Below are 144,179 nucleotides of genomic sequence, written 5' to 3'. Positions count from 1 at the left end.
TAGGGGCTCAGAGACTGAACTGACAACCAGAGAGCCTGCATGGGACTGACCTAGGTTTCCTGCATATGTTAGTTTTGTAACAGTGAGTTTTTGATGTATGCATAGAGTATTGCCAGCAGGTATTTGGTAGGTGTGGCTAAGCAACTACAGTGCAAAGTATGTACCCAGCATGGAGCCTCCCAGTATTTCTCCACCCTGATGAACTTTGTGGGGCTGGTGCATTCTGCTCCACCAAAGGCCAAAGGGAACTGGGGCCCCAATCACATTTGCTGCTTAGGCTGGTTCCCTGGATCCAAGAGGCTCTGTGTTAGCACCATGGCGTTATCTGCATATGTTGCCTCTCCGTTCACCACACACAGCTGCTAAGAGATATCATCTCCACTCCTAGCATAACTTTTTGTCCCAGGAAGGTTTATGACCCACTCTGGGACAGGTCTGATCCTCTTCCCCTATGTTGTTTTATTATGGAAACTTTCTTTGAACTGATTGCTCTTCAGACTTTAAAGCCTTCCAGAAGCTCATTATCACAGAATTTGGCTGTCTATAACTTTTACCCGTTAGGCACTTGGGCTTGATATAAATTTTGCCACATTTGCCTTCTAGTAACTCCGACAGAACTCTTCTGCTTTGCCTATTTTCTAATTGTAACTGGATGTTTCTTTCCTGCCTGCCAGTTCCTGAATAATCACTCTGAGGCTTAATATTAATTACAAACTCTTTGCCCTACTATTAGCTCAGACTTATTATTAACTAGCTCTTACAAGTTAAATTAACCCACTTCTATTATTCTATATTTTACCACAAGGCTCGTTGCTTATTACCTCACATCTTTCTTCCCCAGTGGCTGCTGGAATCTCCTAGACTGTGCCTTTCTTTTCTTTTTATCTTCGCTTAGATTTCATGCCTGGCTCTATTCTGCCTGGCTATTGGCCAAATTAACTTCTTTATTAACCAATGGTAATAAAACATAGTTGCACCACACATAAAGGCATGCCACATCACCTCCCCTTTTCTAATTAAAACAAGATTTTAACTTCAATATTATAAAATTACATAAAACAAAGCAGTTTTCAAATAAGGGTTACAGTTATAATATTAAGTCTATTTGTACTTGATAAAATTAACGAAAATATTCTATCATCTTTTCTATCTTTGTGAGTCTAAAGTTTCATATCTAATTATCTTTCATTGTAACTAAGAAAAATTGTAACTATCTCGTCTTCAACTCCATCAAAGACCCCAGAAGGATATAATATTACCTAAGTAAACAGGAAATGCATTATAAGCAACGTCCAAAACTCTAGAAATGGCAGATATATCTGGCTACCTGGACAGTCACCCAAAGTTTTTCTTTGATGTTGAGGCACTCATCTTCAGCCTAGAGGCCTATAGTGTCTGGCAGACTTCTCAGTGAAGCAAGAGATTTGAAACTGTCCTGTCTATATTGGCAGTTTCTATATAGTTTCAGTCATTTTCTTCTGTGTCTTACAGAATGTCTGGCAGACTCTTCCATGAAGTGGGAACCCTGAAACACCATTCTATCTTGTTTTGCCAAGTTCAGCAGTCATTTTTATATGGGTCCTGCATGTCTAATTTATATAGCATACTGTCAAGCAGTCCCAGCAAGAGCAATTTCTTGCCCAAATGGCCAGGCTAGCCACATTGAAAGCAAACTCCATAAGGAGCTTCATCAATTCCTCCACTTGAAGTAAATGGTACTGCCAGAAGCAGATATGTCTCACTGTCAAGAAAAGTCTAAGTTCTTAAAAACATTTTAAGTACCATATTCTGTAGGTCTTTGAAGTATTTGAAGATTACCTATCCATCTGAACTATATCTCTGTATATTTAGAAAACCTAACTAACATGACTATAAATTTGATTATTATAGATGACTACTAATTTGTATTTTAACTATGTATTACATTTTTAAATGAGCTGCATAAGCATGATTTCTCAAACATGAGTATAAATATAAATATAACAAAATTGACCTTAAATGTATATCAATAAACCAAAATCCATACAATATAAAGTATTTTGATATTAACAGTTTTTGTATTGGAGTAGACTCAATAATCTACCTTTTTCATTATTTCTATTACATATCACCCTTTTTTTCTCTAGAAAGAGATTGACTATGACTATTAATCATTTATAACCAACCCCCTTTAAATGAAAATAAACATTTATAAACAATATTTTGGGAATTTGGGTGTAGTTGTAGGAGGAGGGCCTTCTTGTTTGTCCTGGCCATCCAGAACTGAAATAACCACACAGAAATTGTATTAATTAAATCACTGCTTGGCCCATTAGCTCTAAATTCTTATTGGCTAACTCTTTCATCTTAATTTAACCCATTTCTATTATTCTGTGTATCACCACGAGGTCGTGGCCTGCCAGTAGAGTTTCAGCACGTCTACTTCTGGCTGCAGATCCATGGTGTCTCCCCGACTCCTCCTTACTCCCAACATTCCATTTAGTTTTCTCTGTCTAGCTCTGTTCCCCTACAGCTCTGCTATAGGCCCAAAGCAGTTTCTTCATTAACCAATGAAAGCAACACATAGACAGAAGGACCTCCTACACCACATTTCCTACTGATTGGGGGTGCTGATGATCTTATGGGGATTCTGAGAAAATTTAGAATATGGTTAAATCTTGACTGGAGTAATTTGTATGGTTGATCCATCTCAGCCAGTAGCCTGGAAGCTGATTTGGATATTGGGGTTTTTTTTTTTTTTTGGTTTTTCAAGACAGGGTTTCCCTGTAGTTTCTAGAGCCTGTCCTGGAACTATCTCTTGTAGAACAGGCTGGCCTCGAACTCAGAGATCCGCCTGCCTCTGCCTCCCGAGTGCTGGCATTAAAGGCATGTGCCACCACTGCCCGGCTCTGATTTGGATATTGGATTACCTGGGCCATTACTCCATGAAGACTTCTCAGAAACTTACTCAATCAAACTGTATTAGCCTGGAAGGAATCCACAGCTTCTCATCTTCTGTGGAAACAAAAGCAGAACCTCTTTTCCAAAACAACATATACTTAGACCCAAATTTTGAAGTCAAATACCTTTATTTGGGTTTAGCTTAGCAGCCCCCACAATCAAATGTTTCTCTGCAGTTAGGTCATTAGCAGTCAAAAAAGTCAAAACATAATAGTATACACAATCCATTTTTATGTGTCTTATTATCATTTACCACTGCATTTCATTTTTAAGAACCTAGGTTTATTATCTTTAAATTATTCTTTTAATCTATAACTGTCTTATTCTTTATCCTCTACCAAGCCTATGCATGTTTATCAAACACATTGTAACCTGTTTAGAGGTCTTTATGCCCGAATCTATCTTTATTGTATATCTGTAATCGTTTTTTGACCAAGAGAGTCTTTTAAAATGATAAGCAGCCATGGCTAGGACCAACACAGTGGCTTTGGCTGTTGCCTCTGCCCCATTCAGCTTTCCAACATGGCAGAGGTACATTCACCATCAGCACTAGGAGCCATGCTCACCTCCTCCCCCAACTCTGGGAAGCAGCAGATCTTCTCTGCCACTAAGTTGCTTGAAGCATGCTGCCCTTAACCCCTTTTTCTCTTTATGAATAAAAATTAAATCTACGAGACAATGCATGGCTGATTAACCTCTCTGTACAAAGGCCTGTGTGAGATTGCAGAAACCTGCCACATAGCTTAGCTCATGGCGGATGTTGACCAACTCCATCTTGTAGGCAGCTATTGGGAGATGCTAAAGCCTCTCCAAATTTATAGAGATCCTGTACTACTAAAGTGCTCAGCAAAGCCATGTAAGCTCCATATTAATTTTTCTATTGCAATTCCCTCTTGAGGAAGTCACCTTGGCCTCAGATATATTTCTCACTACAGGTATCAGTGATTAGGAAGCCTCTGTACTCCATTACCAAGACCCCTGTTCCTCTCACGGAGCACATAATAAGGTCCACTTGTACATACAAATGGCTGGAAATAAAGGTGAAGGTCCAATAATCCTCCCCACCCTCTCATTCTATTGAGCTTATAGGCTCAATCATAGTTGATGCTTGCAAACAGGCATAGCTGGTCTAATGAGGATTGTGGCTTTTTTAGTTAGATGATAGTCCTCTCAAGGACCCTGCTGAATTAATTTGTCATTTAACTTAAGAATAGAATTCTGTCAGGCCTAGTAAATTCGGCATCATTTATTGCTCTTCTTATTCCAAGTTCTCTCAGTAGTGACTTTCTTTCCTCTATTGTTCTCTAGCCCATGGTATCCATGGGAACCTCAAGAAATGATAACCACCTATCTCTAATGGCTCATACAAACCACTCCATCAGGGACTGGTTCTCCTCAGACTGCCTCAGGTTATGCAACTTGTGTCTCAAGAAAGGATAGGTGGTTATATCACTTAATTTATCTACCTCTACAGCATTCAACATGATCCCATCTGCCTCTGTGTCTCACAACCTCACAAGCCTGTGTCTCTAAGGAATGTGGTTAGAGGATCCTTTGTTACTTATTTTAAAATGTTTTCCTAATTCCTGTATCCTAGTGCAGAATAGTTCCTTATCACCAGAGTCTCTGCATTGACCCATTGTTAAGTGCACCATCTGCCTGATGGATCATTGATTTCTCTTTTCAATCAAAGGTTGACAGTTTGTGATCTTTTGTTGCCTTTTTTTCTCTCTCTTCCTCTTTGCTACCTGACTTATCCCATAGTTTACAATTTTTAGAGCTTTCCGAAGGGCTCATTAATACAGATACAAATTGGGGTCTTTTTATCTTTGCCTGACACCTCTCCATACAACCATGAGAAGTGGTAAGCCAACATCAACATCTCATCCTCTCATTTACCAATTTTCCTGAAAATTCAGAGGCTAACATGAAGGATGTCCCTACATGTAAATTTTCTATTGTAATTCCTGTCTTGGAGCAGCCAGCCACTTTGGCCTCAAATATATTTCTTTTTTCTTTACTATATTTTACATACCAAGAAGTTTCCCCTCCCTCCATTCTTTCTGTCCCCTCTCCCACCTCCCTCCTACCCCTCCCCCATCCACTCCTTTATCTCCATTCAGATTGGGTAAGGCCTCCCATGGGAGTCAACAAAGCATGGCATATTCAAGCCCTCCCCACCCCGTATCAAGGCTGAACAAGTCATTCCACTATAAGGGAATAGGTTCCAAAGAGTCAGCTCATACATGAGATATAGGTCCTGGTCCCACTGTTAGGGGCCCCACAAAAGACCAAGCTATACATCTGTCACCCAGATGCAGAGGGCCTAGGTCAATCCCATGCTAGCTCCCTAGCTATTGATCCAAAGTCTGTGAGCTCCCACAAGATTGGGTAAGTTGTCTCTGGATTTTCCTGTCATAACCTTGACCCCCCACACACACACCCTTGCTCATATAATTCCTCCTCCCTCTCTTCAACTGGACTTTCACAGATATATTTCTAAAGGAAGCTTCTGTACCCTATGGCCAAGAACCCCATTCCTCTTAGGGTACTACTATTAGAGACTATAATATCTGCCCTAGACCTTAGAGATTGACAAAAAGAATGTGTGAGCTAAGTTGGAGGAAAGAGTTTTGTAGACTATCCTCTCACTAAAACAACTACAATACTCATCAGATCAGCTGTGCCTGCTTGCAGTCATCAACTATGATTGAGCCTATGGGCTCAATGGAATGAAGTTCAGGGAGGAATCATTGGACCCTCACCTGAGTATCCAGCAATTTGCATGCAAGGTGACCCTTACTGCATGCATCCCATGGGTCTGTAGGTTTGTGTTAAAGTACACAGACTGGAAATAAGTAGGAAAAGGAGGCTCCATCTGTGTGGCTATGGGAATTCAATCATCTATAAGTAAGCCTTAATAACCCATGGGTCTGTAGGAGGTGTTAAAGTACACAGACTGGAAATGAGTAGGAAAAGGAGGCTCCATCTGTGTGGCTATGGGAATCCAATCATCTATAAGTAAGCCTAATAACCTCATTGACTTACCAGAGTGGTGCATTACTACTTTGCTTTGTCATTAGGACCTTAGAAGAGGGGAGATCTTGTTTATGCATTCTCCATATTTCTCACAATCAAGGGTCTAAGATCTGGAGCCCCTGAGGTTGATGAGTAAAGTACTCTCCTGACAAGTTTGCACACATTTGGTGTAGGTCTGATGACAAGGCTAGCTTATTTAGATTCCCTCTATTTGGGGTGGTTCTGATTTTACCCTTTTCAGAGGCTGGTAACTCTCTGTTCTGCAGACCTGATCCAGGGACCACAAAATAGGCTTTCATCTTACTCTAACAAACCAGGAAGAACTGAATGATTGAGATTTTCAGAAACATATCCGAAATTCATTCCCTCAGAGCTGGTAGCAAGGACAGAATGAAATTATCTAGCAACCCCTAAGCTCTCTCTTAGCATCTTTCCATTGATTTATTTCCTTCATGAATGTTGGTAGAGACTGCTTGTTCATTTCCCATCTTCCCAGACCTGAAATAATCACTCAGAAAGTATATTAATTATAACACTGCTTGGCCTGTATTAGCTTATACATATTTCTTGATAACTCTTACATCTTATATTAACCCATTTCTATTAAGCTGTGTATCACAACGTAGCTGTGGCTTACTGGGCAAAGTTCCAGCATCTGTCTCCTCTGGTGGCTAAATGGTATCCCTTTGACTCCACCTACTCTCTCCTCCTCTATCTGCTTGGAATTCCTGCCTTGCCCTATTGTGCACTGCAATAGGCCCAAAGCAGCTTTATTAATTAACCAATGGTATTTGCAGCATATAGAAGGGAGTCCCATATCACATCCCCTTTTATGTCTAAATAAAAAGGAAGGTTTTAACTTTAACATAGTAAAATTACATATAAAAAACAGGTATCAAGCAAGAATTGTAGTCACAATATTTATATCTATTTTATCTTTTATCATAACTAAGGAAAATTATAATTATAATTATCTATTCTTTAACTCCACCAAAGACCCCAGAAGGATGTAGTATTACCTAAGTTAACAGGAAGTACATTGTAAGCAATTTCCAAAACTCTAGAATTGACAGAGACATCTCACTGCCTGGACAGTCACACAAATTTCTTCTATAACATTGGGACATCCATCTTCAGCCTACAGGCCCATGGTATTTGGTAGACTTTTCCATGGAGCAGGAAATTTCAAAGACAATTCCACCAATACTGACAGTTTGTCACTCACTTTTTTCTGTATACTGAAGGATGTCTGGCAGACTTTTTCATGAAGCAGAATCCCTGAAGGACCGTCTCACCTTTAGGCATGTTCAGCAGTCATTTTCTGTGGGTCCTACATTTCCAGTTCATAAAGCATACCATCAAGCAGTCCAGGCAGTTTCTTGCCCAAATGGCTAGCCAACACCATAAGTAACCTCTTCAATACCCATCATCCTCTTGAAGTAGATTTGTTTTGCCAGGATCAAATGTGTCTCATCGTCATGAAAAGTCCTAAGTTCTTAAATCACTTTAAGTGCCATATTCTGTTAATCTTTGAAAGATTTAAAGATTATCTATCTAACTGGAAAATATTTCTGTACATCTAGAAAACATAACATGATGGGGGAAGCTTTATTAACCAATCATCTTTAAGAGGTGGATCTAAGGATGAGGTGTGGCTTTCTGGGACCCAGAGAAAAAAACATGTGCACAGACCAGGTGCCCTCTCTCTGTGTGGTTCTGCTGTGACCAAGCAGAGCCTGGACTTTCCATTCTTGTGGCCTGAGTTTCCCCTTATAATAAATAAAAATCTGTTTATCCTTTAAGCTAGCCTGGTTATTTCACAAATCGAGTTAACTTCTACAGTTGACGCTCAACGTCTGCCACTGTGTTCTCCGCCAGGCTCGGCACACATCCAGCCCCTGTTGCCTCCTTCAGCCTGCCTCAGCCACAGTCTGTGCACAGAGCCAGTGTTAATTTGGATATAGAATTCTCATGCAGCAGCCCTGAGTAGCCACAATTCTTTATATTTTCTCACTGAACACTTCAGAACGCTTCAAGTCCCTGTGCCCAATCCCCCACACCCTGGTCCCTGTGCCCACCACTCATCTCCCACTGCTGTGCACCACAAAAACTCAGATGGGACACAGGTTTTCCCGGGTGCCTTGGTTATCTTGTTATTCCTGTGCTTGTGCAGCTGCTGACCAGTCAGGGACAACCGCGGAACACACAGTCTGTGTTTTACACTAAATAAATATTTTTAATCTGAGCTTATCATTTAGCATTTCACTCGAAAATCAGATTCAGACCAGTTACGTAGCTCCAAGTGCGCCAAGGACACCTACTGGCAGGTAACCGTTACTGCATGTACTCCAGCTCAAAATCAACCACAGTTAAGATTTAAAATTTGAAATATAAATTATGAATTTATAATTTAAAAGGGCAAGATGATGAACAACTTAATCATCCAGGATTTCAATAGCCTTTTTACTTATACCATGTATGAGATTATACAAAACTTATATGATTTCCCTCCTATATCATTATATTTGATTCTGGGGATTAGTTTTGTCCTCTGTAATTTCTCCTTAAAAACATGATTTGATAATAGGGCCAAGAATAAGGCACTTTACAAAATAATACAGTTTTTACAGACTGACACTTATCAATTAAAAAAAATTCATAACTCTGGAGAAGGATACAAACAATTTGACTAACAAAACCCAGTCAAATGTGGTACTTTAAAAAATGATACAGTCTTTACAAGACTGGTAATAATCTACTACAAGAAAAATTCAACACTCTGAAGAAGGATACAGGCAATTTAACAAACAAAACCCAGTCAACTTCATAGGGTGCTAAGACATTGAGAAAATTTGTACTGTTAAATGCATTAATTGGACTCTGTCAAAGGGTTATGATAGACTGACTAATAAAGTGTCTCTCCAGGAAGGTAATATGCATGCTATAAAAACTATGTCCAAGGATGAGACATTATCTCTACTGGACAGACTTTTTACTTCAACATTACAAATGAGACCTTAGGTGATTGCTCAGGTGCCAATTGTCTCTGTCATATACTGCTCACTTTGAAAGATGCTTGATGGCACTTCCTGCCTACTCAAATGATATTACCTCCCTTCTCAAGCCTACAATGGGGTTGAAGATTAGATAGTTGTAGCTATCTGCCTCTTATGACTTAGATGAGAATCTTTGGAATAGAATGTTTATAAACAAACATTTGTCATGTGTTCCTTGTTTAATATTGTCTATGTTGGTTATAATTTTATACTTAATATCTGTTCCTGTTGAATATAGTTGAATTGGGTTTGGATCGCTCTTGTTTAGATGAAAGGGGGAGGTGATGGGGGAGGCTTTATTAACCAATCATCTTTAAGAGGTGGATCCAAGGATAAGGCATTGTAGGAGGAGGGCCTGCTTGTTTGTCATGGCCACCCAGCTAGCTTATCCCCAAAGTAACCACACAGAAACTATATTAATTAAATCACTGCTTGGCCCATTAGCTCTAGTTTCTTATTGGCTAATTCTTACATCTTAATTTAACCAATTTCTATTAATATGTATATCGCCATGTAGCAATGGCTTACCAGGTGAAATTTAGCACATCTATCTCCAGCGGTGGATCCATGGCGACTCCTGACTTTGCTTTCTTCCTCCCAGCATTCATTTCTATTTTCTCTGCCTACATAAGTTCTGCTCTATCAGGCCAAGGCAGTTTCTTTATTCATTAACCAATACAAATAACATACAGAGGGGATTCCCACATCACCTCCCCTTTTCTGTTTAAATAAAAGGGAAGGTTTTAACTTTAACAGTAAAATTACATATAACAGGTATCAAGCAAGAATTACCGTTACAATATTTTTATTTACTTTATCTTTTATCATAACTAAGGAAAACTATATCTGCAACTATCTATTCTTCAACTCCATCAAAGACCCCAGAAGGATATACTATTACCTAAGTAAACAAGAAGTGCATTATAAACAACTTCCAGAACTCTAGAATTGACAGAGACATCTCACTGCCTGGACAGTCACCCAAAGTCCTTCTGTACCATGGGACACTCATCTTCAGCCTACAGGCCCATAGTATCCAGCAGACTTTTCCACGAAGCAGAAAACTTCAAAGATAGTATTGGCAGTTTGTCAGTCACTTTCTTCTGTGTCCTGCAAATATCTAGCAGACTCTTTCACGTAACAGAAACCCTGAAGGACCATCTCACCTTTAGGCAAGTTCAGTAGTCATTTCTCTGCAAGTCCTGCATATCCAGTTTATACAGCCAGGCAAGAGCAGTTTCTTGCCAAATGGCTAACAAACTCCATAAGGAGCCTCTTCGGTGCCCATCTTCTTCTTGAAGTAGTTAGTGCTGCCAGGAGCAGATGTGTCTCACTATCATGAAAAGTCTTAAGTTCTTAAACATATTAAATTCCATATTCTGAAGGTCTCTGAAAGATTTGAAGAATACCTATCTAACTGATATATTTATATATATACACATATATATATACATACATATATATATATATATATATATACGAAGATTTGAGGAATACTTAACTGAGATATATATATATATATATATATATATATATATATATATATATATCCAAAGTAACATGACTACAATCTTGACTATTATAAATGACAATCTATTAGCCTATATTTCTTAATTAGACATTATATTTTTAAATGAACTACACAATCACAATACCTTAATCAAGAGCAGAAATATACATATAACAAAATTGACCTTAAATTTGTATCAATAAACCAAGATCCATACCAATGCAATTTATGCATATTTATATCATATCCCCCTTTAAATGTAAAGAAACATTTATAGACAATATTTGGGAATATGGGCATAGTTTTTTTCCATACTACTTCCTGCTGTTTGGGGGTATTGTTAATTAGGTCTTTTATGGTGTATCCCATGTATTAGGTTCATCTCACTCAGCAGTTTGGTGAAGTAATTTTTTGAGGATTTTCATGGCAACCTTCCAGGGGCCATGGTTTATCAAACCATATTGGTCTATAAGCAATCCACTGGTTCTCATCTTCTGTGAAAACAAAAGAAGGCTCTCTTTTCCAAAGCAACATATCCTTAGACCCGAATTTGGAAGTCATGATACCTTTATAATATACATGTTGGTTTAGTTTAGTAGCCTATACAATGAAATGTCTCTCTGTACTTAGCTCCTTCACAATCAAAAAGTCAAAGAAAACACAATAATATACATAATCCAGACTCTCTATGAATTTTTCATCTTTACATGACTTATTTTTCTTTACTCTTTTTAATCTATGACTGTCTGTACTATCTCTTTAAAGACTTTTTAAAAAACAATTTACTTCTTTTCCAACTCTCTATATTCTTCTCTCTCCCAAGGCTACATACATTTATCCAACACAATGACCCATTTAGAGTCATGTAACAGAAACCCTGAAGGACCATCTCACCTTTAGGCAAGTTCAATAGTCATTTCTCTGCAAGTCCTGCATATCCAGTTGATAAAGCCAGGCAAGAACAGTTTCTTGCCCAAATGGCTAACAAACTCCATAAGGAGCCTCTTTGATGCTCATCTTCTTCTTGAAGTAGTTAGTGCTGCCAGGATTTATGTCTAAATTTGTCCTATTGTGAATCTATAATTGTTTACTGTCCAGGAATGTTTTTTAAGATGCTAAGCACTTCTTAAAAATTTAACCTGTGTCATTGCTAGATCAAATATGGTAGTGCCTACCTGCCCCTCCTAGTCCAGCAATGGTGGAACCTCTTGAGCCTTTGAGCTGCTAGTGCCTTTGAGCTGTGTGCACCACCCCACTTCTAGGCACACAGAGAGTCCACATTGCCATCAAGCAAGCCGCAGCACTTTGCTCACAAACCCAACTAAAATGTTCTGTAGCCGGATCTCCTTTCTGAGTCAGAGGTTGTGCTGGCAGCCTGGCACAGAAAGCCTGCATTTCAAAACAGTATGGCTTTTTTTTCTGCTGCTGCTGCTGCTACTGCTGCTGTTGATGATGGTGATGATGAGTCAGGAAAATTTCTCTTAAAGGAGCTGTGGCACAATACCAGCAACGAGCAAAAAGCTTTGTTAAACTCTGTATTTTTTTCTAGAATTCCTTTTCAAGTTTTCTCAGGTTTTACCATGGGGTTAGTTGACCACATTGGACTGCCAATTGTAGGAGAAGGGCCCGCTTGTTCATCCCAGCCGACGGGTTGCTTAGCCCCAAAATAACCACACCGAAACTATATTAAGTAAATCACTACTTGGCCCATTAGCTCTAGCTTCTTATTGACTAACACTTCTATTAATGTAACCCATGTCTATTAATCTGTATATCATCACATGGCTATGGCTTACTGGGTAAAGTTCACAGCATCTGTCCCTGGCAGCTCCATGGCTTCTCTCTAACTCCACCTTCCTCCTCCCATGCTAAATGCCAAACTATTTTTATTCACTAACCAATAAAAACAACACATAGACAGAAGGACCTCCCGTACCAGATGGTAAGTAAAAACTAGAAGAGTTATGAGATATATGCTAGAAAAAGATTATTTTCTTAAAGTGACAGAAATTTATTTTAGTAAAAAAGAAAAACTTATTGAAATTCTGTTATCTAAGAGACTATACATTATATAATGAATATAATGTTGAACACCTTCTGATGAAGTCTCATATGGAAACAGAGAACTTGTTTTTGGAAAATGGAAAGCAGGCTATTTTGGTATAAATGGACAAGAACTTGATGATTTGTATCCTATGGTATAGTGATGGATACAGATAACAACACATGGATAGCATATCCATATTGTATGAAATGAAAGATTAATACCACCTCTGACAAAGAAGAGGTATACAAACCCAACAAGATACATATGATTAAGACCCAATTAGCTAGTTTGTGATTGCTAATTACTACTTTAATATTATATGAATCTAAACCCAGACTCTGAAAAATAAACATTTGTCCTCTTTATATGTGACTTGTACATTTTAATTTTTACATGTGTGTATATGTGTGTGTATGTGGTAGATATCATGATACAAAAAGGCAAATGTGAGAAGGAAAAAGAACTCTTTGGAGAATGGGGGAGAAGAAAATGGTGGAAATAGATTAGATATGAAATTAAAGTGAAATGAGGGATCCTGGGATGAGGAAAGAGATAAGGGAGGGGAAGAGGCTAGAAGAGAGGACTCAAAGAGAAAAATTAGCAAATACAAAATATTATGAAATTGCTATAACCAAACCCACTGTATTCTGTTCTAGCACATTAAATGTAAAATAAAAAATAAAAATAATTCCAAAGTGAACCTGGCTTACAAGACTGAAGAATTTTTTATTCCATTGTATATACATTGTGGGCCTCCTTCAGATCATAGTCTCTGATGTCCACAACGATATCTTACTTTAGAGGGGAGACAAGCCAGCAAGACACTTGAAATCCATGCAGTATCCACTTGTCTTTAGGGTGCTATGCATCACTAGCCCCAATAATGGAGTCTTCTCACATGCCATAAATGGGAAAGTCCCACTGAAAACCTAAGTGGTTTCTGGAAAGAGACCATTTAGCTAGAAAGCAAGGGAGTATAGATGTAGCATGAATTCTAATTGGTTTTAATGATAAAATCTTGAGTCAGATATAGGGGTAAATGCTGAAATATGACAGAAGGAGAGTAAATTCTCAAATTTAATAGATGATCCTGTCTCTAGGAATCCTTAGACTGAACGTTCTATCTGTGATACCTCAGGCTGCATCTGAGCACCTGCCTCCTCACATCTTATATTCCTCTCTGCCCAGCTATATTACTTCCCATCTCCATTTCCCTACAACTGGGATTAAAGGTGTGAGCAACCACCACTTGGCTGTTTCTCTTTTAGACTGATTCAATCTTGTGGATCCCAGAGTGGCCTAGAACGCACAGAGATCCACATGCCTCTGTTTCCTGGAATTAATGGTGGGCTAGAACAATCCCCAGAAAAAGGAAACATGGGTCAAAAGGACAGAGCTCCAGGCACTGGGCCCTGTTCTGAGCAGCTGCTAAGGAAACAGGTGAGATGGTAGCCTGTGATGGACAAATGCTCACAGTACTGATCAGAATCATGGAGGCAGGTGGTCATCCACCAAAAGGGGGTGACTTGTGAGGAAGAGAACTCTGTAGATGTTGGTCCCTATATTCTCATCTGTGTCCCCAGGGAGCTGGAGCTATTTTGAGGTACCTGGATGATGGCATAAGTCACAAAACAATCCCATACCAGTTTGGAATAATGATTAATAAAAGGGTTATTTATTTAAAGGAAAAACACTTACAGATCACTGTCCTAGACAACAGCCCTCTGCACGACCAGGAAAAGAGTCTAGTAGCCAGAAGCGGAGCCAGAAACAAGAGAGAGAGCACATGGCTACTGCTGCTTTTTAAAGCCAAAGAGACCACGCCCAAGTAGGCTGGTATCTTAAAGGCTATTGACTGAAGGAGGAGAAGGAACTTCCACAGCATCTCCCCCTTCTGTTTAAGTAAGAGAGTTCTAAGCCCAATACAAAACAATATACACTAGGAACAGATATTAAGTATAAGATTAGAATTACAATCAGCATAAACAATATTAAGCAAGGAACATATGCAAAATGTTTTAATAAATATTCTATCCTATGGAGTCTAAGTCTTGTATAGGAAATGGCTTGGCTAGATCATAAGAGGACAGTAACTATGATTATCTAATCTTCAACCCTATCGAAGGCCTGAGAAGGGAGATAATATTACTTGAGCAGGCAGGAAGTACAATCAAATAGCTTTTAAAGCAAGCAATATATGACAGAGACAATTAGCTACCTGAGCAATCACACAAAGTCTCATGTTGCAATGTTGAAGCAAGCAACTTTGGCTATGGCCTAGTGTAATTGACAGACCATTTTCAGAGGCAGGAAATTTTTCAAAACTGTCTTATCCTGATCTCACATAGTCCCATGCTTTGTATGGAAACAGGGGCAGGAGGCAAGTGGCATATGGTTCAGACAGCATGTGATGTGTACCAGCTTGTACCAGTGAGACAGTGGCTGGAGGCTATCAAAAGCTGGTGAACCCTGCAGTGACTGGAAGAGACAAGCGAAGGCAATAGGCTCTGGAGGGCATATAAGCAGTGGACACTGTGGCTCTCCTGTCCATGTAGGAGGAAATAGTTGGTCTGCAGATGTATCTGCTTAACATGCACAGACTCCACAGGGACCCCAGATATGGTTTACACTGCGTACCCACCAGAAGATGGAACTTTGTAAATGAGACTAGAAGAATAAACTTTACTTTTTGAAGAAAAAAATAACTGTTTTATCCTGTCTTGGCAAGATTTTTCAATCCTGCTTACCCATTTCTGGATATCATGTAACTTATCAGTGGTTGAGGCATTGTCAGTTCCTTGCCCAAGAAGAAAACAAGCTCCAAGTGTCTTTGGTGCTCAACATTCTCTCGGGAATACATTGGTGCTGTCAACAGAACCCTAAGTTATTTAAATGCCATGTTCCACAGAACCTTGAAGTAGTTGAAGATTACCTATCTAGACAGAATATAATCTCTATGTATCTAAAGAACCTAATGTATCTAAAGAACAGTATGTACAGCAAGCATGAACAACTATTGACCTAAAACTTCATGTCAGAATATTAAATAACATGTAAACAAATGTGCAACATATGAGGATAATGACTTCAAAATGTAAACAATATATAAGTATCTAAGTAGGAGTAATATATAATGCAATATGAAAAGATATCCTAAAAGTTGTATCAATATACAAAATGTCCTAAACAGAGATAATAACATATATATATATATATATATATACATACACAATCTGGCAAAATAATTTTGTACAAATAAACAAAAGTAACAGATATAATTTGAACTTATATCAATATATAAAAATTATACCAATGTAAATTATCCATGAAAATTAGTTCACAAGTATTCACTCTATTACCCACTATTACTATTACCCCCTTTTTAAAAACAAACATAGTTTTCACACAAACCCTCTATCTGATACAATAATCAATAACCCCTAAACAGTGTTCCCAACCCTATTGTCAAACTTTTTGGGAATAGGGGCATCATCTTCTAGAATTACTTCCCGCTGTCATGGGGGCAATGTTCTCTTAATGGGATCCTGCAAAATTAAAGTGATGGTTAAGTTTCAAAATTACTATCTAGTATAGTTGCAAACAATTTCCAAGCAGTCGATAGATAGGTTTCTTTTTTTCAAAGTTCTTAGTTGGAGTCCTGGCCAGAATGTGTAGTGAGGAGCTGTGGGCTGCTTTCCTGCAGCCCTGCTCCTGATCGCTGGGCTAGCTTGTGCCCCGAAATAATTACATGGAAACTGTATTCTTTTAAACACTGCCTGGCCCATTATTTCTAGCCTCTTATTGTCTAATTCTCACATCTCTTGTTTTAACCCATATCTAATAATCTGTGTAACACCACAAAGTGGTGTCTTACCGGAAAATATTCAGCACATCTGGCCTGGTGGCTGGCTTCATGGCATCTTGTTGTAGAGGCAGGGCATTGTCTGAGCCATCTATCTCACTTCCTTCTTCCTGTTCTGTCTACTCCACCCACCTAAGGGCTGGCCAAAGCAGTTTCTTTATTAAAACAGAAGACCCTCCCACATCAAGAATGTCATGAGAAAGTGCACCATTTCAGCAGCTGGTACCCAAATGAAGAAGCAGTCTTATAGTAGCGCTATCTGCATCACAATGTCATCTCAACTAGGTAGAGTTGTTGCTGTGGGGCCCCATCTTCTTCCTGGAAATTTCAAAGATTACTGCAGGAAAAGGATCTGTAGGAAAATCTATTGATCATCATGGAAAAATTAAACATCATTCATATATACATACATTCAATGAAGAATATGATATAGACAAAAAATACATGGAGAAAGTAAAATTTTTTCCTAAGGTCTTCCTTCTGTCCCATACCAGATGGCTCCTGATATGAGACAGAAACTCTGAATGTTCCTTTTAACAACACGCTTGGATTTAGAGAAGTATACAGCCATTGTCCAACTCCAAAACCAGCTGAATATGTGTGTGTGTGTGTGTGTGTGTGTGTGTGCATGCATGCGTGTGTGTGTGTGTGTGTGTGTGTGTAAATGTAAGTGTAACCCATTGTTGCGGGAGCTCCTTCCGCTCCTTCAGCCAATAGTTGCTGAGATACCAGCCCATTGAGACGCAGTCTCTCCTTTTTTAAAAAAGCAGCATCTGCCCTCTGCTTGCTCTCTGGCTTCCAGCTCCGCTTCCTGCGACTAGGCTCCCTTCCTGATTGTGCAAAGGGCTGTTGTCTGGAACGGTGATCTGTAAGTTTTTCCCCCTTAAATAAATAACCATTCTATTAATCATAATTCCAAACTGGTGTGGGATTGTTTATGATTTACGCCTTCAACCCATACCTGGATTCATAAACCATATTCTGTTTTCTAGATGCTCCTTAGTGGATAGTTATTTTTTTTTCTTCTGTAAGCATTCAAACATACAAGGTTTCCTGAATTTTTGATGATGTGTATTTTCCAGCAAAGATAAGAGCAGAACCCTGCCCTAACCCTCATGAGCTTTACTTACCACCTGTATGATGGTCACCATTGTGGATGTGGTTTCATTTCTCTTTTTCAAGAGGTTTCTCCTTTCCAAAGCGAATCTTTATTAGTTTTGATGATATCCATAATTTTTCTTCTCCTGTGGAAACAAAAGCAAAACCCCTTCCCCAATGTAATACATCTCCTGGTTTCCATTGTGAGGTCAACACATCCTTGAAATATACTGGTTGATTCAGTTCAGAAGTTTTTTCCATTATCCAATGCCTCTTCCGCTGCTGTTGTTCCTTTCTCATTAGTGTTAAGAAAATTAAAGGTTAATAAAGCATTATGCAATCTATTTCTGGGGGTATTTTCCATCACTTTCTGTTTGTTCAGCAGATCCTTTATAGTATGAATTGACCTTTCTATTAAACTGCCTGACCTCTAGGATTATTTGGTATACCTGAAATGTGCTTTATATTATAATAAGCAAAGAAGCATTTCATTTTCTTAGATACATATGCTGGACCATTGTCTGTCTTTATTTGTGCAGGTATACCCATAATGGCCATAAATTCCAGTAAATGTGTGATTACCAAATTAGCCTTTTCTGAGATCAGGGCAGTTGCCCATTGAAAACCTGAATATGTGTTTATGGTGTTGTGTGCATATTTTAATTTACCAAATTCTGTAAAGTGGAACACATCCATCTGCCAGATTTCATTCCTTTCAATATACTTTGGGTTACTTCCAGCAGGCAATAGTGTTTGATTATAGAAAGAGCAAGTAGGACATCGCTTTATAATCTCTTTAGCTTGTTGCCATGTAATAGAAAACTCTTTCTTAAACCTTTGATATTTACATGATGTTTTTTATGAAATTCTTTATTTTTTTATTTTTTTATTAAAAATTTCCACTTCCTCCCCTCCTCCCATTTCCCTCCCCTCCCCCCACTCCCTCCTCTCTCTCCAGTCCAAAGAGCAGTTAGGGTTCCCTGCCCTGTGGGAAGCCCAAGGTCCTTCCCCCTCCATCCAGGTCTAGGAATGTGAGCATCCAAACAGACTAGGCTCCCACAAAGCCAGTATATGCAGTAGAATCAAAACCCAGTGTTAATATCATTAGCTTCTCAGTCAGCCCTTATTGTCAGCCACATTCAGAGAGTCTGGTTTGATCACATGCTCCATCAGTCCCAGTCGAGCTGGCTTTGTTTAGCTCCCATTAGATAAGCCCCACCGTCTCAGTGGGTGGGTGCACCCCTTGCGGTCCTGACTTCCTTGCTCGTGTTCTCCCTCCTTCTGCTCCTCATTTGGACCTTGAGAGCTCAGTCCAGTGCTCCAATGTGAGTCTCTGTCTCTATCTCCATCCATTGTTAGATGAAGGTTCTATGGTGATCTGTAAGATATTCATCAGTGTGGCTATAGTATAGGGCCATTTCAGGCTCCCTCTCCTTAGCTGCCCAAGGAACAAGCTGGGGACATCTCCTTGGACACCTGGAAACCCTTTTAGAGTCAAGTCTCTTGCCAACCCTAAAACAGCTCCCTTAATTAAGATATACATCCCTGCTCCCATATCCACCCTCCTCCATCTCAACCGTCCCATTCCCCCAGCTCTCCCCATCCTCCCCTTCTCACTTCTCTCTTTATAATCTCCTTAGCTTGTTGCCATGTAATAGAAAACTCTTTCTTTAAACCTTTGCTATTTACTTGATTTTTTAAATGAAATTCTGAGGCCTGCAACATACTTCCAATCAATAACTGATCAATTTCTGCATTACCTTGTGCTAGAGGACCAGGCAGACCCATATAGGATTGGATGTGTGTTATGTACATAGGAAAAAGCCTATTCCTGATTATGACTTACACCTGGATAAACAATGAAGTCAATTCTATACCATCTGGTATAAATTCAATGGTTTCAATATGCAAGTTAACTCTTTCTGCATATTGTGAATCTGTAACTATATTAAGAGGTTCTTTAAAATCCCTTAGCACCATAAGAATGGCATATAATTCTGCTTTCTGGACAGAATTATAAGGGCTTTGTTCCACCTTACTCAATTCTCTGATTTGTAACCTGTTTTCCCTGATTTATTTGCATCAGTATAAAATGTATGGGCTCCAGTTATTGGTGCATCATGTACAATTCAAGGAAGAATCCAAGAAGTTCTCTTTATGAGGTTAAGTCTATTACTTTTGGGATAGTTGCTATTAATTTCTCCCAAAAAATTAGCACAAGCTCTTTGCCATGGTTCATTGTGTTCTCATACCTTTTTTATTTCATCAGTAGTGAAAGGCACTATAATTTCTGCTGGGTCTATACTTGCTAGTTGACAAAGTCTCAGTTTACCTTTCATAATTAATTGAGAGACTTTTTCCACATAAGTTTTTAATTTTTTACTTGGTTTATGTGGTATAAATATCCATTCTAAAATAATATCTTCCCTCTGCATTAAAATCCCTATAAGAGAAATTCTGGAAGTGATGGAGGAAGGTTATCTGTCTATGTGTTACTTTCATTGGTCAATAAAGAAACTGCCTTGGCCCTTTGATAGGACAGAAATTTAGGTAGGCAGAGTAAACAGAACAGAATGCTGGGAGGAAGAATGCAGTTAGGCAGACGCCATAGCTCTCCTATCCGAGACAGACACAGGTTAAGAATCTTCCCGGTAAGACACCACCTCATGGTGCTACGCAGATTACTAAATATGGGTTAAAGTAAGATGTAAGAGTTAGCCAATAAGAGGCTAGAGCTAATGGGCCAAACAGTGTTTAAAAGAATATAGTTTTCAAAAAAAAGAATACAGTTTTCATGTAATTATTTCAGGTAAAGCTAGCCAGGTGGCGGGAAGTGGCCCGCCGCCAAACACAACAGAGTGGCTAAGCTAGTGGTGCAAGATCTGGACGAGATGAAAAGCAGGCGTGCCCGCAGCTCATACTACATGGATGCCTTGCACCGTGCCCCCGTGTCTGCGCTCGGTGCGCTTGAACCCAGTTCGTGAGATTCGGGCAAGGGGCAGGAGGTTAAAATACACAGACACACAGACAGACAGAAAGACAGCGACATGGGTCATCCTTGAATTCCCCAAGATTGCCCCATTTATTGTGTTCAGGGGCAGATTATATAGAGATAGCCACGCCCCAGCCAAACCCACCAGAAACCACTCTCCTGCCATCAGGAACTCCTGAATCTCTCGTGCTCAGAGCAGCTGTAGGCACTCAGATCAGGGGATTACAAGAAATTCAGGATCTGGGGTCTCACTGCTCCCAACATCTTCCCTCTAAATTTTTTATAAAACAGTGTCTGATCTTAAGTATTTGGGGGAATGAGGGGTCAGTATCTCCAGGTAACATGTACTTCGGGCACTGCTGTGGCATCCGCCAGGCTAGGCACTGACTGGACTGAGGCAATGTGCCTTCCACCACAGCCACCTAGCAAAGCTCTGCTCCAGCTGCCTTCTAGCCCCAGCTGCATTCGTTTTGGGTCCAAACTGGTGCATGAAGTGGAGCGGAACTCAGGAAAGCAGGATTGCTGCTCTGCAACCACTGAAGGGGCCCCACTTAGGGAATTTGGGCATTGTCAATCTGTCTGGCTACTTCCTGCTGAGTGGGGACACTGCATTCTTAGGGGTATTTACTGCAATTCACTGCCATTTTCCAGTAGCGCTCAGACGCGGGTCGCGGTCTTGCTGCGCTTCTGCACCCTGAGGCCCACACTGGAAGCGGGCCTAGCATTCTTGCCTCATTGGTCCTTGAGGCAGGTCCCAAGGTTCGCACGCATGGCAGCCCCTCAGCGCTGGCCGCCTGGAGCCGCTTGGCCTTGGAGCCGCTGCCGTTCACACTCCATTGCAACATTTCAGGGGGTCTTTCTCGGTGATTCAAACCACATGAATATCGAATAAATCCTTAGGCTCTCATCGTCTGTGGAGACAAAAACAGAACCTCCTTTCCAAAACATCAAATTCTTAAGCCCATATTTTAAAGTCAAGATACCTTTCTTAGCAGTTCCTAGAATCAAATGTCTTTCTCCAGTCCAGAACACAAAAGACAACACAATCAACATATCATACATCAGTACACATTTATCTTTTTAAACTATATACATTCTTTCTATCTTTTCCCAATACATAAGTCCCCTCTGGCCGGGGACAACCCTGTTTGTTTACCACTCTTTCTCGGTTGGAGTTCCACTTGCTCAAGGATGTCAGGATTAACCATATACCCCAATCCACCCTTACCTTCTGAGGGCAACCTCTCAGCATTCCCTAGTTCCCAATATTTCGGCTTGCACCTCCAATTGCCGATATCTCGGTGGGAGGTGGGAACCTCCAATTGCCACGCACCGTGCCCTGTGTCTGCATTCGGTGCACTGGCACCCAGTTCACGAGATTCGGGCAAGGGGCAGGAGGTTAAAATACACAGACAGACAGAAAGACAGCGACATGGGTCATCCTTGAATTCCCCAAGATTGCCCCCTTTATTGTGTTCAGGGGCAGATTATATAGAGATAGCCACGCCCCAGCCAAACCCACCAGAACCACTCTCCTGTCATCAGGAACTCCTGAAGGTCTTGTGCTCAGAGCAGCTATAGGCACTCAGATCAGGGGATTACAAGAAATTCAGGATCTGGGGTCACACTGCTCCCAACACATGGAAGGCAATATAACTAGGATACAACTAAGATTTGGATTCACCCTATCCACATGTGCCTCCTGTAACTTTTCCTCAACCATTGTCAGTTCCTTTTCTGCTTCATCTATTAATTCTCTGGGACTATTCAAATCTTTATCACCATCTAAGGTTTTGTTTAAATAAACTATTAGATCAGGTGTTATCCCAACAGCTGGTCATAGACTGGAAATGTCTCCTAACAATCTTTGAAAGTCATTAAGAGTCCGTAACCAGTCTCTCCTAATTTGTGCCTTTTGTGTTCTAATTTTCTGTAAACCTATTCTGTAACCTAGGTAATTAAGAGAATCTCCTCTTTGAATCTTTTCAGGAGCAATTTGTAATCCCCATTTAGGCAAGACTTTCTTTACTTCTTCAAAAATCCTTTCTAAAGTATCTTTATTTGAATCAGATAACAAAATGTCATCCATGTAATCGTAATTTATAGACATAGGAAATTGCTTACAAATTATTTCCAGTGGCTGACTTACAAAATATTGGCACAATGTGGGACTATTGAGCATCCCCTGTGGGAGAATAGTCCATTGATATTTCCTAGTAGGCTGAGAATTATTATAAGTAGGCACTGTGAAGGCAAATTTTTCTCTATCCTTTTATTGTAAAGCTCTAGTGAAAAACAATCTTTCAAATCAATAACTATAAGAAGTCATTCTTTTGGTAATAGAGAAAGCAAAGGAATTCCAGATTGTAGAGGACCCATAGGTTGAATTACCTTCTTGACAGCTCTTAGATCTGTCACCATTCTCCATTTACCAGATTTCTCTTTTACAACAAACAGGAGAATTCCAAAGGCTGGTTGATTCTTCAATATGGTGAGCATCTAGTTACTGTTGTACCAGCTGTTCCAAAGCCTGTAATTTATCTTCAGTGAGAGGCCACTGCTTGATCCATATTGGCTTCTCAGTTAACCATTTTAAAGGTAGGGCTGCTGGTCCCTCTAAAGGTTTGCTAGTTGCTGTATGTTCTTGTATATCATGAATGGCTGGTGACCTTTTTCCATAATACCTCATTATATCCTTCCCAGAATTATGAGTTCCTGGGACTGCAGGAATGTTAATCTGGGTATTCCATTGCTGTAGCAGGTCATGCCCCCATAAATTTATTGCAATATTGGCTATATATGGCTTTAGTCTTCCCATTTGCCCTTCAATCCCTATGAATTCAACCCATCTCATGCTTTGTTTTACACAAGATAGGGTTCTAATTCCCAGGAACTGAACATCTACCTCTTGAAGAGGCCAATTCGGATGCCAAGATTCTGGAGTAATGATACTTACATCCGTATCCATATCTAATAAGTCTACAATAAAAATGTCATTTATGCCAACTCTAGGCTTTGGTCTTTGTTAACAGAAGTCTGCCAAAATATATGTTTACTCTGTCCTACTGGATTTTTGACTCATCCTCCACATTTAACCCATCATTTAAAACAGTATCGCTTTTTAGAGCAGGCACTAGATTTTTTAATTTTCTTGGTGAGTCATGTTCTCCACTGTAACTGGGAATGACTGGGCCACTTTTGGCTTAGGGACCTGCGAGAGGCCCCTCAAGCAGTTTCCCAATGGTATCCGGTTTCCTTGTCTTTCTGTTGTTGACCTGCATTCATTGGTCCAATGTCGGCCTTTACCACACCTCTTACATATACCTGAAGACTGAGGTCTCCTATTTTTGTCATTCCCAGAGGAGATATTATTCCTAGAAATTCCTTGCCTGCAATCCCTTTTCAGATGTCCAAATTTACCACAATTAATACATTTGGCAGTTTGATATTTCCTCATTGCTTTAGAAATTGCTTCTTCTACCCAAGATTCATCATTATAGCCAAATGTCTCAATATTCATTGTATGAATCCATTCATCCATAGGTGCTGATCTAGACCTTAAAGGCCCAATTATCTTTTTACATTCTAAGTTTGCATTTTCAAAAGCCAGAGATTCAAGAATTATTTATCTAGCTTCTGGGTCAGTTGCTCCTATTTGCATAGCCTTAATTCATCTTTGTGAAAAGTCAGTAAAGGGTTCTCTCTGTCCTTGCCTAACCCTAATATATGATTCAATCCTTTTTCCTGATTCTTGTATCCTATACTAAGCATTCAAGGCTGCTTTGTGGCATAGGGACAATACTTCTTCATCGTAAAGAGCTTGGACCTGTGGATCAGCATATGCTCCTATGCCAAGACATTGATTTTGGGAGACCTCCACATATTTTGCTCTTCCTTGCTGTTCTATATGTTTGGATCTTTCTCTGAAATAAATTCGAAACATCAAGGAAGGTCCATCATCCAATACTGCAGACACTAACTGAGACAAATCATGGGGGCGTATCTCTGACATTAAAAGCCCAAGTTCTTATCATTTCCTTAACAAATGCAGAGTGCAAGCCATAATTAATGAGAGCTTGCTTAATTTCTTTTATATCACTCATTCCTATTGGCGTCCATCTACCTTCTTTGGCTCCCTTTGAGCCTTTAGAAGTTGACACTTTGTCAGTATAAATTACAGGGAATGATGCTAAAACACTTGGTAAACCAGTTCTGACAGCCGGTAGTGGCATTGTATCCTGTCCTTGGGCCTTCTTACCCTGTTCACTAACTCCAATAATTTCCTCATTCATTTCAAATTTTTTTTATCATTGTCTCTCGTAAGGCCTGAATCTCCTGACCTGCATATGTTTCTAGTGATTTCATTAAGGTATCAATTTTTTGTCCCCCATTCTTCACCTGTGAATCCAAGGTTTCAATGTTTCCCTCCAAAGATAACATGTCCTTCTTGAACTTTTATTGGATATCATGTAGATTGCCATCCTGGAGGTACATTCTGTCTGTTACTTTATCAAAATTTTGTGATAACTTCTGAATATCAAATTCAACAGTATGAACCCTTCCAGGTAAACCTAGTACCCTTGGATATGGAATCAATTTTGCCTATCATAGTAGCCACTTGTTCAGATAACCTCTGATTTTCAATAATTTTAATCTGTTAATTTCAACTAGCTGTTTATTATTAGTCTGTAAAGATTATATCGTTCCTAGGAGTGCCATATTCTTCCTTAGTGATAGAATATGGAAAAGAAAACTGAAACCTAGTAACCAGTAAATTGAGGTATCCCCATAGTCATATAAACCTTGCATGATATAATCCATTATATTAGTAAAGAAAGCAGTAAAAGTTGCAATGGAAATGAAAACTGCCATATTACCTATTTTCCAACATATGGTGCTGTTGCAGAGTAGTGACTAGAACCAATGCAAAGATGACAAAAACAGGGTCCTGTTTCAGTGTCTGCCTTGGTATTTGTTAAAAACTGGGAAATATGACTTGCTCAACAAAGTAAATGTAATTAAATCAATTTCATACACGGAACCAGAACCTAGAATCCAGGGGTAGTGAACAGCAACCCAGAAACTGTGTATGCCTCCACATGACAGAGTTGCCCTGAGGGGTCGTAGTATTCAGGAACCGCTTGTGCTCTGACTTGCACTGCTTAAGTGCTGCACTGCAAGGGAGATTTAAAAACCACTCAGAAAATAGCAAACCATGAGGGCAGAGACTGGCCAGCCCCATGGAGCTTGGGAGGTGTGGAGTTTAAATCCACGTGGGGAGGCAAACAATAGGGTGTGGGGGGGGCTTGAAGACAATCCGAGGCGTGAAAAGAAAAAATATATATATAAAGAATTGCAGCAAGAAAAGCCCCTGTGCGATATTCTATATTGAACTGCTGGCTCCACACACAGACTGCGCTGAGAGAGGGCTTGTGCCAAGCCGAGCAGGCGGCAGGCAGCCGAGCTGGTGGGAGGGGGGATTCTAAAACCAAATGTTGGGTGCCAGATGATGCCATAAGTCACAAAACAATCCCGCACCAGTTTGGAATTACGAATAATAAAAGGGTTATTTATTTAAAGGGAAAAAACATACAGATCATCATCCTAGACAACAGCCCTCTGCACAATCAGGAAAGGAGTCTAGTAGCTGGAAGTGGAGCCGATTGCAAAACAGCGAGCTCATGACTACCACTGCTTTTTAAAGCCAAAGAGACCATGCTCAAGTGGGCTGGTATCTTAAAGGCTATTGACTAAAGGAGCAGAAGGAGCTCCCGCAGCACCTGGATGTTGAGGGTCGCCTCATTGCAATAGCCAGACTGGAGACCCCCTTCTACCTTTCACTATGTACATTCTGGTTAGACATGGGGTGGGGACCAATGTGTGAGCTTTCAGGAAGAGAGATGGCCATGCCACACTTTCTGAGTGCAAGCACTTCAGGAGGCAAGAAATGGGTCCTTTGAAGAGAAGCAGACCCCTACTGAGGCAGCCCTTGCCTGTGGACAGCCTAGATACAAGCAGGGCCCACATGAGCAAACAGGAACCATCTAGTTCCATGACTGCTCTGCCTAGGCTCCACCTTCTAGAAGACATTCACTGAGGGAATGAGGGCCACTTAAATCGCAGGGTGCAAGTAGGACCTGAGTGGACCGTGGAAGGCCGGCTATAGTCAGCGGGGCCCCAGGAGACTAGTGAAGTCAGTATGGTGTGTGCTGCCCCAAACAGGGTTGTCCTGTGGAAACTAGCCCCTTGCCCTCTCCATGGACCATCAGCCTTCCCTCTCGGAGTCGACCTCTGAGGTCCCCGAGATGTGGAGACATGAGGCTATCTTGGAGTATATGGACATGGGGTCTCAGAAGCACACCTAAATGGACGTGGGGTCTAAGAAACCCAGCTGAATGGACGTGGGGTCCCAGAAGCCCAGCTGAATAAACGTGAGGTCTCAGAAGCCAAGCTGAAGGGACATGGGGTCTGATAAGCCCAGCTGAATGGACGTGGGGTCTGAGAAGCCCCAGCTGAATAGACATGGGTTCTCAGAAGTCCCAGCTGAATGGACATGGGGTCTCAGAAGCCCAACTGAGTGGTATGTGGTCCCAGAGTCCGGCTGAATGGATGTGGGGTCTCAGAAGCCCAGCTGAATGGACATGGGGTCTGAGAAGCCCCAGCTGAATGGACATGGGGTCTAAGAAGACCCAGCTGAATGGATATGGGGTCTAAGAAGACCCAGCTGAATGGACATGGGGTCTGGGAAACCCAGCTGAGTGGACGTGAGGTCCCAGAAGCCCAGCTGAATGGACGTGGGGACCAGAGTCCAGCTGAATGAATGAGGGGTCTGAGAAGCCCCAGCTGAAGCACACAGGCCTAGAGTCAAGGTCGACTATATGTGTTGACAGTCCTCCACCCAAGGCGAGAGTGAGTGTGGGAAGAAGCCCCCTCAAGCTTCGGCAGCATCCATATCCAGGGACCTAGTGGGGCTGGGAGCCATTTTGTGAGAATCAGGCAATGGGGGTTTGGAACCATTTTCCTAAGGGCCTAGAAGGGTGAAGGGTGAGGACCAAAGCGTGCTCCTTGCATCCAGGGCTGGGGGCTTTGAGCCATTTTGTGAGGTTCCCGGAAGGGAGACCTTCAAGCTGGACTTCCTACATCCGGGGCTGGGGGTTTAGAGCCATTTTGTGAGGTTCCCAGGAGGGAGACCATCAATATGTTCTTCCTACATCCGGGGCTGGGGTCTCAAAGCCATTTTTCGAGGCTCCAGAAGGACCCAGCCAGGCTCATCTTCCTACATCCAGGGACCTAGCAGGGCTCCGAGCCATCTTCCTTGGGGACCAGAGGGTATCAGACACAACACGCTCCAGGTATCCGGGTATTGGAGGGATCAGAGGCATTTTCTGAGGGGCCTGAAGGGCGTGAGGGATGGACGAGGCGCTTCTGGCATCAGGCAATGGGGGTTTGGAGCCATTTTCCTAAGGGCCTAGAATGGTGAAGGGTGAGGACCAAAGCGTGCTCCTTGCATCTGGGGCTCGGGGCTTGGAGCCATTTTGTGAGGTTCAGGAGAGGGAGACCTGCAGACATCTCGTGCCGCATTGGGCACCTTGGGGGCTCAAGTCCTAATCTGTGGTGCCTGGGAGTCGGTCAGAGGGCTCTTCCTGCTCCCGGGAATAGGGAGCCTGGAGCTGTTTTCTGACCTGACTAAGGAGGGTGACGGCCATGCCCCGTTTTCTGAGTGGAGGTGAGCGGTTTCGGGATCATCAGAGGCCCCTTTAGAAGAATAAGTTGTCAAACACGCTAGTGTTGGCCCTTTGCTTAGCTTTGGAGTTAGCCTGAACCTCTGGCTAGGAGCAAGTTCAAGAGTATGGCAGACAGAAGCTCCTCTCATTTCCATGGTAACAGTCAGTTGGGAGAGTAGACAGGGGAAGATGCTCCAGAGAGAGGGACCCACAGAGTTTCTACTGTGTCCCAGTAGTGAGCCCTGCAGCAAATGGGGGCCCAGTTGCCCTAGTGAGCACTGAACTAAGTCAGTCACTGTAGACAAAGGAGCGATGTTTTTTTCCTCTTTGGTTTGTTGTTCTGTTTCTTGAGACAGGGTTTCTATGTGTGAGACTGGGCTGTCCTGGAACCAGCTGTGTCCACCAGGCTGGCCTCGAAGTCAGTGAGATCTGCTTGCCTCAGCCTCACTAGTGTCAGGATGATATGCTTGTGCCACCACCACCGCTCCTCTCAAAGGAGTGACTTTTAAGGGGTCTGGTTACACCTGACAGTGGCTTTGCATTCAGCATGTCTGTGGGACCCTACTGGACTGGAGAAGCGACACTCTGCCTAGAAGGTACCTAGATGGTATTTCCACTGTGGTGCACCTGGAGGAGGAATTAACATGTTTCCCCCCCTTCCTCCTAGTATGTGCTGTGCCTTTCCTTCTACTGAACTATGTCAAGGAGGAGGGAGATTGGTCCTGGGGTAAGGCCTCAGAGATGTAGTGGTAAGGATCCAGGGCCACCAAGGAGGAAACAGTCAGACCTCTGATACAAGACATACAAAAGCAGCCCTTGCTGTCAGCACAGACTAGCAATGGGGTTGACCGTGGAACGCAGGTGTCACCTCTGACTTGGGGTTGAGGGGATGGGGTGGAGGCTCACAGGTGGCTTGGACCTGAAAGATGGATCTGAGAGTCAGGAAAGGCTTTGTGAGGAACAAAGAGAAAGGAAAGATTCAGAATGTGTGAGATAAGTTTAGGGCCTGCCCACTTTGCCCGTCTTCAGCTGTCAGGGCCCTGGCATATCCAGAGTTGAGACAAATTCACTTCTCAGGACTGTGAGCGTTTTCAGCGGTGGGGACCACCACGGCCCAGAGGGGAGCATGCCTGCTCGTCAGAGGTGATCTCCATTTTCCATCAGGATTCCAGGTGAGCTGTCACGGTCAGAAATGAACATGCAAAGAGGGCCCCATTCCCCAAACAAGAAGACTGCACAAATCATGTGTGCCCCTCTTCTCATGCTGGGGGTGGGAGGGTGGGAGTGGGGGCTTCTGTGACTAGCTTCCTTGGACTGCATGACTTGGGTTGAGGCCTCTATCGGAAATGATGACCTTGTTCCTAGGGTTGATATCAGATCAGCAGTGGCAACCACGTCTGGAGAGCAGCAGGGTTCTGCAGAGTGTGGGCCTCCCACGAGGACTGAATCTGAAGGAAAGAGCCAAAGGACCTCACTGTCTGGGTACGACCTGGAGTCCATGCTCAGGGGCACCAAGGGCTTTTTGTACTTCAGCATGTCAGAGTCCTTGTAGAGGTGGGAGCCCTGTAGAGAAGAGCCCTGGACACGTGGCCATCATGGCTGTTCCCCCACAGGGGTTGATGGGCTGTGCCACCAGCTCTTTTCTCCTGAGAGGATGGTTATAGGGCCGCCAGGTGTGGAACTTCCCCGGAGTGGGAGACCTTGTCTGAGCCGAGTTCTTGGTTAAGTCAGCTCCTGGGAAGTTCCAGGAAAGGATCCCAGGAGGCAAGTGAAGGAGACAGTGGTCCCCCCAAGGACTTCCTGAAGCCCTGTCTCACAGACAGTGCTGGGAGGGGCTTCAGGGCTGAGTCTTCTGCCCTGGTTCCAGCCGATAGTCTAAGAGAGCTGAGGGGCCTGCTAAGAGCACCTTGGCCTAAGGCATCAGAGGGAGGCTAGGGTCTGTGAGGACTCCTGATGACAGTTGAGAGAGTCCCCTCAGCCAAAGGCCTTCCTGACAGCTGTGGAAAAACGGAGACACCTTGCCTGAATTCCTTACCCTCTCCCATTCTTCTTTCTTTCTTACAGGCATAGTCTCTTGCCTTAAAGACGTGGGACCCAGGGATCACGGGGAAGCTTCTGGGACAAGCTATTGATCAAGGGGAGAATCGGGCTGGTGGACTGTTCTAACCCAAAAGAGTTACTCTGAATTGACCTAACTCTTTTACCTCCCCCAACCCTGCCCCCCGAAGAGGTGTCAGGAGGTGTAAGGTGTCCTCACTGCCTTTTGTTCCCTCTCAGAGACATAGAAACTTGTTTTGAGACTTTACCTCACACAAGAAGAAGCACACACCTGGGGAGCGGGGCTCCTCTTCTTCCAGCCTCTCAGAAGCACAAGCAGTACCAGAGTCCTTTGACCCTAAGTGCACTCCCCAGGCAAAATCCAGTCACAGGTGCTTTTTGAGAGTTGCCCAGGGAATAACTGTCAGAGTCCTCTCATCCTCTCCCTTCCTCCTCCAGGCCTTTGAGTCTTCATCTCTGTGACCGGCACGTGCCTGTCCTGTCTGTGTTCCCAAGGAAACTCAGCATGGATCCTACTGAGACCAGCCAGGGCCTCCACCTCCCTGACAGCTCTCAGTCCCAAAGGGAGGCAAGGGGTGTGGTGGGAGTCCAGGTCCCCATATCTGAGGCGGGGGAGGAGGAGGCCACTGCCACCACATCACGGGGGGTGTCCCTTGGAGGAATGCTGAGTTCTCCCCACAGTGCTCAGAGAGCCTCCTCTTCTCCCACTGCCGTGGGCTTCATTGCAGTGGCACCATCTGCTCAGGCCTCTGGCAATCAAGCTAGCCATGTGGCTAACCCCGAGCCTCCACCGCAGAATGGGCTCAGTAGCATGGTCGTGGATTTGGTTCTCTTCCTGCTCCTCAAGTACAGGAGGAAGGAGATAACAACTAGGGCAGAAATTCTGCACATGGTCATCGGAGATTATGAGGCACACTATTCCATGATCCTTAAGAAGGCCGCTGACTGCATGCGGCTGATGTTTGGCCTTGAGATAATAGAAAATAACCCCCTTGAGCACACCCCTGTCCACTCCTACTCTCTTGTCCATGCTCTGGGGATCACCTATGATGGGATGCAGCATGGTTTCCCAGGCATACCCAAGACAGGCCTGGTAATAGTCATACTGTGCATCATCTTCATAGAGGACGATTGTGTCAGTGAGGAGGTGTTGTGGAGTATATTGAATAGGATGGGGCTCTATGCCGGGAGGGATCATTTCATGTGTGGGGAGCCCAGGAGACTCATCACTGAGCATTTTGTGCAGGAAGGGTATCTGGAGTACAGGAGGGTGCCAGACAGTGATCCTCCCAGCCATGAGTTCCTGTGGGGCCCAAGAGCCCATGCTGAAACCACCAAGGTGGAAGTCTTGAAGTTTTTTGCCAGTGTTGTTAAGCAGGATCCCATATCCTATGTTTTCCCTATGCAGAGAGATGAGACTGAGAAGTCTGAGGCCATGATCCCCCAAACAGTGACACTCCTGCCTGACCAGCACACATTCTAGTGTAGTGCACTGGCAGTTTCCAACCAACATCAGGTCGGGCAGAGTCACATCTAAGAACTGAACCCTCATTGAAGTGCTGGTCGGAGGAGTTGGGAACCTTTTCTTCTTGTTGTTCTGACTGGGTGATTTTGGCATTCTTGGTATTTCAAAATGTTGCTACTTTTACTGCAAGGTTCATTAGCTGGAGATGTTTTCATCTTACAAATGGAATTAGGAAAGCACGTATTGTTTACACTGATTAGGATAATTTTATCATTCTGTAAACACTTCAGAATGATTCATATCTAATTTGTAACATATTTCAAGATACTGTGGCATTCGTATCGGGATTACCCACTCAATGCGAAAGAATTTGGGATTTTCATGAAAGAAAGAATAAAATTATTTTTGATTGCCTTACTAGTTGTAGATTCCTGTTCTTGTTAGCTAGTGAAAATGAGAGTTAAAGTCAGGTGATTGCTGACATTGCCCCATTTCTCCCCTGTAAATAGTATATAATATACTGTACTTTTAGGGGGTTTCGAGACATGATTACTCTGTGTAGCTGTCGCTTTTCTGATATTTGTTCTATAGCTAAGGCTGGCCTTGAACTAAGAGTTCCACCTAGCTTTGCCTTCCAAGTGCTGGGATTAAAGGCATGCACTACCATGTCCAGCAATGCTGTGCTTCTCAATAATCTTATTTGGCATAAGATATAGCTCATGCTATATCTTCTGACCCCAGCTTTTATCTTCTCTGTCTTTTCTATCCTTATTTCCTGGCACCTTCCTGTTATGTGATGTTTTGTTTGTGTTCTGACAAATAAAGTTTGCTTGTATTTGTAGGGTGGAGCTGGCTGCTGATTAACCATAGAGGTCTAGAAGCCTGTACAGAGAGGAGACAGGAAGTGGGGCAGAAACACGAACTCTACCTTTTTGGATGGAGGAATGGGAGAGAGGTAGATGTTAGTATTCAGGGACACCCTGGCACAGGACATCACATCCTGTGCCTGCCTACATAGCAGAAGTTACCCTGTCCCTTTAAGAGACAAGCTCTGACCACTTCCAGTCTCTTTTCTTTCCCACCATTCTTCTGAAGAGGCAGCTCTCTGTCTTTCCTCCTCCTTTCTCTCCTCTCTCTGTGTCTGTATCTCTCCCTTTTCTTCCCCCACCCCCATAATACACTTTTCTCACATAAACTCCACACTCAAGTTCTCTCTCTGCATGGCATATTCTATTACCTGCTGCAGTCCCCCACCCACCATGGACCCCACCGAGTTCTCTCTCAAGCTGTATCTTACATTGGTGTATGAATCAGCCAGGCTCTCTCCATGTTTCTTCTGCCCGCCAGTGGGCAGCCATATTTGAGGCCCATGGAGATCCTGGACACACAACCGCCCAGACCAATAGCTAGCAATGAAATGTCATACAACATCAGCACTAACAGTGGGTCCCTCCGCCACTTCTGGCCATGCTTCCATGAATGCAGATTCATCTTGGCTGTGGTTTCATGTGTGAAAAGACCCAATAGTGGTCAACTACATGCCTATTGTGCTTAAAGCCCTTCAGGCCCCTGATCCCACCTGATGATGTAAGGGTACAGCTTGTGCTCACCCATTCCCACAGCCCCTGGACCTTGTAGGTGATGCCCCAAGGTCAGTTTGAGTCACAGTCCATACTGAACCTCTGGGATGCTGGAGCTCAGTCACCAGAACTTTTTCTTTTCTACCTCACTCATGGAAACTGTGTCTCTCCCACATCTCATAAGTCAAACCACATACCTGTTTACATTCTGCCAGTGAAAGTAGGGCCTCTGCTCTTTTTTGTGTTCTCTTTGATTATCTGACCCTCTCTCTTGCCTGATGCAGGAGCTTCCTATGTTATGTCTCCAGACCCTTGATTGGCTGACATTTGTCTAGGGGTGTCCTGGTGATTGTGTGCTAGCAGGTGATCCTAATCTACATAGGTTGGAACATTAGGCATTTCCTTTGGATGTTCTGTTCTTGAGTGGTGCTGGGGTAATCTCAGTTTGAGGTCCTTCCTGCAACCAGATATTGCTTCAGGGTAAACTACTGAGACTCAGGCCTCCATTAAACTTATCAACAGCTGAGTCCTACACTGGCAGGTGATAATGGTTGGAAGTGAAGAACTTCCTTTAGGTAGCCTGTTTCTATTTAGCTTATCATGGCTGGTTCCTACACCTGGTGCCTCCCACTGTGGCTAAGTGTGTCTGAGGCAGGATCCTTCCTCTGCCTGGAATGTTCTGATCCATTCACTGTAATTATTCAGCCACAAATAAGGCTGCACTTCCTGGTTCTAGAATTATGCATGCCCTCGGGCAGAAGTGCCTGAATGTTAAAGGGCCCAGTGTGACTCACATGCACACATGTGTGGTTACATCCTTTATGACTCAGCTAAGCCCTTGACCTAGGGTTGGTCCTCCTGCGACTGGGGGCCCAGAGTCCCTCAGATTCTTCTCTCTTTTCTTTTATCTCCCCCCTACACCATGTTGTTTGTTTTTGTTTTTGGTTTGGTAAAGGCCACTCGGAGGGGGCCTCTGGCCTCTCTGGCTTCGGAGAGTCACCTGGACCAGATCCAGTCAGGCAATAGCACTCCACCAGGAGGCAGGAGATGCTCTCCCACAGGTTCACAACAATTTACACCCCACCTATAGAGGAAGAGACATCTCCCTGTAGGCCTTGTGATGTTGCCGTTTCATTTCGCAGGTTTACACGGTTTCAGCAATGGGTAGCAAGCCATCCATGTCCATCACCCCTGGGACAGATGCCTTTTAGTGGCCCCCAAACCCCAGGCCTTAATGCCCTACTTCTTCAGCTCCTATCCTCACTCTGCCAGTGTCCCACCAGCTCCACTTTTACGGGAGCTTTCTAACTACTGTTAGAACACAGGCAAGAAATTTCTTCAAACTATCCCTGCCATTGCTACTGCTGCCAACAAGATTGGTCAGATCCACAAGGCGGCTGTTTTCAATTCCAGCCTTTTGCTTCCTGACACGGCTTGTGGCATGGCGGCTCAGCAACAGGGTGGATCACGCCTCTAGGTCTCTCTTATTATTAAACTTAAAATCCCTGCAGCTCAAAAATTGTGGCTTTTCCATACAACATGTGACCGCTGCCATTTTGACTGAGGTTAGTGATTTCACCATCATCTTAACTGAGTGGCTTTTCCATACAACATGAGATTGATGCCATTTTTACTGAGATCAGGTGACCTTACCGCCATCTTAACTGAAGTTGGGTGACTTCACTACCATCTTAACTATAGGCCCATATTTCATACAAGATATTTACAGCCAAGTTCTCTGGCCATGCTTGGTTTCCAAGGCAGTCACTATCCTGCCAGACAAGCTGTGGCTACCCTACCTAACAAAAGCCTCAGGATATACTGCTCCTTCTTTTTTGTTAGTATGTAGATCACCTGGGGAGAGGTGTGGATTCCAAGCTGGTGACTGAGATGCAGGTGTGATTCTACTCCTGCATCCCCAGAAAGAATATTAATGAGTTTCCACCTTGTTTTACCGAGGAGAATAAAAGGTGTTTGAATAAAAAACGAAGGTGATCTTCAGGAATGGATGAAGCCTCAAACTCCCTTCCAATATTGCTGTGTGAACAACTGTGTCTCATCCCCCCCCCCCGCACCTCCACACTGGTCCAGTTAGGGAAAAGTAGTTTTTATGTTGGGGCATCGGACCCCAACACTTAACTCAGTGACTTTTCCAAACAACATGGTGAGCACTGTCATTTTGACTGAGGTCAGGTGACCTTACCACCATCTTAACTGAGGTCAGGTGACTTTACCACCATCTTAACTGAGAGCCAGATCAAGTGACCAAGTCCTGCCATCTTTACTGAGGTATACCCTGCCTGTTCCCCTGATTTACTTACGTTTTTGTCTCTAAATTCTTCTTGTTGACTCTGTTGCATGTGTGTTTTGCACAGTGGCATGCCTTTGGTAGGGCCTACCAAGAGCATCCACTTCAACCAATGCCTGCTCACTCTATGTGTGTGTGTGTTGATACATGTAACTTAAATGAACCTATGTTTACTGTTAAATGTTATAATTGTCTGTTCCTTGAATCTCATTTCAGACTACAAAAACAATAAGTCTCATGTTTTAAACTGGTATGTACTTTTAAGTCTCTTACAAAAATACTTTATATTTAATCCAACCCTCATTTAAAATATATTAAGCTGTTCTCTATTATTGTCAGTTCTACTGTTAACCTTTTATTGCAAGCAGTTTTTTTTTCTTTTTGTCTCTTTATGAGTATAAATCTTACCTGTTAAGCTGAGAGCCAGTATAGTCAGGCTTGGACCCAGCTCTCCAGGCAGATTCTATACTGTAGGTATACCTGATAAACAGCCCTTAACTGTTCAGAGATCTGGGGAATACAGCATTTAAATATTTAATTATTATTTTTTTATAACAAAAAGAAACAAGTTGGCTCCTAGCAGCAGCACTCTATTTCCTCCAAAAAAGAGAGAAGACAAATGGGCACACAGCAATGTCCACCTGCACTTTGCTTCAACTGCCAAGCACTGACCACTGGGCAAAATTGCCTTTCATCTAAACTAAAGATCACCAGACAGTGGACAGAATCGCTGGAATCGACAGCCTAGCTGCTCAGGTTAAGGTAGGCTTGTCTTCCTATAGATTTCTTAGCCCACAGGATCTTCTAGAGCCTGGCAGGCCCAGCGCTAAACAGCAAAAGGCAAATGTGACCTTCAACAAATATGTAGGACCCTGAGCAGTAGCTCTAGGTGCCAACCAAGTAAGTTCTCTGTCATTTTTTAATCAGTAACTCAAGTAAAATTTTATTCTTCCCAAAGATCTCTGATGCAGTTTGACAGCTGAGAGGTTTTGTCAGTTTAAAAGGACAACCTCACCAAACAAATTTCAGTAAAATCCAAATACAAGACCTGCAAGTTATAAAGGTGTGAGGACAAATACAAGTTATCAAATTTCTCTCACATGCTGCCTTCCATAGTCTTAAAGATACTTTTCATTGTACAAACATATCTGTCACAGTCATTCTGGCATAAATATGCTGCTGTTTATACAATATATATGTCTAAAACTTCTGTTTTCACAAGCCCAAAGAATTCTTATTAAATTCCAGGGAGCTGAAATGAAGGATCTACCTTAAACAGGCCAGGTACACCCCTCTCAATTCCCTGGTCCTAATATTTTTTTCTTAACTTTGTCCTCTGTTCCGCCAATATCTTAAATGGGTGTAAGAGACACCAGACATTTCTGTACCACAAACACTGGACAAGAGCAAAGAGACCAGTTATGCCAGGATGTGACAAGCACCCAGCCTTCTCAGGTTCCCCCCAAAGACAACACCCACAAATAAGCAAGAAGCAATCTTGAGAATCTGCTACCCCAATTCCTTTAACCTGTGGTCCCTAACCACCTGCGTTTTTATTATAAAAAAGAGATGGGAATGTAATGATCTGTTCTGTCCCTTTAAGAGACAAGTCCCACCCACTCCCTCCTCTGTTCACTAGGCAGGCAGATCTGCCTTCCTGCTTGCAGCCTGAGTCTCTTCCTTTTCCATCTCTCCCCCGAAGAGGCATCTGTCTCTCTTCATTCTCCCCACTTCCCCTTTCCTCCTACTGTTTCTTTCCGTGCATTTCTCTCTCTCTCTCTCTCTCTCTCTCTCTCTCTCTCTCTCTCTCTCTCTCTCTCTCTCTCTCTCTCTCTGTGTGTGTGTGTGTGTGTGTGTGTGTCTCCCTCCTCTTCTCCCTTCTCCCTTTCCCTTCCATAATCCACTAAATAAATATCCAACCTCACTCTGTATGGTGTGCCTATCCATGTCTCTGTCTCTCGCCTGCCACAGATTATTAAATATGGGTTAAAGCAAGATGTGAGAATTAGCCAATAAGAGGCTGAAACTAATGGGCCAGGCAGTGTTGAAAAGAATACAGTTTGTGTGTTGTTATTTCCGGGGCTAAGCTAGCCAGGTGGCTGGGAGCTGGGCGGCAGGAACACAGCCCACCATTCCCACTACAGGATGGCGCCCACTTGGATAACTGAATCCACAGAAAGCTTGAGAAAGCTTGGGAAAGAATTAGCCTGTAAGCTGTTCTTCACTATTGTCAGTTTTACTCTTAAGATTCTAGTGCAAACAGTTTTTTCTTCTTTGTTCTTCACAAGTATGAATCTCACCTGTTAAGTTAAAGCCAGTTATAGTCAAGCTGGAGGACTTTGTGTAAAACATTCCTCTCAGCTTGGATCCAACTCTCCAGGCAGAGCCTATATTGTAGCCATAACTCATATATACCCAATAGACAGCTCTCAAATGTTCAGAGATCTGGGGAATATGGCATTTAAATGTCCAATTATTAAAAGGCTTTTCATAACAGAGAGGTTGGCTCCCGGCTGTACCCCTTCTCTAAAGAAGATAAATGGGCACAGAAGAAGATCCATCTGTAACTTGCTTCATAAAGTGAATGCACTAGCCACTGAGAAAAACTCTAAACTGCTGAAGATCTCCAGACAGTGGACAACAGGACACTGAGTAAATGACTGCCTGGCTGACCAGGGCAAGGTAAGCTGATATTCACAGATTCCTAAACCATACTATCTTCTGAAGCCTGTTAGATGCTACCAGCTGTAAGACAGATGTTGCCTTGCCCTCAATGACCATGGAGGACCCTGAGAAGTAGCTGTCATTTTAAAATCATTAACTCAGGTAAAATTTTACCCTTTTCAAGAACTCTGATGTAGTTTGATGGCTGAGAAGTTTGCCAGGTTAAAAGGGACAACCTCACAAAACATAGTTCAGCATAACTTCTTACCATGTTAAAATAAATGGAGTTTTAAGATACAAAGCTCAAGACATGAGGGACTAAGAAAGTTTTAGGGTCTAAGAAGGTGTTACAGTATGCAAATTCAAGTTATTAAGGTATGGATAAAGATCTGAGGATAAAAATGGTATTTCAGGGTACAGGAAGGTATTTTAAGGTATACAAATGCAAGTTATAAAGATCTGATTATAAAAAGCTTAAGTGATGACAAAGGCAAGCAATTTGAGACATTTGAAAGAATAAAGCATGTTCCAGATCTCTCTTTCATTATGCTACTATTAGGACCCCAAAGGTCCATAGTCTTAACAATAATCAATAAAATTTCTGATAAGCCATTAATCTAGATCTGGCAGACTACTACTATACTGCTAGATCAAGATTTTAAATCCTCTTTGATCATTTTCTAATTATAAACTTAAAAGATACTTTTTATTATGCAACACCATCTGCCACAGTCATTTCTGACAAGTGATGTGGAATTCCCCTCTCTATGCTATGAATATGTTGTATTAGCTGGTTAATAAAGAAGCTGTTTTGGCCTATAATTGGGCAGAATATAGCCAGGCCCCAAGATATAGAAAGAGAGTAGGCAAAGTCAGAGAGACGCCGTGTAGCTCCCAAAGGAGACAAGATACCAGAAGCATGCCAGCAGGCCATAGCCTCATGGTGATGCACAAATACAAAATAGGATATATTCAGACATAGAAGTCCTTTAAATGAGACACAGTGTGTTTAAAAACATGTACATATGGTGTGGGAAGTCCTTCTGTATATATGTTGCTTTTATTGGTTAATGAATAAAGCTGCTTTGGGCCAATGGCTTAACTGAGTAAAGCCAGGAAGGAAATCCAAACAGAGATGTAGAGAGACAGCAGGCAGAGTCAAGGAGATGCTGTGTAGCTACTGCTAAAGGAGACAGATGTCCGGGAACTTTACCGGTAAACCATGAGCCTTGTGGCAAATATAAAATTGGTTATTAAAGAAGCTGTCTGGGCCTATGGCAGGGCAGAATAGAGCTAGGCAGGAAAACTAAACTGAACACTGGGAGAAATTAGGCAGAGTCAGTAAGAAGCCATGTAACCACCACAGGAGACAGACGCCTCCACCAGAGTCTGGGTTGAAACTTTGCTGGTAGGCCATGACCTTGTGGTGATGCACAGATTAATGGAGATGGGTTAGTTTAAGATGTAAGAGCTGGCCAATAAGAAACTAGAGCTAACTGGCCAAGCAGTGATTTAATTAATACAGGTTCTGTGTGGTTATTTCAGGTCTGGGCAGCAGGGAACAAACAAGCAGACTCTGCCAACATGCGTAGGATTGGGAGATGGAAGAAAAAAAAAGTATAGATAAAACAAAGCCTTTAAAGAGACAGTAAAAGTGTAATATGAAAGAGTACAATCATATATTAAAGGAGTGAAAAATTAAGCCATGTAAAGATAGAATATACACAGAGAGGCTGGATTATGCATATTCTTTTTTCTTTGAATTTTTGACTGAAGAGAGATATTTGATTCTGGGGGATGTTAAGCTAAACCAATGTATATATTTTACAGGTATCTTGACTTCAAAATTTGAGTCCAAGGATATGTTTCTTTGGAAAAGAGGTTCTGCTTTTGTTTCCACAGAAGATGAGAACCTCTGGATTCCGTCTGGGCTAATGTGGTTTGGTAGAACAAGACCCCTCTGAAAGGTCTCCATGAACCATAAAAATACTTCACCCAACAAACAACAGTAAGCAGCTTGGAGAAAACTATGCCCAAATTTCCAAAATGATTGTTTATAAATGTTTGTTTTCATTTAAAAGGGGTTGAGTATAAATGGTTAATGGTCACAGTCAATTTCTTTTTTACAAAAAAAAAAATAAGGAAAAGAGGCCATGTGATGGTGGCACACACCTTTAATTCCAATACTCAGGAGGCAGAGGCAACTGGATCTCTGTGAGTTCGAGACCATCCTGATCTACAAGAGCTAGTTCCAGGATAGGCTCTAAAACTACAGAGAAAACTTGTTTTGAAAAAACAAAGAAAGGAAGATATGATATAAAGATAAATACTTTGTATTGGTATGGATCTTGGTCTATTGATACAAATTTAAGGTCATTTTTGTTATATGTATTTCTGTTCTTGTTTAAGGTATTAAGTTTAAACAGCCTCATTTAAAAATGCAATATATAGATAAGAAATACAAATTAATAGGTAGTCATCTATAATAATCAAACTTTTAATTATGTTAGGTTTTCTAGATATGTAGAGATATATTTCAGTTAGATAATCTTCAAAGACCTACAGAATGTGGCATTTAAAATGTTTTAAGAACTTAGACTTTTCTTGACAGTGAGACATGTCTGCTTCTGGCAGCACCAATCTACTTCAAGAGGTTGATGGGCATTGAAGAAACCTCATTATGGCATTTGCCTCCAATGTAACAAGGCTAGCCATTTGGACAAGAAACTGCTCTTGCCTGGACTACTTGATGGTATACTGTATGAACTGGACATGCTGGACCCACAGAAAAGTGACTACTGAACTTTCCAAAAGATGGGGTGTTCCTTCAGCATTTCTGCTTCACAGAAGAAACTGCAAGACATTCTTCAGGACACAGAAGAAAGCAACTGATGGACTTTGTCATTACAAGGCAGATCTTCAAATTTCCTGCTTCATAGAGAAGTCTGTCAGATACTATGGGTCTGTAGAGTGAAAATGGATGCCCCAACATTACAGAAGAACTTTGGGTGACTGTCCAGGCAGCAAGATGTCTCTGTCAATTCTAGAACTTTGGAAGTTGCTTACAATGCACTTCCTTGCTATGGGACAATGGTCTGTACCCTGTCACTTGAATTTTAAATAAACGCTGATTGGCCAGTAGTCAGGCAGGAAGTATAGACAAGGCAACCAGGCAGGAAACAGAGGCAGGGCAATGAGAATTGTGGGAACAGGAAAGAGTCAGTCTGTAGCCATCACTCAGACACAGCAGAAGCAAGATGTGACTATCACCTAGACACAGCAGAAGCAAGATGTGACTGCCCAAGCCATGTGGCTAACACAGACAAGAATTACGGGTTAATATAAGTTATAAGAATTGATAAGAAGCCTGAGCTAATAGGCCAATCAGTTTATAATTAATGTAGACCTCTTTGTACTTCTTTGGGATTGAATGAGTGTGGGACCTGGTGGGACAGAAAATTCAGTCAACACTTCCTGTTTAGTTAGATAATATTATATCCTTCTGGGGTTTTTGAAGAGTTGAAGACAGTTATAGCTTTCCTTAGTTATAATAAAAGATAAATTAGATATGAAAATTTCCAGATACAAGTAGACTAAATATTGTAACTAACTCTTGCTCAAACCTGTTTTGTTATATTTAATTTTACTATGTTAAGGTTAAAACCATCCTTTTTATTTAGACAGAAAAGGGGAGATGATGTGGGATTCCCCTTTGTATGCTATGAATATGTTTTATTACCATTGGTTAATAAAGAAGCTGCTTCAGCCTATAGCAGGGCTTGAAGAGATATAGATTAGGCAGTGTCAGAGAGACACCATGTAGCTGCTGAAGGAGACAGATGCTAGAAGCTTACCAGTAGGCCACAGCCTCGTGGCAATGCACAGATTAATAGAAATAGGTTAATTCAAGATATAAGAGATAGCTAGAAATATGCCTGAGTCAATGGCTAAACAGTGTTGTAATTAATACAGTTTCAATGTGATGTTTTTGGTCTGAGTGCCTGGGAAATGAACAAGCAATCCCTGTTTATATGATGGAACAACTGGTGGGTTATTAGAAACTGGAACACTCAAGTGATAAAAGTATTAATATTTGAAAAACTGTATATCCAATCCCCCCTAGACCACAAATCCATAAGCCTTATGGGTCACTCAGATGAGAGGGACACATTCATATGGACCCACCAATGACAAATAAGGATAGTTGATGATGTCCCAATATCATTAAAGAGAGCAGTGCAAGGTACCACATGAGAAATGCCTGGAGGATCAGTTACACCAGTCTGATACATTTTATCATTATAATAGCCAGCTATTTTTAAGCCTTAATTTGATATACGTTATAGCCAGGTTTTTATAATTGGTAATCACAGAACTTATAAACTTTAACATATGTATTATCATTAAGTTTTACTCTTTATATACCTTATATACCTCATCCAGCCTCTGTATATTTTAAATAACTTATTTGGACCGTTATAACCTATAAAAAAGCCTTTTTATTTTTTATTTTATAAATATATATATATATATATATATATCCATTTCACTCTTTAAATATAAATCCTATTTAAATATTTTTGTCTTGCTGGGTGGTTGTGGTGCAAGCCTTTAATCCCAGCACTCGAGAGGCAGAAGTTGGTGGATATCTGTGAGTTTGAGGCCAGCCTGGTCTACAAGAGCAGCTAGGACTGTTACATAGAGAAACCCTGTCTCAACCCCTCCTCCAAAATTTATCCTCATAACATTTTCTGTTTATTAATACCATGATATTTAGTAGTCATCAAGATAAATCTTGCCACTTTTTACTTTTTATATAAAATTAGCTGGAAAGGTTTGTTCTAAGCCATTGTCTACTTAGGTAACTAAGGCCCTGCAGGGTCTATCTTAGCAGCTCTTTTCTGGCAGCAGCTGTAAACTTTTGTTGGGTTGGTTTGGTTTTTTGAGACAGGGGTTTTTGTGTAGCCTTGGCCATCCAGGAATCCACCATGTAGACCAGGTTGGCTGTGCACTGAACCATCTGCCTTCCTCTGCCTCTCTACTGGGATAAAATGAATGGGCCATAAGCACTGGCAATTGTAACTATTTTTTGTTATTATTATTGTTGAAAGTTGTCAATCTTAAAGTTTCATTTTTTTAAATTACTATGTAAATGTTATATATCATGTAAAAACTGTATCAATATTAAATAAAGCATAAATACCTTTTTAAGTGAAAAGCTGGGGTCATAGGTAGTTTATGGTGGCTGGAGAAGAGAGGGAAATGATAATTTTTAAGTCTCTAAGGAAATGTTACCAGTTCAATTTTAGCCTTTATTTTTTTATTTACCTTTTAGGCTGTTCTGTTCTCCTTTTTTCCTGTCACAGAGCCAGAGGGCCAGCCTGATGGTTTGACCCAGGAGAGGGCTTTAAAGAACATTTGGAGAAAAAAACATGTTAAATCTGAAATGGGAGCAGTCTGGGTCTGGCAATAGCACAGAGTGGGATGTAGCCTGCATGGCAGTAGGGGCTTAGAGTCCCCCTGACATTTAGAGGTTTATTCTCTGATGGACTAATGACAGGGCCATTATTTAGTTTTCCTGACACTGTTCTTCAGAGCATTCACTGCTCCAACCCTTCCCCAAAGGGATCAGGTGCTCTGGGATGTCCACCTGGAATACATCTTTCCCCCCTTTTCTAGGTATGGGCTCTAGTAACCATCTGGGGTTTGAAATCGGAGTCAGGTACTTCTGCTGCACATTGGTTATCACAGCTTGGGTTTCCAGTTCGACAACCTCATCAGCAGCTAAGGTTTCTGGACAGTGCAAAGTCTCTCCAATGTCAACAAGTCCTGGGAACAAAGACAGAGACATATAGATGTATTCTCTTCTATACAGCAAGGTTATGGTTATGACATCAGGGTCACTACAGTGTCATTTGATGGGGTATAACATATCACCAAATGACAGGAAATAGGAACTGTTTTTGTTGAATACTGGGGACATAACCAATTGAACTAAGGAACCCTGGGTGAGGCAGCCACGGGCATCGAGGAAAAGGAGAGTGGCTTGTACTCTGTGCCTCCTGTTTTAAGTGACAGTCAGATTCTAGCATACTGCGAAGGCTGGCACTGATCAACTAAAAAAGCATCAACCCCAGCCAGAAAGCCTAAGGTCAAAAAGATTCCTAATTAGGTCACCAGGAGACTGAATTAGATGTTGATTGCTGTCTTACCCAGGGTCCTTGTGACAGGCATTAGAAGTCAGGAAAGCAGCCTTACTCTAGACAGCATGCCACTTTTTTAGCGCCTATGCTGAACTGTCATAGGCAATGCCTTTTGCATATACTCATGCTCAAATAATCCAGTACTACAAACAGGTACTGACTGGACACAGGCTTTCAGAACACAACATAAAACAGGATCTGAGACCCAGAATCAAGAGTAACTACGTGAGTCTGCGGAACCCAGGCCTATGTACACCAACCTAGTTACTCCAGCAGTTCTTAAGAGAGGCTGCTTAGAAACTTTAGCACATATCCTCTAGCCAAAAGCAAAACTGAGCATGTTTTGAGTTATTTTGAATCCTGTATCAACTGTCTACTTCATATTTGTTACATTCTCACTTACCAGCTATCACACCTCGGCCATATTTTTCTCCTTCCTGTAGTAAGGTCTGAATCTGCGCCAGGGTCATTCCCAACCTCTCTACCAGCACCTGCTGCCAGGCATCATCTTCCCAGTCCCTGTAAGCAATATGGATGGCGATGGTACATTTCTGATGGTTCCTCAACAAGGGACGCCAACGGGTCTCAAGAGTCTTGACTCCATTTAAGATTAAACCAGCATAGGGCTGCCGGAAGGAGAGGCAGGGAAACTTCATTTTCCTCAGAGTCTTTGCGCCTAAACACAGAAGCACATCATAGCTCAGCTTTCCAGGCTCATGTTCATTAGGGCTCACCTTCCCCGGAGGCTTCCCATGTGCCCTGAAACTCCACTGAACTCGACATGCTTCCTGTTACAGGTTAATGGTGCCCTGCTCAATTTCAGGCCCAATGCCAATGGCTGCAATTAGGATGATACATGGTCCATGTAGTCTTGCGGGGCTCACAGAATAGGATGGAGATAGCTAGAGAAAGGTACCATGAGAATAGCGTGATCAGTGCTGACAGAGGTCACTGAACTGTAGGGAAACAAAGGAAGGAAGGCCATCTTGACCTAGTCAGGCTTCACATCTGAGGAGGCTGGATTTTTAGCACAGAGGGACAGTCTAAGCTTTCGTCTTTTTCTTCCTGTCTATGTCACTGTACAATACTCTTTGCTTCCTGGCACTGTAATTATAGGTCATATTGAACTGTCCAGTTCCAATTGGAGTTACTGAACACCAATCCTTGAAATGGAAACTTGATTTACTTTTGGAATTCCCTTTGACCTCGAGTAGCCTCATCTATGTCTCCTTCTGGGTCCTGTAGGTGTCATGCTTCTCAAGCAGTTTGTTGCACCACATGACCTGAGCCTAAAGAAACAAATGATGACACTAGGCACTAGGGTACCAATCCTCATACACTTTCTATGTTCCAGTTCCTAGGTGATCAGAATCTTTGGATAGTGAATCGCATCTTCAAGGGACTCAGCAGAGTCAGTGTGACTATTAGGACCCTAGTATAGCCAAGGGAACAAAGATGCTGAGTGAGAAAGCAAAGGCCTAGGGTGACAGTGACCTGATTTTACACACCTCCTATCCAGTTCTTTGCAGTCTCGTGTGTTCCTTGTGAGAGACACACTGTGCCTTAGAAATTGATAGGGTCGTGCTGACAGAGCCAGGGACATGAGGTCAGAACCTTAGCTCATTCTTAGCATACCACCCAGTTTCCATTTGCATGAAGTGCCAAGAATACATTTCCTGTGGACAGAGCCAAAGTTGACCATTTTCAATATCATGGCAGCAGCAAAAACAGGGGCACTGAGCACAGAGCTCCATCCTGGCTCTGCTGTCTACCCATAAACTGCCCCCCAACTCCATTCTGGTTTTGGCTTTTCTGACCCCTTTAAAAATATATAACTGTAGTCTCATGGGTCTCCTTCAGTTATACGACATGGCCCTTCCAGGATAAAAGCAGTGTGCCACGCGTTCCTTTCTCCAATCATATTTCAGCTTGTCAAGGCTGGCAGCACTAACAGTCCTACTTAGTTTTAACTATCAACTTGACCGTAGCCTAGACTCACCTCAGAAGGGAGTCAATTGAGGGACTGTCCAGATAAGATTGGCCAGTGTGGAGCTCAGCCTGTTCGGGCACTGGGAGGGAGTGGAGAGTGCAACCAGGCGGGAGTTCCTTTGTTTCAACAGCCTGCCAGCAGCAAGGTAGGCCTTATGTCTGTGAGGTCCCTGGCCAGCTAGAGGCTCTGATCCCGTACCAGAAGACCCATCGGGGAGCATTTGGAGGAAGAGATGAGCAGGTACCAAAGCAAGAATTCCTCCAACAATCTGAAAAACAACATGAAAACACCAGAACCCAGCGAACTTACAACAGGAGGTCTTGAACACCCTAATCCAGAAGTAGTAGAAAAAATTGACTTCATGAAACTGATAGAGTCCCTTAAACAGGAGGTGGAAAACTCCCTTAAATAAATGGATGAGAAGAATAACAAAGAGAATGAAGAAATGAGTAAATCCGTAAATGATATCCTAGGAAACCAAGAAAAAACAATCAAACAGATAATGAAAACAGTTCAAGACTTGAAAACTGAAATGGAGGCAATGAAGAAAACACAAACCGAGGGCCAGCTGGATATGGAAAATCTAAGTAAACGAACAGAGACTACAGAAACAAGCATAACCAACAGAATACAAGAGATAGAAGAAAGAATCTCAGATTCTGAAAACACCATAGAGAAAATAAATGCGCTGATCAAAGAAAACAGCAAATCCAACAAATTCTCATCACAAAACATTCAGGAAATCTGGGATACAATAAAGAGACCAAACCTAAGAATAACTGGGGTAGAAGAAGGAGAAGAATTACAGCTCAAAGGCCCAGAAAATATATTCAATAAAATTATAGAAGAACACTCTCCCAACCTAAAGAAAGATATTCCTATGAAGGTTAAAGAATCATAACACCAAAGACTGGATCAAAAAAAATCCCCTCGCCATATAATAATCAAAACACAAAACATACAGAATAAAGAAAGAATATTAAGAGCTGCAAAGGAAAAAGGTCAAGTAACTTATAAAGGTAAACCCATCAGACTTACACCTGACTTCTCTATGGAAACCATGAAAGCCAGAAGGTCCTGGATAGATGTACTGCAGAAACTAAAAGACCATGGATGCAAGCCCAGACTACTATACTTAATGTGTTTCACATAATAGAAACAGAAGAGTCATTGCCAAACACTTTTTACGAAGCTACAGTCACCCTGATTCCAAAACCACACAAAGACCCAACCAAGAAAGAGAATTACAGACCAATCTCTCATGAACATCAATGCAAAAATTCTCAATAAAATTCTGGCAAACAGAACCCAAGATCACATTAAAAAAATTATCCATTACGATCAAGTAGGCTTCATCCCTGAGATGCAGGGCTGGTTCAATATATGAAAATCTATCAATGTAATCCATCATATAAATAAACTGAAAGGAAAAAAAAAAACATATGATCATTTCATTAGATGTGGAAAAAGCATTTGACAAAATTCAACACCCCCTTATGATAAAGGTTTTGGAGAGGTTAGGGATACAAGGATCATACCTAAATATAATAAAAGGAATATATAGCAAGCCAACGGCTAATATCAAATTAAATGGAGAGAAACTCAAAGTCATTCCACTAAATTCAGGAACTAGACAAGGCCGTTCACTCTCACCATATCTCTTCAACATAGTTCTTGAAGTTCTAGCAATAGCAATAAGACAACATCAGGAGATCAAGGGGATTCGAATCGGAAAGGAAGAAGTCAAACTTTCGTTATTTGCAGATGATATGATAGTGTACATTAGTGACCCCAAACCTTTACCAAAGAACTCCTACAGCTGATAAATAACTTTCAGTGAAGTGGCAGGTTATAAGATCAACTGAAAAAAATCAGTAGACCTCCTATACACAAAGGATAGAGAAACAGAGAGGGAATTCAGAGAAACTTCACCTTTTACGATAGCCACAAATAGCATAAAGTATCTTGGGGTAACTCTAACCAAGGAAGTAAAAGATCTATTTGACAAGAACTTTAAGGCACTCAAGAAAGAAATTGAAGAGGAAACCATAAAATGGAAAGACCTCCCATGTTCTTGGGTGGGTAGGATCAACATAATAAAAATGGCAATTCTACCAAAGGCAATCTATAAATTCAACCCAATCCCCATTAAAATCCCAACAAAATTCTTCACAGACCTTGAGAGAACAATAGTCAACTTTATATGGAAAAACAAAAAACCCAGGATAGCCAAAACAATCTTATACAATAAAGGAACTTCTGGAGGCATTACCATCCCTGACTTCAAACTCTAGTACAGAGCTACAGTAATAAAAACAGCTTGGTACTGGCATAAAAACAGAGAAATCGACCAATGAAATTGAATAGAAGACCGGGATATTAACCCACAAACCTATGAACATCTGATTTTTGACAAAGGAGCTAAAAGTATACAATGGAAGAAAGAAAGCATCTTCAACAAATGGTGCTGGCAGAACTGGTTGTCAACCTGTAGAAGAATGAAAATAGATCCATATCTATCACCATGCACAAAACTCAAGTCCAGATGGATTAAAGATCTCAATATCAATAATCTGAACACACTGAACCAGATAGAAGAGAAAGTGGGAAATAATCTACAACATATGGGCACAGGAGACCACTCCATACGTATAACCCCAGTAGCACAGACAATAAGGGCAAATTTGAATAAATGGGACCTCCTAAAACTGAGAAGCTTCTGTAAAGCAAAGGACACTATCAATAAGACAAAAAGGCAACCTACTGGTTGGGAGAAGATCTTCACCAACCCCGCAACAGACAAAGGTCTGATCTCCAAAATATATAAAGAACTCAAGAAACTAGACTTCAAAATGCTAATTAACCCAATTAAAAATGGGGTTCTGATCTGAACAGCGAATTCTCAACTGAAGAAGTTCAAATGGCCAAAAGACACTTAAGGTCATGCTCAACCTCCTTAGCGATCAGGGAAATGCAAGTCAAAACAACTTTGAGATACCATCTTACACCCGTCAGAATGGCTAAAATCAAAAACACCAATGATAGCCTTTGCTGGAGAGGATGTGGAGTAAGGGAACACTCATCCATTGCTGGTGGGAATGCAAATTTGTGCAACCACTTTGGAAATCAGTGTGACGGTTTCTTAGGTTTCTCAGGAAATTCGGGATCAACCTACCCCAGGATCCAGCAATACCACTCCTGGGAATATACCCAAGAGATGCCCTATCATACTACAAAAGCATTTCTTCAACTATGTTCATAGCATCATTATTTGTAATAGCTAGAACCTGGAAACAACCTAGATGCCCCTCAATGGAAGAATGGATAAAGAAAGTGTGGAATATATATGCATTAGAGTTCTACTCAGCAGTAAAAAACAATGACATCTTGAATTTTGCATGAAATGGATGGAAATAGAAAACACCATCCTGAGTGAGGTAACCCAGACCCAAAATGATGAATATGGTATGTACTCACTCATTAGTGGATTCTAGCCATAAATAAAGGACATTGAGCCTATAATTCATGATCCTAGAGAAGCTAGATAGGAAGGTGAACCCAAAGAAAAACATGTAGTTATCCTCCTGGATATTGGAAGTAGACAAGATTGCCAGGCAAAAATTGAGAGCTTGGGGGTGGGGGTGGGATGGAGGTAAGAGGGGATGGGGAGAGAGAAGTGAGGAGGGGAGGATGGGAAGAGCTTGGGGGAATGGGACAGTTGGGATGGAGGAAGAGTGATATGGGAGCAGGGAAGTATATATCTTAATTAAGGGAGCCATTTTAGGGTTGGCAAGAGACTGGACTCTAGAGGGGTTCCCAGGTGTCCAAGGAGATGTCCCAGCTTGCTCCTTGAGCAGCTGAGAGGGTGCCTGAACTGGCCCTATCCTATAGCCACACTGATGAATATCTTGCAGATCACCATAGAACCTTCATCTGGCACTGGATGGAGATAGAGATAGAGACCCACGTTGGAGCACTGGACTGAGCTCCCAAGGTCCAAATGAGGAGCAGAAGGAGGAAGAACATGACCAAGGAAGTCAGGACCGTGAGGGGTGCGTCCACTCAGTGAGACAATGTGACTGGTCTAATGGGAGCTCACCAAGGCAAACTGGACTGGGACTGATGGAGCATGTAATCAAATTGGACTCTGAACGTGGCTGACAAGAAGGGCTGACTGAGAAGCCAAGAACAATGGCACTGGGTTTTGATTCTACTGCATGTACTGGCTTTGTGGGAACCTAGTCTGTTTGGATGCTCACCTTCCTAGACCTGGATGGAGTGGGGAGGACCTTGGACTCCCCACAGGGCAGAGAACCCTGACTGCTCCTGGGACTGGAGAGAGAGGGGAAGGGGGAGGGGAGGAAAATGGGTGGAGGGGAGAAAGTGAAAATTTGTAAAAATTATATAATTAAATAAAAAAAGGAAAAAATAAAGAAAGGAAGAAAAAAAAAAGATTGGCCAGTGTGGACATCTGTGTGGGGAGTGTGAAATATTAATTATTGTAGGGTCCAGCCTACTGTGGGCAGTAGCACACCAAGGAATGTGTTCTTGGGCTATATATGAAGCTAGCTAAGCATGAGTCTATAGGCAGGCAATCAAACAGCATGCCTTCTTGGTTTCTCTTCCTTGCCTGTGAGTGAGCTCCTTGGTCACAAGTAATACTATGTTGAATAGTATACAGGTCTGGCTTCAAGTTTCTCCCTTAAATTCCTGCCCTTACTTCCTCCAATGACAGGCTGCAATCTGTAAACTAATTTTCTTTCTACATAGGATTGGCCTGTGGAAGAATTTCTAGATTATTAATCCCAGGCAGGTGATCCTGAGCTGTACAAAAAAGCTAGCTAAACGTGAGCCTGTGAGTGAGCCAGAAAGCAGTGTTCTTCCTTCTACGTTCCTGTCTTGACTTCCCTCAATGATGCATTGTGACTTGGAAATACAAGTCAAATAATACTACCCCCCCCATACACAGAAGTTTTTTTGTCAATATTTTATCACAGCCAACGAAAATCAAAGTATAACATTTTCCTATATTGCTTTGGGCCATGGTATTTGTCACTGCAACAGAGTGAAACTAAAACATTTACCAAGTCAGTTCTATGTCACTCAGGACCAACCTATGGCGCTCATTCTAGGTCCTTGAATCTAGAGTGTCTGTTCTGCCGGTGTGCTCTTGCTCAGCATCACTGTCTGCACACCTCTTTTACCACACAAAGGAAGTCCCTTATGCGAGGCACTCATGCCTTCAGGCTTACCCTACCTCTTTAAAAACTGTTTGCTTGGTTTTAATGTTCTGTTCTAATTCAGAATTTTATAAACAACAAAGGATATCTTCTAGTTACTTATGATTGAACAGGCATGACAAAAATAATAAACACAAAAATAATAAACACATCATCTTTCTCCATACAATTCATGCTATGACAATGTATAAATATTTTCCACATTTTTAAATTAATTTATTTAAAAAAGTATCTTTTCTCCTTTTACATACCAATCAGAGTTCTGACTCCCTTCCCTCCTCCCACTCCCTCCACCTTTCCCTACCATTCTACCCCTATCCATTCCTCAGAGAGGGTAAGGCTTCCCATGGGAAGTCAACAAAGTCTAGCATATTGCTTTGAGGAGGGACGAAGGCCCTCCCTACTATATCTAGGCTGAGCAAGGTATCCCTCCAAAGAGCATATTATCCTACCTTCTTTACACAGCACTCGCAGCAAAAATCTCACAAGACTGCTGCACACACAAGTCTCTGACCTCCCTTCCTTTCGTGCTCCATCCCCCGACATGCCTCACAAACCTGGATTTATAGGGAGAACAACTGGCCTATGGCAACTCTGCCTTCACAACACTTAATACCTCAGCATCCCTGGTTGCCCCCTTTCCATGCTCGCTGGCCTGCTCTAGCTCCTATGACATGGCCCACACCTTCTTACTCGGGTGACTGATCCAGGCTGTTGGACTTGGGAATTCAACTTCTATGAACCCAAATCCACCGGCTTCCCCTTTGTAAGTGCGGTCATAGTCTGTCCTATTTTTGTTGTCTAGATGTAGTAGTAGTTCCTATGCTTTGTCTTTCCTCCTCCCACCGCCTGGTATACAGCAGTACTTGCCTATGAATGTTTCCCTCAACATCTTCCATTATCTTCACAGCTGACCATCCACTGCCTCTCCAAGCACTAGTTTTTGGAGGTTCTGGGCTGTGAACCTTGCTTGCTGCCCTCTACTACCCACACTACACTTAGAACGACCTTGGTACTGGGGTCAGCAGATCACCTCATTCTTTGGCTGAAACCTGCCAAGGGCTCCTATCCCACCCAGCCCAGACTCCACCCACTTCAGTAGGCCCCTCAGGGTCCCTTGTAATCTGGCTGCCCACCCTAGACATTTCCTCTCTCCCCACTTCATTCACTGCCCTGCAGCGAAACCAGCTGAGTGCCCTTCTTCAGGGCACTGCAGACAAGCCTGCTCTGTAGATGAAGGAGTTTTCTGCTTTCCCTTGTCTTTGCTTCTCCACTTGCACAAGCAGAAGGTAGAGAAAGAGAAAACAGCAAGTAAAAGATAGTTATATTGGCTACTGGCAGCAAGTTTTAGAGATAAGAATTAAAGCTGACCTTACAGAGAACACACACATGCTTCTCTCTCAAAGATTGGTTCAAAGTCCCTTTCTGGCTGGGACAAGGACCACCTGATGTAGAAAGACAATTCTGCAAGTGGTTCCCATTATTGATCCAAGCACGCATGATCTAACAGGAGAAAAATAATGCCCCACAGAATGTGGTTGCATGGAAATGTTCAGGTATAGCGAATACCAGTGTATTCAGTCTAAAAGTAAGGAGGGTCCAGGCCTGTGGAGCAGCATGGTGTTCATCCGCCTGCATCCACACTTCGGAGAGACAGTGAGATGCTGCCAAGATGGAGCAGGCAGAGACCAACCAGCTTCGAGCTAGACCAGCCTTGTGGGATGGCCCTGCATGGGTAACAAGTTGCACAGTCGGGGAAGCCAGAGCCTGGAGTACCTTCAGTTGGGATGGGGAAAGCTCACAGACTGACTCAGAGGTTACCTGTCCTTTGTTGTGGGTCTCTTCAGTGTTACCGCTTAGCACTCAGCAGACTCCAGTTTACAGCAGTCTTCCGCTTTTCAGCGTTCCAGGAGGCCTCCAGTACCAAAGGCTCCTAAGCATGGGTGGCTAACATTGGCTTGAAAGGAAGGAAAGCATTTGGCTGGTGCCGTCCAGTGTTCTGGGACTTTTTAACTCTAACTGCTTTAAACAGATGAACGCTCGCAGAGACGAATCCACATCCTGTGCCCATAATCTTGCGTAAGCACGCACACCACGTCCTTCAACGTGCTTAAACATTCGCAGCCAATTAGAACTACAGATACCATTCATGCATCAAGGATAGGAGGGCACAGGCTTACGTAATTGAGCAGTAAGCCACACTGAATGCTAGATATGTTGTAGGACTTACCGGTTTCTTAAAGCAATCTGGCAGATAAAGCTGGGTCAGGGTCTGTAGTAGGCGGCTGAGAAAGGAAAGAAGTGAGAAAAGGAACCGGATTTTTAGTCAGATGGGTCTGCAGAGACATTCGGAAGTAGGAATAGTGCGGGGTGGGAACTGTGACGGGAGAGGCTTGTTAAGGAGGGGCTTGGAATGGGTCCAGGGAAGAGCTGTGAGTTCTGAGGTTAGGCATTGGGCGGGGCGGGGCGGAGCAGAGCGGAGCGGGTCTGTGAGTACCAGGAAGGAGTTGGGAATGGGAGTTTCTACACCAAAGAATCCCTTGGGAACAGACAGGAATTGCCAGTGTTTGTAGTCTGGGCCAGGCAGTGATCCGAGTTGGGCGGGGTTGTGTGTACTGTTCTGTTTGGGTGAGGCTACCGGGCTACTAAAGCAGAACTTCGGATCCCAACTTAATTTGGCCCAGATCTGCTTAAGGAGAAGGGAAGGGCTGTGCGTATTGAAATGGCAGTGGTAGCCAGACTGTGAATATTTAGTAAGGTGGGCAGGACCTCAAAGTACCAGCCAGTGAGCGGTGAGATAGGTTGACGGAGCTGAGCTTTGGATCCTGGCAAGTGAGGTGGAGGGCTACAAGAGGGGAGAAGGAGGGAATGGCTGTGCTTGCTGAATTAGGAGTGGTGGGTGGGGCTGTGTTTGCTGAGGTAGAGGTTGGAGGCAGTTTAGGGATTGGTGACATACGAAGCAGGAACAGAGTTTTGGACATTGGCATAATAAAAGCCTAGAAAAAAAGAAGGGGGGCGTTTGCGGTGGGGCATGCATTCTGGGTTAGTAGTGGTGGGTGGTACTGCGCATGTTTGGTGCCCGGGGTTGGGCGGGGCTCTGGATGCTGAGGTTGGAGCGGTGGCAGTGCTGTGCATGCTGAGGTAGGAGTGGCGGGTGGTGTTGTAAGTGTTGCCCTAGGCATGTAGGGTCTACAGAGTACCAGGAAGAGGCTGTAGCTATTAATTTATGGAGGGGGAGGGAGACCTTTGACTACTAAGTGACTATGGCAGAGGGCCACTGGATGGAGAAGAGCTAGACTGTATGCTGAAGTAGGAGTGGTGGGTACAGCTGCAAGTGCTGACCTAGGGTATGTCTCAACAGTAACAGGCTTGGTTCTCAGTGGTGCCATATCCAATGGTGCTGGAGCTTTGGATATCGATACAGTATGATGCAGGGGAGTGGAGGGCAGAGCAGTGCATGCTGAAGTGAGAGTAATTGGTAAGGTAGTGAGTGCTGGTCTAGGTGGGCAAGGCCTTGGGAGAACCAGGGCAGTGCTGTGAGTGGTGAAGTATGACATGGAGCTTTGACTGCTGTTCAGTGGAGTTTGGACGGCTGCTGAAGGCTGTGCTGTGACTGCTGACCTCTGCGTGTGAGTACCTGGGAGCAGTGATGTAGGAAGTAGGGAGAGAGCTTCGGCTTCTAACCTGATGTAGGCTGGCGCTAATGGAGAAACATGGCAGATGGTGTTGAGGATAGCCGGGGCAGAGATGAAGGAGAAGCAGGGTGGGCCGGTGGGTGGTGTAGTACAGGTGGAGGGGCTTCCGGGAGAACAAGGTAAGGCTGTTAGTGGTTGAGTACTGTGGGACAGGAAGAAGTTCAGGGCAAACCTGTGGGTTACCAGATAAGGCATTTGGAGTGGGGCTGCGGGAAGAGGAGCAGAGCAGGTTGTGAGAGCTGAGGTAGGAATAGGAGCAGTGATAGTGTGTTTGCTGGGTAGATGCTGGTGAGGCTGTGGAGGAGCATGGTAGGTACAGTCAAAAAGGCTTGGGAGTGGCTAGGTGTAATTGGAAGGAGACACTCAGAGATTGTGAGGCACATCCTTAAGTAAGGCAAAATGACAAGGAAGGGGTAACTTAGGTACCTAACCATAACCTGAGGGTGCTTTCCAGGGGTGCACCATAGAAGGCATTGATGCTGTAAAAAGGCCAGGAACTTTTGTCTGGGACTCAGGTGGCCTTAGGCTGAGTCTTACAGGGCACAGCTGAATTCCTGAAGTCAGATTTCTTTTCTCCAGGTACATTGTCCAAAACTGCCAATGGCCTTGATCTTATTAAGGCTTATTTATAGTGTGGACTTGGCAGCCAAGCTCTGGATTCTTACCTCTGAAGCACCTTAAGGAAACATGTCCTCTTCCAGTTTTCTAGAGTTTTTTCTTGTGGACAGTCTTTATCTGCTGCTTGACTCTCTCCTGAGCCTCTGGATGAGACTGTCCTGGATAGCTCCTCTCCAACCATCCTCCACATACAGCCTTCTACGCTACAACGCTACAACTTCTCCTAACCCCGTCACTCTTTGAGGTCTTCTTGTTTTGGGGTCCCAGCACAAGATCTCAATCCTAGCTCTCTTTATCCATATTCTCTAGTGTGGATCAGTGCCATACTGTGCACTTCCTTGTCTCTGACCCAATAGACTTCACTAGGTCAACATCTTAGGACTTCTCAGTGTCCATACTCTGCAATACCTATCTCACTTCTGTCTTAGCTGCCCCAGTCCTTCAAGACACAACTTTATCATCGAATGCCCCAGATTTAGGCACTTTTGTCTCTTAGCTCTGGTAGCATTTTGCAAGGATCCCCATGTTTCTCGTGTTAGACTCATGGAAGCCACCCAAGACTGTAGCTGGTCTCTCTGAGAGGGAAAGAGTTCCTGCATTCTCCAAGGTAAAGGGGAGAGAATCTGCACAGCATGTCAGGGCATTAAAGACAGCCTGTTGAGATTCTCTTCTGGGTTGGCCTCTCCTAGCGGACTTCTTCCTCCTTGGATGGCTGCTGGCTTCCTTCTGATGCTTGAGAACATGCTTGGGACAGTTTCAAATCATGAGTCAGGGCACCCTGAATGTGGACTGCCCCCCTTCCCCCGTACCTGCTGTGTCAAAGAGCTGGAATTTGTCCGAGGAGCCAAATTCTTAAAATAGGTTTTTCCTACTGAAGAACTATAGAAGGGCTCCCTATCCTGACTCATACAGCTCCCCCAGGAGTATGCTGTAGTGAGTATTTTGAGTGGGGTACACACTATAACACAGTTTCCTTGGGGGCCAGACTGAACAGCAGAAGCCTGACCTGTTCCCTGGAATGAAAGTACAAGGTTAGTTTTCTACTGCAGTAGCCACAGGCCTTGGAAGAATCACCTTACCGGGTCCAGGGAGGGTCTAATGGCATTTCCCCAGGACACCAGAATGTCAATCTGTCTTGACTTTCATTTGAAATAACAATTCATAACTGTGGTGGTGTGGATATAATTAGCCCCCATAAACTCATAGAGAATGGCGGTGTGGCTTTGTTGGAGTTGGTATGGACTTGTTGGAGGATGTCTATCACTGTGGGGGGATGAACTTTGAGGTCTCACACATGCCTCAAAGCCATGCCCAGTGCTTTAGAACACTTCCTTTTGCCTCTGAGTCAAAATGCAAGGACTCTCAGCCCCAGTACCATGTCTGCCAGCGTGCTGCTCTGTCTCATCATGATAATGGACTGAACCTTTGAGAATGTAAGCTACCACAATGAAATGTTTTTCAGTTATGAGTTGCCATAGTCATGGTGTCTCTTCACCACAATAGAAACCCTAAGACAGCTACCAGTCCTGGAATGAGCTGCTTTCTGACCACTCCTCTCAGACCACCTTGTCCTTAGAGCCTGCCTTCCTGACTACTGCTCTCATAGAGTCCTGGTGGGCACTCAGCCAGCACTCTGGGATCATCCTTGGAACATCAGCCTGAATTCCTCTCCCCACCAACATTATATGGCCCTTGCCCAGTTGCTAGGGAAATGCTGCTCCATAACAACTCCCGTGCTCCTCGCGGGGTGCTTCTCAACCTTTCTAATATAAGTGCAACCTTTTGATGGACCTTCTCTTGTTGTGGTGACCCCAACCATGACATTATTTTCATTGCTATTTCATGTCTGTAATTTTGCTACTGCTATGAATCATAATGTAACCCACAGGCTGAAAACCACTGTCCTAGCCCATAACTCCTTTGTCTTAACCCTTTTGCACCTCAAAAAATGCTGCCACCATACCCCCTTACTTATTTGACTCAGAAATACAGGATGAAGGTGCCTCCACCTGAGAGGGTTTTTTTTTTTTGTCCCGAGTCCTAGGTTCCGTGAGTCTATCATCCCTTCAAATATTCCTTACTCAGTCCAGCTTCCTCATCTGGGGAACACCTTTGGCACATCCCTCCCCCCCCACCCCCCGCAGTTACTTCTCTTGTTTGATTGGAATGATAGGGGACCACTTTCTCTGTGTTATTCCTGTGAGTATCTGTTTCAGTTACCTTAACTCTTCCTCCCCAGGGTTTTGACTTAGAATTAACTAAGTGCTTGTAAAGATATTTGCATGTCAATGAATATCCCGTTCCAGGTCCCAGGAGCCTGCAGCCTTCCAGGGCTGGTGAGTGTTTCCCCTGAAGGAGGTGCTCAGGCACTGACTCCTGGAGAAGGACTTGCCTTTCTTCTCTCACAGGCTTAGCACTTAGACACCACACATGTTGGAGAAGCTCTGGCCTTCTGGGGGCCTATGTGGTGATTGGATTTTGTTTTTCTCTCTCTAGCCATGCCTGTTATGTCACCTCTCTTCCTGATCCTGTGCTGGCTGTTTCCCAGATTCCCTTCCATCACCTTCTTTCTTCCTCATCTAGGCAAATGAGATCATATGGTACCACCCTGAGTCCTACATTTATTGCTGGTTTTAACATTTCATATGGACAAGAAGAAGCCCTACCCCAGTAAGCCCAGTAAGTAAGACATGGACAGGCTACTTCTACTCTCTTGGGTAGGCTTTGTTTTCTCACATACTACATGTGGATGGGAAGAAGTGGCATCCCAGTGACCCTGCAAGATGTGGCAGGCTGCTTTTGCTTCACTGGAGAGCTGTGGTGCCTGCAACAGGCTGGGGAAGCATACTTTGGATCTTCTGAGTTACTTTAAACTGGCTTGTTGAGTTTTAAATCACAAATGTCCTCCATAGGCATATATATTTGAACGGTTGGTCCTCCTCGGTGGTGCTCTTTGAGAAGGTTGCGGAACCTTTAGGACATCAAGCCTTGCTGGAAGAAGCGTGTAACTTGGGGTGAAATTGGATGGTTTATAGCCTCATCACACTTCTGCTTCATTCTCTCTGCTTTCTGTGTGGAAAGGAAATGTGATCAAGCAGCTTCTTGCTCCTGCCACCATGCCATGCCTTCCCCGCCATGAGGAGTGTTTTCCTCTAGAACCATGTGCCACAATAAAGTCTTTCTTCCTTTAGCTTCTTTTGGCCATGCTATTTTATCAGAGCCATGTGAAAGTAGCTAAACTGTTGTATGAGCTTTATGTTTGAGGCATTCATTCACTTGCTTCTAAGACTCTGCTCTCTTCAGCTACCATTTATTTTCTTCTAATATTTAAATCATGAAATTCACACATTACCCACGTGTTATGCTGGAGGGAGGGCTTCCAATGGCCTGTGACTCTGTGGTCCTGCTCACTTGTTTATATGACTCAGAGGTTGGTGCACTAAAGGCCAGTAAACAAATTCACAGTGGATCATCTCACTTTGAATTTAATGACATCATTTGTTCAGAAGTGTAAGTACAGGAGATCCTACTGAGCCCGTCTTTTAGATGGACTTCCTTGAGAAACCAGGTAGGTATAAAGCTCACATAGGACAAGGCATACAATACCGCTGTAGAATTTTTCCCGTTTTCCTGGTGTTTCATGACCCAGCTCACAGCTGTAAGTCACTTGGGATGCTCTTTGGGGCCATTCAAGCATCTCCATGTTGTGATGCTGCAGCATTCTCTTTCCAGGGGACCTGAATCCCTCTCTAGTCATCAGATATAGGTCTAAAAACTGGGAACAGGGCTGAAACAATGCAGAGTGGTGGCTGGTTTGTTGGGGTAGCTGCAGTCATACATCCTTTCTCTCTCAGTGACCATCCTGGAGTGTTGGCCTTAGTTCTGTGTACCCATAAGGAGGCCACATTGACATTTCATCTGCCGGCTATATCTAGAGCTAAGCTGTGGACCTGGCTGCTCAGTGGTTTTCAGTGTTGCATATGACCTTTGCTTTTGCTTTGGTTGCTAAGAAGAATAGGAGTGGGAGGAGGAGGGGACTACATCCAGGACAGGCTTTGTTTACATTGAGAGCTTCTCTAACAGTGTCTCACGTGGTCTTTCGGGCGGAAGGAGAATTTCCCAGCCCTCTCTCCTGATACCTGTGCTGCAGCATGGTCTCTGAGCACTCCAGGGGCTGCCCCAGTCTCTTCTGTTTGGCTTAGTTACAGAAGTGTACTTCCCTCAGCCTAGGTCATTTCTGTTCTGCTGTGCTTATGAAGCCTTTCAAGCCTGGTCGGTGTGGATAAGGTTTATTGTTTCCAGACTCAGGTACCTTCAGCATTCCCTGAGACCCGTGCCAGAGATTGAAGACTTATTTCCCAATTGGTAACCCCCCCCCAGGCCCCTGTGTCACCTTATTTTGCAAAGTCCCTGCTTAGCACCTTTTATTCCTATCCTCTATTGATATCTTGCCCATACTGATTCAGGACCATGCTACTCCAGTGTCTCCTACATGTGCAGCCCTTTTCATACTGTACTGAGCCTTCCCTCTGAGTATGGTTTGGCAGCAGCTTCTCTGACCCTTCCTGATTTACCCAAAACAACCCTGGCATTTGCATTGCAATTCTAACACTCAACCTAGATGGGCAAACACACTCTAAGAAACAGGTAGGGCCACCTCATGTGAGGGAGGGCCTCTATGGGGAGAATAATTATGCAATGTTTTCTCCCTTAAGTGGCTTGCATCTACTACATCTTATAGGAAAGGAGGAGGCATTAATCAGGCTCAAAAGTTTCAGAAGCATCTGCTTTGTGCAATACTCAGAAGCCTCTACCAGGTGCCAGTGTCCTATACCTAGGACATAGGCTTCACAGACATTTGACCTGACACTACAGACCTGCTTGGTTCTTCAGACCTTGGCTATCTTTGCTCTTCAGCTACCTATAAGAAGCTTGGTTTATTTCAGCTTCTCCTGCATGCCTATCCCTGAGATGTGGAGCACTGTAGGCCAGAAGTGATAATTCCTTACCAAAGCCACTGAGTCACCTCCTGTGGGTCACCATAGCAATGCAGACACCAGCAACCTTACCCAGTGTCATTGAAGATGGCATTTCCAAATGTCCCCGGTATCTGGATGTCCTCAGCAGCAAATGTTCTGCCTCTCCACAGGACAGCCAATTTCTAATGTGAGATGTATAGCTACCGGGCAGCCACATTATGCCTGTGCCTAACTGCATGCCACTTAATCCTCATGGCTTCCTGTGTAGATTCAATGGTGATCTCTAGCAGTCCTTAATTGACCCCTTTCTTGCCTAGAGAACTCTGGTAGCAGGTGTGTCACCTTAAGTCATCCAGGAAGCCCAGAACTCAGGAGTTAGAGCTATGTTTTTATTTAGAACCACCTCCCACAGATATAACAGGACGTGGGAGAATTGAAAAGGATGGGACACAGCATGACAGTCTTGACCAGTCAATCAGGCGGGTGAGAACAAATCTCACTGTGCTGAGCCTGGATGGTGATGTCACATTCTTCTAGCACATGAAACACAGCAGGCCATGGGGTCCATAATGACTGACTGCTGACTCACTGACTGATTCACGGGATGCTTTGGAAACGGGAGAGTCAGTGTTGGCAGAGAAGCACAAGGACACGGCAGCACTCTTCATACACCACGTTCAGCTTTGCCCCACGGTGCCCTTTCCCCCAGACCACACTTCCTAGAAGATGCTTCCACCTCCCTTTGTGCATTACTCAGCTGTCTGGACTGGAACTCCTTCCAAGGCAGGGCATCAGGAGAGCTGTTAGCATGGATGTGCACAGCCTGCTGGAAGAGCGCGTGTCTTCCACCATCAAGACACAGCACAGAGAGAGATGAGCAGGCAATGTCCTGTCTGATGCTCCCTGCAGGTATATACCTCCCCCTCCATTGTCCACTGCCACAGGGCTGCTGGCTGTGACAGATCCTCCTGATCTGTCAACAACATGACTTGAGCAGAGGGACCAGGAGTTAGGAATGGAAGAAAGAAGGGCCTGATCCATGGGCAGAGAGCTCCCAAGACCTCACAGAAGAGAAGTCACTGCAGCTGGCTTTTGAGGTCCAGATGATTTTGTTAGGTGGGGCTTCAGGAGGCTCAACTCGAGATGGTTTTGAGAGACTGAGAGAGGACCAAGGATGGAATAGACACACGTGTGAAGCAAGGTGGTGGCAGAGAGGGCCAGCATATAGGATGGGCTTCGATTCCTGCAGAAGTGTGGGCCCGACTAAGATCCGTCCTTGGGTTTCACAGCGATCATTGGGTACAGGTGAACAGTCACTTGTTTCACTGATGAGATTTTGATGCTGGGCTCATTTGGCTGGTCAGCTTCTGACAGAACTTTGTGTGCTTCGGATGCGCCCTGAGCATGACGCCAGAGCCATGGAGATGATAAGCTACAGCCCCACGACAATGTGTGGGCAAGAGACATCTGCTTGCTTCACCTCCTGCTGCGTCCAGAACATGCCAGAGTAGCTGCTGCTGCTGCTGCTGCTGCTGCTGCAAAGTCACAACGCATCTACTGCATGGCCTGAGCTGCCATTGTGTTCAAGGCAAGGTTAAATTTAATCAGAGTCCCCTCACCCACTGCCTCTAAACAGAAGGAGCAGCAGTGGCGGATACAAGATGATAAGGAAGGGTGGGCTTGATTGTGTGCAAATGATGTTTGCAGAAAGCTATAGGAGAAAGGCTCTCTTGCTGGATGAAATGCCACTACTTAATGTTTTTCCACTGTCTTGAGCAGGACATTTCCTCATAGTGCCATCTGCTGGCCTAATCCTCCAACTTCACTGTGAATTAAAGATGGGGTGATCAGAGGCAGGTTAAGAGAGCACCTTCTGTGGCAGAAGTTCTGTCATGCTTAGGAAGCAAGAGTAGAGGTGGGGGTGTGTAAAAGGAAGGACTGCTTGTTGGTTCCCGCCCACCTGGCTAGCTTACACATGAAATAATCACATAGGAACTGTATTAATTAAATCACTGCTTGGCCCATTAGCTCTACCTTCTTATTGGCTAACTCTTACATCTTAATTTAGCCCATTTCTACTAATCTGTGTACGTCACATGGTTGTGGCTTACTGGTAAGGTTCTGCATCTGACTCTGGTGGCAGATCCATGGCATCTCTCAGACTCTGCTTTTTTCATCCCAGGATTCAGTTCCATCTTCCCTGCCTACCTAAATTCTGCCCTATCAAGAGACCAATGCTATTTATTTAGTAACTAATGAAAGCAACACACAGACAGAAGGAACTCCTACACCAGAGGTGCTTTGTCTTCTGGGTGGATAATTTGGGAGACATTTCTTCTCTGCTCCCCTCAGGGTCTTCCCTCCTCCACCTTCCTTCTGGATTCCATGTTTTCTGATGAGAAGCCCATCTCTAATTGTTTTAGGCATGTCAGTATAGGTTCATTCCTCTTTTGCTGCTTCGAAGGTTGTTTTCCTTTGTTCTCGGAGTTCTGGTGTGGTTTTGCTGTAGGTTTATTTGGGTTTGATCTGCTACTGGCTTGCTTGGCTTCTGAAATATGTCTTTTGACAATGTTTGTACTTTTTTCTGTTCTTGCTCCTAGCAGTGTGCTAAGTACTGCCATCCTCAGCTACTGGAGACCCTGTGACAGAGACATTAGATTTCTCTCTATAGTCGTACATGTCTCAGAAGCACCTATTATGTGGTGTGTGTGAGCATATAATTTCATCTTTTAGGGTAAATCCTTCAGTGTGGAATTTCTAGGGTTATTAGATATACATTTGATTACTGAGATACTGCCAAACTTTGTTCGAACTCCTTCTTGTTTTCTTGATATATTTTCTCTGGGTCTTCACTCTGCTTACCCATTGCTGCTACTGACACCCTTCCTGATGATGTCTTCACACTTCAGCTCTCATATTTTTAAGTTTAAATTTTCAGTTGGGTTCTTTGTACATTCTATTATTTACTGAGACTAGGTTTTTTAGTTTTTCTTTCTCCAAAAGATTTATTTATATATTTTTATCTTATATGTATGAATGTTGTACCTGCATATAAGTATATTCAGCACATGCTTGCAGTTCGCCCAGAGGCAAGAAGAGGTTTTCCGAGTCCCTGGAACCAGAGTTGCACTGACTGGTGAGTATGGGAATCAAACCTGAGTCCTGTGGAAGAGCACTGAGTACTGCTAACTACTGCGCCGTCTCTCCTGCCCTCAGTCTTACTTTCTTTAAAAGTGAGTTTCTGTTGCTCAGTGAAGCATTTTTCTGACGGTTCATATGACAGACAGTGCTAATATGTATCTCCAGTGTAGACACTGCTGCCCTTTGATGCTACATGATTTTCTGTTGAAATCCGCACTTGCTCATATTGTCTGTCTTGGGATCTTTTGGAAACAGGGTTGTAACTGCAGTCCTGTGGCACTTCCACATCAGAGGAAAGAGGAGGGTATTGCTTCATGAGTGAATGGTGGCTTTACACCTTCATCACTGTATTGGCCTCCGCAAATCTCTGAATCTCCAGAGAAACTTCATGTAATTTCTGGTCAAGACTGGGATTTGGGTTCTGAGCAGGACTTCATTGTTGCCTTCTGGCCTGGGAAGGTTAGTGATGCCTCATTATTGCCCTCTCCTGTGTATGTAGCCTGCTATGACATCTTGGAGGATTGGTCTTATATATTATATATGTTATAGGTAGCTGGTATTTGACCAATATATAATATATATGATTATAACTATATAGTATATATATTTAACCAATACATAATATATAATTATCTATCTGGTAATCCTCTTGACACCATACAGATGGGTAAGGGGTGACCTAGTGTGATGGTCTCTAAACAGGATTGGAATCTGATCATAGCTGACACAGCTCCCCTCTGAAGACTCCAAACTGAAATGACCTTCTGAGCAATCAGTGATCAGATCAGAGGTCATGACATTGTGGATATTTGAGGGTTCTTGTAAGCTGTGTTTGGAATGGGGGTGTTAAGTGAGGTATTGTCCATAAATCAATCAAGCAGACTGGGTGAGGGTGAGTCTCTCTCTCTCTCTCACTCACTCTCTCTCTCTCTCGCTCTCTCTCTTTCTCCCTCTCCCTCTCCAGGAGAGTAAGGCAGCATTGAACCACAAAGTTGAGCGCGTTTTCAGTGGGGTCCTGGGACGTTAGCAGAGGATTCTATTTATTCTCATCTGGCAGGAAGCTAAGAGGTTGTGAGTTGAGAAGCCCAGGGTCCAGGAAGGTAAGGGAAGCCAGCCGTGGGAGCACGGGAGTTAATATTGGAATTCAGGAGTGAGGTGAGGTGCATGGACAGGTTCATAAAGTACATCAGCCAAGCTACCAGTGCCACTCTGAGCGTGCATGACTCGGCCAGTCCTGGTGTGGTGCCTGGCACCACACAAAACTAAATCCTGGGCCCAACACAAATGCCGGCACACAAAAAACATTTAGTAGACAGCTGCTGTTTATAGCTCTTGGCTGCAGCAATATTTTCACTTGTCACTGTAGGCTATTTGAGCCTGGAGCAAATATGTGAGTAAGATCCCGGGTTCCTGAGCTCCTAAGCAGGCTGACTAAAGAGCAGGAAGGTTGACAGCTGGAATTCCTGGGCAGGAAGTTCCCAAGTTTGCTGGCTCCTGCTCCAGAGTCCTGGAGTAAGGATAGGCAGCCCAGGATGGCCAAAGAAGCATAAGTTAAAGAGCCAGAGAATAGGAAGTTTGAGCCACTGGAGGCTATTGTAAAAGGGTTCATCTCTCGTGCCTAGATTGATGACTACTTGAGCATACACACACACATACACACATACACACACACACACACACACACACACACACACACACACTCCACTTTCTGATCTTACAGAGTGGATAGTAGCACCCCAAACTTAGCTCTTTAACTGGACATCAAGTACACAGAATATTTTGGGTGCCATGTGAGGTCCTCAAATGTCTCCTACTCACCCACACTTTTCAGATAGAGCATCAACATGGCAAAGAGTCAGGCCCCCAAACTGAACTTACATCCAGCATTTCTTCCCACAACTAGAGCCCTCCCCCACACAACCAAGAAGCAGAAGGACCCTAAAGCACCACTACGAGCTTCTAAAGGAGTCTAAGTCCTTCCTACCTCTTGGTGCTTTCATGGTGAACAAAAAGTCAGGTGGAAAAGTGGTATTTTTTTCTTTCTTTTTTAAAGGGCATCACTGAACAGAAACACATCCAGCTGGATGGAAGAGGTTGCTGCAAACAGAGTTATAACCAGCAAAGGATCCAAGTACTCAGTCACAAAAACCAGGAACAGAGACTTTGGGTATAGAGCAGTAGCAGGGAGTTTTTTTCAACCCACACAGTCACTTAGTGGATCCACCTGAGCTGCAGGGTGGCATAGCGGCTTTTCCTACATCCACCTTCAGGAGGCAGGTGGGGTCAGCTGTCTGCAGGGGAGGAGGGATACATGGCATAGTGTACAGACTGCTAGTTGTTAGGGAACAGAAATGGGTGAATGTCACCGCAGAAAAATACCTCTGCAGCCTTGAATGCAACTGAGCGACTTTCACATGTCCTCAGCAACAACATGGCAGCTCAGCCATGCAGATATTAAAGCCAAATGGAGGGATTTGGGCTTCATCTACTTGCTGTATGTTGCAAAGGGAAGGCAGAAATCAGTCTCTTCAACCAGCACATGCTGAACCCTGCTAAGTGATGCCATCCCAAGGTGTGCTCAGAGGGCAAGGCTCAGCAAGGAAGGCCACCATGGCCCACGCAGCTCACTTTTACTCATGCACAGGTCAGTCAGCAAACCCACAGTGGCATTCTTAAGCCCAAGGCCATTCCCGTTTCTGGGAGAAACCTGAGCAGGCCCATCTTGAGTGTGTCAGGGTCAGGACACAGCCTTCATTCACTTGAGGAAGAGGGAAAAGCTCACAGGTACTACTAACTTTCTCTTCTTTTAAGGTTGATTTGTACTTAACGTGTGTGTGTGTGTGTGTGTGTGTGCATGTTTTGTGAGTGTATGTCACAGGTGTGTTGCTGTCCTTGGAGGCCAGAACAGAGAGGGGGTTTCCCTGAAGCTGAATGTGCAGGTAGTTGGGAGCTCTCTGATGTGTGTCCTGAGACTGGAACCCAGGTCCTCTGGAAGAGCAGGAGGTACTCACCTGCTGTGTCATCTCTTCAGCTCTAGCTACAAACCTTCTTATGAATGGACAAGATGCTTTCCCAAGCTACAGTTTTCTGTACATTGTGCTTCCATCTTTCATGGAGGTGTCTAGAGCAGTGAGAACCTCCTAGAATTAGCTAGAGGGTCCCCGATTCTTACTTGCAAGAGGAGGAACACAGTCAGGCCTGTCAATCTGCATGTACTTGGGCAAAGACATCCTGGAAGATTAGACTCTGGGACACCCCGTGGTTGATATTTTGGGATTTCTCTAGATTGCAATGACTTTACTAGATCTCCTCATAGGAGTATAGATGGCCCACAAACAGCTACACCCGAAAAAGTCCCAACCTAACGTGAATGGCAACTTCCACAAAGCTTCAAAGATGGGGTCTTCTCTTTATTAACTTTCTACCCGCTACATGCTCTAGTACCTCCTGAGACCACATGCAGCTGGGAAGGAAGGGTGGCAAGAGGGAGTAAGTGACTCTAGTCTGAGAAGAGGATCAGATGACCCCAGCCCCAACCCCTGCGAATGAGTGCTCAGAATCCCAACCTTGGCAAACAGACACAGCTGCAGTGGTGAAGGGGATATGATAGCCATGCTCTGCCCAGAGGATCGCAATCCACAACAGCTTCTTCATGTCTGCCCTTCCCTGAGAAGCTTTAGGAAGACAGGTCAGTTTGGAAATTCAGAACCTTTCCTGGGTCAACATTAGAGAGTAAAGGGAGGTGACCAGAAAAGCCCCTCCATTCAGACAAAATAGAATGCAATGGCGACAGAGGGAGCCTGCTCACTTAGTGACAGTGACATACTTCAAAAGATCTGGTGAGGCATTTGCGGCTTAAATATTTGGTTTTGAGCTTATGTTTTACAAAGTAAGGAAATCTGTTGCCTTTCAGTGTTAATAGTTGAACATCTGCCCGTTGGCATCCTCTGGTGGATACATTTAGAATCTCTGCTTTAGTCTGGCAGCCCTGGGCTTGCCTGCTCCAAATAGCTGGCCCACCAGGAGCTGAGCTGGCTGAACCAATGAATGGCATGAGGAAAAGTGGGCTCAGAAAGGAGGAGGGAGGAGAGTGGTGAGATCTGTACTGAACGTGGAAACGTGATGTGCACACCAGAAGCAAGTAAGGGTGTGTGTGGCCTTTTGCAGGAGCTGTTCATCTTAGAATTTATTTGACACCATGTGTGAATTGGAGTGGTTGCTAGGCAAAGGTCAGGACTCCTGAGTGGTGCAGCCCTAGTCTTTCTGCTCCTCTTCCATGGGCTGCACATGCACCTTTCGGGAAGGAAGACCAGGGTCAAAGTCTAGTCCTGATGCAGTTTACTTTCACTCTCCTTTGAAGGCAAGGGCAGCCTGAGCTGCCACAAACCATGTGACCCAGATATGGCTGTGTCCATGCACAGATCCACTGTTTCCAGACAGCAGGAGAGCAGAGACCTATGCTTCCTTCTGCATCTCCACACAGCCAGTCCTGAGAACCATGAGCTGCCTGCTCAGCATATTTGGCTAGTGCAATGAATGTTATATTCCAACTGGAGACACAAATTCATGTGTTCACCGAGTCTACCCCTGCCCTTCTTACTACAGAATGAGTGTCCTTACAGGCTGGGTACACACACTGTGCTATTCACTCTCATGGAGGTTATTAGCATCATGCTTTTTTGTTTCTAAAAGAGATTTACTTATTTATTATGCATACAACTTTTTTTCTCTGTGTAGGTCTGCAGGCTAGAAGAGGGCACCAGATCTCATTATAGATGCCTGGTGGAAATTGAACTCAGGACCTCTGGAAGAGCAGCCAGTGCTCTTAACCTCTGAATCATCTCTCCAGTCCAGCATCATGTTTCTTTTTTATTGATACTTATTGAGCTCTACATTTTTCTCTGCTCCCCTCCCTGCCTCTCCCTCTCCTCTTCAGCCCTCCCCCAAGGTCCCCATGCTCCTAATTTACTCAGGAGATCTTGTCTTTTTTTACTTTCTACTTCCCATGTAGATTAGATCTATGTAAGTCTCTCTTAGTGTCTGCATTGTTGTCTTAGTTCTCTGGGATTGTGGTTTGTAGGCTGGCTTTCTTTGCTTTATATTTAAAAACCACCTATGATTGAGTACATGTGATAATTGTCTTTCTGGGTCTGGGTTACCTCACTCAAAATAATGTTTTCTAGCTCCACCCATTTTCCTGCAAAATTCAAGCTGTCGTTATTTTTTCTCCAGCATCATGCTTCTTATTCTTGTGAGTCCTTGAAGTCTACCAGACAATGCAAACAGGGATACAGCAGTGAGTGGAAGCCTACCTCAAAGAGCCCATCCAACGAGCCCCAGAAGCTAAAGAAATAAAACACTTGAATTGTCTTCAAAGATTTCATCTTATGAGTGGAGAAGAGGCTTTCCAAAGCTACAGTTTTCTGTACATTGTGCTTTCTTCTTTCTTTCATGGAGGTGTCTGAAGTAATGAGAAGCACCTAGAATTATCTGGAGGGCCCCCAATTTGTACTTGCAAGAGAAGGCACACATCAGCCCTGGCAATATGTATATACTTGGACAAAGGCATTCTGGAAGATTGGAACTGTTAGAAAGATAAAACCAATAATGTGGAGAATATTTAAATAAGATATAACATATCAACCCCTGGGCTGCACATGCACACTTGCAAGCACATACACACAAACACATACAATACCCACATCCTGCCACAGTGGCAGGGTAGCAGACTGTTAATTTACTCATGTGTTCTGTCTCTTGAGACAGCATCCTAGGTGGGGATATAGTAGTAGTCTAACGGCAAGAGGACTTGTAGCCCCTATCTGTTTAATATCTCAGAAATTTCCTGGAGTCCCATAATTGTCTTTTGCAGTACATGAGCATAGCTCTGATGCATAGGTGCCTTGAATATACCCCTGTGAATCCTTGATAATATAGAAACATATGAAGGCTGCATTAAGATTATTAATTTAAATTGGAAGGGAGTCAGTCACAAATTATTTAACATTCTAGAAATTTGTTTAATATTTTTGTATAAACTTTTTAGAGAGAATTGCTTGTTTTATTTGGATGTGTCTATTAAATCTCATGCAGGCATTGACCTACACAGGAGTGTTGACCTTTTCCTGTTTTAAAGTTATTTGTGTCATTTTATGAGTACAAATGTTTTGCCTGCATGTATGTATGTGTGCCACATGTGTGACTGCTGCCTGCAGAAATTGGAAAAGGGTTTCAGATCCCCTGAATATGGTGTTATGGGTGGATGTTAGTCATCATGTGGGCACTGGGAACCTGCCCCGGGTCCTCTGCAGGAGCGCAAGTGCTCTTAACCATAAGGCTTAGAGGTTAAAAGCATTGCCTGCTCTTCCAAAGGTCCTGAGTTCAATTCCCAGCAACCACATGGTGGCTCACAACCATCTGTAATGGGGTCTGGTGCCCTCTTCTGGCCTGTAGAATATTGTATACATAATAAATAAAATATTAAAAATAAACCATAAGGCAATGTCTTCAGCTTTGAGAGGCCTGATTTTATGATGGTTTCAGTTAAACATTTTCGATTTTAGTGAAGTTATGTGATTTCCTTAAAAATGTTCAATGAAATAAAACATGAATGTAGATGATGGAGGACATTTCATATTTTGTCTGTTGAAATAAATATTTCAGTTCTTAGAGAACACGAGTTTTGACTTTTCAGTAGTACTAACCATTCAAGGCCAGAGAGTCTGCAGTCAAGTAGGGCCACTTTGTTTTCCTTAAGCCAGACTGTGTGTCATCCCATAGCTTTGACTTTCATTCCTCCTGTGCTACCATTGCCATCCTCTTCTGTATTTTTGGCTTCTACATTTCTCTGGTTGCAATATCAGCTTCAGCTGTGCTTCTATTTGAAACTGAACCATGGCCATTATTGTGGAAAAGACTGAGGATGTTTTCAATATTCTTATTCCCTATGTTTCCTCCTACCCTAAACCTGGATGTCAGGGTGCTCAGAAAACTTGCTTGTGAACTTGAAGAGTCTACCAAAGAACTGCAAACATTTTTAGAAGTAGGCACCACATGTGACTTTTGCTTCTTATTCCTCATTACTTCACCATAGGGCTATTTAGACTGCATGTTCTGATGGCCATTTGATGACCATGCTCTGGCTAACTTCTAAACAGGTGTGCCCCTCATGGAGACTCACACTGCCCCCCATTTCCTGATGAATGTCTTTGTTTTAGGCTTTCAGACTTTTCAGTTTTGAACAGTAATGGAAATATTAGCATATAGCACAAAGTATTGATATGAGAAGAAACTATTGTCTTTGGTTTAACATGTTGCCTGGAGGGTAAGATGCCACAATATCAATGCTTCTGCAATAACAAATGCTAGATTATTTTATGGGCAAGGAGCAGTTAGGGAAGACTCATAGATAGAGGGTCTAGTTTTTCAGAAGCTCCATTTGGTAGAGATAGGACACAGAGTCCTTCTTGGTCTTCAGTCCAAAATCAACAGGGAATAATTGTTGCCACAGGAGTTCAATTCCCAGTCACTGTGCCTATTTCTGCTCTTCTCTCTGGTGCTCTTCTCCTGTCTGGCTCCAGCTGCCATCACTCCTAACTATGCTCCATAATTGCTGGTCCCTCTTTATACAGACATCAAGTGGCTTTTCCTTTCCTTCTCATGTTTGTTTAGCTATCTCTTTACCAGTGAAGCTCTGCCTAGACAACCTCATATAAAATAATAAGATCCTCCCACTCAGTTTTATTTTGTCCAGATCAGGAATGCCCAGGAACGTTCTATGAGTTTATTTTAAGTTCAATCAGAGCACGAACTGAGAGCTCCAGCACCAACAGCTCCCACTGTACATGTGTTTGTGTGTGTGTATGCAGTGTTTAATAAGGATTTATTTAACTGATAAATAAGGAAAAAAGGTCCTTTTAGGTATAGGATGGAAGTTTTCAAGGGGCTTCTTTGAAGAATAGGCAGCAAGGAAAATTAACATTTATAGAGAGATAAGGATAAGACTGGAGTTCCAGCTAAAAGGCACAGAACTAGCACGAGCAAAGAGGCAAGAAACTAGTTCAATAGCAAAACCCTCACAACATCAAGAGTCCTGTCACCACATCTTAAAAGGTGCTCTGGAAAAGCCGAAGCCCCTGTGCTTCCGGTTAAGGTCCCGCCTACTATGGCTGATTATGCCCACGTACCTCCGGAACCACAAACTCCACTCTCTAGAGGGAGGGGCTGGGGCAGTTGCGCAAGCGCATTCGTGTTCAGGCCAGCGCCTGGGCCTTTGGGCCTGAGGGTGCGGTGTCACGCAGTTTTCTCTGATTGCGTCTGTGGTGGTGGTGGTGGCGGCGGCGGCGGCGGCGGCGGCGGCTGTGGCGGCTGTGGCGGCGGCGACAGCTACCCAATGGTCCCGTTGTAACCTGAAGCCACTTTTCTTCAAGGCTGCACCAAAGCAGCAATGTCGCCGCCGCCGCCGCCGCCTGACTGGCGCCTTCTTGGCTTCAGCTTGTTGGTAGGCTCCTTCTGCTTCGCCCTGGAGTTCGCAGCTCAAGGCAACTCTGCTACAGGTGCCAATTGCTCGTTCTTTGCCATGTCCAACCCTGTCTCTGTCTCTGCCGATGTTTCTTCTTCCATCCATCCTAGGTTCTTTTTTTTCGCCTCCTTCACTCCCCCCCCCCCCATTTTGTTCCTGCTTACCCTCTAGCCATCTTTCCTTCCTTCCATCTGTTCAGCTGGCAGCAATCTTTCATCATTCCTCCTTCCTACCTCTTCTCCTTTCCGTCACATCATGTTTTTCTCCATCATCCCATCTTTCTTTTTTTCATTAATTTTTGAAGAATTTCATAAGTGCATGCAACATATATTTTTGTTTCACCCCCATTCCTCCCCCTAACTCCACCAGCTCCACCCACCCTCAACTTCATGCCCTCTTTTTGTTTTTATAACCCACTGAGTCCAATTTGTGCTTCTCATACGCACATGGGTGTGGGCCCATCCACTGGTGCATGTTACATCTGTCTAGCAGTCCATCCTTTTCCTTCCATCCCCCTCCCTCCCTCCTTCCCTCCCTTCGTCCATCCTTCTCTTCCTTCCTTCTCCCTCCCTTCTATCCGTCCTTCCTTCATTTAACTGTCTTTCCATCTTTTCATCTGTCTCCTCTATACCTTCCTTCTCTTCGTTCTTTCATCCCCCACCACCTTCCTCCCCCAGTCCCTGTCTTTCTTCTTCATCTAGGTGTGAAGACATGGCTGACACATAAGACGCTGACCTTTGCTGAAGCAGAGCTCTGGTTGCTCCTCTCTAGATGGACTGTTAAGGAGCTGGGGCCAGCCTTGATCTTCTCATTACCTTGATGGTGGTGGTGGTGGGGTTTCATTGTCAGTCCATGTGATGTAACCAAAGCCCCTCCCTCCTGTGCAGATGCTCTGAACGTCCTTCTGATCATTGTGGATGATCTTCGCCCCTCCCTGGGCTGTTATGGCGATAAGCTAGTGAGGTCCCCAAACATTGACCAGTTGGCATCCCACAGCATTTTCTTTCAGAATGCCTTTGCACAGGTATGTTTGGGAACCTTTAGGTGTGGGTATGTGTCTCTTTGTGTATACACAGTATGGAGTTGCATGTTGCTGCCCTAGAGATGATCTCCTTGAAAGAGGGAAGCAGAGCTTGGAAAATGGAGGCCTAGGCAAGCCTGTTCTCCACTTAAAAGGAAGCTTGTACCTGCAAGGCTCCTCTCCTCCTTGGGTGGAGACTATGCCCTGGCCCTGACATGCTTAAGACAGGCTTGGCCAGCTTTTAGCCAGAAACAGGAATTGCCTGGAGCTGAAAAATCCAACCTGTGGGTCTCCCAAGTAAGTTGTGGATGGCTGAGAATCAGCCATCTATCCATGGCAGTTGTCCTTCTTGAGCATCGCCCTTTCTGGGTACACAGGCTTGCCACTGCACAGGAACAAACTGCACACGCCCACACCCACACACAGCCCCCTGCTGTTTGGAGAGCCTGATGACTGTCTTCCTTTGTGCAGAAGACAATAATCTCTAGTACCTGGGCGAGGCCCGAATCCCACTGGTTAGCCTTGAGATCTGCGTGACTCAGCTGCCTGGCGGTTGCTGAGGACCTAGACAAGTTGCTTAGTTACCTTGAAGACTGCAGATACTGGCTGTGATGATGTTGACATTTGCTTCTGCTCTCTAACAGCAAGCAGTGTGCGCACCAAGTCGAGTGTCCTTCCTCACCGGAAGGAGGCCTGACACCACCCGCCTGTATGACTTCAACTCCTACTGGAGAGTACACTCGGGGAATTTTTCCACCATCCCCCAGTACTTCAAGGAGAATGGCTACGTGACCATGTCGGTTGGGAAAGTCTTTCACCCTGGTACTGTCTAATTACCGAAGCCTGGGCTCTCTTTTACTGTTCCTGAATAATGGAATCCCTTGCTGGGTTGGGGCTATGTTTGTAGTGATCTTTGCTGACAGGCTGGGTAACTTGTTGTTCATTGCTACATTTCTATGAAACAGCAACACCAACAAAACACTTCTTTAGCCTAGTTTCACGTTCACAGTCTAAATGAAAAAGAAGAGAAAGAAATTGTTTTCCTTTAGCTGTTGGAGGTGATGCTTTGGGACTTGAGCTGCTTGGGTTGCGGAAGTGCATTCATTAGCTGTTGCAGAGGCAGCTCTGGTGTCAGTCTGGCCCTTTACCTGACCCTGTGCCTTGCAGAGTGCCTGTCTGTAAAGCTGAGTATGAGGCAACCACATCTGAGGACCTCAGATGTCTAGAGGGCCTGTGTGGACTTGATGTCCAGGTAAGAGCTACAGCTTAGTGGAGGTAATGCTTTCTCTGTGAGTCATGTCAGAAAGAAGAAGGAAGTTGGGTGTCAAGTTCTGGCTCTGAATACTGCCTGATAAGCTGGTTGGTTGTTCACTTCCTAAATGAAGCATAGCTACCACTTTAAAACACTGATAGAAGGATCACTTGATTTCAAGAATGGAAAGAAAGCAAAGACTATAAAGGTGTAATTGCACCATCCTGAGGAAAGCTGCCTTTGATGTATTCCTGCCTGTTTTCTGGACATAGTGTTTTTCTGTACTTATGTTGTGTAGCATGAATAATAAAATCCCAGAGGCAGAAATTGGGGTTCAACCCGAAAACCAGAAAAGCAAGGCAGTCAAGCTACTAGAGAAGTCTTACCTCTACCAAGGCTGGGCGACCTCAAACTAAGCTGACAGCCTCTTTCTCTTCTCTCATTTCCCTCTAGTGCTGAGATTAAAGGTGTGACTCCCTATTGTTATAATTCATGATGTGGGTGACCTTAGGCTGTCCTGGTCCCACGAGGGGCCTTGGCTGGTGACCCACAGCAGGTCCCCTGGTGGGTGGGATACAGACAGATGCGCCAAGCAGAGAGAGCTTAGGTATAGAGTTTATTTAGTGGATATTCGGAATGGTTTAAAAGTAAGAGGTTATGAAGGACGGAAAAGGGGAAACAGAGAAAGACAGGAAAAAGACGGGGGAGGGAGAGGCAGAGACTGCCTCTTCAGAAGGGTGGACAGAGAGAGATAGAGAAGGGGGAATTAGGAGTGTGCAGGGCTTGTTTCTTGAAGGGACAGAGTATCCAGGTGACCAGCCAAACCAGCAGATTGCAACACCTAGTACTGGGATTAAAGGTGTAGGCCACCACCACCTGGATTTATTTTTGCATTGATCTTGTGTAGCCCAGGGTGGCCTTGAACTCACAGAGATCTGTCTGACTCTTCCTCCCAAATCCTGGTATTAAAGGTATGTGTCATTATTGCCTGACCTCTAGTGGCTTTAGCTTTACCTCTGGTGTTCAGGCAAGACTTATTTATCAAAATACAAATAATATACCACTACAATGTCATGTTTATAATTTTATAACCCGAGTGAGAGTAAATATTTCCCATTATATTACACTCCACACAAATCCCTTTTTAATGACAGCATTCACATTATTTTGGTTTTTCACTGCCATGGGCATCTCTGGAAGTAGAATAGACTACCTGAACAATAGATAGCATCAAGGATGTGGGCACCTGGTTGTAGTCTCAGTGCTGCCACTACTCAGCCATGCTGCTGACTTTGACTTTCACATACCTGGGAAGCTGGGACTGTAGTTGTTTTGATGCTCTACCAGGGGAGCTTGTCAATACAGGCATCTGGGAGTGTAAAGTGTCTTCAAAGTGCTAGATCCATTCAGATGATGATGCTTATCACCAAAGGGGACAGCTTGAGTGTCTCCAAGAGCCCTTTGTACATTGATTATAACTGCTAGGCTCAGTAGCTTTCTTCTGAAACCTAGCTGGCAGTTCAGGTTGAGAATAGTCAGCAGGTAGACTATGCCCTGCTCAGTTTTGAAAATAAATGTATCAGAAATCATTTTGTGTGGCCTAAAGCTAAATATCAGTTTAACTTGCTAGTTTGGTACTTAGAACACTTGCTTACGGGCATTGGGAGGGAACTGAGTGTTTTCTAGAGGAGGAGATTATACTTTAGGAAGGGAAACCAAACAAGGCCTGTTTGTTGATCTCCTTCCTGATGACTAGATTTAGGGATGAGCTTTTCTGTGTCTTACAGACCCTTACTTCCAAGGCACTTCTGCACTCTTGGCAGGTGGCAGTTCTTTCTTAGTTTCATATGCTATTTGTTTTGCTTGGTACCAGTAAACTACTAAGCTTTGGGCTGCAGCTATGCTTTACAGTTGCATACTTGGTCTTGGTGCTGAAGGCATGGGTTTGAGTCTCAGCTCATTCATCTATTGGGTTGGCACTGTGAAAGGCATGAGCCTTCTCTTAACCTCTGTATGCTCATCTGTCTCATGGTGGTGACAGTGCTTTTGCTTTCTTCTTAGGAGGTCGTTGCTTCCTTAGGGTGGGCAAGAGTCTCTAACTTGGGCTCCAGGGAACTGCAGGATATGGCTGGGCAGAGAGGGGACTATAAGGTGGGAGGAGACAGGAGCTCAGCACATTCAGGCTGACTGATCTTGTCATTTTGAGGCTTAGGAATTAGGAAGTTAGATGTTCAGTACTAAAATGATGACCTGGAGAGTTGGTCTTAATGGAAATGTATCATCTAGCTTGTGCTCTTGATTTTATAGGTGAGGAAACTGAGGCCCAAAGAGGGGGGAAGCTACTTGTATAGTTGTTCAATTTTAATCTGGCAGTGGTTATTAAAGGACCTTTCACATTTTATTCAGCGACTTTCTTTTCTCCAATTTAAGGTATATCTTCCAATCACAGTGATGATTCTCCATATAGCTGGTCTTTTCCACCTTATCATCCATCATCAGAGAAATACGAAAACACTAAGGTAAGTCTGTCCAAGGGCCGAGGAAGCACTGTCGTCTTGCCTAGCAAATGGACTATTAAATATATTGTATTTTCTTTTAAACTGGTTATGCTGTGATGTGTGTAGCTTTTGCTTGTTGTAATGTCTTATAGAAACAAACATTAGGATATTTAGCACTTGGTTTGACAGGCACAGTGATTACTTTTTTGTGAAATTCTTTCTTTATAATATTTTACTAAATAGTTCAGGCAGGCTAGTTTGGAACTTGCTCAAACTCAGGCTGGCCTCAGACTCAGAATCTTCCTGCTTCAGCTTCTCTCATGGTGCTGGAATTAGAGGCATAGGTCACCACACCTGGCTTATGGGATGTTTTTTATTCTAAAACCTTAAGTTGGGCCAAAGATATAGCTCAGTCAGTAAAGTGCTTGTTCTAGAAACATGAGGACCTGAACTCAGTTCCTAGCACCCATCAGAAATCTAGTTCTGGGGACTCAAGCAGGTCCCTGGAGCCTGCTGCCCAGCTACTCTAGCTTAATGTCTCAGTGAGAGCCCCTATCTCAAAAACCAAGGTAAATCACTTCTGGGGAACAACTGAGGTTGACCTCTACTTTTCTTGTGTACTGCCCCCCCCCCATGTGCACTGGCAAAAATACAAACACACATGTGTACACATACACAAATATAAATTAAAACCTTAACCTTATGTCTAATCATTTCACTTAATGGATTCTTGATGTTTACTCTGGATTGAAGTATTGAGCTAAGGATCGTAAATATTGAGATAGTTTTCGATAGTTTATTTGGATATCCTCTAATTAGTTATGGCCTGGAGACACAATTCATAGGAATAAACTGAACAGTATGTGTTTTTTTGCCCCTATCTGGAGAAAGGACAAACACTTCTGGTTTGGTTTTGCTTCCAATGTTCATGTTTTGAGGGCTGGTGATGGTGCTATTTGTTCAGTGTGTGACTGTCAGAATCGATTTATTGAATTTAATAGACCAATGTTATGCATTTTGTTTTGAAAGACATGTAGGGGACAAGATGGAAAACTCCATGCCAACCTGCTTTGTCCTGTGGATGTGGCAGATGTGCCCGAGGGCACCTTGCCTGACAAACAGAGCACTGAGGAAGCCATTCGGTTGTTGGAAAAGATGAAAATATCAGCCAGTCCTTTCTTCCTGGCGGTTGGGTATCACAAGCCACACATCCCCTTCAGATACCCTAAGGTGAAGAGCTTCTTGAGGGCTGATCCAACACAATCACTATTATCTGTGTTACTTATTCACCAGAGAGGCATTTGTGTATTGAAGGTGGTCATAACCCACTGGGATGCCCAATGGTTACTAGTGTACTTGCAATAATGGTAGTCTTAGAACTTGTAAGAATCTTGTAATAAATGCTTAGCTTTCCTCCACTGGAGGTTTGATTTCTTTGTTTGAGCTCATCATGTGAATGGGATTATATAATGATGTCCTACAGAGGTGAGATAAAGCCACCAAAGGGATTGTCTTTGGGAGAAAATAGGAGGAAACATGAAGCCAGCTTCCCCAACTGTCAATTCCTCCCTAAGATTCTCATATCATACCCTGTAGGAACAGGAGACAGAATTGCTTGTTGGCACTTCAAATCCTATGCTTCTTCTCTATATTATTTAGAATGTGTAATCCTGTCTAGGTATTCTCTGTTTTCTTTTTCCTGGGCCTGAGCAGCCTAGCCTTTTCATTTTACAAAAAATGTCGCTTGGTTATAAATGAGAGTACAGGCTTGGAAGTATGCTCTTTGATGTAGGCAACTTGTCTGATGAGCCTTGAGGATCTTGTCCTCACAGCAGGAGCTCTCAGCCCCTTTGGAAGAAGCTGTAACACTCAGTCTCTTCTGCTCCCTTGCAGAAAAGAATTCTCAAAACTGCCTAGTTATGAGGCTGGCCCTTATTTGGCAACTGGGAGCTTTGATTTGGGAGTGCCTAAGTGGTTTTGACAGACATGGTATATGCTGGATCACTGCTTGCCTTATGAAAGATTGAAATTTTATTCTGGTTAAGGCTGAGTGCCTGCGTGATCAACCCCATGTCAAAACTGGGTGCTGCAGTTTTTATGAGCTTCGCTGATTGGTAGTATTTTATATGCACTGTCTTTCAACTAACAGGGGCAATAAGAGCATCCTATGTGAAATCCCTGGGAAGGACTCTGAAGCTTGTCATTGATTTCCTTCAGACAGTGCATGTTTGGTTTTTCTTTGCTGATTGGGTGTGAAATCTTTTCACTCTAATAAAGGATCACTGTAAATGGGACCTTCTGCCAAGTCCTGTGAGTTCTCCTCATGACTCACAGAAGCTGAGGGAGATTGTGGGAGCCCACTGTCCTTTGCCATGCCTTTGGATGTTGGGAGTAAGATAGGGACAGGAGAAGGAGGGCACCTGTATATGAGAGAAGAGGACAGTTGCTGCTGTCATTATAGAAAACATGTTTTAACAACAACATTTTGTTGCTGTTTGAGCCATATGAGAGTGGCTTAAGGTAGAGAGTAGGTAAGGGTGGGTGAGTTCCTGGGGAGTATTAGCACCAAGTAAATGGATTGATTATAGGCTTTCAGAAAGCACAACCTTGTACTTTTGCCAAATGAGCAGCAACATTGCAGCTTTGTATGTTTTTCTCCTAGGAATTTCAGAAGTTGTATCCCTTGGAAAACATCACCCTGGCTCCCGATCCCCAGGTCCCTGATGGCCTACCACCTGTGGCCTACAACCCCTGGATGGACATCAGGGAGCGAGAAGATGTCCAAGCCTTAAACATCAGTGTGCCCTATGGCCCAATTCCTGTGGATTTTCAGGTACCAGCGGTTTACTTGGAGAGATATGTGAGGCACTGATGGTGTGGTACCAATGGTGAGGCCACATTTGAGTTCAAGGCCAACCTGTTTACATAGTGAGTTCAAGGCCTGCCCAGGCTAAGTAGTAAGCTCCTGTTTCAAAAAGCCAAAACAAACAAAAACCTTCTTTGTGGATTTCTGTTGGTATTTACATGGGCAGTGGTAGGTAGACTGTAGTGATGAGGCGAGCAGGCCTGCTTTTCGTCCTGCCTGGTTCTGCATGGCTAGCATAACACCCGAAATAATTACATGGAAACTGTATTCATTTAAACACTGCCTGGCCCATTAACTCTAGCCTCTTACTGGCTAACTTTCACATCTTGATTAACCTATTTCTACTAATGTATATCACCATTAGACTGTGGCTTACCAGCATGAGTCTAACCACCATCTGTCCTGGGTAGGAGAAGCATGGCGTCTGCCTGACTCTGCTTCTTTCTCCCAGCATTCTGTTCAGTCTACTCCACCTATCTAAGGGCTGGCCTATCAAAAGGCCAAGGCAGTTTCTTTATTAACCAATGAAAGTAACACATAGACAGATGACCCTCCTACATCATTTCCCCTTTTTCTGTTTAAACAGAAAAGAAAGGCTTTCAATTTAACATAGTAAAATTACATATAACAAAACAGTTATCAAACAAGAATTACAGTTACAATATTTATATTTATTTTATCTTTTATCATAACAAAGGAAAACTATAACTATCTATTCTTCAACTCCATCAAAGACTCCAGAAGGATATATTACCTAAGTAAATGAGAAGTAAGCAACTTACAAAACTCTAGAAATGACAGAGACATCTCGCTGCCTGTACAGTCACCCAGAGTTCTTTTGTACCATTGGGGCATCCATCTTCCGCCTATAGGCCCATAGTATCCAGCAGACATTTCCATGAAGCAGGAAAATTCAAAGACAGTTCACTTTCTTCTGTATTCTGCAGAATGTCTCGCAGACTCTTTCATGAATCAGGAACCCCCGAAGGACCATCTCACCGTTAGGCAAGTTCAGCAGTCCTCTCTCTGCGGGTTCTTTGTGTTCAGTTTATGCATCAGTCCAGGCAAGAGCAGTTTCTTGCTCATACGGCTAACCAACTCCATAAGGAGCCTCTTCGACGCCCATCTTCCTCTTGAAGTAGATTGTTGCTGCCAGGAGCAGACGTGTCTTATTGTCATGAAAAGCCCTAAGTTATTAAAACATTAAATGCCATATTCTGTAGTCTTTGAAAGATATGAAGAATGCCTATCTAAAATATATCTATGCACATCTAGAAAATCTAACTAACATGACTACAAGCTTGACTATTATTGATGATTATCCATTAACAACCTATATTTCCTAATTATACATTACATTTTTAAATGAACTACACAATCACAATACCTTAATCAAGAACATAAATACATATACATATAACAAAATTGACCTTAAATTTCTATCAGTAAACCAAGATTTATACCAATGCAAATTATTCATATCTATATCATATCCCCCTTTAAATGTAAAAGAACATTTATAAACAATATTTGGGAATATGGGCGTAGGTATTTCTCTCCAAACTTCTTCCTGCTGTATAGGGGCGCTGTTAATTAGGTCTTTCATGGTATAAGCTGTGTGCTAGGTTCATCTCAGTCCAACGTGTGCTTCATAGGAAATTGAGATGTTCAATTTACCAGTGCACTGCAAAATGCTTATCATGAAAGCAATAATTGTGTTGCTACTAAGCAGAGGTTCTCAGCTGCCCAGGTGGGCTCTTTGCTTCTTTGGTGAGGTCTATTCCTACTGTAGCCTCTTTACTCACCTCCTGTTATCGTCATAAATACCGTTTCTCTCATCTCTGCCCTATTTTCTTCTCTTTCTGTTTGCTGCTCTGCTCCCTCAACTATTGTTTGAGGGCAATGAAGAGTAATCTATTCTGGCTGTATCCATGATCTTCCTGATTTGCGTGGGTTTTTGCCTTCCTCGATCACTAAGAGTTCTCACTGTGGCAGATTCTGACCTTATTGGCCAACTCTGTCTTCTAAGTCTTCACCTTCCCTGAGCTCAGTGCTACTTTGTCATTGTTCACCAATCTAATATGGGACTATTTGACTCCTCTACTTCCTTGCCAGCCTTTCCAGGTCCCCCCTCTATTTCAGTATGCATAGCAGGACCCTCCTATATCTCCCACTTAGGCACTGCTCTTTGTCATTTTCAGCCCTCACCTTGGCCTCTCTTCCCATTCTCCCTATAGTTAGCCTCATCTGAGCCCTGTTATTAGATTAACCCAAGATCTACTCCAGCCTAGGCGTCCCTCCTGACTTTCTGACACACAAGCCTCCTTCTTGTGAGTGACTCCCAGGTTGATGATTGTGGAGACCCTGGTTCTGTTGTTTTCCATGTAGTTAGGCCACTACCCCTACTTTACCTTTTCTCCTTCCTCTTGCACTGTCTCCTATCAAATGGGAGCAAATCATGCTGTTGCTGACTGAAATTTTGTCACCCTTGGCTTTCTCATCTTTCTCTGACACCATGTTTCTTACCTGTCTCCACACCTGCTTGATCTCCCCAAATTCCTGTTCTGCCCTGTTCTCTGAACACATCTTTCTGGACCAATGTAGTATATTTTGCTTTTTATTTTTTTCCCATTTCTTCAGAAAGGTCTCACTCTGTAAACCTAGCTGATCAAAAATGCATGGTGATCCTTCTGCCTCCGCTTTCCAAGTGCAGGGATTATAGGTATACACCCCATGCCTTTCTGATTTTCTTTTAGCAACTGTGCTGAATTCTTCTTAGGGACCAGTAGTGACCTGATACTATTTTGTCTAAAGCCCTCAGAATCTGACTGCTGTTGCCATAAGACTTTTGCTAACCTGCAGTCTATATTGCATTACATCTATGTCTTGAAAGACCTTCTTGGCCTACAGCCTGAGACTTTCACTTTCTTGAAGAACTTCCAAGTGTATGTCATCTGGCCCTACTGTTTTTGTCTGCCTCCTATGTCATTACATAGCTCCAAATGAGCTCTGTTCTTCCATGACTCTACTCTCTTGTATGCATAACAGCTGTTGCTTTAGAAGCCTTCTGTGATCCTGATTATCTAGACCAACTAACTTGAAGGGTCATTCACATGTCTCAACCCTGGCCCTTCCCATAATGTGTATGTTTACTTATCTGTAGTTGTACCCTTATTAACTAGGTGTCTTAATAGGTCTGAGCATTGTACTTGCCTTGCTTCTTTATTGCCTTCTTTCTGTGACCAGCATAGGCAGGAGGTGTCTGCCTGAAGTTCTCCAGGCTCCAGACTGAAAAGTTTATTTACTAAACAGTAAATGTAGGCAGAGATTCAGCATGATCCTTCTATAAGCATAGATGTTTGTCACTGCAAGCAGATGAAGGGACAAGTCTCATGACTGCCATTACCCTAGCAATGACAAGTAGCATATCTCACAGGTCCATCTCATGAGTCAGAGGCCCTGAGGATAGTAAAAGATGGGGCTGATTTGGTAAATAGTTCTTTTGTTTCTTACTTCTTGGGGTGTAGTTGGGAGGAAGAATAGTATTTTCCTTAAGGCCCATGAACAGTATTCAGGAGTCAGTCCAGGAAAGGCTTATGGCTCCTTTACTTGTGGGTGTAGGCTGACTAGCAGTTCCAGCAGTTCCTCTTGGGTTGCCCTTCTTTATTCTTCTGCCCATTGAGAGTTTGTTAGAAACGGGCTACACTTGATACCTTGGTCCATGAAGTTAATCAATTGCCATTTCTTGCTGGGTAAGAGTGGGCACAGGAGAGGCCTACTCAGGGTCATTATTAGGAGTTAATTTGTGTCACCTCCAGAAAGCTATAATGAACTCTTTAACTCTTTATACCTCAGAATGTAGTCTGCTTTAAGTTAAGATGTACTCATACTGATCAGGTAAGCCCCTAACCCAATGTGACTGTTGTCCTGATAAGGAGATCAGGTAGGAAGGACAGAGACAGAAACAGATGCAGGAAGAGCTCCATGTGAAGATGGAGACAGATTGTAATGACTGTTGCAAGCCAAGAAACACAGGTACCTTTAGAACAGTGGTTCTCAACTTGTGGGTCTCAACCCCTTTGGGAGCTGAATGACTCTTCCACAGGGGTCACCTAAACCATCAGAAAACATAAATATTTACATTACAATTTATAATGGCACAAAATTGCAGTTATGAAGTAGCAATGAAATAATTTTATGGTTGAGGAGTCACCACAACATGAGGAACTGTATGTATTAAAGGGTTGCAGTGTTAGGAAGGTTGAGAACCACTGCTCTAGAACATTTAGAAATGGCCTCCCCAAGCCTTGATTTTGGATTTCTGGGTGTCCATGGCCGGGAGGCAATCGATTTCTAGTGTTTCAAGTCCCCTGGTGGCTTGAATGGAGCAGAGTGGTATCTTTGGCATCCTCCTCATCAGAGGATGGGTGACTCTGGAAATGCAAGGATTAAGGGATCATTTTCTGTTTCAGTGGTCATTTCTAGAGACTCCAGAATATGCATACCAGAGACAGGAGCAGTTAATGCCATCCATTTGTCATGACATGTATCCTAAAGTGAAAGCTGATTTGCTTTCAGACATGTCAGTTTGGTCCTGCAGATTGTTAGTCTGGCCTCTGCAGCAAATGGCTGCAGAAGGTAGGAAAAGGAATGTTAGGCTTAGGCTAAGAAAATCATCAGTCAATGGAGAGGTTGGGATTGGGAGAGATGTTCAGGTATACTCTTTGTATGCCAAGGCATTTAAAGTTGCTTTAACTCTTGTAATATTCTTTTCATTTGCAGCGGAAAATCCGTCAGAGCTACTTCGCTTCTGTGTCCTATTTGGATACTCAGGTTGGGCATCTTTTGAGCGCTTTGGATGATCTTCATCTGGCCAGCAACACAATTATTGCTTTCACTTCTGATCATGGTAAGCATTTTGCAGTGCACTGGTGAACTGAACATCTCAATTTCCTGTGAAGCACACGTTGGACAATTTCTACATACACAGGGGTATACTGTTGTGTAAAACAGCAGTGCTCTGAGTTCAGGATCATGGGGAGCTTTTAAGAGCAATTTACTTGTTCTTGGCCCTCCATCTTGGATATATGAGAATGGAGGCAGGTGCCACATCTTTTTTCTTTTTATCTTTGTGATTTCATTAATGACCCTGCATTTATGTGAGAGAGGGTTTGCTTTGGTGTATCTTAATGTTTTAAATTGTGTGTGTGTGTGTGTGCGCGCACGCATGTGCGCGCGTGCGTGTGTATACATGAGTAGTGCCTGCAGATGACAGAAGAGGGTTTCAGATCCTCTGCTGCTGGAGTCATAGACAGTTGTGAACTGCCTTACATGAGTGCTAGGAATTAAACTTGGGTCCTCGGTCCTCTGGAAGAGCAGGAAGTGCTCTTCCTGTGAACTGCTGAACAACCTCCAGTCCTCATGCACATTTTAAAAAGTGTATATATATAGGCTTCATTACAGCATTGTCAAATATATGTCATTATTCTCTATTAAAATTAATCCTCCCCTCTGCTGCCTTCTCCTGTACCCTCTGCTCCTCTTCTAGCTGGTTGCCTTCATCCACTAATGTGGTTCCTTCTGCTTTTTTGTCACATGTATTCCAATGATATATCCAACTGTCCTTCCTTAACATCTCTTTCTTGGAGGAAATTGTTTTAGCTGCCATTTCTAATCTAGCGATCTGGAAGACATTTATGTGGAGGTTCTCTACTTCCTTCTTGTCTAAAGACAAACCCTTGGCCTCTCAGGGATATGTGCTTTCTTTCTTACATATTTTTATCTTTTATTTTTTCCTTTTCCTTTAATGAAAACAGATTTTTTTTCTCACACAATATGTCCTGATTAGAGTTTCCCTTCCCTCTATTCCTCTCAGTTCCTCCCCACCCCCTTCCTATCTGATTTCATTCCCTTTCTGTTTCTCATCAGAAAACCAACAGCTTCTGAGGGATATTAAAATAAAATATAAGATAAATTAAAAGCTAACACATTGGAGTTGGACAAGAAAAACAGTGGAAAAAGAGCCTAAGAGAATACACAAGAATCAGAACCACTTGTTTGCAACTCAGGAATACCATAAAAACATTAAACTGGAAGCCATTATATATACTCCGAGGACCTGGTACAGACCTGTTTAAGCCCCGTGCTTGCTGCCTCAAGTCTCTGAGTTCCTATGAGCTTTCATCATGTTGATTCAGAGGGCCTTGTTCTGGTGTCCTCCATCCCCTCTGGCTCTTACACTCTTTCTGCCTTCTCTTCCACAGGGTTTCCTGAATCCCGAAGGGAGGGATTTGATGGAGACATCCCATTTAGGGCTGAGTATTTCAGGGTCTCTCACTCTGCATAATGTCTGTTGATCTCTGTATTTGTTCACATATTTGTTCCTGGTTGTAGCAGTCTAGACAGAAGCTTAGCAGAAGAATATTTATTTAGCCGTGAACTAATAACAATAGCTCTGTACTGAATGTTGTGGGTTAGGTTAAGTGCTGTGCCCTGGGTGATGCCAGAGCTGGTGAAGGCCTGTGGACTCCATATTTTGAATGCCAAATGAGAGCTCACTTTATGTCCCTGCTAGTTCTGTGCATGCACACCGGTCAAACTTCCCAGAGCTGACTCCTGATGTTCCACTGCTGGACTTCCTCACTTTTGTGTCCCCTAAGCTTCTTAACCCTCAAACTTTTAGCTTCATGCTACACAGGAACAATATGACCACTATGCTAGTGCCCTACAAACCTACTGGGTTGGGGCTGCTTTGTCTTGGAGAGAGCAGGGCTTCCCCTCACCCAGTCCACAGACGTGATAATCTGGAAAACTTCTTATTGAGCTCCTTCAGACTTTTTGAACACTTCTGTCTTATGTCTCCAGCGTCACAGACAGAAGGATGGACAGATTGCCAGAGCTCTTGCACATTCACAATGACATGATGTCCTTCTGAGTAGGAGACTACTAAGGAGATCAGTATGAGGTTCTAAGACCATAATCCCCCTTTCTCCCCCTCTCTCTCGAGTTATTTTATTATCATTATTTATTTGATTTTTAAATGTATATGGGTGTCCAAATTGCATGTATGTCTGCACATCACATATGTGCAGTGCCTTAGATGGCCAGAAGAGAGTCAGATCCCCAGAGATTGGGTTAGACAGTTGCTTGTGAGCCTCTATGTGGGTACTGGAAGGACTCAAACCCAGATCCTCTGGAAGAGCAGCCAGTGTTCTGAACTGCTGAGCCATCTCTTCAGCCCCAGTTTATCTTACCTTTATTTATGTGTGTATGTCTATATAAGTATCTGCTGTGTGAGTGCGGGTATTCTTGGAGACAAGCTGGAAGTGATTTACCAGACATAGGTCCTGGGAACCGAACTACAGCCCTCTGCAAGAGCAGTAAGCACTCTTCCCTCTTGACCATAATCTCTTAATAGTTCTGACACTTGTTTGTAGCTCCAGCATTGTTTGAAGAATGAATAAGGGAATTTGCAGGCTAGACTCTGCAATCTCCCTTGGCAAAAGTCACCAAATTTGGCTGTGATAAAGTACAGGGGTATGCCTGAACTTTCCTCAATTCACTCCAGCTTTTAGTGTCTGTGGTTATTTTTATAACATGAGATTCTTTACATACAATCATTGTCACTCACTTATGTCTTTAAAGCTTGCTCATATATAAGTAGGTTGGGACATTATCTTTTAGAGTGGACACTTTAAATGAATGCTGAAGATTTCTTTTTTATACTCAGGACTGAAAATTTGGATTATTTTTTCTTTCCCATATGAATGTACATGATATGTCTTTAAAAAATTCAAGATATTCTTCTTTATTTTTTTTTTAATTTTTTTTCTCATGGTTTATTTTTTTTATATTTAAAAATTTCCATCTCCTTCCCTCCTCCTCCCCCCTCCCTCCCCTCCTCCTCCCCCTTCCCTCCCCTCCTTCTCCCCCTTCCCTCCCCTCCCCTCCACCCATACCTCCCCTCCCTCCCTCTCAAGGCCAAGGAGCCATCAGGGTTCCCCACTCTATGCTAAGACCAAGGTCCTCCCAACTCCCGCCAGGTCCAGGAAGGTGATCGACCAAGCTGAGAAGGCTCCCACAGAGCCCGTCCATGCAGAAGAATCAGAGCCCAGAGCCATTGTCCTTTGCTTCTCAGTCAGCCCCCGCTGTTGGCCACATTCAGAGAGACGGGTTTGGTCGCATGATCCATCAGTCCCATTCCAACTGGAGTTGGTGATCTCCCATTAGTTCTGTCCCACTGTCTCCATGAGTGAACGCACCCCTCTCGTTCCTGACTTTCTCCCTCATGTTCTCGCTCCTTCTGCTCCTCATCAGGACCTTGGGAGCTCAGTCCAGTGCTCCAATGTGGGGCTCAGTCACCTTCCCCATCTGTCGCCAGCTGGAGGTTCCCTCACGGTCCCGACTTTCTTTCTCATGTTCTCTCTCCTTCTGCTCCTCATCAGGACCTTGGGAGCTCATTCCGGTGCTCCAATGTGGGGCTCTGTCATTTTCTTCATCTATCGTCAGGTGGAGGTTCTATGGTGATATGCAAGAAATAAGATATTCTTATCTGTGCATAGTTCTGTAGCTCTTCAGTCATACAACCTCAGTATTAAGAACTTGAAGTCCATGTCATAGCCAAGAGTTAGGACACAGGGCAAGGTAGTGGAATGACTAGCTTTTAGGACCCTATCATCCAGGAAGAGCTGCTCAGTACAGTTGAGTGGTAGAGCAGGTGCCTAATAGGTACTAAAGTGTGGACAGGTACTTGGCTTGGCAGGAGAGATGCATGTATTTGGAGCCTTTTGAACAGATAAAATTCAATGTGTGTGTGAATTTCTAGTTACTTAAAAAAAGATTCTATAGTTTGAGAATTTAAGTTTGTTCCATTTGAAGGTTTCTTCTTTGTGGACAGATATCTGCCTTCTAATAAAGCAGCATTTATGTGAACTAGCCTTTATAATTCTAGAGGAATTTCCTTAAGATATCAGCTTTAGTGTTCTCTGCTCTTTACATTGAGAAATGAAATTTTATCTAAAGTAAACAAACCATAATATTGTTACTAATTCTCTTTCATTATGTGCTTTTTATGGCCCAGGGTGGGCCCTAGGTGAACATGGAGAATGGGCTAAATACAGCAATTTTGACATCACTACACGTGTGCCACTGATGTTCTATGTTCCTGGAAAGACAGCCCCACTTCCTGGAGCAGGCGAGAAGCTTTTTCCTTACCAGGACCCTTTTGATCCCACCTCAGAATCAATGGATCCAGGTATAAACACACAGAAATGACAATGCCTTGCAGTGAGAGCACCTTTGGTTTAGATGGGAATTACTTTATCAGACAACTAGCTGTCCTACTTTGTGGTGTGTTGGAATTCATTCTCAATATTGTTTAGTGTTCATATATTTTTTAAGCATCTCCCATGTACTAGGTTAAGAATGCATGGCAGAGCCAGAGTTGACAAGAATGGTCATTGTATATCGGGGCCCTTAGAAATTATAGAGGGTCCAAGGAGCAAGTGATATTCCCAATGTGGGGAGGGCTGTTTGGAAGTGACAGCAACATGTCAGACCTTAGAAGAAGTATCTGTAGCCTGCTGAGACAAAGTCTCTCCAACATATGAGTGGAATGTTTCGTGTGCATGCTTTTTTGGGGGACCCAGTGCTTACTGAGAGGTGTTTTCCATTTTGGAGCTCATTGATCTACTAAAACACACCAGGTTAATCTGCTCTGTACCCCCAGCAGCAAAGGGCATTTACTTTTATTTCTACATACTATGCCTTCAAAGCCTTGAAAAACAGGCACTCTTCCTGCTTGTGTGAAGTGGCAGATGTAAGTTCTTGAGAGTTATATCCTGATTTTACCTGTCTGGTACACTTTCAGGCGCCAGTTACATACTTCCAGTGACATTTCTCTTTTCAGAGTGCTTTTCTGTGAGCTACACTAAGTCAGGTGTTCCCTTTTCTAGACTGACTGGCCCTGGGCTCCATCTTTAACACCCATGTCTTGCACTTTATGTTCATTGCTATGTAAATTGATCATGGTTTTAGATCATCATTCTGGCCTTTCTAGATTTCTGAGTTTGCTTATATCATCCAATTTTCTTTTTGCACTTTTAATTTTGTATGTTTCATGCTCTATGTTTCTTTCTCAACACCAAGAGAAAAGTTAGAGTTTCAAGGCATGAGCTTGATTCTTTATTGCTGGGACAAATCTGATAGGACTTTTTGAAACTTGTTGGCCCCCAAACCAAAGAAACACCTCCAGCCACGACCCTCCCCCCCTCCAAAAAATAATCTTCAAACTAACCAACAAAAAAAATCCTGTAGAGAGATTTGTAATCATAGCTACTGAGAGTCTGAGGTATAGAGATCACATGCTCAAAACCTGCCTGAGATACAGATTGAATTCAAGGCCAGTCTCTGTAACTAACTGAGAACTCAACTCAAAAATCAAAATTCAGGCTCAGGATCTAGCTCAATGGTAGAACATTTGCCTAGCATGCATAAGGACCTGGTTTGAATCCCAGGTAATGAAAAAAGAAAACTCGGAGTCTTTTCAACCTATCTTTTTTCTTTATTCCATATGTACTATGCAGTCCATCAGCAAGCATGCTCCTTTTCATTCAGAATCTGTCTCTGCCCATTCTCCTCAGTTCCACTGCCACCAGCCTTCTGGTGTAGCAAGTTTCTGAAGTCTCCTTGTTTGTGCCTTAGACTGTTTCCTTCTCAAGTAACAATTTTGAAACTCAAAGCAGAGGTAGGGCTATAGCTCAATGGTGGAGTTCCTATCTGAATGGACTGAGCCTTGACTTTTATCCCTAGCACTGTAAAGGTGAAAGTTAAAACCAAAAACGGAACCTCCAAAATCCAGCCCTCCTGTGTGCCCATCTCACTGAGGAAATTTCTTTACAATGGCTATCAAGGCCTTCCATGACTGGATTGCTTTCTCATCTCTTCTTCCTCTTGACAAGTATCCAGACCATTCTTTCTGTGCAACATCCCACAGTTCTAGTTCCTCTTGGCTAGATTGTTTTTTTCCAATGATGTATAGATGTGGTCATGTTGCCTTCTACTTTCATAGTGGTGTTTTTTTGTATGAGAGGCTTTTTCTAGGGAGACGCAATACATATGTGCACACACATCTACTCACCCCCGGAAAGGGAACCCACAACAGACCAAAGTAACAATTTCACCAAAGCCTAACTTGGTGAATCAGTGAGTTTTATTGGGGTTACTAATAGGAAGATGGGTGAGAGAATCCTCACAGGAGCACTGATGACTTAGAAGCAGCTGCATTACTGAATAGCCCACATGAACATGGTTGATGACTCATAAAAGCTATGGCCCTAGAGTTCTCGACATAAGTTACAAGGGAGCTTGGCAATTCTAAGAGATGGCCTGTAAGCTTGTGGTGAGTCTCCTTCTCTAGACTGCTCTCAGTCTATGGTAGATATATATAATGTGATATATGCATTCAGTAGAATATTATTCATCCTTTAAGAGAAAGGAAATGCCAGTGTATCCTATAGAATAGATGAAACTTGAGGACTCATGTTAAGTGAATTAAGCCAGGCACAAAGATCAAATGTGGTCTGAGACCATTCCCATGAGATATCTCTTATAGTCTAGTAGTCAAATTCATAGTGCTAGAAAGTAGAATGAGTGTCCTCAGTTGATAGTGGCATAAAAATGGACAACCATTGTTTGGTTTTAGTGAAGAGTTAAGGGCTGAGGTGGTGGGGACAGTGATATAAAATGAATTGCAGAAGTGATAATGATGTTGACACAATGTGAATACGTGTATTGTGACTAAAACATGGTTGAGTCGTGACTCTCAAGTTTTGTGTATTTTACCATAATAAAAACAAAATATGAATCAAATGCAAATATTTAGAAATGAATAATCTTCAACAGACTTTTACACCATGGGTAGAGCTGTAATTGAATGAACTTGTCTGGATCAATTATTTGGCTCCAAAATTTAAGTAGTTTAAAAATGCTTCCAGCAGGCAAGAAACACCTTCACTTCATTTTACATCCTGTTATTGCATAGGCTGGACTGTTAGTGAAGGGAAACGTCCTGGAGAGGTAGCATGTCTAAGCTTCTTTTTCTAAAAATTGGATGTTGTATATGAAAATGAAATGGGTATCAGGTGGTGCTCAGAATGGCTCTGGTTTGGTTGGCTCTGCGGTATACCAGACCAAGCTGTGATGCTTCCTGTTTCAGGTGGGCACGTCATGGACCTTGTGGAACTTGTATCTCTCTTTCCCACACTTGCTGGACTTGCCGGACTACAAGTTCCTCCTCGGTGCCCCATCCCTTCTTTTCATGTTGAGCTGTGCAGAGAAGGCCAGAATCTCCAGAGGCATTTGCAGCTCCATGACTTGGAAGAGGATCCACACTTTCTTGGTAATCCCCGGGAGTCGATTGCCTATAGTCAGTACCCCCGGCCTGCAGATTCCCCTCAGTGGAATTCTGACAAGCCAAGCTTAAAAGATATAAAGATCATGGGCTACTCTATACGCACCATAGACTATAGGTATACAGTGTGGGTTGGGTTTAATCCTGCTGAATTTTTGGCTAATTTTTCTGACATCCATGCAGGGGAACTCTATTTTGTGGATTCTGACCCACTGCAAGATCACAATGTATATAATGACTCCCAACATGGAGATCTTCCCCACTCATTGAAGCCTTGAGTTCTGCCAGCCTCAGAGGACCGCATATGTGTCCTCTTGCCCCCTTCTGTCTCATGAAAGGTGGCATTAGAGGTGGCTGTCTTTTACTACTTATTGTATTAGACATAACCTGAGTGGGTAGCAATCAAAACAGCATCATCAATTTGGCTTAGGACTATGTGGCAGACAAATCTTTTCATTTAGTTCTTCTTAAGTTATAAATGATCATTGGATTTAGGCTAGGCTAAGAGGCTTCCATTTTCAAAGCACTCATCCTTTAGGTTAAGTAAGTAAAAAAGTGAACTTAACAAAATGTAATCATACCTTTTTATGTACAATCCATGGTAGCCAAGAATAGTACTGTACTAAAGAAATAATTTGCTTGTTGAATTTAGTACATTTTAAAAAGTAACCATATATCTTAGGTAGCCCAGTGTAGTCAAAACATGCTAACATGGGATTTATTTCTTTCTCAAATATGAAATTAAGTAATATTTCTAGAAGCAACTTCTATGTGGTCTGTGATCAACTTTTGTTTATAAGACTACAGATTTCAAAATGAAAGGTAAAATACACATGGGATTATTAATGCAGCATTTCTTCATTAAATAAGTAGTGCTTAGTAAAGTATGGATAAAGGTACAAAATTCAGTTAACTATTTCAATACTTGGTGACCCAAATAATAATTTGCTAGTAAATAGTATAACTCCTGAACTTGGTGTCTGTTAAAAAGTCTGTTATTCACAATGAAAAGCATTTAAAATGTAACTATACCCATGATTTGAATCATTCAAAATCATCCATATTCCTATTCCTAGTTAGAGAATTGCAAATACCCACTTATCCTGGAGGCAGGATCTATTCTGCTTCTACTTTTTTGGTAAAGAAAACATAAACTTATGAAGTGTACATTATCTTATGGCTTGTGGAAACTTTAGGGTATAAGTAATTTTCACAATGTACTTCTGTATTCCCGGCATATTCCCTAAATATGGAAGTAATAAGAAAGGTATGTAGTAGGGATAAGGTTATTTCATTACCTACCCTTGTTAAAAAAGTCAACTCTATAATGTGCTGAAAATTGTTCAGTTATCATTAGTCAACAGCTTTCTAACATACAGTGCTTTTAGTCTTCTATTAAATGAGTAATTTCAATAATTTTCTCCTTAAAAATGCCTCAGTCTTTCAAAGTAAAGTTTTTAACACAAAATATAGCAAATAGTTAAGTAGATTTAATTACTCTTGTATATTAAATTGTAACCCAAAAGCCAAGATATTATTTTTAAGTCTGTAAAATCTCAAAGACAGATTGTTTTTACTAGTTGGCCTACAGTAGAGGGGTAGCTGAGCAATCAAGTGACTGTCTTGGCAACAGCAATTTGTATTTGGGGATTGATGGTCCCATTTGTCTCTCCTGATCCCTACATTTGCCTCTCATCTAGAAACTGGCTTTTGTAGATGGTTTATTTCAGTTTCTTCTTGTTCTTCATCTTTATTGCTCTCATTGTATTCACTCAGTGCCATTTTTACAATTTAGTTTAGAAGTGCTTTACAGCATGTTTTTATCTTGCTTAGCTTCATCTTCTACTCCACAGTTATAGGGACAGATTTTGATAACAGGTTTTTTTTTTATTTTACATTCATTTATTGTTTCTGTTTGAGCATAGTATATACATTTCAGTTTTCTTATTTTATCTCCTGAAGCACAGTTTTAGTGTCAGCCTCCTCCAAATTCTGCCTCTGATGAAGTCATAAGCCCAGTGGTGCTATACACTTAGTAGTTACAAGACATTTGTGATTATTCAAATTTAAATTCATTAACATGAAATAACATTTTAAATAATTTCCGGTACATCATAATTCAAGTGCTCAGTAGCTAGACTTAGAGCTTTTCCATCATAGCAGATAGTTCTACTGCACAGAACTATCCTGGATTCCAACTGATTGGCAGGTTCCTACTGTCGTGCATTTGCCCACAATGAGCAAACTATGTTTTGTTTAGGCATAGAGTAGGGTGTTTGCTGTGACCATCAGCCTCTTCCTTTCATTCTCATCACCATTGCCTCTCTCCTTTTTCCTCTCCTTCCGAAATTGTTTACCTCCCCCCCTTTTCCCTCCCCTGTTCCTTGAGGAATCCATGTGTCTTCCTAAAAAATCCCTCTTGACCCTGCCCTTTGAGAACACCGTCAGTGCCTACTAAGGGTCTAGAAAGACCTCCGCTGAGCAGTCAGAGTCTTCCCTGGCTCCACAATGCCCCTTTCCTTGGCTAACTTTTCCTTGCCAATTCCTGCCTCCCTGGCCCTTCTAGTTTGTGCCCTCACTTCTTTGCTCCAACCCCTTCATGGTCATTCTTCATGGCCTGGCTCCCCTACCCCCACTGCTTAGAGGCTGAGGCTTCCGGGACTTTTTAGATTGTATTATAGAGAAACTGAATGCTTTAAAAAAATCTTCTATTTACTTCACTTTTTAAAAGGCACTTTTTATCATTATGAATTTTATGTGTTAATTATAGAAAAATTGGAAATCAGAAATGTAATAAAACACAAGAAGATGTCTGAGTGTTTTATCCTGAGATTGTCATGTAATATCTTGTCGTTTTGGGGGTATGAATGTTTGTCATTTCTTGATCCTCTATATTCTTTATAATGCAATTTCTGTTCTTACATTTTCTCTAAATATTTTGTATGGTTTTTAGTGGCTTTCGCAGATATTTTATATTGCTGATAATATATTTTATTGTATAGTTTTATTGTTATTTTCTTAACCTTCTTTTAGTTGTTGGAAATTTAGGTTATTTCCAAATTTTTAGTATTACACATAATGCTATGATCAACTTTGTGAGTAAAATGTTGTGTTTCAAAGTATTACCATAGGATGGTCTCTCACTGCCGAGTCATCGATAGCAGCTGTTTTGTCCTCTATTGCTGCTATAGTTAGTTTCATACTAAAGTTAGAAAACAAAGTCAACAAGCCTATACATGAAAACCATAGCATCGAGAAAGCAAGCCTGTGCTCCAAAATAATAGGTAAAAGTTGTATCCTGCTTTGACTTCTGATTCTTTGCATATTAGTGACATGAGCCATTACTCTCTCTGTGTGACAGTTGAGTTTTGCATTTTTAGTTGTCTTGAGTTTGTGTGGTCATATTATGGGTGTTACCTTTTAATGTAATAAAATAAATTGCTCTTTTCTGGTGTGATAATTTTTCCTTCATTTTTGTATTAATCATACAAACAATTCCATTTGAGAACTGAATAAATACTTGTTTTCCTTTGAATTTTTTGGGGGGTCTTGGTGTTATTGTCTTTCTACCTAATTATAAGAGTAATGGATGTTCATTATTTTAAAAAGTAAAAAATTATGAAGCTAGAAAGAAGCCTAGTTTCTTACTTGGGTTTTTGAAATTATTTTTATTTTCTTTGTATGAATATTTTGCTTGCATGCGTCTCTGTACACCATGTGCATGCCTGATGCTGTTAGAGGCCAGAACGAAGAGTTGGATCCCTTAGAACCGCAGTTACAGACTGTTATTAGCTGCAGTGTGGGTGCTTAAATTGAATCCAGCTCCTTTAGAAGAGCAGTCATTGTTCTTAACTGCTGAGCCATTTCTCCAGCTCCCTTAGTTTCTTTTTCACTTTTGACAGCACACATAAGCAAAGGGTGTTTTAGCTCCTAGTCCATCATGAGGTTGCAAGCAAAGGTATCATGGTCCACTGATAGAAGAGAGTAATTGATATGTGTGCACTAGTGTGCTTACTTGCTCTGTGCAGTCCTGGGTTCTCAGACAGTTAAGATGGATCTTCCCCACATTAGTCAATGTAATGAGGATAATCCCTCACAAGCATGCCTAGATGTCCATTTCCTGGGTGATTCTGGATTTTTATCATTGTGGCAACACTAAAAATTATGCCAACCTTCAGAATATAGCTAATGTTGACATCTGTGTATATTTCTACTCCTTTTTTGTGTCAAATACATAGGAGTAGATAAGGACATTTTATCTTTTCATAGGTGGAGTCTACTACCACATAGTCTCTGTCTTAATTGTGATCTAGTATAATTTCAGTAGCTTTTGGAGACAAAAATTTATTATGTTGCCCAGGCTGGCCTTAAGCTCAGTATACTCTTACTTTTACAGTTGTCTGTTGCTATAGCTTAAATAACAAGATATTTTGTTTTCCAGAACTGGAGATCAAACCAAGGGCTTCATCCACTCTAAGCAACTGCTATAGAATCAAGCCACACTCAAGCTTTAGCATAGTTTTTCACGGTAGTTGGCAGGTATTGGTTAATAATGGTAACTACCACCTTTCCTACACTAGTCTGTTTTTGACAGAAAATCTCAAATTTTAATATGCATTTAAAAATCAGTAAAATACAGGTCAGAAAATTTACCATCTTAACCACTTTTTTGTTTATTTAATTTTTACATCCCAATCAAAGTTTCCTCTCCTTCCCCCATCCCCCATCCCATCAGTTCCTCTTCCTTTGTTTCTCTTCAGATACAGGTAGGCCTCCCATGGAGATCAGCCACCCATAGTATATCAAGTTGCAGTGAGACTAGGCACCTCTTCTCCTAATAGGACTGGATGAGGCAATTCGGTAGGAGGAAAGGGTCCCAAAAGCAGGGAACACAGAGGCAGCTTCTGCTCTCCCTGTTCAGAGTCTCTCACATGATGACCAAGTCACCTAACTAACATATATGCAGAGGTTCCAGGTCAGATCCATGCAGGCTCTCTGCTTGTCAGTTCTGCCTCTGTGAGCCCCTGTAAACCCTGATTAGTTGGTTCTGTGGGTTTTTTTTTGCGGTGTTCTTAATACCACTGGCTCCTACAATCCTTCCTCCCCCTATTCCACAGGATCTCCTGAGCTCTATCTAATGTTTGACTGTGGGTCTCTGTGTCTGAGGCCATCAGTTGTTGGATTTTGCCTCTCTGATGACAGTTAGGCTTGGCATAAATCTATAGATATAGCAGAATATTATCAGCAGTCATTTCACTGATTTTTTTTCCAATTTGTGTTTGGTCCAATCCTAGGTCTCTGGGGTTGGCTCCTGGCCCTCAGGGATAACTTCCCTCTCAGGGTATGCATCTCCAGCTGTGCCAGTCACTAGTTGGTCACTCCCACAACTTTTGTGCCATCTTTACTCTGGTACATCTTGTAGACAGGACAAATTGTAATTCAAAGGGTGTGTGGCTGAGTTGGTGTCCCAGTCCCTACCCTGGAAGTCTTGCCTGTTACAGGAGGTGGGTGGTTCAGGCTCTGTTTTCCCCATTGCTAGGAGTCTTAGCTAAGGTCACCTTCAAATTTCTGGGATTTTTCATTGCTCTAGGTTTCTAGCTCATCCCAGAGATGCGATGCCCCCAGATTCTAGTTGTCTCTCCTAGTACTCTTTCCTTTCATTCCTCCTATCCTTCCTGTTCTCATCACCACCCTCCATCCAGACCCCTCCCCATGTCCACTGGCAATGTCCATTCTATTTCCCCTTCACAGGGAGATTCATGCACCCCCCCCCCCCTTGAGCTCTCTCTATTACTTAGCTTCTCTGGGTCTGTGGGTCGTAGCTTGGTTATCCTTTACTTTACAGCTAATACCCACTTATGAATGAGTACATACCATATTTGTCTTTCTGGGTCTGTTTGGGTTACCTCACTCAGGGCAATCTTTTCTAGTTCCATCCATTTGCCAGCAAATTTCCTGATGTCTTTGTTTTTTTTGTTTTTTTTTTTCCCACTGAGTAATAAATACTCCATTGTGTAAATGTAGGACATTTTCTTTATCCACTTTTTGGTTGAGGGACATCTAGGTTGTTTCTGGTTTCTGGCTATTATAAATAAAACTTCCATGAGCTTATTTGTACAAGTGTCCTTGTGATATAGTGGACCATCCTTTGGGTATGTGTCCAGAATTGGTATTGCTGGGTCTTTAGATATATTGATAACCAATTTTCTGAGAAGCCATCATACTAATTTCCAAAGTGGCTGTACACGCTTTCACTCCCACCAGCAGTGGAAGAGTGTTTCTTTTGTTCCACATCCTTTCCAGCATGAGCTGTCCTTTGTGTTTTTTATCCTACCCATTCTGACAGGTGTAAGATGGGATCAGAGTCATTTTGATTTGCATTTCCTGATGGTTAAGGGTGATGAACATTTCTTTCAGCGATTCTCAGCCATTTGAGATTCCTCTGTTGAGAATTCTGTTTAGATCTGTACCCCATTATTATTTATTTATTAAAGAATTCCTGTTACATCTTTTTTAAGGTTTATTTATTATTTATACAGCGTTCTGTCTGTATGTGTGCCCGCAGGCCAGAAGAGGGCACCAGATGTCTTGGTGCTGTAAGCCACCATGTGGTTGCTAGGAATTGAACTCAGGACCTCTGGAAGAGCAGCCAGTGAGTGCTCTTAACTGCACCATCTCTCCAGCCCCTTACCCCATTTAAATTAGATTATTTTTTGATGTCTAGTTTGAGTTCTTTATATATTTTGGATATTATTTCTCTGTCATGGTGAGGGTATGGTGAAGATCTTTTCCCATTCTGTAGGCTGCCATTTTGTCTTTTGACAGTGTCTTTTGCCTTACATAAGTTTGTCAGTTTCATGAGGTCCCATTTGTTGATTGTCAGTCTTAGTGTCGGCATTATTGGTGTTCTGTTCAGGAAGTTGCTTCCTGCGCTAATGTGTTCAAGGCTATTCCTCACTTTCTCTTCTATCAGGTTTAGTGTATCTGGTTTTATGTTGATTAATCACTTTTTTAGACAGTCTAATTGTGTAGTCCTGGCTGACCTGAAACTTACTATATAGACCAGGCTGGCCTTGAACTCACAGAGATCCACCTGCCTCTGCCTCCAAAATACTGGGATTAAAGGTGCACGCCACCGAACTGTCCTATCTTTACTGCTTTCAATGGTGCATTTCTGTGGCATTAAGTAAAATCACATTTTGTGCTTTAATCACCTCTATCCATCTAGAGAACTTTGTTCTTGCAAAACTGACTTTGTTCTATTAAATAGTAACTCTCCATTTTCCTCTTTTCCAACTCCTACTACCATGATACTGTTTCTGTGGCTTTGACTATTCTAAGGTTCCATAGATTTGTAGCCATACATTTGGGTCCTTTTGTGACCAGATTATTGCAGTCCTTATAATGTCTTCAGTATTCTACCATGTTGTAGAATATTAGAAGTGTCTTTCCTCTTGAAGCTGAATATTATTCAGTTGTATGTATTTACTATATTTTGCATGTAATATCCATGGATGGGTTGTTTGTATCTTTGACTATTACTCACAGGGCTGCTATCAACATGAATGTAAAATGATCTGTTCAGATTCATGATTGTGGTTCTTTTGGTGTGTGCTCCATTAGTCATTTATTGTTAAGATGTGCGAGTGTGGTGTGAGAGGTGGCAAAGTGACTGGAAAAGCCTCACCTGGTTACAGAAGGAACATTCTACACAGCTGTAAGTGGGTGGGTCTTCTCCCTCCGTCCAACCCAAGCCAGCCATAACCACCCTGTGTGAATGGTTTCTAGTATAACTTCTCAGATGGGTGTTTGACTCCTTTTCCTTCCAAAAGGCCATCATTTGGGTTCTAGTTTCTTTGGAGGGGTCTCGTGAATTCTGGCCTGATATCTGGGCAGACTGGGATTACCCTTGGGCCTCTGCCCTTTATCTCTTTTTGTCTATTGTAAAAAACTATCAACTTAGCCTACTCTGAGCTGTCTCTGGAGACTACAGGGTAGTTTTTTTCTGCTCCATATGTGTATGTGAAACAGAAATCTGTTATCAGTGGGTACTGTTAGATCACCTGTGTGGCTACTGTGGGTCAAAGTTCTCACCACTTTGGGGTATTGCCTTTACACATGTTACTGAAAGCTCCAGCTAGCTTCCTTGTTCCTTCATGCACTAGTTGTAGCAGATGCCATGTACTGCTTGAGGTTATGAAGAAATACAGGGCAGTCAGTGTGGCAAGGAGGCCACTGTCAAGAGTTTCCTTGAGGGTTCAGAGTTTTCCAACTGTAACTTTAAATATTGCCTGAGACCATTCTTAGCCATAATGCAAGTCTATTTTTACTGATTTTTTAAGCGCGGGGTGGGCAGGTCTGCCTATGTAGCCTAGGCTGGCCTCAAATCTTCCTGATTTAGCATCCTGAGTGCTGAGATTATCATGCTTGGCAAAGATGCGAAATTTAGACTCTGGATTCTAGGCAAAGGTTCTTATCCACTGATGGGAGAAAAGTCCAGATTAGAGGAAACAAAGTTAGTTAAGATTGACACCAAATGGGGCATCCTTGAGACTAACCTCAGGAGTCGGGTACTGGGTGGTGCAGCAGGGCCCACTCAGGAGTCTCACTGCTAAGAGGAGTAGTAGAAAACCATCACATGCTAAAGAAGCAAGAGTTAAGATGAGCGTGGGCTTACTTTGCTTTCTTCCTTCTCTAGAATTCAGAGACTATGATTTATGTGGGTAAGAGGGTTTGGAGTAGGACTATTGTCGCATTTACAAAACCTTTCACTAATTTATTGCCCTTTTTGGTATGTTTTGGAAGGAGCACTTTTCAGGTTATATATATATATATATATATTCAAAACTCATTATTTACTTAGCAGGTTTTATGAATTCATCTCTTTCACACTATTGGAAGCATGCATTTGTATTTGTGTTAAGAGCAGCCTGAGTTTTCATATGAATAAATCCTAAATTTGCCATTTTTTTGTTTGTTTTGTTTTTTTAAGACAGGGTTTCTCTGTCTAACAGCCCTAGCTGTCCTGGAGCTCTTTTAGACCAGCCTGGCCTCAAACTCACAGAGATCTGCCTACCTCTACGTCCTGAGTGCTGTGATTAAAGGCATGTGCCACCACCACCTGGCTTAAATTTGCCATTGCTATTGTGTGTACAGTTCTTGTTGTTCTGTCAGGGCTTTTCAGTGCTTCCTTTAAATGAATGACACTATTGATCAGCTACCTTTGATCAAATTGATCAAATTGTGATACCACTGACCATGTTTGTTCTTTCCAGGTCCCTAACCAGTTTTGTGTGAAGCTGGGGCTGCTGTGCTGTGGATATTGCTTAAGATTTCCTTTTCTTTTGCTTATTTTTTTAGTGTATAAAATGGTGTGTTTTGTTTGATATTTTATACCTCTGTGTAATTGTGCTTTGCTCATATTTGCTCCTCTATTCTCCCTTTTTTGTCTCCCACTCCCATGTTGGTCTCCTTCCTCTGGCCAAATACCCTCTGTCATAGTTTTGGGAACTTGATACAATGTTAGACATACCTGGGAAGACAGTCTCGTCTGAGGAAATATCTCCATCAGATGGGGCAGTGAGAAGGTCTGTGGGAGCATTTTCTTCACTGCTAATTAGTGGAGGAACATCCTGGCTGTGTGGACAGCAGGAGGGCCTGTGCTTTAGAAGAAGGTGCAGATCAAGCCATGGTGAGCAAGTCTGTACTCAGTACTTCTCCATGGCCTCTACTTCAGTTCTTGAGCTCTTGCCCCTATCTCTTTGATGGTGAACTATCATATGGCAGTTACATAACCCCCCGCTCTTCTTGATGGTGGACTATCATCTGTCAGTTACATAACCCCATTCTCCTTGATGATGGACTATCATCTGTCAGTTACATAGCCCTCTGCTTTCCTTGATGGTGGACTATCATCTGTCAGTTACATAAACCCCTGATCTCCTTGATGATGGACTGTCATCTCTCAGTTACTTAGATCCCCGATCTGCTTGATAGTGGACTGTAATCTGTCAGTTACATAGACCCCCTTTCTCCTTGATGGTGGACTATCTTCTGTCAGTTAACAAAGCACCCTTCTCTCCTTGATGATAGAGTATAATCTGTCAGTTACATAGATAACCGCTCTCCTTGAATATGGACTATAATCCATCAGTTACATAGACCCCCGCTCTCCTTGATGGTGAACTATGATCTGTCAGTTACATATTCCACCACTCTCCTTGATGCAGGACTCTCATCTGTTAGTTATATAACCCCCCCCCCCCACTCTCCGTGATGGTGGACTATCTGTCAGTTACATAAACCTGCTTTCCTTGAGGTGAACTATAATCTGTAAATTACATAACCTCCCTCTCCTTGATGGTGGACTATAATATGTCAGTTACATAACCCCCCTGCTCTCGTTGAATGTGAACTATAATCTTTCAGTTAAATAGACCCTCGCTTTCCTTGATGATGGACTAGAATCTGTCAGTTACATACCCCCCCTGCTCTCCTTAATAGTAGAATATAATCTGTCAGTTACTTACCCCCACCCCCTTTTTGATGGTGGACTATATAATGTGTCAGTTACATAACCTTTGCTCTCCTTAATGATGGAGTATCATCTGTCAGTTACATAGATAACTGATCTCCTTGATGGTGGACTCTAATCTCTCAGTTACATAACCCTTTTTCCCCAATAATTCCAATAATTCCAAACTGGTGTGGGATTGTTTGTGACATACACCTTCAAGCACCAGCTCAACTTCTCTGTGCTCAGTGAGAAGTGTTACCTTCAGCAATAGGGCCTTACTATCAGTTTGTAGAGAGTGACCAATTCATGGGGCATACTTTTAAAGGACTTCCCCAACTGCAGATTTCTAAGGCACACCAATCAAGAAAATTTTCCTGAGGCCCTCCCCTGGGGTGACAAAACCTGGAGTGCCTGAGTTTCCTTCCTCCCCTATGACATCTGTTGCACATGAATATATTTGCAGTACTTAGCATAGAGGCCACTGCTTTTTCTGGCTCTGGGCTTTCTGGCTGTTTCTAATAGGGAGTAGGTGGGTAGGTACTTGCATCCAAGTTTCCAAATCTACCCATTTCCACTGTGTGTCACTGCCTCCTAGCACTTGATCAGAAATCACCTTCTGACTGACCTCGCACCCTTGCAGCAGTACTATCCAGTCTACAGTTCAAAGAGAGCCTTTAGGAAGGCTCCTCTTGTCTGTCTACTATGTGTACGTTTCCTCCTGCCTTCCCTGGATACGCCAGTGACTTGTCATGACTATGAGGACAAATAGAAAGTTCGTTAAGCTGCCCTTGAGACAGACCCTTTGTTTGGCTTGTACTAACCTGCCACGTATTCTAAAAAACTACCCTGATTGGCGGGGGCAGCTTTACCCTCTCCGAGGGCATCCTTCCCTTTGACTAAGTCACAGTACCACTTGCAGCATTTGCATCCCACTTCATAAGTCTCATTTCACTGTGCTTTTGCACTCATTTGTGCAATGATATCATTTGCATCTGTTTCCCTAATCAGTGCTGTGAGGGCTCTGTCTGTGCACAGTCATCTTCCAGGTCCATCTTTATCATGGGTGCCTCATTTTCTGTCAGTTCCCTAAACTGTTGCTGACTCTTTAGCTTGTTTCCAGGGCTATTGCTCCTGTAAATTATGACATGGAGACTTTCACTGTGTGCTCTTCAGTGTATTAACATCTCTAAAGGATAATTTTTCAAGTGTAGTTAGCTGGTCCAAGGCATGTGACGAGGACATAAGTCAGTATTTTGGCAACTAACCTTGGGAAACTCCTGGCACTGTCATTTTGCCAGAGTGGAGAGACAAAATGCCAGGTGCTCATGTTCTTTACACATTGTAATGAGACTGTACTACCTATAAAGTTAATGCTGAAAAACTGTGCAATTTAGTTTTTAAAATATCATAAAAAGCTTATGTTTAGGAAAATTTATGATTTTGTGTTGGGACACATTTGTAGATATCCTAGGGTGTATGTGACCCATGGATCACAGGTTGGGTATGCCAGGGAGGGAGGCTTTTTGTGACCAGAAGGCAGGCATGTGACTTGGGACCTAAGCGCTCATTCAGTTTGCAGTAGGGAGCAGTGGTGTCGTGGTTCTGTTGTAATGGTGGCCACCACTGTTCAGCAGAAGCAATAAACAGTGCTGCTAAAATGCTTTTTGTGTATGTGTGTCTGGAACTTTGGTGGTAGTTATTGGAATATTCCTGATCATTTTCTCTTGCCCATTATTAAGGTCTAAAACTGTGGCCTTCCCTGGGATTTTATAAGTCACTACTTAGTAGATTTTCTAAAACAAAATAAAATAAAGCAAACAGCCCAAACAATAGCAACCCAACAAAGTAGCCTTTCTAACTAACTATAGGCATCAAAACACAGCATATACATTTGAGTATGTAGACTCCTGTGCCAAATTGACCTCCAAAGAGGTGACAAAGGTTCCTATTCCAGTCCGCAGTGTCCACTCATTCAGATTCCTGTGCCTTTCCTCTAGAACTATATATATTGCCTTGCAGTGATCTGTTTCCAAGAGGGGTATTTCTTACTCTTTCTTGTGTATTAAGCCTGTAACCTAGAGACTGACACATACTCATTTATGTCTGCTAAACGAATGAATGAAATGAATTTTCTCTAAAGTGCTTGAGGCAGGCCAAAGACAGTATAGTCAGAACAGTGACTGGGAGTTGGAAGACTGTCCACTCAGCTCCTTATTCTGAAGTGGGATCTAGTACCCAAATGAGGCCAGTGACTTGACCAAGAGTTCATAGTTGGCTAGGTTGAAGCAGCTGTCACACCAATGTTTGCCAGGTCTGTTGGAAGCCCACCTCCAAGTCCTCTGTGCGGGAACCTGCTGCTGCTTCCACAGTGTTTTTTGTCCTAGGCTTTATGACCAGGGGGTAGATTTTAGCTGAAATGATATACAGAGCAGCCAGCCCAAAGCTGAGGAGCTGCCAGAAAATAAAACTGGAAAAGGAGAAAGGCTGGCGACCACCGGTTTGGAAAATTGCCTTTGTGTGTAACTGAAGGGCACGAACATGTGTGTAAGGATCAAGCGCCCTCCTTTCTGTGCCTAGATTTTTCATTTCCCTTTTTACTTTGTATTGCTTTCAAATCAAAGGGAAGCCACGGCAGAGAACCTGAGCTACATATATGAAAATGAAGAAAGTTATGGGATGGGAATGTTTCCAATAATGGGTTCGAGATCTGGTCTTTCATAGGAAGTGAAGTGAGGCTGTTACTAAGCTGTTGCTGAGGAACTGGGGTGGGGTGGGATGGGGACTACTAATTCTAGTGAATTTTATCCCCCCCCCCAAAACCCCCAGTTCCTTTATGTACAACCAACTGGTTGATTAAGAATCAGTTTTGAATGGAATGGGCAGTTGCTTATCCTATTTAAGGGCTCAATTTTTTTTGACATTTCTATTGCCGCAGCTTGATTGCTAGAAAAATATTCATAAAGCCAAGTCCATTTTGAAGAGAACATCTGTAAAATTGGGTCAGCAGATATGTTACACGATGGAATGAAATACAACCCTGTCTGGTCTGTGCTTTACAGCAGCAGGGAAGAGCTTTGTTTCCAGGGCGTGCACTTGGATTGGTGCCTTTTGGCTCTGATGACTCTGACCTGCCACATAAACCAGGCCTCTCTGCAGCCACCGCCTTTTGCCCTGGCTTTATGGGCTTAACTGCAGCCCAGAGGCAAAGACAGCAAGCATGTGGTTCCTCAACGCAACCACTGGAGGCCGCTGTGGCACCAAGAACGCAGGAAGGGCGCCCTTCTGGTGGCGCGGGGTGTCTCTAAGGAGTAACGATTGTCACACATACAGACTGTTCTTGAATTCTAGTCCAGGATTTTAAAGACACTGTTCTGAATTAACGTGAATAAAATATTCGGTAGATGAAGCTCAGGCCCTGGACCCCATGGGGTTCTTTTCTAACTCGTTTTTAGCCCTCTGGGACTGGGTCTCATTTGCAGCCCAGAGGCACGGGCTTTATCTATGGCCAGAACGTCCTCCGCAAATGACACAAAGGTTGCTGCTGCAGCCTGTAGTATTTATTCTCAAATATTTCTTTTCCCACGCCACAAGATGGCGTGGGAAATCACACACACACACACACACACACACACACACACACACACACACACACACACACGGGACACAGAACCGCTCTGTGACAGAATCGGGAGAGACGGACCCGGGCTGAGCCACAGGTCAACTCGCTTATTCTCAAATATTTTTGCAAAGCAGGATATTATGCAGTCTTCTCTGTCAGCCATTACTGGCAGCAAGTATCAGCCATGATGTGGACCAAAGAACCAAGCTTGCCTGATTTAATGTGAAATACCATGTTAATATGAATTTCAGACAAGCAGCTAAGAATTTCTTGATAAAATACATCCTAAATGTTAAATGAATCATGCATACCTACATTGAACAATTATTTATCTCCCATTCAAATGAGTCTAGATGTCTAGTATTCTTGAAAAAACCTGCTCTTTTTACACAGGAAGAGTAATTAACTCAGGTTTGGCTATTGGAAGTCGTCCAGGGGGAGCTTGGAGTCAGGATCATCAGCGATGAAGTTGGGCTTTAAGAGTTCTATTCCAAGAAGGGTGGGAAAAAGTGCCACATGTTCACAGCAAGAGCAGACATAACCCTATAGCACGGAAAGGCAGTTCAGAGTTCAGAATTTGCTGGCAGCTAGTCAACTGAGGTAATGCTCTATTTCCCCCTCTTTTATTCATTTATTCTCTTTTATCTCATTTATTCATGTGCACATGTGCAGTGCATGCATGTACATGTGTGTTTGTGTGTGGGGGTGATGTGTTGGTGTATGGCACATGTGTGTAGGTCAGAGGACAACTTGCAGGAGTCTGGAAATCTGTTTTCTTCTTGCACTACATAGGGTCTGGGGATCTAAATCAGGTTGTCAGACTTAGGAGCAAGCACCTTTATCCACTGAGCCATCTTGCCGGTCCCAGTTTTCTTTCTTTTAGGTTATGCCCTTGTGTTAATATTTATACAGGTGTGCCAGCTTCTGGTGACTTTATTCTAAAGGCATGGTTCAACTTTAAACAATGGCGGTGTTGCATTGGCTCTGAGAGACCTTCTACACACACATGCACAAGGTTGACCCTGGCATGATCATTCTAGGACCCTGTGTGGGCCTGGGTCTGTGATCTTGTGAGAGAAAACCTGGAAACACCTGGAATTTGGTGTGTGAATTCAGACCCATCCTTAACTAATGGTGTAGTTTTAGGCAAGTGCATAGTCTGAGTTGTTAGCTATGTCCTTGTGTGTAAATGCTACCGTGAGCCTGCCTACCTCAATGTGTTGTTTTATCAGACCATGTGAGCTGTCAGCTGTAGCAAACCTGAGCATCAGAATGTTGATACTGCTGTATTATCACATTGATTTTGGCAAGCCCTCAACCGTGGACCGTCTAGGGAATGGGTAGTGATGCTGACATTAGGAGTTTGTTCTTCTCATCCCAAGATGATTTTTGGTCCAGTATTTATGGCCTTATCAAAGTGACATTGATGAACAGTATACACTTTGTGGGAGAAAGACTCAGCTTGGAAATACTAATTCCCAGCATCTTTGATTTCCTACCTGGACCTACATTGCCCTTCTAACATGATGACAGACCAAAGATAGGTATGATGGAGCTGAAGGTGGGCCTCATTTGCTAAAATATTTCTTCTGGTGAAGGCTCTGATGGTTAGTTTGAACTGTCAACTTGATACAATCTAGACTTACTGGGGAAGTGATTCTCAATAGGGGACTGTCTGAATCAGGTTGGTCAGTGGGCATGTATCTCTGGGACATTGTCTTGATTACTTTAATTGATATAGCAAGACTCAGCCTAAAAGCAGGTGACATGATTTCCTGATTTGGGGCAGTTGAGTATTAAGCATGCATGCAATTATTCTCTTCGCTCCTGGGCATCATGTGGCTAGGCTACATGCTTCAGATTTCTACCCTGGCTTTCCTGCAGTGATGCACTGGAACGTGGAAATCGGAGCTAGAACACACCCTCTCTCCCCTGCGTTGCTTTTTGTTGGGGTACTTTACTACAGCAAGGAAAGGAAACAAGAACAAAGACTGTGCTCTCTCACTGTTTTCCACGGAGTCTGCCACCAGGGATGTTTTCCTTATTTATCTCCCTGGCAGTCTCCTGTCAGGCTGCAGCTGTTTCCCTTGCAAGGCTGTAGCATGCATAGGGTAGGACTGAATTTACTACGGCTGAAGGCACACCCTCCTGTCCAAGGCATTGTGTATTAGGAGCTGCCCAGACCAAGGCAGACAGCATTGTGCCAGGAGATAGTCTCAAGAAGTCCAGTTGGGCTGGAGGGCCTTCAGCAGCTCCGTTGGCTGCTATTAACCTGCTTGCCATTTTAGTCAAGTTTATCTTGTAAATCCACTTCCCCAAATCAATGGCCTTCATTAGATTGTAACTAAAGAGGTTTCAGCATCTGTAAGCACTTTGGCAAATATATGAATGAGCTTATATGTGGGGGTCTCCAGAGTAAGAGGATCAGCTTTGTGACTACTTTTTTGCCAGTTGTCCCCAGAGCCAACTGAATAAGAGATTTTTAGGTATTTCATCTCTTTTAGAAGTTTTCATTTATTCCTTTTCTTTAATCTGTTAATGTGGGATACCACCTGTACTTGGCCTGGCCGTGATCAGTTTAGAAGTTTAAGAGTACCCAGGGGAAAGGTGCCTGAGCTGCGGCTGGACTATCATAAGATCTGGGCCCTTGGGCTGACACTTCATTTTAAGCTCTGGTCGCTTGGGATTTTTTTTTTTTTTTGGAAGGAGATTGAAGGTTTCATATATTGGTTGAGGAAATGCAGTAATATTGAATCAACTTGTGTGTTAACAGAGAATGGAGTAAGCTAGAAAAGAATAGAATGAACATCCTGGACTAGAATACAGAGCAAAACAGAGTGATGAATAGGCCTCTTATATACTAGGCACAATTGACAACGTCTGCACAAGGATTCACAAGGCATGTGCTGGATGACACATTTCTTGAGACTGGAATGAACCTGGAGGAAGTGATCAATTCACAGTAACAGCAGCAATAGGTACAGGAAGGGGAGTGACAGGCAAGTGCTAAGTCTTCATATATACAAGCAGTGTTTGTTAGCAGCTAGGGATTTAGTTTGTGCTTAGATATAAATAAGTTTATGACCTTAGCTAGTCAACTCACTGTTTTCTGCTATAGAATATTTATCTGTGAGATGGGCTCTCCTGGAGTCACATGATAAATTAAGGTTTTGGATAAAATCAGTTTATTTGAGAGACTGTACTAGTTAGAATTCTCCAGAGAAATTGAAGCAATAGAAAGGTATATTATTTCACCAGTACATATATACCTCACACACTTATCTATCAAATTCATATAGGTTAAGGGGCTTGCTTATGTAGTGGTGGGAGCTGACAATCCCAAGCTCTTTTGACAGACAAACAGGATGGAGACTTGGAGAAGAGTTACTATTGTAACTTGAGTTCAAAGCTATCTTGGAGGTATCTTCCTCCTTGGGATAACTTAGTCTTTTTTTTTAAGGTTTTGAATTTATTGAATGATTCCTAAGCACATTATGAATGTCGTTATGCTTTATTAAAAATAGGATAACTTAAATAGTTATATTAAAAAGTAATATGCCTTCATGAAACATTTACGTAGGTATTTGGCCAAAAACTCAAGAGTCTGTGACCTAGCCGAGCTGACACACATGATAGACTATTACAGAAGTGAGCTCTGAGATGCACGTAGAAACCAGACATAGTGACACACACTTTTAATCTCATTACTCAGGAGGCAGAGGAAAGTAGATTTCTGTGAGTTCAAGGTCAGCCTGAACTACATAGTGACTTCCAGGCCAGCCAGTGCTATATAAAATGTGATACAGGAAAGTAAATATAATCAGTGATGAAATGTGTACTGTCAAGTAAGTTACTGCTGTGGGCAATTGGAGTTGAACCCTGGAGACCTCTGGATATCCCAGTAGAGCACATGACACAGGGTGAAGGACTTGAGTTGCTGCATCTCCAGTAACAATGTCTATTGGTTCTGGGTTCAAAGCTTCCTTAGTTTGGAGGATAACTCATTATTCTTTGGGGCTGCCATGTGACTCAGACAAAGACAATCTCAGATTTGTGGAAGATGTACTCATATGTTATGAGGGCTATGGGGTGTGAGTGATATACAGAAAGTCTATAAAACAGTCTTCCTTACTGAGAAATTGTTATTATAATATGAGAAAATAGATGTGAATACAATTTTAGTCTATAAATGAGGCATTCATATCTAGCTAAAAGTCTAGAATTAAATAAAATAAATATAATTTGTCTTGAACTCAGTTCAATCAATATTGTATTGATAGATGTCATGCTAGGCTTATTAATAGTCATCTTCTTCAGTGTTGTGGAGGATGTTGTATTTCCTGGGGACCTTTTCTTTCTGTCCCTTCTGACCAGGTCTCGTGTTTTATACTATTAAAGCACCCTGCTCCTTTCTTTGTGAACACTTGTCCCTAAAAAAAAAGGAACCATTCACTTCTTGTTTATCTCTGACTCTCCAGCCAAGCAAAGTCATTGGGATGCATGTTTAATAAATACCTAATTTTAAAATTAAGAAAATGTGACAGAAATCTTTCTTAGACTCTACTACAAATTAGTGAAAACTGCAAAATAACTTTGGGCAATAACTCAGATAAGGATTAGATATATCTTTAGGATTCTGCCTAAATAAGAGAAGATAATACATTTTAATAAACATAACAATTGTTTATAAGTAAATGGTCTCTTTTCAGATATTTCAGGAAATCTTCTTTGGTAGCTCATTTTTTAAATTATTTTTTATTTTTAGTGTTTCTCGTGATCAGACTTAGAGGCTCATGCATGCCAGGCAAGGCAAGCCCTACCACTGAGCTGTTTGCCCAACTCAGAATTATGCTTTAGGAATGTTCTGGCCCTGAAATTCTGTTTACATTGCTTCTTTCTTCAAAGACAGAGTGAGTTAATCATCTGAGTTAGGTTATTCCATGGTCCCCCCCTCCCATGACCATAGTGTAATGCTATTGAATGACAAAGTCCAGCTTTTCATTCCACAGAGGCCTTCCTCAATGTAGATCAGCAGGCAGAGTCACACCTCATAATCACTCAGAAATGCAGGTCATTGGAGGCCTCAGAACAATGTTTGGAGTCTGAGAATTGTGGTAAGGAAGACTTCATTGGCTACATACACTATAAAGGAATTAAAAAACTTAGGGAAAACATTTCAGCATTCTTCTAGACCAGGAGTTGAAGGACTATGACCCAAGACCTAAACATGGCCTCTTGTTTGTTTTTGAAAGTAAAATTTTATTGGAACATGGTTAAATTAACCCATCTATATACTGTCTTTAACTACTTTTTCTCTATAAAGGCATACCTAAACAATGATCACAGAAATTATATGACTTGAAAACCATAAAACATTTACTTGGTTTTGTCCTTTACAAAGTATTTCTAACTTCTGTCCTAGTGGGTGCACAGGACTGGGGCATTTAGATTTGTAGCAAAGGGGAGGGAGGATAATGATTTCTGTAGGAATTGACACCGGCATTGAGTGAAGAGGCTGAGGTCTAGAAAGAAAGGCACCCGAAGACAAATCCTGTGGCTTGTAAACCAAAGGTTAAGTATCTAATTTTCAGTTGTTATTTGTGTTCTTTTCTGTGCTCTATGCAGTGTTCCTTTCCAGTGTTTACAAGCTTAAGAAAACAGTATGTTATCAGAATAACCTAGTTCATAGGTGCTTGGCAGAATGAAGAAAATGAGCTCTGCTGCAAAAACAATGAAACGGGAAAGGAGAAGGTAATTTACAGGAACAAGAAATTTGGGAAGGAAGGTGTCAGGAGGTGGAAGCACTTTAGAGAATGCAGATGGAATTTTCTTTGGGCTGTCAGCTCACAAAAAGTTAACACAGAGACTTATTAATTATAAAATCCCAGTCTTTGGTTTAGGCTTGTTCTTAACTAGCTCTTATAACTTGACCCTTTAATATTAATCTATATTCTATCATATTACCTCTCTTCCATATTGTACCTCCTGTTTCCTTTCCATGTGGCTGACAACTCTGCCCTTCTTTCCAGAGTTCTTTCTACCCATAAGTTCCTCCTATACCTCCCACCTAGCTATTGCCCATCCAACTTTTTATTATACCAATCACAGGAGCACATTTTCGCACAGTGTACAGGTATCCCACAGCAAGAGAAAATCCTGAAAAGCTTGAAGATACTTTTAGTTTTGTGTCTCATTACTGGATCAAACACCTGATGAAGACAAATTCAGGAAAGAAGCCTCCATTTTGGCTTCCAGTTCCAGGTCATATAGACTATCATGTTGGGGAAGGGCATGGTGGCAGGACTATGAAACTGGTTGCTATGTCCATAAGCATGAACTAGAATGATAAGGGCTCAGCTCTCTTTCTCCTTTTTATGCAGTCCTAAATCCCTGCCATGAAATAGTACATCTACATTTAGGGTGAGTGTACTCAACCTCAGTTAACCTAACCTATAAATGCCTTGCAGACAGTACTCAGTGATTCTAAATCCCATCAAGTTATCAATCATGATGAACCATCCCAGATGAATCTATATATTTCACTGGATAAACTGTGAGCTTCATTTTACGTAGATTTCAGAAGAAATTATGAATCTGGAAGCTTTTTATGATTTGAGGTCATTTTGTTATATTAGAATGTGTTGAAACCTTAGGGATCAATTGATCACCCCCACTTTTCTCTCTTATTGTCTGAGTCCCAATCCACATGGGAAACAGGCTGATGGAGTTATAGCATCAATATAATGCTTTCCCCAGATGCAGAGAATAAGTGATGGATGTAGATCCAAGTCACTTATACCATCATGAATGTAAGAGACAGAAGATAGGGTAAAGGACTGCAAAATGCCATCCTGTAGTCACAAAACAACCACTGCAATTGATAATTCAAGTGAGCTCTAGTTACCAGCATTGGACCCACATGAGAGCAGCTCCACCAACAGTCAGTCAAGGAAGGGGGAGGTACTCATGGGGCTCTCCCTTTAACCTCTGAAATTTTGACTAGTAATAGATTCTGAGGGAGGGGAATCATTGCCTTAATTGTATACCCTCTGCTGAACAGATAGCTTAAAACCCATAGTCACACAGATGATAGCCTTGGGTAGCCTTGGTGGGTCAGAAAGCAAAAAAATGAATTAACATGAATATGAAAGAATGATTTGTGAAAAGGGGTGGGCAGGCAAGCAAGGCTGATATAGATACGGGTGATCATTGTGCAAAGTATGTGTATGTGAAAGGTTAAAAATAAAGATTAAAATAAAAAAAAAATTGTAGTCATTCCCGAGAGACTCATCTTGGAAACTGGAGCCTGATCTTCACCCTATTTCAATTCCTGGTTTTCTCTTAATGTCTGTATTGTTAGAGGCTATTTGGGGTACAGCTGTCCTCCTTGCATAGAGAGTACTGATCAGTAGTCACTCAGCAGAGTCCTCAGCTTATTCTCCTTTTAAGACCAACCATTGTCCCTTTGGGTACTCTTAGGAGGCAGGTATATAGTCTGGCTTCCAAAAGGCTTTGTAATGGTCAAAACAAAGGCCTAATTAACTTTACTTGAAGACTGCTTTATGTTCAAAGCTATGCCCCCATCTTGTCTAGTAGAGCTCTTCGGGGATTCTGCAGTGAATTTGAATGACAAATTAAAGACTCTCTAAGAATACAATGCTGGCAACATTAAGATTCTTGATTTTAAGTGTAACATTCTTCTATGATATAATCCACGTGAGAAATGAAAGTAAAAGATTAAATCCTTTTGATTTTAGAAGATAAAGTCTAAAGAAGTTAAGATCAAAAATTGAAATCTGATTTCCTTATAAGTCCAAAGCTTAAATTTCTAAAGTTCAAAGAAATCAAAACCAACATTTATTCTGATTCCTTATTCTGCTCTGGCAGCTGATGCCTGGGGTCTCCTCCTCCAGCAGAAGTGTTCCTCAGAAATTAGTCTCTCCTGTGCCCCACAAGTTGGACTCAGCTCTGAAATTGGTGCCATCCACTACCATTATTGTACTCTAAATCCAGTGTCTTTTTCATTATATATAATAGATTTCTCTTTGTTTCTAATTTTGACCTGCCTGAACATGTAGCACATATTGTAGCCAGAAACAGTTGCCAAGTCTTTATAAATTTACTTTTTCATTTCTATTGTATCCATCCAGTTCTTTCACTAGCATCTTAGTTGAGGAACTTGACCTTTCATCTTTAAAAATCTATCAGTATTATGGTGGTTTGAATAAGAATTGTCTTATAGGCTCATGTGTTTGAATACTTAATCATCAAGGAGTAGCATTCTTTGAAGGAGTTAGAAATATTAGGCGGCGTGACTTTGTTGGTGGAAGTGGGTCATTGGAGGTGTGCTTTGAAATTTCAAAAGTCCATGGCCAAACCTAGTATAGAGATACTAGGCTTGTGCTCTGTGGATCAGGATGAAGCTCTCAGTTACTTCTCCAGCATCATGCATGCTGCCATTTTTACTACCATTATAGACAGAAGTTTTTGTCCCATCTGGTCCTGCAGCTGTTCAATCCCAAAGAAATACACAGAGGCTTATATTAATCATAAACTGTTTGGCCTATTTTCTCAGACTTATGATCAACTAGCTCTCACAACTTAAAGTAATCCATAATTCTTATTTATGTTTAGCCGTGTGGCTTGGTACCTTTCCTCAGTGAGGCATTCTCATCTTCCTTTCTCTGCTTCTGGATGGCAACTGCATCTCTGCCTTTCCTATTCCCAGAATTCTTTTATTATGGTTGCCTCACCTATACTTTCTGTCTGGCTACTGACCAATCAGCATTTTATTAAACCAATATGAGTTACAAATCTTTATGGTATACAAGAGCATTATCCCATAATGTAGTTGGAAGCTGTAAGTTTGTTCCCGGATGCCCAGACTCCAGAAATAATCACACATGGGTACAGGAGAACACTTCCTACATATAACCCCAGTAGCACAGACAATAAGAGCAACTTTGAATAAATGGGATCTCCTGAAACTGAAAAGCTTCTGTAAAGCAAAGGACACTGGCATTAAGACAAAAAGGCATCCTGCTGGATGGGAGAAGATCTTCACCAACTCCGCATCAGACAAAGGTCTGATCTCCAAAATATATAAAGAACGCAAGAAGCTAGACATTAAAATTCTAATTAACCCAATTAAAAAATGGGGCACTGAACTGAACAGAGAATTCTCAACAGAAGAAGTTCAAATGGCCAAGAGACACTTAAGGTCATGCTCAACTTCCTTAACGATCAGGGAAATGCAAATTAAAACAACTTTGAGATACCATATTACACCGGCCAGAATGGCTAAAATCACAAACACCAATAATAGCCTTTGCTGGAGAGGATGTGGAGTAAGGGGAACACTCATCCATTGCGGGTAAGAATGCAAACTTGTGCAACCACTTTGGAAATCAGTGTGGCTGTTTCTCAGGAAATTCGGGATCAACCTACCTCAAGATCCAGCAATACCACTCTTGGGAATATACCCAAGAGATGCCCAATCATACTACAAAAATATTTGTTCAACTATGTTCATAGCAGCATTATTTGTAATTGCCAGAAACTGGAAACAACCTAGATGCCCCTCAATGGAAGAATGGATAAAGAAAGTGTGGAATATATACGCGTTAGAGTACTACTCAGCAGTAAAAAACAATGACATCTTGAATTTTGCATGCAAATGCATGGAAATAGAACACACTATCCTGAGTGAGATAACCCAGACCCAAAAAGATGAATATGGTATGTACTCACTCATTTGTGGACTCTAGCCATAAACCAATGTCTTTAAGCCTATAGTTCACAAGCCCAGAGAAGCCAAATAACATGGTGAACCCCAAAAAAAGCATTTATAGATCCTCCTGGAAATTGGAAGCAAACAAGATTGCAGTGTAAAAGTTGTGAGCATGGGGGTGGGGGCAGGAGTGGGGGTGAGGTTGGGGGAAAGGGGAGAGGGAGAGAGGGAAGGGAGAAGAAAAGGACTGGCAACAGCTTGGGGGAGTGGGAGGGTGGAGATGGAGGAAGGGCGTGCATCCAAACAGACTAGGCCCCCAAAATGCCAGTACATGCAGTAGAATCAAAACCCAGTGCCATTATCATTGGCTTCTCAGTCAGCTCCCATTGTCAGCTGTATTTAGGGAGTCCAGTTTGATCACATGCTCATTCATTCTCAGTCCAGCTGGCCTTGGTGAGCTCCCATTAGATCAGTCACGCCATCTCAGGGGGTGGATGCACCCCTCATGGTCCTGACTTCCTTGCTCATATTCTCTCTCCTGCTCTTCATCTGGACCTTGGGAGCTCAATCCAGTGCTCCAATGTGCGTCTCTGTCTCTATCTCCATCCATTGCCAGATGAAGGTTCTATGGTGATATGCAAGATATTCATCAGTGTGGCTATGAGAGAAGGCCAGTTTAGGCACCCTCTCCTCTGCTGCCCAAGGACCTACCTGGGGGACATCTTGTAAACCTGGAAACCCCTCTAGAGCCAAGTCTCTTGCTAACCCTAAAATAGCTCCCTTAATTAAGATATCTTCTTCCCTGCTCCCATATTCACCCTTCCTCCATCTAAACCATCCAACTCCCCCAAGCTCTCCAAAATCCTCCCCTCCCTTCTCCCTTCTCTCTCCCCCTTTCCTCTTCCCCATTTCACCCCCATCCATGTGCTCCCAACTTTTGCTTGGCAATCTTGTCTACTTCCAATTTCCAGGAGGATAAATATATGCTTTCTTTTAGGTTTACCTTATTATTTAGCTTCTCTAGGATCATGAACTATAGGCTCAATGTCCTTTGTTTATGGCTAGAATCCACTAATAAGTGAGTAAATTCCATATTCATCTTTTTGGGTCTGGGTTATCTCACTCAATAAAGTGTTTTCTATTTCCATCCATTTGCATGCAAAATTCAAGATGTCAACCTTTTTTTTTTTTTTTTTTTTTTTACTGCTGAGTAGAACTCTAATGTGTATATGTGCCACACCTTCTTTATCCATTCTTCCATTGAGGGGCACCTAGGGTGTTTCCAGGTTCTGGCCATTTTAAATGCTTATTTTAAATGCTATGTGGGCATGGCTAGGACCAACTCTGCCCAGTTTCAACATGGCGGAGGCATGTTTACTGCCTCTGAGAGCCGTGCTCACAGCCCCATTTTCAGGCACACAGTGGGTCTATGCTGCCATTAATCAAGATGTATTACTCTTCTATGTATTACTCTGCTCACAAACCCCATTTAAATGTTCTTTAGGCAGACCTCCTGAAAGAGTCACAGCTGTTTATGCTGGCGAACCAGGAAGCCCCTGTTTTGAAAGACTGTACAGTTATTACTGCACCTCCCTTGCAAACATAGCCTATCTGAAAAAATGCTGTTACCAAGAAGCTGCGTTTGGCTCCCATTTTTGTGGGTCTAGAAGCATTTTCTTTTAAAGCTTTCTTAGACTTTATATGGAGATTCTTGCCCCACGTTGGGCACATGATGAAGATGTACTCTAAAAAGAAACCTCATACTTGCTCAGAATTGAGTATAATAAAGTGTTATTTATTTAGGGGTAGATGCTGCATGAACGGGGAACAGGAGCCAAATCTAGCAGCTGGAAGTGAGAGTGAGTACTTTGCCTCGGCATTTATGGTTAAAGGACCTTCCACACCACCATAGCGTGCCATGATAATAATATACTAACCTCTAAAACTGTAAACAAGCCCTCAATTAAATGCTTTCTTTTATAAGAGTTGCCATGGTCATGGTGTCTCTTCTCAGCAGTAGAACAGTGGGTAAAATGAGTAGCATCCTTAGCAACACTTTACTGTTGCTTTTCAAATTGTGGCTCTGCCTGTAATGATAGCAGAGGTTTGGTATCATCTGTGTAGGTCCTAGAAGGCCCATCTAGCCCCCTGTAGCCAACTCAGCCACGTGTCTTATAGTCTTTTTTTCCCATCTTAAGAATTCACATTCAACAAGGTATTATGTTATCACATTCCTATGCAGACTTTTTTTGACTGCTGAGACACCCATCTCAGAATCTTTTACTTTGCTTTTTCCTACCCATTGCTTAAGACTTGGAGTATATGTCTACTTTACTCCAAGGCTGTACCCTGGATGATTTAGGTATCTCACCTCTACCCAAACCACCAGTGCTTATCTCTAAAATATCCTATTACATAATGTATGGGGATTCTCCCACTGTGTTTTTTCCCTGACCTAAGATCACCTCTAAATTCACAGTGCCTGGTCTAGGTCTGGTGCAGCTGATTTAAAGATTTAATAAAATATTTTATTTTATATGATGTATAGCTTTTTGATGTATTATTAGTATAATTTTGTAGCAATTTGAAAAATACGGAAACATTTCTATTTATTTTATGTAATTGAGATGTATTTCTAGGTTATAATTTCTGATATTTGAAGCATATCTTAAAAGGTTTCTCTTTTTTATAATTGCACAGTTCATTTACATGTGTCTAATGAGTGTCTAATTAAGGACAAATTTTTGTTGCTTTCAAAATCTAATGATTCTTCCTATATCCCCAAATACTAAGATTGTGAGATCCATGTTTCTTATCTCTTGAATCAGCACTATAGTTTTTTTTTTTCACTTATTTGTATAACAATAATGATATAAAACAACAAATAACCACAAACATTCTAAGAAAAAAAAATAGTCATGCTGAAATTAGCTCGGCAAGCACTGTCTTGAACTATTCTTTCATCAGCATTAGAGAGAAACCAGAAATTTACAAGGCACAAAATGGTTATATCAGTGCACAGTAATGCATGAGGATGAAGTTTTATAGTCAACCTCAGAAGAGCATAAGGAATTCCTGTTAATTTAAATTAGTAGTCTAATTTGGTCACCAATGTATTTCTAGTACCCCACCCAGTTCCTGATGTACACATATTCCTTCTTTTCTTTTCAGCAGGAGTTTAGTATTTTCAGTTCCTTAGATATAATGATTCAGTGCCTAAAATATAAAAAGCAAGGCTCTCATGTGCTCTCTGTATATGGACAGAGGTATGGGTGTTAAGGAGGAAGGTTGTAGCACAATTCATAAAAACCCAGAGACAGAGTCTGAAGTTCATCCTGAAGGTCAGAAAAGCAAAACAGCTAGCCACTGGCTCTTACCTCCTCCTCAGTCCAAAATGGCGATCCTGCCTCCAGGAATCTCAGAATCAGACGGTGTCTGTGAACTGTCTCCTCCTGTTTTATATTCCTCTCTAGGGCTAGGATTAAAGGCGTGCACCACTACCGCCTGGTTTCTTTCTTTCTTTTTTTTTTTTTTTTTTAGCCTAGTGCCTAAATTTTATTTTATTTTTTTCCAGTTTATTTATTTTTTATTAAAAATTGCCGCCGGGCGGTGGTGGCGCACGCCTTTAATCCCAGCACTCGGGAGGCAGAGGCAGGCGGATCTCTGTGAGTTCGAGGCCAGCCTGGTCTACAAGAGCTAGCTCCAGGACAGGCTCTAAAAATAAAGCTGCAGAGAAACCCTGTCTCGAAAAACCAAAAAAAAAAAAAATTGCCATCTCCTCTCCTCTTCCTCCCCCTTCCCTCCCCTCCCCTCCACCCATACCCCCACTCCCAACCTCTTGGTTGGAAGGTAACTGTTAACAAAGAATTCATATATGTGCATTAATTTTCTAACTATGGTAAGGAGTTTGGTTTCTATTCCATGTGCTTTTCTATCCATTTATAATGCTTTAATAAGAATACCCACATGATGATGAGATAAGAACTTTTAAAGATAAAATATTTTAATTAATTATTTGAGAATTTAATATATGTATGAAATATGTTTTGGTCATATTTACTCTGTAATTTTCTCCAAGCAGCTCTTAGATCCAATCCCCATCCTTAGTTCCCTTCCCCTTACAACTTTCCCCACCCTCAGCCCCATCCTCCTTTCAATTTGTGTCCTTGAAAAAAATAATTCACAAGCCAAATCTTCATGGGAGTAGGACCATCTACCAGAGCATGGTAGACCCACCATGAACCACACATTTAAAGAAAATGGTTTTCCCTTCCTCAGAGGCCATCAGTTGTCAATAGCTCTTCAGAGAAAGGTTGGGGCTAATGAACCCTTCCCTATTATATGCTGGAATGTTGACTGACTTGAATCTTCTGCATTAGACTTGACTTTTTAATAGATTCTATATGTCTGCAGAATAGAGTATAATAAGGGAAGGAGGTTGATGTGAGAGACCTGCTATGGAAAGTTTCGAGGGTCCCATCTAGACTTGATGACAAGATGATGGCACTGGTAATAGAGAAAATTGGAGGAATGACTTTTAAAATTTCAGGAGTTAAATCAATAGTTTGTTTTAATGAATGGAATGAAGAAACACTTTTACCTTTCCTTGTACTCCATCTCTCTTTTATTCATGCACATATTGAAAAAGCATTAATAGAACATTAATCACATTAATATTAATCATTTAGGAATTGTGCTGGGTACAAAGAGGCATACCAAAAGTTATTTTCTCTCAGACAGCTGAGTCCAACTATGAGACAATAGCAATATTTTTCATGTATGAATACTGAGCCTATACTGAGAAATTCCCTTTATATATTTAAGAGCTCTTTGGCCTTTGTATGTATATTCATTCAGTAAGTAGTTTAAATGATTGCTTCATATAATACAGTAATATGTAACTCAGATAGAGGCATTGGGGAATTGGTGTGTGGGGAGGAGTCTAGCTTGCTGCTCAACACCTGCAAGTTCATATGGTTCTGTTCCCTTGTACTTACTATTGCTCACAGAAAATCTCAAATTTATAATCCAAAAGTACCTATGATGAATCTGAGTGATATTGCTTTCATGCATTGATCTATATGTCAAAGTCCTCTTTGATCTTGACTACATCATTACAGATATTTTGAGCCTCATTTTTTTATCATCAGCTCCAACTCTCCACACTTCATTTTGGTCTCAAACACCAGAGTCCTTAAAAATCTTTTGTGCAGGACATTGCTATTATTAACAGCACAGGAAAGTGCCCCCTTTCCCTTCTTATTTTTCCACCATGTACATGTATGTGTGTGTGTGTAGGCTAGAAGAGAATGTTGGGATTCCTCAGGAGTTGCTTACAGGACATTTGAGACAGAGTCTCTCACTGTACTCAAGCTTACCAAGCAAATTAAGCTGGCTTTCCACAGAGATATACCTATATCTTCATATTATTTATATATTATATATTAATATTTTCATATTATATATATCATATAGAGATATATGTATTAACTGTTGGCAGAGGCTGTTCTTTCATTCTAGGCTACTCAGACATGAAATAAATCACTCAAAAGCTCTATTATTTGCAATACTGTTTGGCTAATAGCTTAAGAGTATTTCTAGCTAGCACTTATATCCTAAACTAACCCATCTCTATTAATCTGTGTATCATCATGATGTTGTGGCCTACTGGCAAAGTTCCAGCAGGCTCTGGCAGGGTCGTCTGTCTCCTGTGGTGGCTATGTGGTATCTCACTAACTCTGCATAATCTCTCTTTATATATCTCTTCCAGCCTAACTATATTCTCTTAAGCCACTGGCCAAAAGCAGCTTCTTAATTAGCCAATGGCAATAAAACATATTCATAGCGTACATCACCTCCCAAATCACCTCCTCTTTTCTGTCTAATTAAAAAGGAAAATTATAACTTTAACATAGTAAAATTGCATATAACAAAACAGCTATCAAAAAAGAAAAAAACAGCTATAAAGCAAGTATTATAGTTACAATATTTATATCTACTTTATCTTTTATCATAACTAAGGAAAACTATAACTAAAATTATCTATCCTTCAACACTATCAGAGACTCCAGAAGGATATAATATTACCTAAGTAAACAGGAAGTACATTGTAAACAACTTCCAAAACTCTAGAATTGACAGAGACATCTCGCTGCCTGGACAGTCACCCAAAGTTCTTCTGTAACATTGGGGCATCCATCCTCAGCCTACAGGTCTATAGTATCCAGCAGACTTTTCTGTGAAACAGGAAATTTCAAAGACAGTTCTGCCTATATTGGCAGTTTGTCAGTCACTTTCTTCTGTACCCTGCAGAATGTCTGGCAACTCTTTCATGAAGCAGGAACCCAAAAAACCATCTCACCTTTAGGCAAGTTCAACAGTGATTTTTCTATGGGTCATGCATGTCCAGGTCATACAACATACCAACAAGCAGTCCAGGCAAGAGCGGTTTCTTGCCCAAATGGCTAGCAAACTACATAAGGAGCCTCTTCAATGCCCATCTTCCTCTTGAAGTAATTGTTGCTGCCAGGAGCAGATGTGTCTCATGGTCATGAAAAGTCCTACATTCTTAAAACATTCTAAATGCCATATTCTGTATGTCATTGGAAGGTTTGAAGATTATCTGTCTAACTGAAATATATCTATATATTTAGAAAACCTAACTAACATGACAACATGCCTGACTACTATAGATGACTATTAACTTGTATTTCCTAATTATATATTACATTTTTAAATGAGCTGCACAAACTAAATACCTTAATCAAGAGCAGAAATATACATATAGCAAAATTGACCTTATATTTGTATCAATAGACCAAGATCCATAACAGTGCAAAGTATTTATCTTTATATCATATCCTCCTTTAAATGTAAGCCAACATTTATAAACAATATATGGGAATTTGGGCGTAGTTCTCTCCAAACTGCTTCCTGCTTTTTGTTGGACAAAGTATTTCGGGGGTTTATGGAGACCTTTTGGGTGGTCTTGGTCCATCAAATCTAAGTCTGGAAGGAATCTACAGGTTCTCATACTCTGCGGAAATAAAAGTAGAACCCCCTTTCCAAAGCAACATATCTTTAGACACAAATTTTGTTGTCAAGACACATTTAAAAATATTTATGTTGGCTTAGCTTAGCAGCCTGTACAATGAAATGTCTCTTTGTACTTAGCTCATTGACAGTCAAAAAAATTCAAAGAAAACACAATAATATACATAATCCAGAATCTCTGAGTATTTTCCATATTTACATGGCTTATTTTTCTTACTCTATTAATTTTTCTTTCTTTATTTTATTATCTTTCCTTATTTAATATATGACTGTCTGTACTCTGTTTCTTTAAAGATTTTACTTTTATTTTTTAATAACTGTCTATACTCTTTTCCCTCTCTTTCTTAAGCCTATGTACATTTATCCAACACTGTGACCCATTTAGAGGTCTTTTTCATCTGAATCTTTCTTTATTATGTGTCTGTCCTTATTTTCTGACCAGGAATAAAAAATAATGTTAAGCAGGCATGGCTAGGACCAACTCCAAGATGCTGCCTGTTGCCTCTGCCTAGTCCATCATGGTAGAGGCGTGTTCATTGCCTCTGAAAGTCATACACGTTGCCCCATGGGCCTTTGTTGCCATTAAGCAAGTTGTAGCATTCTGCTCACAAACCCCATTTAAATGCTCCTGAAAGAGTCAGAGCCTTTTGTGTTAGCTAACCAGGTAGATGCCTTTTTGAAACCACACAGGTTATTTTTTTTTCTGCTAATGTTGAATCAGGAAGATTTCTCTTAAAGGAACCACTGTGCTCCTTTTCGCTGCCAGCAAATGAAGCCCATCCGGAAGAAGAAAATGTGGCTAAACTTTGTGTTTTTTGTGGGTCTAGAATTTTTTTTCAAAGCTGTCGCAGATTTTATGTGGATTTAGCTGGCACACATTGGCAGGCCAATCTTTTGGCAGAGGCTGTTTGTTCATTCCTGGCTGTTCAGACCTGAAATAATCACACAGAAACTGTATTATTTGCAATACTGTTTGGCCAATAGCTTAAGCATATCTAGCTAGCTCTTATATCCTAAACTAATCCATCTCCATTAATCTTTGCATCACCATGAGGTTGTGGCCTACTGGCAAAGTTCCAGCAGGGTCTGGCGGGGGTGTCTGTCTCTTGATAGTGAAATGACATTTCACTAGCTCTGCCTACTCTCTCTATATATCTCTTCCAGCTTAGCTATATTCTGTTAAGCCACTGTCTGAAAGTAGGTTGTTTATTAGCCAATGACAATAAAACATATTCACAGCATATATCACCTCCCACATCAATTAACTCCGTGTATATCTGCCTCCTCACTTCTATAATTACAAGGATATACCATCATGCCTGGGATTTTGCAAAGTGTGGGCACCAGTGATTAAACTGGGGTCCTTTTGCTTGCTTAGCAAGAGTTTTTACTGAGTGAGATTTCTTCTTGACCTCCATTTCAGTTTCTTTATTCCAAAGAATAGTCTATAGTATTTCACATCTTGAGCAAAGAATAAGAAAGATTCATTCTCATAGATAGTGGATTTAAGACCATTTTCCATGGCCTCCTCATGAGAATGTTCCCCCTCCCCTTTTAGGGGGCATGGACCCTAGGTGACCCATTTATTTGGAGTCCTATTTAATTAACCTTTCCTATTGCCTCTATTTGGCACTTCGTCTCTAATACCCTCAAAGTTAAATATTTAGAAATTAATCCTTAGTGATGTGGTTTAGTAATTAACTATCAGCTCAAGTTGGATTCAACCTAGCCACGTCAGTGGGAAAGAATTTTTTAATATTTTGTTTTTCCTTTCTTTCACTGTTTCAAAGGGTTGGTATTATATTTTTCACACATCACAAATTTGCATCTTCAAAGCTGGAAAACATCAACACTTCAGAAAAATATAGTGCAAAATATGTCACCATCTACTTGCCTGGAGTAGTCATCAAAGAGAAAACTATCATCTCCTGGACTAGGTCAGTATTAGGTGCTAATGTTCAGACCCAACTTAGGAGCATCTTCAATCTTCTTAACTCCATATATCATAAAAGCCTGGCAGCACATACCCTGAACTAGGTAGTTGGTAAAGCTAGAGGCTTGTTTCAACAAAAAGCCAACAGTGCTTCACTGTTTCACTGGCTAGCTTAGCTTCCCACTGTGGTCTAACACCTTTCATGAGGCCTTCCTCTCTAGCATAGGCATGTTGGGTTAGGAGTCAGCATTCCACAAGTATTTCCTGAGGGCTTCTCTCCCAGACCCCTCTCAACATGTGTATTCATGGCCAGGTCGTTTATCCTGCCTGCCACCTTGGGCTGATGAAAATGTTACTTTGACTTATGGCTTGAGTACTTCCTCAGAAAGTCAGGGACCCCAAGTGAGTTCTATCCCTAAGTTTTCTTCATGGAAAGGTTTTCATTGTTTATAGTCTGTGAATTTTGGATGACAGCCAATGCTGTAGCCAGGAGGAATGCTTTCTCAGTGGGATTTCTCCTGCAAACCCCACCATGATAAATACACAATGTTTTATCAGTCTATTCATCTTTATAGAAATGCTTTCTTTGAGAGGATGATGGTGTAGTTTTCAAATTCATAGTTATCTTATGCTCTTAATAGTCTATCATATTTTCATTTAATTATTATGAGATTAGTGTAACCTCTTTTTGGATCCGAAGGTAGGATGAGGGGAGAAATTCAGTTATTTTTGTGTTGTGCAGAGCTAGTTTCCCACTAGAACTCCTTTTATTTTTGAATGATGAGATAATTTCATCAGGAATTACTAGTGCAAACCCCACAAAGCTGTCTATGGGATGTGGAATTGGTAGCTGACAAAAAGTTAATTATTTGACTTTGATAATATCTCCTCTTTAACAGAGGGAAGTAGTAAAAACTCTAGTGACAGCCTTTAGACAGAAGTGATGTGGTTAACACTATGGAGTCATTGTGTTGTTGTGAGTAGAGGGAGAGGAAAGGTGCCAAGCAAAGCCACTAAGTGATACCAAGGGCTGGTGGCTGGTGGTAATTTTGATCAGAAACCATTTCTTGGTCAGGTTACCACATTATAAAGAAATGTGCTTTTAAAACTATTGCTGTTCTGAGACAGTCTGTCATTAAATAGCCTTGACTTTCCTGATACTTGTTTTGTGGCTCAGGATATCTGTAAAATCATGACAGTATTCCTGCCTCAACCTCACAAGCGCTAGGTTATGCAATGCAATACCAAGCTGGGAAATAAGTTTGAACTGATTTTGAACAATGACTTATTTGGGGAATCCAAGGGAGCCCATGTTTAGCTTCACAATGCCGTGTACCCATATGCACATTGTATCTACTTTTTTACATAGTTTCAGAGAGCTCACTGATTTATTAAGGCCTTCTCCGTGAAAGAAAATAGAGCCATTATCTTTTACTATGCTAAGAAATCCATTTATAGGGTCTCATTCTTAGTGTTTAGTTGTCTGAAGGTGCCAGAAATATGTATATATTCAAGCTATCAGAAACACTAGACAGTGATGTATAAAACTAAATTGTTAAAGTGTAGGGTTTTTATTAATTTATTTATTTATATTTATTTATTTATTTTTTTGCAGAGCTTCTCTCTTTCTAGTGACAGAAAGGATATATACTAATTTTCACTATCCCAAGTCCCGGGAAGTAGAATCATTTCCAAATGTCACTCAGAGAGGTAGGTGACCATATCTTATTTTACTGAGGGAGTTTAGTGCCTGTCCTTGTTCCTCAGTAAAGATCTTGTTCTTGATAACTCCAGACCCAATGACTCTTTACTCTAGACATTACTGGTCATACACAGAAACTTGGACTTTTTTGAATTCTTTTCTGTGCTGATTAGCTCTACCCTGTTAACATGTTTTTCTTTCCTTCTCAGCTAGACTGTCTGGCTAGTAAGTTTTAGGGGTTCTCCTCTCTTTCTTTCCCCTGCACTGGGTTACAGACACATGTTGCCGTACCCAGCTTTTTACATGGGTGTGGGGAATCTGAACTCAGGGCCTCATGTCTGTGTAAGTCCTTTGCCAACTGAGCCTTCTCTCCAGCCATATTTGATTCACCCTGTAGCAGTCATGCTTGTTTTGTGTCTTTTCTTACCCTGTACTAGAACTGCATGTGGATAAGAATGGAGAAAATAGTCAAGGCTATTAATCAGGGATAGCTCCGTTAGTCTTATAGTCATTTCCCCCAACTGAATAACACAAATGTATTTTTTAAAAGTGTGTGTTTGCATTTAAAACCATGTTTCTAGCCACTTACCAGAAACCCTTGTGTACAGTGTGCCCCAATGAGTTCACATTTGAAGATTTAAGGTAGGTTACACAATGGGACAGATAACTGCCTACTTTGTATGGTCCACAATCCTCTTAAAATATTGGGACATGAGGGTTATCTGATGTCTCCAACTGTTGCTATTAATTCATTTATCCTAAGATGGCAAAAAGGACAACTTCCTACCATGATATGAAAACAAAAGGGGCCTTTTCTGGGCTCTGATGGGACAAAATTACTTTGGAATATAAGGGCACCTGGCAAAATCTGTACCACAGTGATGTCTGGGAGGAGAGCTACACTTAATGCTTTCATTGATCAGTGGGTGAGTGGGACATCTGGAAAAATGATAAGGATCTTAGCCCGGTTATTACTTTTCTGTCAAAAGTTTGACAGTTGAGCTGAGGTCAGATATTTCCAACAATAAGAACCAATGTTGCAAACTAATGAGTGGTCTTGGAGAGAGAGGAGTGTCCATGGCACAGAGCACAGATCCTGGGGCACTGCCTCATACTTTTATTCCTTAGACTGGCCTTACACCTCATAAATCTGTCAGTCATTTTGAATGAAATTTCTGTTTGTATTGGGCAAACCATTTGCAGCATTTGGTATAAGCTATTTGGCAAGCGTTAAGACAATGAAGTCTGGAATTCACATTGAAATTAGGCACAGTGATGAAGTTTTTATCTTAACTGATCATTTCTTTGCTACCTCTAATGCTGCACACCTATTAAAAATCCAGTGTCACATTTAGAGAACTGAATTTGAATCTTCTCATTTGGGTTGCCATCTGGTGTGCAACTAACAGTCTCAGAGAGTAAGAGGCCATCTGTTAATACTTTTTCCAGGAAGCCTTTTATAGTGCAGTGAAGTGGCAACTCTCAAAAACACATTGTAATGACTTACATGATCTTGGACATACATACAATTTGAGGCTAGTATTTTATTTCTATATACATAACTTTTTTTCATTCAGGGAAAAGAGGAATCAGGAAATACTTGCATGCACAAAAGCTCCTCTTCAACATGTGAGGAGCCATACAGTTATTTGATTATTTGGCATTGGATGGATTTTAGGAGTCAATTCCTGGAGAAGACTGATTTTGTCTCATTAGATATTAATGACCTGTAGCTATTCATTTAGGAATGTGGCCTTGTGAGATTTTTTTCTTTTTTCTTTTCTTTTTTTTTTGTTTTTGAGATTTTTTTCATCCAAATTGGCATGCTAACTGATATTGTCATTGTGCAGACCTTGCTTAGGCAACCATATTGTTGAGATTTTATGGCCACAGCTTTCTTGTCATAGCTAGAAGATACAATCTTGTATCAGATATCCTAGTCCTCTTGCTCTCAGAATCTTTCCACTCTCTTTCACGATGGTCTCTGAGCTTTCGATCTAGGCGTTGTGCTGTAGGTGTATCATTGGACACTTTCTAATCTGATATTAAGATAAATTATCCTGTATTACAGTTTTGTGTTTAGTATGCTACACTATCTTTCCAGTGCTTTTATCTAATGTCATTAATGCTGGGCACCCATGGTCAGTTGTTCTCCGTATTTGATGACTTGTGGATTTTGGTAATGGTCTCTTTTTGCTACAAAAGGAGGCTTCTTAGAGGAGGGGTAAGAACTACATTTTTGAGTATAAGATTAAATATTTATAATGAAGTTAGAAATTATACTAGTTTAAGAAAGTGGTGATAGTAGGTTTTCCTTTAGGTCAGCAATTCTCAACCCCTGGATTGCAACTCATTTGTCGAATGACCCTTATGCAGGGGTTGCTTAGACCATCAGAAAACATAAACTTTTCATTATGATTCATAGCAATAGCAAAATTGCAGTTATAAAGTAGTAATGAAAATAATTTTATGGTTGAGGGTCATTACAACATGACATACTGTGTTTAAAGGATTTCAGCATTAGGAAGACTGAGAATCACTTCGTTAGGTTCTGTGGCCTTCCAAGTAGTTATGGGTAGTTCGCTAATATATACTTATTTGTGTGTGTGTGTGTGTGTGTATACAAAACTTCTTTTTTTTTTTTGTTTTTTTGAGACAAGGTTTCTCTGTAGCTTTGTTGCCTGTCTGGGAACTAGCTCTTGTATACCAGGCTGGCCTCGAATTCACAGAGATCTGCCTACCTCTGCCTCCCAAGTGCTGGGATTAAAGGCGTGCGCCAACGCCGCCTGGCAGCGTGTGTGTAAAACTTTAAGTAGACCTGAGATAATGTGATTTCCTATGACTTTTTCAAAGATTCTGAGTACTATTTATAAGTGTTACAGTTCTAAAGGGAAAGGCATCCTGGCTGTCTGAAGCCAGGCGATACCTACAGCTCTATTCTGGTGGCGGATGGTTTCCCCACAGGAATGTAGCAGTTCTGTTTCTCTAAAGCAGGAGTCATTATAGCTCAACTCTGCTCTGTTCTGCTACAGGGAGTTTCCCTGCAGAAATGTAGCAGCTCTGCCGCTGCTCCAGCAAAAGCTGTAACTTCTCTGCCTTACTTCACTCCAGCGAAAGGTTTTCACCTAAATTTCATTCAAGAAATTTATTCAGATGGAGGAATCCAGAGAGTAGCTGCCTCTGCCAGGGCAGAAAAAGGCAGTCCCCAAATGAACAGGTACAGGGCTGTATAGGGTTTCTTAGAGGCAGAGATTTTCCAGGGTGAAGATTTTCAGGATGGGAATTGGTTAGATTTCAATCCCTGAGTTTGGACAAACTCAGAGATTGGCTGGAGTCTGTTCTCAGGGATTGCTTGGTTTTGTCTCAGGAACTTGTTGCTTTTCATGCTCAGTGATTGGGGAAGAGTTTGTTTCTTTGGCTCTGATTTTAGCCCTAAAGTCTGTTTCTTTTCCTGGCCCTTTTTTGACATTTTGGCTCTTGTTTCAGGAACAATGAATTGGGTCTGATTTCAGGGTTAGAGTGTGTCTTTGGCTGGCCTTTTATCCTACACTATTTTATTCCCCTCCTCTATATTGCTGCTTCATTCCCTTCCTTGTTCAAGTCTTCTCATCTAACTCTCCCTCTTCATAGTGCCACTTACTATTCCCCTGTTTATAACATCTCCCTCAATCCTGGTTCCTTTTTACTTTCTTGGTATCTGTGGTGACTCCAGGTTACATACTCACATCTAAAGATTAAGAGCTAAGATCCACAAATAAGAGGGAACATGCAGCATTTGTCTTTCTGGATCTGGGTTACCACAAATTTTATTTTTTCTTTACAGTTGAATAGAATCCAATTGTGTATGTGTACCACATTTTCCTTATCCATTCATCATGTAAAGGACAGTTAGGTTGTTTCCATTTTCTAGCTATTGTGAATAAAGTAGCAATGAGCATGGCTGAGCAAGTATCTGTGGAGTTGGATGCAGAGTCTTTTGGGTGTATGACTGAGAATGGTATATGTGGCTTGAATGATAGATTTATTTTTAGCTCTTTCAGATTTTTTTTATTCTCCACACTGTTTTCATAGTGGCTACAATAATCAAATGACAAGAGGTGATTATTCACTGATGGAGGTGCAGCTACATTGCAATATAGAAATCTTACCCAATAGTGAATGAGGACTCTCATTTCTCCACGTTCTCATGAGCATTTTTTTTTTTAATCTTAGCCATTCTCATTGGGGTAAGATTAAATCTCAAAGTAGTTTTAATCTGCATTTCCCTAATTGTTAAGGATGCTGAGATTTTTTTTTAACGTATTTTGAGATATTTATTAGCCATTTTTATTTCTTCTTTGGAAACTCTCTGTTCAGATTAACAGTCTGTTTTTAATTAGGTTGCTTGTGTTCTGGGCTCTGTTTTTAAAGTTCTTTATATATCCTGTAAATTGATCTTTTGACAGATGAATAGGTGGCAAAGATTCTCTCTGATTTTGGGCTTCCTTCCCACTCAATTGATTGTTACCTTTTCTGTACAGAAGTCTTTTAGTTTTATGAAGTCCCACTTATAAATCCTTGGTCTTAATTTCTGGACAAAGAGAGCCCTATTCATAGAGTCCTTTCCTATCCCCATATATCTTAGGGTACTGCTGAGTTTTTTTCTTGCAGACTCAGTGCTTCTGGTTTCACTTTGATCCATTGAGAACTGTTTTTTTATGTGCAGGGTGATAGATTGGATCTAATATCATGTTTCTATGTATATACTTCCAGTTTTCCTGGTAACACTTATTAGAGATGTTATCTTTTCTCCAGTGTATGGTTTTTGAAGCTTGATCCTAATTAGACTCATCAAGTCAGAAATCAAGGTAAAAGCTGAAAGATCAGAAAAACAGAGCAACACTCAACAGACTTCTTACCTCTCTGAATTCTCTGACCAAAAAGGCTGAGGTCCTGTCTCTGTCCCACCTTGTCACTTCCTGTCTCTGCAAGCCTCAGACCTCTAAGGTTAACTAGTGGCTAGCTCTGCTCTCTGGTCTTCAGGCAAGCTTTATTTGTCAGAAGACAAACAAAATATTACAACAGGTTTTTTTTTAATTTTTGCCAAATAACAGATGGCAGATCTTATGTGCACCTAAGTATGAGACTTCTGTTTGTTCCATTGATCTACATGTCTGTTTTTTGTTCCAGTATCATGGTGTTTTTATTAAAACATATCTTAAACTCTGGATCTCTCTTGTGATGTCCTCTTTGTTCAGGATAGTTTTATCTATTCTTGATATTTGTGTTTCTATATGAATTTTCTGTTTTTTTTTCTATTTCTATGGAGAATTTTGTGGGGATTTTGATTGAGATGGCATGGAATCTATAAATGTCATTTAGTAGAATGGTAATTTTCACAGTATTAATTCTACCTTTCCATATTCTATGGTCAGCTTCAAACTTTTTCTTCAGAAATTTAAATTTTCATTGTAGAGGTCTTTCACCTCCTTGGTAGGGTATTACTATATATTTTGTGTTTTAAAGTTTCTATTATGAATGGGAATGTTTATATGAGCTCTTTCTTAGCATGTTTATTATTTGATATATAGTAAGACTACTGATTTTTATGAGTTGACTTTGTGTTCTGTCACTTTGTTCAAAGTAGTGATTATTTCTAAATGTTTTCTGGTGGAATTTTTTATCATCTCTCATGTGTAATATCATCTACAACTAGGAATATTTTGAGTTTTTTTCTATTTCCTTTTTTTGGTTTTTCAAGACAGGGTTTCTCTGTGTATCTCTTGCTGTTTTGGAACTTACTCTGTAGACCAGGTTGGCCTCGAACTCACAGAGATCATCTGCCTCTACCTCCTTGAGTGCTGGGATTAAAGGCATGTACCACCACTGCCTGGCTTATTTCCTTTTAATTTCCTTATCTCATTATTCTACCTAGTGCTTACTATATTGAAAAGGAATTGAAATAGTTGACAGCCCTTTCTCATTCCTGATTTTAATGTAATTGCTTTGAATTTTTAGGATGGTGTTGGGGTGGGTTTGTCATACATAGCTTTTATTATGTTGGGGTGTTTATGTTTATTATGTTGGATTTTGTCAAAGATCTTTTCTATATCTATTTGAGATGATCATGTGGCTTTTGTCTTTAAGTCTATTTATATGATTTATTATGTCTATTGAGTTACATATATTGAAACATCCCCAAATCACTGTAATAAAGCTAACTTGATTATGGTATATAACTATATTTGGTTTGTAAATACTTTATTGAGGATTTTGCAGCTGTGTTCATATTACCTGTAGTTTTGGTTGTCATTGCATCTTTATCTACTCAAATGATGACTTTCTAGAAGGAGTTTCTTTTGTTTCTATTTCTTGAATAATTTAAGAATTGGTTGTAATAACAATTAGAAAAAGAGGCTATAAATTTGAAGGAGAGCAAAGAGAAGTTTAGGGGAGAAAAGTAATTAAATTATAATATCAAAAATAAATGAAAATAAAGAAAAAACTAATTTGGGTCAATAACCATGAAAAAATACTCCTTCTATGTCTGGTAGAATTCTACTGTCAATTCATCTGAGCCTCACCCTTGTTTGTTTGTTTCTTTTGTTGAATTTTGGTTAAAAGGCTTATATTACTTTTCCTAATTCATTTGTTATGGAGCTGTTTATATTGTTAATCTCTTTTTGAATTTTTTTGTGCTTTGGATGAATCTAGAAATTTGTCCATTTCTTTTAGGTTTTCTACCTTAGTGTAGTGCAGATTTTGAAAGTATTACCTTAAAACAGTCTGTATTTATTTGGTATCTGTTGTAGGAGGCTGCCTCAACAGGTATTAATTTCAGAGATACTTTTTCTGTGTGCTGCTGAGTAGTAGAATGTATATTCTTTGGTGTGTGGGTGAAATATTCTGTAAGTATCTGTTAAGTCCATTGGATGTATGATGTCAATTAATTCTGAAGTTTCTGCTTATTTTATCCCAGATGAGCTGTCTGTTAAGAGAGCTGGGCATTGAAATCACCCACTATTAATGGATTACTGTTAATTTATGTCTATAAATCCAATAGTATACATTGTATGTGCCAGAGTTTGGTAAAGTAAAATAAACAGAACACCCAATTAAACAGTATGAGTGCTGGAGGTTTGGTAAACTAGGCAGTAAATATTTTTTGTGTGCATTATTTATACTTGTTTTCTTTTACATTTATTTGTTTCTATGATTGCCTCTGAAAGTAATACGTATTGTCTTACGCCATTTGTGCTGTTATAACAGAATACCATATGCTGAAAGATTTGTAAAAAAATTGGCATTTATTTTCTAACAGTTATGGAGTGTGTAAAATCCATGATCAAGATGTCAGCATCTCACTGTCTGGAGATGTAATTCGATAGGTAAAAGTGCCCACTGTGGAATGGAAGAAAGCTCTGAGTTTGGATGCCAAGCCCTTGCATAAAATCTGGGTGTGACAGTGCATGCCTGTTCCTTCAGAAATGAGGAGCACAGAGATAAGAGGATTCTGAGATTTACTAGCCTGCCAGTCTAGATGAAACAGCAAATGCTAGGTTCAGTCAGAAACACACATAAATGCACACATGCATGTACAACATCAGCATGTTGCTGCATTTCTAAGAGAGAGACAAACACTTTGTCTTCAAATAGCAAAAGGGAAAAGAAACAAAAGAAAGCCAAACTTGTCTTTTTTTTTTTTTTAAATCAGCATTAATGTATTCACGATTGCAGAACTCTTATGGCTTAAGTACTTTCCCGGTTCCTCATCTTTCAACAGTACTTGCACTGGAGATTAATTTTCCAACACATGGTTTCTTGCAGATGGTGGAGGGATGCATTTAAACCATAGCAAATATATATTGCTGAGAATTTGGTAAATACGACAAAATTGATAAAAAAGAAAATCACTAATAATCATCAGTGAGCTTTTATTAAAATAATATTTAACATATTGTAAATAATTTTTTATTCTTTTTCTGCTTTGCCCATTTCAGTCATCTAATCGGTGGACCATTATGTGCTACAGTGGAAACCACTAATAGTCTCTTCAAGGTACTTATTAAAATATGTAATTATATATTGGTGTATTTAATGTTTAATATATCTGCTACACAGGCATAAAGTGGCATGAAGAGAGGTTTGAGTTCTTGTTCACAGTTGTATCCCTAGAACCTATTGCTTGACATAATGAATGCCTCACAAACGTTTTAATATTGCAATGAAATATGCACATACAGAGTTTCAAAACTACATAATTTGATTCTTTTGTGAAGATACTAAAATATTTCAGGTCTTTAATATTTTATTTTTGCAAGTTTTCAGTATACTAAATATAGACTTTCTTTCCCAGGTGTGGTAGCATATGCTTATAATTCTAACCCTTGGCTGGTAGAGACAAGAGAGTATTCAGAATTCGAGATTATAGAAAGTTCAAGGCCAGCTGGGCTACATGAGATCCTGTTTCAACTCCCCTTTCCAGACATTTGAAATAAGCCAATGTGTGTGTGTGTGTGTGTGTGTGTGTGTGTGTGTGTGTGTGTATGTGTGTGTGTGTGTGTGTGTGTCTGCGTGCACGTGCGCACGAATGTGTGTCTGTTTGTATGAGTATTTTCAAAACTAAGATCGTATGTAGCAACTCTTATAGCATGATTTTACTATACTACATTCTATTGTATTTTGCTTTATTTCATAAGTACTTCTGGTGTTGAGTCTGGCATAATTTTTTAAAGATTTTAATTATTCTTAACATTTCACCAGATCTCTTCTCTTCTCCTCCTCCCCTCCCACTGAGCTCCTTCTTCTCAACAAGTCTCCCTCCTACTCTCATATCTTTTTGTGACCTCTTGCATTTAAATAGGATTACATACAAGAACATGGGTTGGGACTTATTTTTATGAGAAAGGGCAATGTAACAGTGGCTACAATACTGAGGAATATGATGTCACCTTTCCTAGCAAAAAAGAGACAAAGAGATTTAGTGGACCCACCCTCTAATACAAGTTCAGGATCCTGAAGTGAAGAAGTATGTAAGAGTAATGCACATATAGAGAGTCCCCCAGTAAAGGTGTGGTCTTGGTCATTGTCTGGACTCTAATCTCTGTAGCAAGGTGGTCTTACAACGTTGTCAGCACTGTTTCTAGGAAGCATGTACCTCCTGTGACAGGCACCAAGCTTTAGGCATTCTCTTTCCTCAGCATGAGATTCTGAGAAGGGTTCCTATTTCTTGTTGTCTTTCTTTTCAATAGGCTGATGGGCAAGAGGAGAGCATGTCCTCCAATGATCATCAGTCCTCCCAAGCCAGTTTACAAATTCCCTTGCATTTTCAGTGTGAAGGTAGACTGTGATAATAATTATAAATATGATAACAGTGATAATGAATTTTCCAAATTATAATGAATTCAGAAAAATAAGCACGCATGTGCACGCGCGCGCATGTGTACACACACACACACACACACAGACACACACACACACAAATCAGCCAATTAAATGGGAAAATTAATTGAAAAGGCAGCCCTTTTAAAAATTTTATGAGCAAATACCTGAAAAATGTTCAACATTCTTATCCATCAGCGACTTGTGCTGATAGGAGGAGGAATGTAAATCAGTGGAGTCACTATGGAAAATGTAAAGGAATACTTGAGAAAACTAAAAGTGGAACCTACTATATATTACTACTATATCACTGGTCCCAATGGAAGTTAACTTACAGTACAGCAGAAATATCTATGTGGTGGCACTATTCTCAATAGCCAATTTTCAAATGAACCTGCTACCCATAAATGAAAGAATGGATAAAGAAATTTTGGCGGCATATATGTACAAGATTATTTTATTCACCTTTAAAGAAAATGAAACCGTATTATTTTCAGGAAAGTGGATGGAAGTAAATGAAGAGCATGATGTTCAGTAAAAACCAGCATCAGAAAGATAATTATTATACCTTTGATTAATATGAACAGTGTAGAAGTGTTTCTATCTATCTGTTGTTTCATTGGTTAATTAATAAAGAAACTGCTTGGCCTGATAGGTCAGAACATAGGTGGGTAGAGTAGACAGAACAGAATGCTGGGAAAAAGGGAAGTGAGGTAACCGCCATGAAGCAGTCGCCATGCCTCTCCTCTTTGGGTCAGTCGCCATGAAGCCAGCGACCAGGTCAGACATGCTGAATCTTTCCCGGTAAGACACCACCTTGTGGTGCTACACAGATTATTAGAAATGGGTTAAGCAAGATGTGATAGTTAGCCACATGTAGAGGCTAGAGCTAATGGGCCAGGCAGTGTTTAAATGAATACAATTTGTGTGTTGTTATTTTGGGTGTAAATCTAGCCATGTGGGATCAGGCAGGACGAAAAGCAGGCCTTTCTGCAGCTCCTCCTACAGAACAGTTTAGATGAACAAATAATATGAGAGTAGAAGAAGACTAGTGGGAACAGGGAAATGAGACAAAAGAAGGTAATGGTGTGAACATGATCAAACTGCATTTATATACACATATGAAAATATGACAATAGAAGCAACCCACTATGTTTATAATAAGCATATGCTAATAAGAACCCAAAATTTCTAATACTATCTAATTTCTTTACTTTTTAATTATCTCTGGTTAGATTATGCAAAATTGGGATCATATAGAATGTATAATTTATACTTATTCATATATGATAGAATATATGTGAGCTACAATATTACTTATAGTATGAAAATGTACCATAATTTATTCATTAGCACAATATCATTTTAAGAGAGTCTTACATTTTTCAAGCCTGCATAAAGTTTTATAGTAAAAATGAAGTGTGATTTAGTTTTATGTTCTTTGTATTTTTCTATACATTTTTTGATTTTCAAATACTTACAGATTTTGAATTAATCCGCAAAATATTGCTGAGAGTTCTCAGAGACCCCTCATTCAGCTCCCTCAAATGTTATTATTTATGTGGTGTGTGTGTGTGTGTGTGTGTGTGTCTTGTTTTGTAATTCTGGTTATCCTTGAAATCACAGTTCTCCAGTTCCATCCTCTTAAGGGTTGGGATTTATCTTAGTTTGGGTTTTTACTGCTGTGAAGAGATACTAAACCATGGCAAATCATAAAGAAAACATTAATTGGAGTGGCTCGATTACAGTTTCAGAGGTTCAGTCCACTATCATCATGACAGGGAGCATGGATGCATGTAGTCAGACATGGTGCTGGTGCTGGTGCTGAGAGTGCTACTTCTTGATCATAAGGCAGCAGGAAGTCAGCTATCATACTGAGGGAAGCTTGAGAAAAACAGACCTCAAAGCCTGTTCCCACAGTAACACACTTCTCCAACAAGGCCACATCTCGTAATAGTGACACTACCTTTGGAGATCATTTTCTTTCAAATCACCACAGGATTATAAGTATGTGTACAATACCTGGCTCAAAAATTAAGATTTTATATAACACTAGTATAAGTAGGAAATTAACCTTTGATACAATACAAATAATAATTATATAAGCTATGGTGGTTTGAATAAGTGTGGCCTCCATAGGCTCATATACTCAAATGCTTAGTCACCAGGGAGGGGCACTATTTGAGAAGGATTAGGAAGTTTGAGGATTTGTCCTTGTAGGAGGAAGTATGTCAATGGAGGTGGACTTTGAGGCTTCAAAAGCCCATACCAAGCTCAGAGTCAGTCTCTTTCTCTCTCTCCTTCCCTCCCTCTCCGTAAACAGTTGAGCAGGTTGTATTTATATATTTAGGAATGTGTGTGTGTGTGTGTGTGTGTGTGTGTGTGTATGTGTGTGCATAACAAAAATTAAATAAAAGAAAAAGAAACCATGAATTTGAAGGAGATAGAAAAAGAAAGAGGAAGATGTATGGGAGGGTTTGGAGGAAGGAAAGGGAAGGAAGAAATTATGTAATTATATTATCATTCCAAAACCAAATAATAAAATTATAGAAAACTAGACAATTGGTAGGTAGTATCAACATTTTATTACTTAATATGTGTTCATAATTGTTATATTCATACTATATGAATATCCTTATTTTGTTTTAAAATAATACATTTCTGATACCTTTGGTAGAGTCTGAGCTACTTTAATAAGCTCTTATCATCTTTTTCTTTTGTACTGATTTTATTGAGCTATACATTTTACTCTTTTCCTCTTCCTGCCTCTCCCCTCCCCTTCAACCCTCTCCCATGGTCCCCATGCTCCCAATTTTCTCAGGAGATCTTGTCTTTTTCTACTTCCCATGTAGATTAGATCCATGTATGTTGTCTAGGTTCTTTGGGATTGTGATTTGTAGCTATTATCATCTTAATGAGCTATTGGTTTTGCCACTTACTATAGAAAATCAGCCTTACCTTCCAGTCCTAGGTCTGTCTACTGAGAAGCTATTTGAACTTGTACAATGAGCTGAATTTCAAAGGACATGCATATATGCATATTGTCTTTTAGACCTGGGAAATAATCTGATGCAGAACAAGACAGAGCAGGAGTTTGCCAAGCTCTGCAAGGAGCTTGGGTGACTGACAGGAAGATGGGAGGGAGGGTTACTGGACCAAAGCCAACTTGGAGATTGGCAATTTTATGAAGGGTGAACAGGAGAATGCAAGCTCTTATGTTCTTTCACAGAGAGAGCTTGAAGCTCTCAAATCTTATCTGCTTTTAATTTAATTTATATAAAACTGGACAATTCTTGGAGGTTCATCTGGCCTTGAAGCAACAGTGTTTATTTCAAACTCACCCAAACAGATGAGTGTAATGAGTCTTTCTCTATCCTGCCATCCAGCTCCCTAATACTGACACAGAGACTTATTATTAATTATGAAAGCTTGCCTTTTAGCTTAGACTTGTTTTTTAACTAGTTTTCTATTGATTTTATTAAGCTATACATTTTTCTCTGCTCCCAATCCTTCCTTCCTTCAACCCTCTCCCATGGTCCCCATGCTCCCAATTTACTCAGGAGATCTTGTTTTTTCTACTTCCCATGTAGATTAGTTCCGCGCACCACGCCCCCGTGTCTGCGTTCAGTGCGCTGGCACCCAATTCGCGAGATTCGGGCAAGGGGCAGGAGGTTAAAATACACAAACACAGACAGACAGACAACGACACGGGTCATCCTTGAATTCCCCAAGAATGCCCCCTTTATTGTGTTCAGGGGCAGATTATATAGAGATAGCCATGACCCAGCCAAACCCACCAGAAACCACTCTCCTGTCATCAGGAACTCCTGAAGGTCTCGCGCTCAGAACAGCTGTAGGCACTCAGATCAGGGGATTACAAGGAATTCAGGATCTGGGGTCTCACTGCTCCCAACAGATTAGATCAATGTATCTCTCTCTTAGGGTCCTCATTGTTGTCTAGGTTCTCTGGGACTGTGATATGTGGGCTGGTTTGCTTTGCTTTATGTCTAAAAACCACTTATGAGTGAGTACATATGATATTTGTCTTTTTGGGTCTGGGTTACCTCACTCAATATGATGTTTTCTAGATCCATCCATTTGCCTGCAAATTTCAAGATGTCATTATTTTTTTCTGCTGTGTAGTACTCCATTGTGTAAATGTACCATGTTTTCCTTATCCATTCTGTGGTCGAGGGACATTTAGGTTGTTTCCAGGTTCTGGCTATGACAAACAATGCTGCTATGAACATAGTTGAGCACATGTCCTTGTGGCATGATTGAGCATCCTTTGGATATATACCCAAAAGTGGTATTGCTGGGTCTTGAGGAAGGTTGTTTCCTGATTTTCTGAGAAATCGCCACAATGACATCCAAAGAGGCTGTACCAGCTTGCATTCCCACCAGCAATGCAGGAGTATTCCCTTTAACCCACAACCTCTCCAGCATAAGTTGTCATCAGTATTTTTGATCTTGGCCATTCTTATAGGTGTAAGATGGAATCTCAGAGTTGTTTTTATTTGCATTTCTCTGATGGCTAAGGATATTGAGCATTTCCTTAAGTGTCTTTCAGCCATTTTAGATTCTTCTATTGAGGGTTCTCTGTTTAGGTCTGTACCACATTTTTTATTAGATTGTTTGTTCTTTTGATGACCAATTTCTTGAGTTCTTTGTATATTTTGGAGATCAGCCCTCTGTTTGATATGGGGTTGGTAAAGATCTTTTCCCCATTCTGTAGGCTGTTGTTTTGTCTTGTTGACTGTTTCCTTTGCTTCACAGAAGATTTTCAGTGTTGACTGAGGTTTCTGTCCTTCCCAGTTCCTGCAGTTGTTAAATCCCAAAGAAATCACACAGAGGTCTATGTTAATTATGCTCTGATTGGCCTAGTAGCTCAGGCTTCTTATTCTTATAATTTATATTAGCCCATAATACTTGTCTGTGTTAGCCACGTGGCATGGTACCATTTTCGGCGAGGCAGTTACATCTTGCTTGCCTTTGTCTGGCATCCTCTGTGTCCCTGTGACTGATCCTTCCTTCTTCCCAGAATTTTCCAGTTCTTATTGCCCTGCCTCTACTTTCTGCCTGGTCACCCCACCTATACTTCCTATCTGGCTACTGACCAATCAGCATTTTATTAAAATACAATTGATAGGGTACAGACCATTGTCTCACAGCACTTCCCTTGTCCTATTTTTTCAAAACAAGAACTCTAAATCTAATATCCGTTGTGTAGCTTTTTGTCCAGATCATTATCCATAACATCTTGTAACCAACACTCTAAACAAAAATAAATATCCATAATCCATTTTTTTGGGAATATGAGCATAGTTTTCCAGGATACTTCCTGCTGATTGGGGGTGGTGATAATCTTATGGGGACCTGAAGGAAATTTAGAATTATGATCAAGTCCTGACTGGAGTATCCTGTGAGGTTTGATCATCTCAGCCAGCAGTCTTGAAACTGTTCTGGACGCAGAACTCAGAGGAAACTCCAACAGAGGTCCTCTGAAATGTTCGATCATCTGTACCATCTGCTCCTATTGGAGATTCTGCAGGGGGTCTTCCTTGATCAAACATGATTTTTCTTAGCTCAGAGTAAATCCATAGCCTTTCATTTTCTGTGGAAACAAAAACAAAACCTCTTCTCCAAAGTAACATACCTTTTGACTTTAATTTTGACGTCAGTGCATTTTCAAAATATGTATGTTGGATTAATCCAGCAGCATTTATAATCAAATATCTTTTTAGCAGCTTTTGCTTCTTCCTCAGCCAACAAAGAATTTAATGACAACACAAGAACTTACAGTATCCATACTCTCTGTGTATTTCCCTCTTTACATGGCTTTATTTTAAATTCTATTTCTTTTATTTTTATTTTTAATTTTTGGCTTTTTGAGACAGGGTTTCTCTGTGTATTTTTGGCTGTCCTCAAACTCACTCTGTAGACCAGGCTGTCCTTGAACTCACAGAGATCTGCCTGTCTCTGCTTCTCAAATGCTGGGATTAAAGGTGTGTGCTACCATACCTTGAACTCACAGACATCCATCTGCCTCTGACTCTGAAGTGTTGGGATTAAAGATGTATGCACCACACCCAACTACTCTCTTTTTTCTTTAAGGACTTTATCCATTTTTTTTCTCACAAGCTAATATATATTTTTAAACACTCAGTATACCATTTAGAAATTGTCTTCGCCTTTAAATCTACCTTTACTGTATATCTCTCTTTTTCTGACCACATGAGTCTTTAATTTGCTAAGCCATATGGCTAGAATTAAAGCCGTGGCATTGACGGCTGGATCCAGCCCATAACTTAGTTTTTTCTGAGACTCTAGTGTAACATGAGGGCCCGCATGCCAGGGGTACTAGCTGAAGCCATGTTTTTTTTGCCACAATTCTATGGTGTTTCAAGGTCCCTGCCACCACCAAAAGGTATGCAGTCAGCTTTTCATCAACACCATTTAAGTGTTCCATGGCAGGACCTCTTAAAAGAGCTGCAAGGTTTTTCAGTTAAAGCTGAGTCAGGAAGCCTCTCTTAAATGGGAGTGCTTGCTTCTAGCAAGCAGAACCCATCCAAGAAAGTGCTGCTATCAAGAAGTCATGCTTAACTCTATTCTTTTTTTATTTTTCCTTTCAAAAATTTATACTTCCTCCCCTCCTCTCATTCCTCTTCCACTTCCCCTCCTCCCTCCCCCTGCCTCCTTAAGAGAGGGCTGGGAACACTGCCCTGTGGGAAGTTCAAGGCCCTCCCTCCTACATCCAGGCCTAGGAAGCTGTGCACACAAATAGACAAGGGTCCCAAAAAGCCAGTACATGCAGTAGAAACCAGTCTCAGTGCCTTTATCAATGGCTTCTCAGTCAGCCCCCACTGTCAGTCTCATTCAGAGAGTCAGGTTTGATCACATGCTCGTTCAGACCTGGTCCAGCTGGATTTGGTGAGCTCTCATTAGAATAGGCACTTTGCCTCAGTGGGTGGACCAACCTCTTGTGGCCCTGACTTCCTTTCTCATCTTCTCCCTCCTTCTGCTCTACAACTGGACCTTGGGAGCTCAGTCCGTTGCTCTGATGAGGGTCTCTGTCTATTTCCATCCATCGCTGGACAAAGATTCTGTGGTGATATTCAAGATAATCATCAGTGTGATAGTGGGGCAAGGACAGTTCAGGCAACCTCTCCTCTGCTGCCCAAGGACCTAGCTGGGGACATCCCCGTGGACACCTGGGATCCCCTCTAGAGCCAAGTCTCTTGCCACTCCACCGTTCCTCCATCTCCACCCTTCCACTTCCCCAAGCTCTCCCCAGTCTTTCCTTTCTCCCTTCTCTCTCCCACTCTCCCATTCTCCTAACTCCACCCCACCCCTACACCCACTCCCATGCTACCAACTTTGCCCAGCAATCTTGTTTGCTTTCAATTTCCAGGTGGATCTATATATGTTTTTCTTTGGGTTCACCTTGTTATTTGACTCCTCTAGGCTTGTGAACTATAGGCTTAATGTTC

At 41.8% G+C, this 144,179-nt stretch overlaps 3 protein-coding genes, 1 long non-coding RNA gene and 1 pseudogene across 10 annotated transcripts; 4 read left to right on the top strand and 1 right to left on the bottom strand.

Moving 5' to 3' along the window:
• The first annotated feature begins 12,786 nt into the window (after positions 1-12,786).
• Positions 12,787-12,905, top strand: LOC119805651 (annotated as a pseudogene).
• A 16,378-nt stretch (positions 12,906-29,283) lies between these two features.
• Positions 29,284-31,809, top strand: LOC119804502 (melanoma-associated antigen 10-like). The gene is made up of 3 exons (XM_038315897.1): positions 29,284-29,440; positions 29,634-29,750; positions 30,333-31,809. Exon 3 carries the CDS (start codon positions 30,832-30,834, stop codon positions 31,807-31,809), a length of 978 nt encoding a protein of 325 aa, XP_038171825.1. The 5' UTR covers positions 29,284-29,440; positions 29,634-29,750; positions 30,333-30,831.
• Positions 31,810-41,250: 9,441 nt separating this feature from the next.
• LOC119804776 (protein EOLA1-like) lies at positions 41,251-54,172 on the bottom strand. Of its 4 annotated transcripts, XR_005283843.1 has the most exons (5): positions 53,598-53,851; positions 44,950-45,222; positions 43,672-44,172; positions 43,547-43,588; positions 41,251-41,306 (listed from the first exon to the last, which is right to left on the bottom strand). XR_005283843.1 is itself a non-coding variant. In XM_038316440.1 (3 exons), exons 2-3 carry the CDS (start codon positions 45,200-45,202, stop codon positions 43,913-43,915), a joined length of 513 nt encoding a protein of 170 aa, XP_038172368.1. In that variant the 5' UTR covers positions 45,203-45,222; positions 54,007-54,172; the 3' UTR covers positions 43,642-43,912. The 4 variants fall into 4 exon arrangements, 3 of the variants coding, with proteins under 3 accessions (XP_038172368.1, XP_038172367.1, XP_038172369.1); XM_038316440.1 differs by lacking the exons at positions 41,251-41,306; positions 43,547-43,588; positions 53,598-53,851 and adding an exon at positions 54,007-54,172 and having other exon boundaries at positions 43,642-44,172; XM_038316439.1 differs by lacking the exons at positions 41,251-41,306; positions 43,547-43,588 and having other exon boundaries at positions 43,642-44,172.
• A 9,900-nt stretch (positions 54,173-64,072) lies between these two features.
• On the top strand, positions 64,073-67,846 carry LOC119804777. The gene is made up of 3 exons (XR_005283844.1): positions 64,073-64,204; positions 64,465-64,668; positions 66,263-67,846. It is a non-coding gene; the product is annotated as an uncharacterized LOC119804777 (long non-coding RNA).
• A 4,642-nt stretch (positions 67,847-72,488) lies between these two features.
• Ids (iduronate 2-sulfatase) lies at positions 72,489-135,331 on the top strand. Of its 4 annotated transcripts, none has more exons than XM_038316896.1 (10): positions 72,489-72,764; positions 73,618-73,754; positions 74,396-74,573; positions 77,434-77,522; positions 78,531-78,731; positions 80,164-80,334; positions 85,150-85,276; positions 89,447-89,620; positions 92,582-92,764; positions 135,309-135,331. In XM_038316896.1, the coding sequence occupies exons 1-10, from the start codon at positions 72,656-72,658 to the stop codon at positions 135,314-135,316; spliced, it is 1,377 nt and encodes a 458-aa protein (XP_038172824.1). In that variant the 5' UTR covers positions 72,489-72,655; the 3' UTR covers positions 135,317-135,331. The 4 variants fall into 4 exon arrangements, with proteins under 4 accessions (XP_038172824.1, XP_038172822.1, XP_038172823.1 ...); XM_038316894.1 differs by lacking the exon at positions 135,309-135,331 and adding an exon at positions 127,243-127,274; XM_038316895.1 differs by lacking the exon at positions 135,309-135,331 and adding an exon at positions 118,445-118,500.
• The last annotated feature ends 8,848 nt before the right edge of the window (positions 135,332-144,179 follow it).

This window comes from Arvicola amphibius, chromosome X (assembly GCF_903992535.2).
Source record: "Arvicola amphibius chromosome X, mArvAmp1.2, whole genome shotgun sequence".
Classification (NCBI taxonomy): domain Eukaryota; kingdom Metazoa; phylum Chordata; class Mammalia; order Rodentia; family Cricetidae; genus Arvicola; species Arvicola amphibius.
Note: the sequence above shows the minus strand (reverse complement) of the source record. Positions and strands in the feature narration are given on the sequence as shown.

Coding starts and splice junctions, on each gene's coding strand:
- LOC119804502 (XM_038315897.1), top strand. CDS start 30,832: ATGGATCCTACTGAGACCAGCCAGGGCCTCCACCTCCCTGACAGCTCT.
- LOC119804776 (XM_038316440.1), bottom strand. CDS start 45,202: ATGAAGTTTCCCTGCCTCTCCTTCCGGCAGCCCTATGCTGGTTTAATC. Junction 44,173..44,949: donor TGGCCGAGGTGTGATAGCTG/GTAAGTGAGAAT, acceptor CTTTGTTCCCAG/GACTTGTTGACATTGGAGAG.
- Ids (XM_038316893.2), top strand. CDS start 72,656: ATGTCGCCGCCGCCGCCGCCGCCTGACTGGCGCCTTCTTGGCTTCAGC. Junction 72,765..73,617: donor TCAAGGCAACTCTGCTACAG/GTGCCAATTGCT, acceptor CCTCCTGTGCAG/ATGCTCTGAACGTCCTTCTG. Junction 89,621..92,581: donor CTCAGAATCAATGGATCCAG/GTATAAACACAC, acceptor TTCCTGTTTCAG/GTGGGCACGTCATGGACCTT.